General features: G+C 43.0%; 1 protein-coding gene and 1 long non-coding RNA gene across 4 annotated transcripts; both read right to left on the reverse strand.

The window, feature by feature from the left end:
* Positions 1–8,695: 8,695 nt before the first annotated feature.
* COL1A2 (collagen type I alpha 2 chain) lies at positions 8,696–59,611 on the reverse strand. The gene is made up of 52 exons (XM_027829846.3): positions 59,348–59,611; positions 56,582–56,589; positions 55,920–55,937; positions 55,194–55,229; positions 53,251–53,334; positions 51,320–51,376; positions 47,714–47,758; positions 47,551–47,604; positions 47,173–47,226; positions 46,738–46,791; positions 46,067–46,120; positions 45,716–45,769; positions 43,805–43,849; positions 43,455–43,508; positions 43,294–43,338; positions 41,060–41,113; positions 38,747–38,845; positions 38,600–38,644; positions 38,392–38,490; positions 37,740–37,793; positions 37,534–37,641; positions 36,531–36,584; positions 36,299–36,397; positions 34,845–34,898; positions 34,273–34,371; positions 33,393–33,446; positions 32,609–32,662; positions 32,415–32,468; positions 31,857–31,910; positions 31,081–31,125; positions 29,592–29,690; positions 28,459–28,566; positions 26,569–26,622; positions 24,689–24,742; positions 23,936–23,989; positions 23,772–23,825; positions 23,560–23,667; positions 22,012–22,065; positions 21,848–21,901; positions 20,552–20,713; positions 18,844–18,951; positions 17,568–17,675; positions 15,510–15,563; positions 15,295–15,402; positions 15,066–15,119; positions 14,590–14,697; positions 13,836–13,889; positions 13,582–13,689; positions 12,405–12,651; positions 11,580–11,770; positions 10,465–10,707; positions 8,696–9,542 (listed from the first exon to the last, which is right to left on the reverse strand). Exons 1-52 carry the CDS (start codon positions 59,415–59,417, stop codon positions 9,396–9,398), a joined length of 4,089 nt encoding a protein of 1,362 aa, XP_027685647.1. The 5' UTR covers positions 59,418–59,611; the 3' UTR covers positions 8,696–9,395.
* Positions 59,612–112,468: 52,857 nt separating this feature from the next.
* On the reverse strand, positions 112,469–117,843 carry LOC122464341. 3 transcript variants are annotated; one of them, XR_006288286.1, is made up of 4 exons: positions 117,790–117,843; positions 117,225–117,272; positions 114,533–114,661; positions 112,469–113,143 (listed from the first exon to the last, which is right to left on the reverse strand). It is a non-coding gene; the product is annotated as an uncharacterized LOC122464341 (long non-coding RNA). The 3 variants fall into 3 exon arrangements; XR_006288285.1 differs by having other exon boundaries at positions 117,623–117,835; XR_006288284.1 differs by having other exon boundaries at positions 117,596–117,835.
* Positions 117,844–144,179: the final 26,336 nt, after the last annotated feature.

Raw genomic sequence — 144,179 nt, forward strand, 5'->3', positions numbered from 1 at the left:
TGGGTATGGGCCGGTGCGGGTTCTTACCGGTACGCAGTACCGGCCCCTACCGGCTCACTTTCACCCCTGATTGTATCTCTTTGGGAGATGTGGCCTCTTTTGTGGATTATCTAATACAATAAGATCTAACTACTTCATTTTAGAAGAACTGATTCCATTCAAGAAACATAGTGTAGTTACTGCTCGTTTATCCAAGGTGTGCCTGTTCTCTTCATCCGTTATAGCATCCATACTCTGAGAAAAGAAATCGGCATTAGCATGAGCCTGGCCCACCCAAAGAAGCACCTGGAATTGGTGTGGCTGGAGGGCCAGGTACCAAAGCACGATCCTTGTGCTCATGTCCTTCATTGTGTGTAGCCATCTCCATCTAAGGGATGCCTGGTCAGTAATGAGTGAAAAGGGGCTCCCTAGCAGGTATTAGTACAAGGCGCCTATGGTCCATTTCACAGCCATGGCTTTTTTCTCTATTACGGATTAGGCTCTTGCATGCAAAAACAACTGTCAACTTAAGTACCGTATGAGGTGTTCCTCTCCCTTAAAGGTCTGGGAGAGCCCTGCCCCACCTCCCATGTCTGATGCATCTGTCTGAAGTACAACCTCCTTTCAGAATTCTAGGTTGAAGAGCACCGGGTTATGGCACTTTCAGCATTTTAAAGACTGCATCACACTCATCCGACAACTGAACTTTCCGAGGTTTCTCATCTCTTGTCAGGTCCATAAGGGAGGCTGCAATGATGATGAAGTTAGGGATGAAGCATCTGTAGTACCCAACTAACCCCCAAAAATTGTCTGATTTTTTTTTTGGCCGGGGTATTGGGTAGTTGGTCAGGGCCTATAGTTTGTCCACAAGTGGGCGTATACGCCCACCTCCCACCATATATCCCAGGTACACGGTTTCAGTATTTCCAGACCTAAACTTGGCTGGGTTGGCAGTCAGGCCAGCTTCAGCAATTGACTATATCATCATGGTGATGTGGTTGTCCCAGTCTGGGCTATATATGACTATATCATCCAAATAAGCCGTAGCATAGTGTCCATGTGGAAGGCACACCCAATCCATTGAAAGGTTGTCGTCCCCCACCCATGAGCCCAGATGGCATTGTTAGAAAATGGTACAGTCCAAAGGGTGTGGCAAATGTGGTCTTTTCCCTGGTTTCTGGACTCGAGGGGATCTGCCAATACCCTTTTGTAAGGTCAATTGTAGACGGGTACTGGCTGCCCCAAGCTTCCTTTGCTTTCTTTCTTTTTCTGAATGCTGCCCCAGAGGGGCATTTTCTTCTTTCACTCAGGACTGCTGTTCTGTGCCAGCTATAGTGGCTCTCAACATTCAGTTGAAGGGGACAAATAAGCAGACTGGTAGCAGGGCCTGAGTGAGGGAAGGTATCAGCATCTTAAGGGCCTAATTGGCTCCTACTATTTCAGTTGGCTGCCTGTCCTCCTCAAGTGAGTTCAAGGAAGCAGCAGGAAACAGGAAGCTCCCTGAGAAGCTGGTGTTAATCAGTCCAGGCTCCTCGGGATGCTAGAGAGGTACATAAGAGGCTCCTCCTCCTCTCTCTCCCTGCAGCTCCTGCTGCTTTCTGTTATTCCCTCTCACCTTTTCTCCTGCCTCCCTGTTATGTCTCTTGTGCCCTCCTTCCTCCAGCACAGCACTCCACCATCTCTGTGAATCTAGAGCAGAGAGAATACATATGCACCAGCAGTAGACACCATTTTCTATACTCTGGGTCCTAGTGGCATCCCCCCCACAGTCTGGTAAGGCCATGGTAAGGCCAGCCCTGTCCCCAGGAGTACTCCAGGGGGTCCACGGGCACTGCTGATCAACTCCTCATCCATCCCTCCTTCCCTCAACTCCTCCCCTTCCCTCCCAGTGCCTTCTTCATGCTGGGGAACAGCTGTTGCCCAGCATGAAGGAGGCACTGGGAGGGAAGGGGAGGAGTGGGGACCCCGGGTCCGCGCAGCTCCCAGAAGCTGCCAGCTCATTCCTGCAGCCTGGGGTGGGGCAGGAGGTCTCTGTGCACTGCCCCCGGTCTGAGCGCCGACTCCGCAGCTCCCATTGACTGGGAACTGCGGCCAATGGAGCTGCGGGGGCAGTGCCTGTGGGCAGGGTCAGCAAGCCGAGACTCTCTGGCCCCCCGCCTAGGAGCCCAGCCCAGAGCCCGCATCCCCACCTGCACCCAAACTCCCTCCCAGGGCCCGCACCTCCTCCTGCACCCCAACCCCTTGCCCCACCCTGGTGAAAGTGAATGAGGGTGGGGAAGAGCGAGCGACAGAGAGAGGTGGGATGGAGAGAATGGGGGCATGGCCTCAGGGAAGGGGCAGGGGTGGGGCCTCAGGGAAGAAGGCGGGGCAAGGGCTGAGCAGGGGAGATTGGGGGTCCCTAAAAATCTTAAAATCAAAATGGGGTTCCTCGGGTTGCTAAAGTTTGAGAGCCGCTGCCCTAACTTGAACACTTATAATCACGCTCCTCGGTTGTAGACTGTTGCCTGGCATTTTTGGGACCCCTGTAGGTTCTCACAGGTGAAGGCCCACAACTTTTAAGCTGCTCACGTAACTGTAGGACATATTGGACTATGGACATATTTTCTGCTTGTGGCCCTTGACTTTCCTAAGACTCCCACAACAAATTGAGGATACCTCTAGGCTGTTAGCCATATAGCGAGTTGAAAGGGGAGAAACTTGTGGATGCTTGGGGAACCTTCTAGATGGCAAACCAGTAATGGGGGCAACAGTTGATCTGAGCGTTTGGGGCCTGCGGTGATGAATTCCCTTAGCATTCTCTTGAGATTTTTATTAAAACATTCCAGCAAGTCATCAATCTGCAGATGGTAGACCAATGTTTTTAACTTGTCTATCTTCAAGAGGCCACATAAGTCCCACGTTAGGTTGGATATAAGGTTGGGCCACTGGTTCATTAAGATTTCCTATGGCAGGTCTCCCTGGCAAAGATTTTCATTAACTTATTTGCTATTGTGCGCGTGTTGTTCGATTGCAGGGGATGGCTTCTGGGTAATGTGTTGCGTAAGCTACCATCGCTAAAATATATAGATGGCCCGCCGAACTCTTTTCCACGGAGCTGACTAGATCACTCTTGTCCTCTCAAAAGGGGTTTCTACTAGGAATAGTGGAATGAGAAGTGCATCTTTAATTCTTGAGACCCGGGAGCCTGGACAAGAAACGCAGTAATCTGTGACATCTTGGAATACCCCAGGCCAGTAAAAGTGGGCTGCAAGGAGATCAAAGGTCTTCTCCCTCCCTAGATGCTCCTCACAGGGGACCTCATGGGCCACGTGGAGTATCTCCTGCATATACATTTTGGGAACTAGCAGCTGGGCCTCAGTTTCCCCAGTCTGTCTCAGTTGTTCTGTATGATAAAGTTATTCTCACTGTAATTCAAAGTGGGGCTCTTGTTTCTCTCTCTGGGGGTTTACAATTTCCCTGTCTACTACAGCTAATTGTTCATATATGTGGGAGAGTGTAGGCTCTGCCTGTTGTTCCCTCACAAAATTGGTGTCTCGGATGAGGATATCTGCATGGGTATTATAGGGCTCTGCTTTGAGTTGAGGGTTGGTAGGGTCTGTAGGGATATGGGTTGAACCTTTTGGCTAGATGGTCCCTCGCTGGGGTCATCGACTTTGCTCACCCCCACCCATGCAGGCTCCATGGAGGAGGGACTTAGGTCCCGAAGTTGAGGTTTCGCTTGCCCCGCCAGGACCTCACTGAGTCATTCCCAGTCCCTGCCCAGTATAACTGGGTAGGCCAACCCAGCTGCTGAATCCACCCACATGCTTGCTGAATGCTCGCCCTCCCTCGGCCATACTTGTGTTTGTGTCAAGAGGTAAACTTGTGGGCTTTATGTCTCCTGGACACACTGGAAGAATATCGTTCCCTCTGTGTCCTTCCTCAGATCTACGAGCTGCCGGTGCATCAGGGTCTGATTACATCCCGAGTCCACCAGCTCCATTATTTTCTTTCCCTTCGCCCACACTGGGACTATTAGCTTGTCAGGGCTTTTCTTATGGGCCCTTGACTCTGCAAAGTCATATTCCATATAGGGACAGTCCCTACAGAATTGGCCCGCCTGTCCACAGGAGAAGCATTTTCTGCTGGATGGCACAGATGTCGGGGTGTGGCATGGCAAGCTGTTGCCCTGTTGGTCTGACTTCTCTGGGGCTTTGCCATAGGTTCTACCATGTGGGATTGCAGACCCCTTAAAAGCAGCAGGGGGTTCTGCCAAGCTGCTATCCTTCCTCACTGCCCCGGAGTGGGGACCTGGCTTCTTCTCTGCCATCAAGGGTCCTTGTGGGGCCAAGTGGAGCCTTGTATCCCATGCCACTTCTCTTGGCATGTCTCCCTGTCTCTCAGTGACACCCCTGCTAGGCATCTCAGGGATGTTGCAGGAGGCTAGGTAGTTCTCCATAAGATGCACAGCATTCTTCAGGGTCTCAGGCTGATGCCTTAACACCAGGCCTGTCCTCCCACCAGTAAAATCTGGGTGAATTGTTCTATGAATACGAGCTCTGCCACCTATACACCCATCCGGCACTCTGGCTTCAACTACAGCCAGCAGTGAGCTTTTAACTTCTGGGCTACCATCCATGGGCATGCACCTGAAGGGCACACCTCCTTGAACTGCCAGCGGTGGGTCTCCTCAGTGATGTCTAAATAATCGAGGATTGCCTCTTTTACCTTTGCATAGCCAAGTCAAGTTCCTGGTAGGCAGGGTGAACTGGTCCCAACAAATGGAGCGCCACTAGCACGGCCCAATTTTTCAGGGCTCATCCCGCAGCAGGTGCCACCCACTCAAAGGTAGCGAGGAATGCCTCAGGGTCATCGTTTGGGCCCATCTTGGCCAGTTTCCCGGGATGGGCATCGTGCTGGTGGGGGAGGTGGGGGAAGTTAGTGTTTGCTGCCACCCCGGTTGCTCCTTGGAGCTGGAGCGCAGCAAGCATCTGCTGTACCAGGTTCTGTTGCTATTCCGGTTGGTGCTTGACTAATTCCCTTCAGCTGCTGCGGCTGTTGTTGCTGTAGGGTGGCTTGCTGCTGCTGATTGTCAGTGACCCATTTTAATAGCTGCTCTAGATCTATCTCTCTTGGGGTTCCTTATGTTTGTTTTAAATCTGCTGCCTATTAATTTCACTTATCTTAAAAAGTGTAACTCAGAGGACAGTTACTTTCTTCTGCAATGTATGCAGTGAATACCTGATGGTGGAGAAAGGTTTGATCAGCACTCATTTGGGATGACCTGTATAACGCCCACGTGTCATTGTCAATTGTGAGTAGTATGGCTATACTGCATAGAGGCTGTTTTGTAAATATTTCCCCTAACGCTATTTCCATGTGTAATGCACACAATCTCAAAATAAGTTTTTATTTTAGAGGTTACCATTGGCGCATCACAGGATGGGTTAAACAAAAGTTTTATGTGTTCTAGCATCCAAGCAGCAGAGGGTGCAATGTGATAGGTTACTTGGAATAGGAGAGAAGCCAGAAGGCAGCTGAGTGGGTAGCAGCTGTCTTTCGTAGTTTGCTTCTTACTCTTAAGTGTTTGCAAGTTATGTGAGCTATTTCAACCAGAAGTAAAGGTTACTTACTCCTGGATGCCCCTATTGTCCTGCCTCTCCCCTACCCTGGATTGCACCTAAGCTTCCCTCCCATGATCTCCAATCATCTCTCACCAACCTGATGGCACCAACTCATGCAAACCTTCCCCAATCTGCCCAGGGCCTGAGACTTTCCTTTGCCCTCCCTGTTTCCAGCCTCTACCACGTCACAACACTTCCTCAACCCAGGTATAACCCAGACTCCCTACCAACCATCTTCAGCCCACCCTCGTCTTGATTCTTGCCTCAACCCTGTCCAACTCCCCTATAAGTATAGGACTACTCCCCCAGCCATGGCCCCAATGGGGAGTCTAAAATATATAGGGGTCACCATTTCCCTCTTCCCTTAGTTTTCTAATTTTTGTCTGAGCCTAGCTGAGGCAGAATGCCCTACCAACGTCACATTTCACTTCTGCAAAAGTCCATGACAGGGAGAAGTGCAAAGGGTTACATTATGGGTGCATTCAAGGTTTTAGTTTACAAGACTACAGGAACATGGATGTGGGTACGGAGCTCTCACCCACACTACAGGCACATAACTGTCTGAGTAGCTAAGAAATAAGTAGATTAGGTTTTAGAAACACCACTTTAGGGAATCTGCAAGGATCCCTAGTAGGGATAGGCACTAATGCACTCCAGCACCTTAATGTAGCGAGCAACTAACCCCTTCCTGAACCAGCTCAACAATTATCGGCCTAGAATATTATTTCACAGATATTATGAATTGGGTGCTCAACTCCCTTAGGCCACTTTGAAAATCCCAGCCTTAATCACTTATATTTTAAGCACATAAATGATTGCTGAGCTAGTGTCTTTCTCTTCCCCAAAACACTAAGATGAATAGGGCCAGTGCCCAGTTCTACCAGATACCTTTGCAGCCATCCTAAGGCCTGCAGGTATGCTGGAGGTACTTAGGTGCAGCTAGGGGCACTCGAACATGGGGAAATTTTTATACCCTATTGCGATCCTTTCACTTCTATCTTTGTAGAAACTATTTGGCCTCTAGCTGATCCAGGTGAGCACCAAAACATTTGCAGTTTTAAACACTGTATTTCATACAGCAGTGGGGGAGGGGGGAGAAAATATTTTTTTTAAAATAGGAAAATATGATTGTAGAACTAAAATAAGAAAATGGTTGGTGGGTTGAGGGGTGGGTATAGTACCTGAAACAACTACTCACTTATTTATAAAACCAATTAGAGTTCAAGCTGGCAGTGACCCTTTAGTCATTTCATTCAGATCCTTAGGCTCAAAGGGCCATAATTTCAGCAGCCTGAACTTGGACTCCATTTGTTGACATGTGGACTAATAAAGAACACATTTTGAAGCTTGGGCCTTTAGTCTTATTCAGCTGTCCAGAAACAAGGCTGGAAAGGGGTTCCTTTTTTTGGTATCAGACTGTGGGGTTACACCTCTCCGCCCTTCCCCCTCCTCAGCCTGCTCTAGTTTGATCTCTCTCTTTGGATTCCACATTGTTCAGCGAGGCGGCTCACCTCTCCAGTGGTACTTACACTCTGCTTACAGAGAGCTTTGTTCTGTAAACCTTCTGCAAAGCTACCTTCACACGATATCTGTTAGCAAAGCCCATCTGACCACTTGCGCTGTCTTCTCTGGTTGTCCTTATGTGTTCTATGCTGCTGTCTGTCTCTGAAACGCCATCCTAATCTCAGACACCCAGAAATGCTAATCCAGTCAGAATTTCAGTCCAGCTCTGTCAGGAAAGTACCGCTATCCACCAAAGACAGTAAATTCCTCGGGGGAGGGACTGTAGCATCTCTTGTGTCTTGTATGGTGCTGAGGGTACTGTTAGTGCTTAACAAAACATCCTCCTCCTAATAATCTAGAGAACAATTTTTTAACTAGTTTCCTGGTTTGACTTCTGCATATGTATTCAAGAAAGTCAAAGCTCCTGCCAATAGCAGATTCAACAGCTTGTAGCCAGCCAGGACACAACGGCCCTTTGGAACCAGGGTAATTGGGTCCTCTGTCTTTTTCCTTCATCAGTGCTCAGCAAAAATCCTATCTGGCTGCTGCTGTCGGATACAGAGAGTGGGCGAGATGCAAATCCCTGTGCTCCCACCCTACTTTGTGCACCCACTCTACACCAGGTGGCATTCGGCCATGAAGCTCTTTAATATTTTAACAAAAGACAACAATCCATTATTGCTTGTTATCAATAGTGTCACACCAGGATGCCCAGTGCTTCTGGATTGTCTGTAGATGTTACAGAACAGAGATGTTGAACTGAAGCGTTGAGTAGACAAACATATCAATAAGCTATTTCTATATGGTCTTGGAATACAGCAAATAAATATCTCATTGCAACAAATAGGCAAAGACAGACAAATGAAACTATGCAAATGTATTGCATGCTTAGCTCAGAAAGAGAAAGGCAACTTCCTCACTGATTAGACTAAATGCCAGAAAGAGCAGAAAAGACTTTGTGTGTGTGTGTGTGTGCACGCGCGCACGTGCGCCCAGAGATAAGATAATTTAAAATGCCATTTCATTTCACAGTTGGGTGGGGTGTGCATGATCAAACAATGATGTATTTTGCTATCTGGAGTAAAGAAAATATGATTTTATTTCCTAGATCTAATGTTGCATCTGATTGCATATTCCCATTCTTGTATAATTAATTTAATCCAAGAATTAGCAAAGAAGGACAGACCCTGGGTTATATCACATTTAGAGTTTATAGAAAAAGGTGAGCATTAATTGGCGCTTAATGCATTACATTTTGTTTTACTGCTACACCATTAACTGTACTCAAGCAGGCTTCCAATGACTGTTTCAGTGTATTTCTCAAACAGATAATTCAGCACAACCAAATATGGGCCTGGATGTAGCCAGATATTTTAGCAGAAGTGCTGTATCTTGCTATTTAAAAAAAAAAAAAATATTTTTTTGCTTAAGAAGCCAGGTAATTAACAATGCATATACTGGGTACAAATATCTATTGATGCACTTAAGCAAGGAACTTTACTCATTCAATGTTTTCTTTTGGAACACTGGACATGCTTTATTTCAATTTTTTCACAATTTATTTAAACATCTCACATATACAAAATAGGTACAATTTTTTTGAGAAATGATGCTTTCTTTTTACCCATCGTAGAGGATGAAAATGAGATTTAAAGCATGAGCACCTGAATTTGGAGGGAGAGGTTGAAGATGGGGCCGGGGGAGAGAAATGATCCACATGCTTAATCTGGGGGTGAGATGGGACATTCTGACTAAAGTTTTGAGACAGATTTCAAAGAAACAATACAACTTAATACAGAAAAGTGGTATTTCAAATGCTGCTAGCACCAACAAAGTTCAAGTATTGGAAAGATCCTCTATCATACTGAAATTAGCACCTTTGTATTATGAATGGAACTAAAAGCACCTCAGATCATTTGGAGAAGTACCTACTGTGGATGTGGATCACACTTGGCTTTAAGTGTATGAGGTAGTTTAAACCTTTGGAAGTTGTGGTTTTAAACTTCCTCTGTGGAAGATATTCAAAGGCCACAAGTGGTGCAAACTTTCATGATTTTTTATTTTGTTTTTTTTACAAAGGCTGACATTTCCCAAAACAAGGTGTTAAAATCTTGAAAGACTTCTGAGTCCTTTTGGGGCTGTATTAAATTGCATTGCACAACGCTTCAATCAATCCTTCTCCTTCTCTTTTGCCCAGAGTTTAAGCAAGTAGATGAACAGAAGAAATGGAAGGAGTCAGCTTTCAGTATAAAAAAAGAAATGGCAAAGAGAGATTTTTTTTTTTTTGATTTTAAGTTAGTTTGAGTTCATTCATTTGAAACAGACTGGGCCAATGTCCAAACCGAATTCTTGGTCAGCGCCACCAATGTCCAAAAGTGCAATGTCAAGGACGGGCAAGCGAGATGGCTTATTCGTTCTGTATTCAATGATTGTTTTGCCCCATTCATTGGTCTTTCTCTGTAAGATAATAACAGTGATAGTTAGAAGAGTTATTGTGCTGTTTACGGTACCAACATTTCTTCCAGTGAATTTAATCTCTTCTGAAATCTGTTGCAAATAATTTTGCTAGCACAGGTCGTCAGTTAGATGCCCACCTACAGATCTTTCATATAAAGAAACATATTTATTTTAATCTTTTAACTTAACATAGCAGCTATCTGATCACTCAGAATAGCAGATTCTGTGTTCTGGCTTTAATATAGTAATATATGCACTAGGGATCAAATCCTCACAGGAAGGGGGAGGGATAGCTCAGTGGTTTGAGCATTGGCCTGCTAAACCCAGGGTTGTGAGTTCAATCCTTGAGGGGGCCATTTAGGGATCTGGGACAAAAGTTGGGGACTGGCCCTGCTTTGAGCAGGGGGTTAGACTAGATATTCAATGATTCTATGACACTGCCATGGTTGTTGAGCTCCAAGAACTGAATGGAGGGCTGAATAACAGGATTCTCAGCTCCTGCCTGCAGCAGCTAGTATGGAGATGCTTTCCAGTGGCTAGGCAGGATATGGAGGAGTAGCAGGTGTAGGATTTTGGACTACTGGATATGCTGCATGTGTGGACTTTTGCCACTTCTCCAGTTTGCACATCATTCCCTCTGTTCTCTGGGTTAGACAGCTGCATGCAGCTTTATCTTTGGCATGTAGAGGGGTGAAATGCCTATAAGGTGCTCTCCACAGTGAAAGTGTGATATTTCTGTGTTTTGGCCTGTGCACACTTATCGAGAGAGCTGTAGGATTCAACACTAGAGACTAACTATCTTCGACACAATATGAATTTTAATGACTAATGTCCTGCAGAGGAGATTGGTCATCTAGCTCTATATCAATATCCAACTCTACCACTAGAGTAAACAGGAAACCATGCGTCCAATAGTACTTACAGAGCAGCCATCCTCAAGAACACTGAAAGTGAACCTGCTGTTGCCTTCAGCTCGTAGTTCAACATCATTGGATCCCTGCAGTATAACAGCCTTCTTAAGGTTGCCAGTTTCCACATCCATGTATGCAATGCTGTTCTTACAGTGGTAGGTGATGTTCTGGGAGGCATGGTTGGCCAGCAGACGCATGAAGGCAAGTTGGGTGGCCATATCCTTGGAGGTCACGCCTTCCTCGTTGTATTCAAACTAAAAACAGGAAGGAAGAACTCTAAATCAAATATTCATTGAAATGTAATGGGATACAATATGCTCACAGGATGTGTGTGCGTGCGTCTGAAGTGAACAGGGATGCTAGGAATGTGAAAATCATGGAATTCAGGAGGTTGTGATCTTGAGCACTTTGAGATTTCACCACAAGACCAAAACTACTCAGTTAAAAAAATAACTGAATTAGAGCTATGTAACTGAACAAACGGAATTATTTACAGTTGGGGGTTGTGTGTCTGTTTTTTTCATTATATTACTGGAAATTATAAATGTAAACATCCACGGTGGGCATCTCTCTTCCTTTAATTATGGCAGTGTGAAGCGTTATGATGGCATAACTTTAGGAGGACTCCACTGACGTGTTTCTATTGTAAAGGTCTTCCCAAGCATGTCCAATATAAGTCAGAGCAACATGTTAAAGATAAATTGACTGCAAATTATAAACTTTGCAAAAATGTAAGAGAAGTCCTGCATGGATTTTTGATACATATTCCTATTCAGTGCCTGTATCCCCATACTGACTTGGAACATGCCAGATATACCAATCCCAGACTTCCCTTGAGCTATGACTAGTAAACATGTTAAGTCTGTGATAAACTGTGTTGTGATTCTGTGACGTTCCCAAAGGGAAAGTAGGATGATTCCAACAAACCCATTTTGCAATTGTGACCAAAACCAGACTTTGAATTCTGCTCTCCAAAGATGAAAGGCTAGTCCATTGCCTCCTATCCCTCCACTAGGAGAGAGTTTTCATTAGTCTGTGCTTTTGAAAAGGGTTACTGTGCAGGCAACTCTTTAGACAGCACTGTAGGTAACAAATTCACTCGAGTTTGCACTGTTTGGCCACTCACCTGTGTACCACCATTGATAGTTTCGCCAAACCACACATGCTTCTTGTCCCTGGGGTTCTTGTTGACATACCAGTTCTTAGTGGGGATGTTTTCTGGATTAGCATTGATGCAAGTCTCACCAGTGGAGAAGTCACAGTACACTCTGATGGCATCCATGATGCACCCCTGGTTGGGATCAATCCAGTAGAAACCTGTCATTGAAAAAAAAACCCTGGTCACTAATAATGCATTCAGCCTCATGCAGGCACTCAGCTACTATGGTAATGGGCATGGCATAAGTACCCAAAGGGATAACATAGATACTATAGTTGTGTACATTATTACATTGGCGACCTGCAAACCACAAGAAATCTGTATTTGAATATTACTAATGTGTGACACTGCATTACTTTCGAATGCTGAGCATACATAATTATCATATTGATTTTGTGGTGAGGATTGCACCACAGTGAACAATGAAGGGAAACTCTTCAGGGTGAGCTTGTGTAATTGTGCTGTCAGCAGAGGTAGGGGTTATTGTTTCATTGCTGATTTATTAGGTTAATAATATCCACTGCCTGTTCAGAGTGTTAAGAGTTGAATTTACCCCCTGGCCAATGGCCAGCACAAGTACTATACACCACTTCAATACCACTAACTGGGCTTAAGAAGACTTAAAGTTCATATGCCTTGTGCTGGCTCTCAGCACAGGGGTAAATTTCACCCTTAAAAGAATAAAACTGCTGACACCAGGCCCTAGTCAATCAGGAAACCACACTGAAAGCAAGCTACTAAGCTGAATACAACCAGCGAGCCAGAAGAGGCATCCATCTAGCATTAACATACCACTGGTCCATTCTGGGTGGCTGAGTCTTAAGTCACGGCAGGTGCGGGCTGGGTTCTTCCTGGAGCCTTCTGGGGTCAGGAGGGTCTCAATTTGGTTGTTCAGTGATTTCAGAGTGGCATCAACTTCATAGTCCTTAGGTCTGAGAGATGGCTGATCAGCCCGGTAGTATTCAGCATCATAGCCAATTTCATATCCACCACCATTGGGACCAGCTGGGCCAGGGTGACCAGGTGGACCGGGTGGACCCTAAAGAGGTTCAATGTCAGAAGACAAAGAGCATCCCATTATATAAGTCTGGGCATTGCACTGATGTGCACACTACACCCAATTACTTGCATGAATAGCCCTAGTCTAAGGCACAGGATCCTCAGCTCCAGTCTCGAATAGCTGGTAGGGAACTGCTTTGTGATGGGTATTTCAGAGTAAAAGGGTAACAGATGCAAGATTTAGGGCCACTGCATCTTCTTTGTGCATGTACTCACTGGCTACAAGCAGTAAGCACTCATCAGCTTGAATAAGGACTCTGCAATTAGGTCTAAGGTTGGTATTCTCGTATAAAGAGAGAGAACTTAAATGAACAGCTGGTTCAGTCTTCTCATCTTAGCCCCATATTTAATTTACATGACTATTTTATTTAAATGTTTGAATGGCTCACCAAAAATGTGAGGGCCAGGATCAGTCATATAGTCAGACTATGGAATAGGAATAATAATAATCATCATCATCATGATATCACTTTTCATTTATACAGTGCTCAATAATCTGAGGGTTTCAAAGTGCTTTTCAAATTAAGACCAATATAGTTATCCCTATTTTACAGCTGGGGAAACTGAGGCACAAAAAGATTAAGTGACTTGCCCAAAGTCACAAAACACGTCAATGGCAGAACCAAGACTAGAACTCAGCTCTCCAGAATCCTAGTTCTGTGCTTTCATCCGTAGGCCCCCATAAGCAGTTGTACTGTAGCTGTCTTTAATACTATCCTGTAACAAATCTTAATTTTGTAGGGAAACATGTTAGAATGTGAAATAAAAAGTCTTCTACTGTTTGAGGAAAAAAGTAACGTAGAAATCTCTTCCATTTCCTCCTCTTAACTCCCCCCCACCAACCATTGGGGCTATTAAGTGATGATTTCAGCTTGTGCCCTTAATTTATCACAAAAAAAATCAAACTTACACTAGGACCTTGGCTACCCTGAGAACCACGCACACCAGCAGGTCCAATAGGACCAGGAAGTCCATTGCGACCATCTTTACCATGAGGACCAGAAGGACCAGCAGGACCCTACAACAGAACAACAACTTCTTAATGGAAGTAAACAATACAAGAGAAATAGGAATATAATTTTAAAAAGTCACAGGCATTGGAGAGGGTTACTTGCCCTTTCCTTATTCCAAATGAATAGAGAGTATTCACTTAAATTCCCATACCCTTGGACCAGCAGGGCCGGTGGAACCAGGAGCACCTTGATCTCCGTGGTGGCCCTATTGGAAAAAAGAAAAATCACACCCGGATTAAAAACACTGATACACAGTTATATTAATATGATACTGGTCAGCCATGCCCCAAGGCTTGGAGTTCTGAGAATGGGAAGCTGGTGCAGACCCTGTTCCCTTAGTGAAGTACCATCAGAGTTAAAGTAGCTGTTGTTGGGGGCATGGGGAGGAAAAGGCCTCATACAATCAACTGGAATCTAAGGAAGATGTTTTAAGACAATAACATTCCTCTATATAAATAAAAGAGGTTTTTATTTAAAGGTCAAAATCTTAAAAGGAATGTCACATTTTTAAAGAGAATGCAATCTATATGAGGATCTTCCATTTTTCCGTGCTAAAGTATTACAACATTGTAACAGAAATGGGTAAATATTGTATTATAATAAATGAATATGCTTTTAAATATAATGTTGGCCACATTTCAAAACCAATCTCTAAAATTGTGCCTCTATGTTTCAAGTGTGCTGTATGACATTCATAGGAATAGTTTTAGAAGCCTTTTAAAAATTTGATATTTTATGTGGATGGCAACAAACACTAAACTATCTAGGCATATTTCACAGCCTTTGAAAGATTTGTGGGGCGGTGTCAGCCTACAGAGTTGCACATATGAATCTTTATACATTGTGGTAATTTCATTTATTTCTGTTGTGCTCCCCATTCTAAATTATTACAAATGTTTACTCACAGCAAGACCGGGCAGACCCTGCAATCCATTGTGTCCCTTAAAACCAGGCATGCCTCTAGGTCCTTTATCACCTGGTACACCTTTCTCACCACGTGGACCTTGTGGGCCCTGGAGAAGAAAAACACATCAAAAGAAAAAAAGAAACATAAAATGGAATGTTTTGAAATATTTTCGAGACATAGTTAGCCAACGTGAAAATGAATCATGAGTAGTCTACAGTATGTCATATTCTCGTCGTGAAACATGCATATAGATTCTGTTAACACGTGGAATCTGCTCAAGGGAGTGTGGATTAGTCCCATGGGAGGGAGATACAGATCTAGATTTGAACAATTCTAGGTATATAATATTTTCAAACCCATAATACTCCTCTCTGGACTCTATCACCCAAGATTGGGTCCTTAATGAGCAATGAAGTATACATTTTCATTTCTTACTTAAACATTTTTGCTGAGAGATTAAAAAAAATTACGTACACCAAGACCTCTTGCACCAGCAGGACCAATAGAACCAGTAACACCAACGGGACCCTGAAACACGCACATAAAATACATGTAAGCTATAACATCATATTAATGGAAAAGCTCAGTGCCCTGTGTATACTTGTTGCCAGGACAAGTGAGCAGTAAGTGTTCCATGGTTAATATCTGTGTTATGGACTAGCAAGTGTTTTAAGTAATATGAGAAATTAAAGTCTTATCTTACAGGTTCACCACGATTTCCAGGCTTTCCGGAAGGACCAACTGCACCATGAGGACCAGGAGCACCAGCGGCACCAGCGAGACCATTGTTGCCAGGATAACCACGCTCACCCTAAAGACAAGGGAAGGTGAGAGGAAGCAGACAGTGTATCAATACTGGCTTCTTATAAGGATCGACACATATCTGCCACAACTATGAAACAAAGGAGAAAAGCTTACCTTGAAACCAGGAGCGCCATCACGGCCTGGAGGACCATCATTACCGGGATTGCCCTGTTAAAACAGCATAAGAAACCAGTCACCCAAATATCAACAGAGAGCTGTGCATCCAGTTGCAGTTCCTTGTGAATATGAAACTTATCAGACATTTTAAAAAAAAAAGACAGCACAAATCTTGACAAACAAAAACAACCAATCAACCAACCAAAGCCTACAAGGAAACTTCACATATTATATTTGCTACCTACTTTTTGGATGGATACTGACAAGTTGTACATTTGTACGTGCCTTATAAAGGCCATCCTCAGATATTTCAAATCTGTTTAAGTCGTATAAAAGACTGGATAGAATTCAAATATTTTAGAAGGCAGGGGTCAGGTTCCATAGAAGAAGAAAATTGTTTTTCACCTCCATCCTCTAAAATGATCTTTACATCAATATAGCAGTAGCCGTCACTTAACAGGCACCCTAGCAAAGGGCACCCTGCGTACTTGAAAAAAGTGCCAGTGGTGGGGGCTGGCAAGGGGATGGTGAAATCAATGTAATGCATTACACAGATTTCAGACAGTAGATTCAGGGCCCAATGACTCCATTTGTGGACTTCATTAGTGCCAACTCATGTTAGCAAGCATCAATTTCTTCCTCTGTGACCTTTTGGTTGATTTCAGCTGCTTCCCCGATGTTATGGATGTTTAACTAGTGTTCTCTTGATATGAACATCACAGAGCATGGAAGTTATTTATGTTTAAAGAAATTCATGCAATGAAGTGAATGTTCTCTGATCACAGTTGTGTTCCAGTGAGCATCTAATAACCTGAGGCATCGCTTAAACTTATCAATTAAGTTTCACCAGTGTGTACCAATCGAGGGGCTTATTCTACAGTTATAGGGGGCAGAATAATTTATTTATACTTTATTTTTACTCCCCAGACGATTAGATTACGCATGGCTGCTGTATGGCCAGGCATGGCTGGGCAAAGGGTTTCCTCTCTCAAGGATTTGGTTCTCCCCGAGGGAAGGGAAAGAGGGTGGAGAGAAGGTGGAACAATAGCCCTCCCTTCTAGCTTGCAGAGCAAGGCCAGTTCATCGGGGGAGCAGATGGCTCCCCTCGCACTCTCCCTAGTGCACAAGAAGCAGCTTCAGCACTGATTGTGCCTCTCTGGTGCTCCTCCTGGACAGATGGCTCCATGTTATCCATTGCATAGAAGTGTGGCTTAAAAGCCACAGTCTGCTCCTTAACGTTTTTAGACTGCATATGTCTTTTCAGATTTTGAAACGCTTACCTTTTATGGGCTCTTTCCCATCAATTCAAGCACACGGGGAGACATTATGCAGTTAACTCCCACTGTTTCTCTGGTAGGGCTTAGAACACGCTAGGTGTTGTGCGATCATTAACAGCTTACATTCTGAAAGCTTGAGGTATGTGCTTAATTTCTGTCCCTTAACATTGGCTTTGAATTCAGAGGTAAGACTTTGTTTTTAGGATTATGTGTATTGCATTCCCCATTCAGTGTTGTTTTTGCATTTCACTAACTCACTACAAGAGATACAAATGCAGCAGAGGTGAATTATGTCTAAATGATGTTTGGTTCTGAGTACTTTAAAAATTATGGGATAACCAGTTTCCCAGATAAATTCTTCCTTCTAGCCCAGTCCTCTACTCCCAGAATAGATTATCCTTCTCAGCTCCTCTAATGAACTCCTATCTTCCTCCCATTCCTGAGTCCTTGATTTGACTTATATTGCCATAGAACCCAGAAGCCCCAATCAGGTTTGAGGCCCTATTCTGACATGATCCCTGCCTGGAAGAGCTTGCAGCATAGGAGGTGGGGGAAGCTGGCTGCATTCCCATTATGATTAGGACTCACTGCTCCATCTAGGACCCCTCTGATGTGGAGCCTGGATTCCCAATGATCCTGCTTTAATCTTCCCCTAAAACTCTGTAGGATGTAATTTTGCTAGCAGAACTTTCTCCAGCAATGCCCTGTTTTTCCACATATGTTTCCCATTATTCTGAACTAACCCCCCTTCCCCAAAATGATATAAAATGTAGCTTACATCACGGCCAGCTTCACCAGGGGGACCGTTCAGACCAGGAGCACCCGAGGGGCCAGAGGGACCGCGTGAACCGGAAGGACCGGAAATACCAGCAGGGCCTGGCTCACCCTAGCAAGGGAACAAGAGTAGGACACGGTATTGCAATTCACATACTGGCTTTATTGAGCAACACTTTTCTGAATATTTATTTCTGCCCATGAACTGCACACATAGAAGAAATATCTCTTTAAGGAGTTCCAGAAGTAAAGGAGAATTTGGACAAACTAACATATGTATCTGACTACAAAAAGCAATTTTCTTTACTTCATGCTTTGTGCCTTCTCCCTCTCCCAGACAATGTGGGAAACAAAAGCTTAATAGTGAAAGATTAATATTACACATTCTGGTACAGGTTTTCAAAAGGGGAAGTGCCGAGGGTTAGGTATAAATGCATGCCTAATGGGTGTCCTCATTTCCAGACACAAATAAGGTGGTTACAGTTGAAAATGGCTGTTGAAATGCCCAACAGGACATACACAATGTGTGTGTGTGTGTGTGTGTGTGTGTGTGAGTGAGTGAGAGAGAGAGAGTGATTGTGGTAATTTGACATGTGAGTTAGACACAACGTTGCAACTGGATTTTTGCATGCGGTCCTAGACTGCTGCCATTTGGAAAATCTTGGCATATGCTTGAAAACCTGTCTCTCCCCCAAACAGAAGCTGGTCCAATAAAAGATATTACCTCACCCACCTTGTCTCTCTAAGATCTTGATGAAGGCAGATTTGTGACATGAGCATCTGTGTGTCATCTAAAGAACATTTTAATTCATAAGTGTATAACTGACTTGATTTAGCCCATGGGATACAAAGTAAAAGAGAACCTCATTAATTGACATTAATGACGGAGAGATCCATTACCAATTACTGTGCAGTGCAATTAGTGGGAAAGTAAACACACAAAATTAAAAATAACAGGGGATGATGCATAGCAAAATGTAAGAAGGGATTTTTTGGGGGGGAGCAAATTAAGGGATGGGATGTACAGATTAGCATATTAGCCAGAATTAGTGAGGTTCTACTATACTCTAAATCCCAAATCCCAGAATCAGTCTTACTGTTTCTTTGAAGAAAGTATTAAATATAGTGAGCCACTCTTTGATCTCACACCAATTTTACATTGTTCTGACTCCACTGATCAGAATCTGGTTCTATATGTCCTAGATTAAATGTTAAAGAAAAAGTCAATTTTATCTCTGAAGTTTCTGATAAAAGGAATATAACTGATGTCATAGACTCACTGTTCCTCCAGAAATGCCAGGAAGACCACGTTCTCCCCGAGAGCCAGGGAGACCAAGGATACCAGGAGCACCAAGAATACCCTGAGGTCCTGAGGTACCAGGAGGACCCTGAGGAAGGAGGAAGAGAACATCGAATGTTATGGTCCTTGTCTATAAAAATGGAGCTTTGCAGTGGCACTGCAAATCTGAATGGATTTTTTACCAAGACTAAATTTTTGCAATTTGATTTGATCCCATAATTGCACCAAGTTCTTTCAGAGGAATCTCACTACATAGTTCTCAGCAATAATTCCCATACAAGAGAAGTTAGACATTCTGTATTTTGCATTACATTTCAAAGTTAAAGTCTCTAATATATATAGCTGCTGAAAACTCTTCCAAAAAATATTTTCCAATTGAAAGTTTTGTTGGTGAAAAATTTATTTTTCTCCGTGTTCTGCTGAGCCCTTGTAATATCCCAAGCCTTTGGCATGCCATAGAGGGAGGGCTGTGCATAAAGAATGTGGTATTTTTCAGTATAGGTGATAGGATAAATCTATTTAATGAGATGCTGTAGTATAAAAACTGATCCTCTAATCTTTGGAAGGATTTAAAGATACCAATGTGAACATACACTCTGCTGTTGAGAGTCCTTTGCTGTACTCTTCTATTTTGCTGAAATTGTGAAGGAGTGAGCTAGTTTGGTCCAAGAATAGCTAGCTAGGGCCCATATTCATTTATGCCTATGCAATGTGAGTGTCAAATGTTATTAGGTCAGGTGCAAATGAATATGCTAGGTGTAAAGTAGTGGGGAATCAGGCCTATTAGCTCCATTATCCAATATTTCTAATACAAAATTAGATTTTCTTGTTCAGAAATGTTCTACAAAGATTTACACTGGATATAAGGGGGACATTTTTAAGTGTGATGCATAAAGATTTAACTACACAGCTTTCATTAGCATTATTGTCAGTTGCATGCACAAATCATATGTGTGGCACTACAGAATTAACTGTTTGCTGTAACTAAAATAGACCATAGAAAGAATAACTGATAGAGAAGCAGAAAGCAATAACCCAAGGTAGCCTATACTCTAGGCCCTCAAAATATCATTTTGGCCTTAGCATGGCTAGTAATTCTGAGAGTGCAAGTTGAAGAGCACTGATCAATTTTGTTGTTGTACAATTTTAAACCGACAGTTTAGATCACTTAGACCTCATCCACTTATTAGGGATTCTGAGCCATAAGTGACCTGAAATTGTCTAAAACATACAATTACAAATTCCTTCCTTAGCATCATATTTGGTCTTTTATTGTGCAGAAAAGCAATATGCTTGCCCCACAGCTTAATGGCAGAAAGCCAAATTCTGCCACCCTTACTCAGACTGAATACTATGTTCCTCTGCAAATAGCCCCACTGGTCTCAGAAGGGTGTTCTCAGACTAATATGCTACTCAGCAGAAGTAAAGGCAGCAGAAGCTGACTCAGAGAGCTTATAACACACTTTGCCCTTCACAGCGCTAATTCAACTAAGCACTTAAGCATGTACTTAAGTCTCATTGACTTCAGTGGGATTTAGGGACATACTCAGAAGGAATCATGACCTTACACGCTTTGCCAGATAGGGGCTAAAAGAGAAAACTGCTGAAGCACAAGACCTGTACTGGAATTTGTAATATTTACATTCAAAGCAACATTTAGGAATGTGAAGAGATGTTGTATGACTTACAGCACCACCAGGCTCTCCAGATGGACCTTTCTCACCAATGAAACCAGGTGGGCCAACGATACCTTGTTCACCAGGACGACCAACTGGACCAGTATCACCACGTGGGCCTCTAGGACCATCTTTGCCAGACTGGCCAGGAGGACCAGGGGGACCAGTGATACCCTAGGATTAAATATAAGCATTAGTTCACTATCCTGCAGAGACAGATTATTCATCATTTCTCAATGAAACAAAAAAGGCACGCAGCAATAGTTTATTAGGGATTTAGGCCCAGATCCTCAAAGGTATTTAGGGCGGGGGGTCTAACTTTCATTAGAAAGTTAGAAGTTCCAGCGTCTCCCTCCCTTACTCACCATGTATGTCTGAAATCAATGGAACTACCCCAGGAGCAGTGTGAATAAGAGTGGTACGATTTGGCCCAGAATAAACTATAGTCTTGGTTCTGTGCCTACTGGCTGTGATTATTAACATTATTGTAATCAATTTTATAACAGGGTATTTTCTTCTTCCAGTCTGGCTGGACCCTTTATAGCAGCTTATAGCTCTGTCAGACATGCGGTGATATCCAACAGAATTAAATACAGGAATATCAGACAAGAAAAAAAAAAAAAAAGGTCTTTTTCAAATGAATGGAAGCACCTTCGTGATGAATGTGCCAGCCTTTGCATGTGTCATTAGATTACAAACTGGATCTTAAAGAAAAGCTTTGGGTGGGAAAAAATTAAGGGTCCAAATTTTCAAAAGGAACTAGTGATTTTGGGTCCCTTCATTTTTGTGTGCTCAACTTAGGGCACTTTCAAGAGGGCAGATTTTCAGTTTTGAAAATGTGGGCAAAAAGTGACTTTCTGCCATGCTTTCCCAAGCTGAGGACTGCCTTTCCCTAGGAATACTCCCACTGAAGTTAGTGGAACTGCTCCCAGAGTAAGTTGCTACTCAGTGTGAATAGAGGTGCCAGAAACTATCACAAAAGGCACAATTTACAAAGGTATTTAGGCACCTAGACATGCAGACAGATGTCTAGTGGGATTTTCAAAAGTGCCTAGGCACCTAACTCCCAATGGGGGAGGTTCTGAAATTCCCACTAGGCACCCATATAAACTCTATGAACCTAAGCATGTTTAAACACCTGGTGCTAAGTAATGAAGGGCCTGTCTCTGATCTCAGTTACACCTGTGTAATTCAGGAGTAACTCCTCTCACGTCAATGATTTATATAGATGGAACTGAGATCAGGATTTGTCCATAATGTGGTTCAGCCTGTCTGTCATCTGATAAACTACTTTCACCAATTACTTACCGCAGGGCCGGGAGGACCAGTTCTTCCAGCAGCTCCAGGGAAACCAGTGGCGCCCTACAAATAAAAATCAAGGGGAAGGTGAGGGCTGAATATTGGAAGGTGAATCATTGAACGATGATTCAAAGTCAAGAGAAAATGGAGGTGTAAGAAGCTTAAAGACTTACAGAAGGACCAGCGTCACCGCGACCACCAGCGGGGCCTGCAGCACCAATGGGACCCTACATGCGAGGAGGAGAAAGGGAAAACGATGAACCAAACAAAAACCTCCAAAGTTCCAGATATAGAAAAAGGTCCCAATCCTGCTCTGACTGAAGTTAATGGGAGTTTTGCCATCAACTTTAATGGAAGCAGGATTGCTCCACCTCCTCCAATATCAGAGTACATATTTGAATACTGGGGCCAAATCCTGAGTTCCTTTGCTTAGCTTTCACTCATACCTTATGCAGGTGAACTCACAGAAGTCACATAGCTAGGACTTGGTACAAACTGAGTAAGGGCTTCAGGCTTTAAGGAAAAGATTTTTCAATTTAAACTGACTTCCAAATGTTACATGCACACCCACAAACTCAGAAACAAAACAAAACAGCAATGGCTTAGTTGGCAAAGGGCATGAAAAAACCACTTACATATGTGTTGTATGGATATTAGAACAACTCTATATATAGACTGAGTAAGGCCAAGGCAGAATACTGCTCTAGCTGGAAGCATATGGAGAAGGGTAAAGCCCTAAACAATCCTGTAAAGAAATTTCCTCTTGTAAAGTTTCAAAAAGGGGAATAGTTAAAGATTGAGGTCCTGACTTTCAGCATCTTTTCAACCTAGTCCCCATGTCTTATATTATGTCACTTGGATGTGAAGACAGTTCCGTCAAAACCACAAGTGCAGGTGCACATGTACAAGAGGAGTATGGGTCTGAAAGTCCAGCCCCTAAAGAACATATTTTATCTTTGATAGGATGCCATTAGTGAGGGATCCTCAACTTTGGAATTTGCCCACAAGACATCTCTTTGCTTGGCCCAACACAGCCTCAATATATTGACCTTCATAGCATGTTGCAAAACTTATTTGTTTTCCTAACCTCTATCTGAAGAAGTCAGTTGAGTGGACATGAACAAAGTGAGGGGGCTGTGGGGGATTTTTGGTTCTTGTGTTGGGAGGAATTTAATACTGATCCTGGCTGAACCTGAATTTGGTCTATGTACTTTTAAAAAATTAAATTGTACACTTGAGCCTACAGTCTTGGCTAGGTGCATTTTTATAAATGGGAAATAAACAGATTGTGTAAATTATAACAGCTTTTGTTAAAAGAAATGAATAAAAACCTTTATCACAACTATTAAAATTTGTTATCTGAAGCCACAAGAAACTTGACTGCAGGTGTATTGATGATCTCAGGTCTTCTTAGTAACCTGGACACATTTATGGTTTTGCTTTTAACTCAAAGTTTGTGTTTTGAATCAAGTTCAGAGTGATTGGAGGCAAAGGAGTTCATCTGAGTTTCCCAAATAAACTGATGACAAAGTTCTCACAAACTCTTGCAAACCAAAATCACCACCTTTTTCACAGCTTAAAATTTTAGTTTTGAAACTATGAAACTTGGAGAGAAACAAACAAAACAAAACTGTTTAAAGTTCAAAGCCTACTTGCCAGCTGTATTGGTTGCATAGTTTAATCAAGGATTAGTATTTTAATAGTAAATTCAGTTTACTTACTGCTGGTCCACTACTGCCAGCTGGGCCAATGGCACCCAGTGGACCAACTTCACCCTTAGGTCCTTTCTGACCCCGCTCGCCTTTAGCACCAGTTTGGCCAGCAGCACCCTAAAAACACAGAGAGGAATAAAAAATGTTTAAAATATATTTTAAAGGAACACAACAACAGAATGTTGCAGCGTTTGACAGTGAATTATACATTTGGTACTTACAGGAGGTCCAGCAAATCCATTAGGGCCAGCAGGACCACTCTCACCACGTTCACCCTAGAGTGAGATAAGAAATACTGAGGACTAAAGCTGTCAACACTCAAGAATAGTTGTTTTCTGAATGTAGCATTTTTGCATCTGGAAATGGTCTCTAAGTTGCTACTTACGGGAGCACCACGAGGACCAGCAGGGCCAGCAGAGCCAGCAGGACCAGCTTCACCCTAAAATATACCAAAAAACATTTTCACTATGATGTGCCATTGGCAGTCACACTGACTGTAATCAGAATGGGGATGTACTCTAGGTAATATGGCCTTCTCTTTGATTAATGGGGAAATTATGTACTCATCTCCCCTATGCCTGCAAGTGAGAAGAGATCACCACTACATATTACTCTTCATCAAAATACTCTAGTTTTCACCTATTTAATGCTACTGAGTTGCATTTTTTGCATGGTTTTTGGACATTTCCTGAAATTGTCACCAAGGATCAAATACCAGGGTATTTCAAAACAATGAGGAGTTGATATGTGTTCCTCCATCACCTCTGCCTGCTCCCCTGCCCACCAGAATGCTAAGTTTGCAATCAGAACTAGGCTCTATGTGAAGTCAGAAAGGCAGGGCCCAATCCAGAACCTTCTCTATGTATGGTCCCACTATACTCTTACAACTCTTCCCACCCTGACCCGTTTGTGCAGGACAGAGCAGTGCTGTGGTAATCCTTCTTCACTTGCCAGTGAGGCTTTATAGCCTCTGGTAGCCCTCCCAATATGGGCAATATATGAAAGATGTAGAAAGTCTATTTACAGCTAGAATGGAATTTCTTTTTATTCTAAATAGAGACTGGTTACATTTTCCCTTCAGCCTTCAAATGTTCATACAAAAGTTACACTGGCAACAAAAAAGCAAAGGAAGACATACCCGATCACCAGGGCCACCAGCAGGGCCAGGGGATCCAACAGCACCAGGAATACCCTAAAGAACCAGACAGAAACATGGCATGATTTCTCGTTACATATATTCATGCAAGCAGGAGTGGCCATTCTCTCTGCTCCACTGCCTTTCGTTTCTTTTCTTCCCTTCCCTCTGGAGACAGCAGGGTGACAATGTTGTTTTATTAGCTATGAAATTATATGATGCAAAATTTGTGAGGAAAAAATCATAGAATATCAGGGTTGGAAGGGACCTCAGGAGGTCATCTAGTCCAACCCCCTGCTCAAAAGCAGGACCAATCCCCAATTTTTGCCCCATATCCCTAAATGGCCCCCTCAAGGATTGAACTCACAACCCTGGGTTTAGCAGGCCTAAGCTCAAACCACTGAGCTATCTCTCCCCCTCCCTTCATTACTCTCTTCCTCTCAAAGTACAAGTTTCCAGGTGGACTGTGAGTATCCCAAAGCCTCTTTGAGCATTCGCATTAAAATGAGTGCCTTCTTTAAAAAACTAATGTGCCTTTGGGGTAAAGGGATCTTCAATTAGAACAAATGAAAAAAGGGCTCATTGTTACCTCACTGTTTCTGCCATTGATCTACACTCATAACTCTCATTGACTTTTGTTGGTGTTCACACACTGAACAATTGCAGGGCTGGGCCCTGAATTTGTATATGTCTATTGTTTAACCCTTTTCCACTTCACCTACTGTATAAAGGATATATAGCATCTGATCATGGAACCTTACTTGAGCAGACCCATTGACTTCAATGAACGACTTACTTGGCTCACATGAGTTTTACTCCTGTGATTCATGGGTTTGCAGTTTCGGGCCCATATAGTATAAATATTGGTAACTAAAGGGTAATATCACATTGCATAACTGTCTGCGTGAAGCAAGGCCCTATACTCAGATCAATGGCATTTGTTTGTATGCAACCAGATAACTCAAAAACACAGCATCCAATCAATTTTGAAATTTTAGGGAGTGTTCTAGACGTCAGTGGGCAGAACGCTATTGATTTTGGTGAAAATCAGAAAAGTGGAAGGGAGATATGGGGGGCACACAAAGCCCCTGGTATCTGGTTAACAGAACCATCCACTTCAGCCAGATCTGTAATTGTCTATAGATAAAAACAACAAAAAAACAGTTGACGGCAGCCACCAACACCTTCCAACACCATCTCAGCCCTGTCCATCTTCCCAATACAATTAAAACACCCTGAATGACTTTTCACCAGGCAGAAAGAAAAGAAATAATAATGGTGGGGGAAGAGAGGAATGGAGGGCACACAGAGCCCCTGGCATGGGGGGGAATGGGGAACCCTGGTATGGGCGCGGGAAGGGAAGAATGGGAGGGTACACAGAGCCCCGGCACAGGGGAAAGGAGTGGTAGAGTTGCAGGGAGTCTTGAAATAGAGGGGGATGGGAGGGTGGCACACAAGTTGCTTGTGGGAGGTTGGAATGGAGGGATACAAGGAGTCCCTGGGGTGTGCAATGAGCTCAGCCTATGGAAGCAATGAAGTGAGATCCTTGAGTTCATTAATGCAAAACATTTAGTGTCCTGAGACATCTCTGGTTCCCTTCCACTACAGAAAGCTGGGACTCCAGATTAATCCTTCTCAGTACTACTCAATCAAGTTATTATTTTACTTTGCTGGTGTATTTTAAAGCTTTTCTTTAAAATATGGAGAGCTGAAGTCTAAACACCATTTTGTTGTTGACTGTGCAAAGGACCTGAACAGATCTTAGACTTCAGGAAAGGCTTGAAATATGCTCCTGTAAATCTTGTTCATTCTCCTTCAACAGAAACACTTCTGAACTGTCCGGAGCTAAATTTAGCGATAATACAATGACTGGATATACTCACCCGAGAGCCATCTCTTCCTGTTGCCCCAGCTTCGCCTCTGAGGCCTGGTAAACCCTGGAAACAGGAAAAAAATAAAATAAAATTCCACCACCATGTTATATTGTTAATGAAGGCCAGAGACAAAAAGAGATCTAAACTGTCTATTTTAACTGCATCATCATTTAATTCTTATTCCTACATACAGACATAATTCCTTCCTTCTTTATGTGCAGTTATTGTATGTGTATCTTGAGTGCAGAAGGAAACCTTCATTTTGGGGTACATTCTCTTTTTAACATGCAGACTAAAATCTGACACTCCTGAATGAGAGTTTAATAGTAAATGCATTGCTCAGCGTGCCATTGCTTGTGCTAAGCAGTGAGTCGTGGAGTGAAGTTGCCGAGGAAGAGGCATGACATAGGGCCACCCCAAAAAACACAAAAGCAAGGTTAAAAGAGTTGCAAACTCAGTTCCTCTTCTCCTGATGTGGAAATCCTGCTCAACACCCATAGACCTTCCTCCCAGGTCACAGTGTGTTTGAATGGAATTAAAGATTCAATTACAAATTACAATCTGTGAAAATGATGAGGCTTGCTACTGACCTCAATCTGGTTTGCAACAATGTGAGACATGAATCAGACCGCTGATATAATCTATCTATAGTATAAATAATCTATAGTATAAATCTATCCTCTCCCTTTTCCTTTGGCCCATAAAAGCAATATGTACACATTCTCCTGGGAATCTGCATTATACTTTATGCTTGGAGCAGGAAAAATAATTGTTGAACACAATGGGAGCATATAAATGGTTACACAGTGAACAAGGGTCACAAGAAGGATAGTCATTGGCCATCACTGTAGCCTCAAGGAATCAGAATACGATTCAGCCCTAATTGTTCTTCTCAAATATGTACTCTTGCTTTGCGTTGATTCACATGGCAGCTACCTGGATACTGTATCTTATAACGAGTGTCAGGCAATTCCAGGCCTCATCCCTTTTTGACTGCATCTTTAACTGATTGTCTTTTGATTCCTTTAGTCAAAACAAATGAAGCAATATTGCCAACCTCAGGCTTAGAGGTCATTCACTAGATTTCATACTCTCACATCCCGAGAAAGGCTTTGGTTGCTGAGATATTTCTCTGATTCGCCTTGGATACCTAGATTACTCAAACACTTAGGCACTTCACATTTGGAGTATCTGACAGAATGATACTGGATTTTGCAATTCATCATTGAGTTTTATACACAGTAGTAATATGAACGGGGGTGAGTTGCTCAGGCAAACTGAAGGGCATTCCTAATTCCAAAATTAAAAACAGAGTTTCTTAATCCATTTTCCAAGAATAAAATTGTGAATGGATCAGCCAGATGAAGGAAAATACCGTGACGTAAGTATGACACTGCCAACGGAACTCATTCTACATTTGCTAACTACATGTCATAAATATTACAGGTCCTGTAACTAGTGCTCAGTGCTCAACAAGTTGTAGCAAAGGAGGTGGAGCCCTTTTTACATATCTCCATTCTTACTGTAAGTAGGACTCACTGAAGACAAGTTTAATAGATCTCTCAATACACTCATGGGGCCCAGTCCTGAAAAGTGATGAGTGACCACTACTCCTACTGATTCCCAGGGGTATTCAAGGGTGCTGGCATCAGAGAGGAGGCTTTCAGCACCTCACAGGATCATGACTTTGTTGAGAAAATAGCTCATTTACTCATGTGCTAGTGGTGGGTGTCTGTGAAATATAGTTTCACGTAACTTTTCAGTTTTGGTGAAAGTTATATTCAGGTGACCTTTCCGTTCAATTGTTTAAAAACACAAAGAGTCCCCCCTCCCCTGTCCCCCACAACCTGTGCACATGTGTTTCAGTTGCAATTAAACTGGTTGAAACTGGTGACTTACCTTTTCACCTTTGCCTCCTGGGACACCAGCAATACCTCTCTCGCCTGGGATTCCACCAGGGCCGGCTGGGCCTGGACCACCAGGGGCACCAACATTGCCAGGTTCACCCTAGCAGTAACAAGGGAACATGTAAGAAAGGAATGATTTGTTCTGTAAGGGTCTCAGCAAAATTATCTTAAGATTGAATTCCTCATTTTTCTTCTAATTTTTGAAAGGACTGACTCAATAAATCATTCTTATCTTCAAATAGTCTGCCTCGAATTTTAGAAGATTTTTAAAAATTTATCCCTGTGGTAAATGGGTGCAACTTCATTGCTTTCAGCAATGTTCCCTGAAGGCAGTGGAGTAGTGCTTCTTCACTCCATGGCTGAATTTCGCTTCAGGGGAACAGCCTGATCTTCCAAAAAAACACTAATCTTCGACTTTGCGCAGGAACCCGCCCCCTCCTCCCGCGTCACCGCAATTTTCTACTAGAAAATAGGCCCAAATCAGAACCATTTCCCCGACTCTTTAGAATCTGGAGGTCTTGACAGAATGGAGCCTGGATTCCAAACTCAACTTTACTGATGAGATTTTGCAAAGATAAGACAATGCCTGGATTTCCTTGTTTCTCTGTGACTTTAGCTGTGATCCTCAGACACTAAATGATGCTCTTGCTTTCAGTTTTTGCAACTTGATCTGTGGGTCAAGTGAAACTTAAGCACCAGGCTTTTGTTCTTGTGGGGGCAGTTTTGTGTCAGCTTGTCATTGGGCTCCCACGTTTGCAGATATCAGTAATTAAGATATAGAAATGTAGGTGCTAATGTTTACAATGATGAAAGTTTGGAACAAAGAGTCAGGCACAGTATAAATCCAGTTCAAAAGAGGTGAATGGAACACTGAGCTAACAGAAATTGTATCAGTGATTCCTAGCTGGAATCTTACTCCCGTCCTCTGTAAAGGGAAAATTTTCAGTGCATAACAAACTAGTACATAATAGGCCTCAATGGAACTTTGCCATTTGACGCCACCTGAGGATCTGGCCCACTGTCTCAGGGATATATGTAGGTAATTGTCATCAGCATCAAGTGGAGTTATGCACTCGGTTATCAAGGTTTCAGTGGTCATAGCAGTAGCAGTTTGCAAAGGCTTACCTTGTTACCATCAGAGCCTGGTGGGCCAGTTGGACCACGGCTTCCCATGGAACCTACAGGACCGACAGCTCCACTTTCACCGGGAGCGCCACGTTCACCCTGAAAGAGACAGGTTGGTTTGAGTTGTCCTTGATAAACCAGAGCCATTAAAGGGCTGGTTGATTGCACCAAACTCTTTATTTGAGGTGAGTTGTGCAAACTAAAAAAAATACATTGGCATTCACATTGTGTAAAATATATTCCAAGTACACTTTCAAAAGGGGCTGGTTTTCCAAGACCTTGCACCTTGTGTAATCACTGATACCTATGCAAACTGGCTACAAACAAATCAGAATGGCAGTTTTACACCCACTTTGTACAGGTATAAATGACTTCACTAGGCAGTAGAGAATCTGGTCCATAGTTTTTTGACACATACCTACCAATATAAAATCCCAAAAGCTTTTAATCGAGAGAGATTGCCAGTTAAAATACAAATATTTTCTAAGCACAAAATTCTGCCTCTGGACAGGGTGCACACAACTTCTCTTTACAAGATCCATAAACACAATTGTGAACTGACGCCCCACAGGCCCATTTGAAGGCAGGATTAGGATTCTAATGGGGGTCCACCCATATGGAGCAGCTCGCAGGATTAGGGCCATTGCAATTATCAAGCAAGAATCTTTGTCTGTTTTAATTCAGTAATCTTTATTGTCTGTTTTAATTCAGTAATGCTCATTATCACCCCTAAGAACATTAAGTGTTTATATATACAATTTTTAAAAGGAAAAAAGGCATCTCCCAGCTTCTAAATGTTTTGAAGCCAACCGGATAGTTTTCTGATAAGCAGTTTAGGGACAACATAAATAAAATGTAAATTATTTCTCACAATCAGAGCTTTTCCTGCATGGCAGGAGAGCAATACTGCCATGAACTCTTTGCTCTTTGTTTCTGCTAGTAGCCATATGGTCAAATTTTGAAAAGCAACTAGTTAAACAGGTGTTTTAAAGAACCAATGTCCAAAACCGGAGCAGCCTTCTATGCCCACCAGAGTAGAAGTATAGTGTTTTGCCTACTTCTGAGCACGAGCAGGGGGATTCTGCATCACTTTGTGCAATGCAGAGAAGCCTTTGCAGCATTTCTTTACAGTATCATGCTAGGGTTGGAGGTAAGGTAGGTTTGGAAGTGACTAGGTGTGTTGGGGTCATGGCCAGTAGTTTAGTGCACAGTGTACCTGATCCATAGCACAAAGAAATCTATTGTTTTCACTGTGCTTTGGACCAGGCCATCTATGCATATGCAGAGGTCAGACATGACATAGGAGGGAGCAGCAGGCCATCCCCATTATTTTCCCACTACATGGGAAGGTTTAGCAGGCCCTGACACATGCACTGGGGCTGAGAATTCTCATTCCTCCTGAGTTTATCAAGTTTTATTAGAAATGTACATAAATAAAGAAAACTTTATCAAGACAGAGTTTGAAAATGTACCATGAAGAGTAACTTACTCTTGGGCCAGCAGGACCGGGGAGACCAAATTCACCTGGAATACCCTAGACAAAAGAAAAACATGGGTTAAGCTGATTTCTAAAGCAGGTTTGTCATGATTGTTGTAGTCTTACATTTGTTTTTTTAAATACTAGTTAGAAATACTTTTCAGTGCAATAACATATGACAAGTATGGCACATCACAACCTGGCCTTTGGTGCACAAAGATGGGTGACGATGAAAGGGCGCAGAGACCCTTTCCTCTCCAAACATGCAGCCAGACAGTATCCTATGGCACTGGGAGGCCTAGCTTTCAAACTCTGCAGACTCTGGAGGCCTGCTTCACCACTGAGTTACCCCAATTTTATTCAGCCGATTTCAGTGGAATTATACTGACATAAAACTAGAATAATTCCGGAAGAATAGCAGACATTGAAGTTTTGGAATGGAAATTTTCTGTCAAATAATTTCCATTTATTGTAAGTCTACTTTTAAAGATATTCAACCTGGAATACAGAGTGTAAGTCAGATCAGTCTTGAAAAGTCATATCAGGGTTTGGCTTTGTCCATACTAGAACTTTGAAATAAGAAATACTCCTCAATTGCTAAGTGATTTGTTGCTGCCTTTAATAATGAATTAGATAGAAATTTTGCATACAATATGGAACACTTTTCATTTTGGGAAATGGAGGATCTAAACTAGACTTAGTTTTTCTTCACCTTATGTATGAGTTTAATCACAGCACTTAGGTGACTCAGCTGTCACTACTTGCAAACTACTGCTTGTGTTACTCACTCTGTCGCCTGGTTTACCAGCTTCACCAGCAGGGCCTGAGGGGCCTGGGAGACCCTAAATGAAAAGAAATACGTATATGAATAAAGTCATTACCTGAAGTACTGAATGCATTTCAGATTGTTACTGAAGAGCCTACACAGCTTACAGCAAAGCAGCAGTAAGAGGCTAAGTTTATAACATGAAAGAACAAGGGACATGTTTTGCTTTCAGGGCCTGACTTAAAGCCCACTGAAAGACTCCAGAGGATTTCAATGGGCTTTTGATCAGGTCCTAAGTTATGAGAACAATTGTGTAGTCCCACTGCATGGGAGTAAGAAAGAACATCTGGGCCCAACTATTTTTGACATTTATTCATAAACTGAGTGCTTTGACACAGTTACACTGAAGAACTCTAAATATTTGAGATTTCAGCTGGCTACATAGAGAGCTACTAAGAAAGTTCTGAATGGGCTAAGGTGGGCTTACAAAGAATGGGAGAGTTAAATATTAACTATAGTGTTTGCTACTATGAATAATAAAATATATGGGATAATATTTGGCAAGTGAATATTTACTTACTTGGAAGCCAGGGGGGCCAGCTGGACCTTGTTCACCTTTTGCACCAGGATTGCCCTAGAAGGAATTAAAAAGAAAAATACTTAACTAGGACCTGGAAATACAAGAGAAGGCTTTTCATATTGGAAGTCCTGTAGTTTAACATTAAACCAAGAAAGTTCTGCAACTAGGTTTATGATGTAGAAGCTGTTACTTACAGCAACGCCCGGGGGACCTTGAACACCATTGTTGCCATCAGGACCAGGAGCACCCTAAATACAGTATTAGAGAAATATTTGATGACTCATTTATAAATCCAAGCTTTCCTGTCTTTCTGAATTACACACTCATTCTGAAAGTATAGGGCCACAACAGCTTATTTTGTACCTACAACTGGTCTAGTTAATAAGAGTCTTTATCCTGCTCAGATTTCTATCCATTAATAGCTGCATTACTGTTTAATAGCTGCATTGTAAGAAGACAGCAGAAATGCTCACAATTGTATTGTGGGATGGCTATGGTTCTAGAACCAACTTGAAATCATGGGGTCAAATTCATCCCTGGTGAAACTTCCTTCAGTGAAGTTATATGAATAAATTTGATCCATCAGCCATAGAACACGAAAAGAGTTCTTGATGGCAGGATGTGGATGAAAAGCAATCCCTTCCACTGGAGATTTAGTAAATCTCATAAATAATATGAAGAAAACAGGATTTGAGGGATAAATTGGAAATGAATAAGCTTTCCTTTTCAAAATCGATTTACAGGGGAAGGGGTCTGGTGTATGGGGTGAACCAAGCAGAGTAATTCACATTTAACATTAGTCCAATGTGTACTGGTAGAAGGTTAGATACATGTTTACAGAGTGTTCTCCTATTTCATCAGTTATTCTTTGGTTCACTTGCACAAACTAATACTATCTTCTCTTTGTGGGGGCCTTGAATATCTGTTATTGCTCTCTTGCCTCCTATCTATATGTTACTAGATAAAATATACACATACCCGTGAGCCAGCAACACCAACATTGCCTTTGTCACCAGGTTTGCCAGGTTCACCCTACAGTTAATGGGGGGGAGGGGGGAGGAGAGGGGGAAGAAAGGGGAAACACAAACAAATTAAACAAGTCATCATTCTGGAAACAGTTAAAGTGCCATTTATTTGTTATTTTCCATGCCACAAGATCTATTATAATATTCCTTTATCCCTATATTTTCAAACATTTTCACTGGATAGTTGAAGAGGTAGGAAAAACCATCTATACAATAGAAATAATTACCTTGTCCTTTTTTTCAAATCCCCATCCACCTATATTGGCAGGTCTCAGGTCTGCTCTCTGAGATGCTGTGCATGGTGGCTTTCACTAGGCAACACCATAAATCCAGGGGGTTGAGTGTAAAAATTACCTATCACACCTATGGGATTGATCCAAAACTCACTAAAGTCAGTGGGAGTATTTCTACTGGCTTCAATGGGCTTTAGATCAGACCATATATATTCAGGCATATTCAGAAAGCTTTTGAAGGGCCAGACGCTGCAGTTCCCCTACAGTTAAAATGCATACAGGGGACCAATGTTTCTAGAACAATTAAATATAGAGAGCAGCACTAAAATGAACATATATTGTAATATGCACTTAATCTGATAACAGCCTTAAACATTTTCTACTGGTTTGTTGAAAAAATATTGTTTCTATTTTGGCTTACTGCACAAATTACTAGAGAGACAAAAATGTCCTGATAGCATTAAGTATACTATACTCAATAAATAACAATGCAAATGGCATGCAAGCAGATTCAAGTGCTTAACTGTAATTATTATGAAGATAACTCTCTACCAAGAAATAGGCTTACAGTGATATAAAGCTCTTCTCTATTGTACTTACATTGGGACCTTTTGGTCCAGGGAATCCAATGTTGCCAGGCTCGCCTCTTGGACCAGCTGGACCAATTGGGCCAACTCTACCATCAGCACCAGGGAAACCCTAGAAAAATCAATCATACTTTTGAATGCCTGTTTTTTAATCACTAGCCCATGGTTCAGTTTCTTTCTGTGATGTAAAGAAAAGAGTTACCTGTATGGGGAAGCAGCAAACATCTAATGCATATGGTTTACTTTTAAAAAGTGGAGAGCATATCTGAATATACAGTCACTCCTAGTACATGTTTTCTCCTTTCTGTGACAATGGTAATCGTATTTTTATTGTTACTTCACTTTTTGGGATTATGGGCCTGATCCAAAGCCCATGGAAAGACTCCCATTGACCTCCATGGATTTTGGATCAGTCCCTTGAGCGATAAAATACATAACTGTAAAGGATACTTTGAAATAGATCTCACTGACTTTAAACATAGTTGTGCTAAAGCTCAGCAATGTGATTTCAGCTTCCTAAATATAGCTATTACTGGTGTTTTAATATATATTTGGAAAATATAGTGAAAAGAAAAGAATACTTACAACGGGGCCTTCCTTGCCAGCAGGGCCTGGGTTACCAGGTTGACCTGGAAGACCCTAAAACAGAAAGGTTTTATTGTCATGAAATTAATTCAGATCATTAAAAAAACAGAAAACAAAACAACCCCCCTAGCTTTTTCTATATACTATTTGAATAAATTGCAGAAAATAAGTCTTTATTTCCTATTGTTTGCACCAAAAACACATCAAAGCAGAACTCAGTAATATATTCCCACACAGACTGAAAACAGTCATTTTAATTCCGTATACTGTATTTTATAATATGTGTGCCATTTGCTTAAACTCATTTAGGCCCTAATCCTGCAAACATTCACAAATTTAAAGTTAAGTATGTGCATAAGTGTTTGCAGAATTGGAGGCTAATGGTTTATACATTGATTAGAAAGCTGATGGAGACAAATTTTACAGAGGGTGAATTAGAGAGAATAAAACCAATGCCATGAAGGCAGTGACAGACTAGGGCCAGATCCTGCTCCACTGAACTCAGTGGGAGTTTTGCTACTGACTTTAATGGGATCAGGATTGAGTTCTAGATAACCTATTAACTCATGTGAATTTATGGACAAGATTTATTGTTCTTTCAGTTAACGTGAATAAGAAGATGGGCCAATGTGGCTTAGAGAACACTGCAACAGACACACAAATTTCAACTATGATCATAATTACCACATTGTATAAGTAATAATTAAGGCTAAGATTTTGTCATATTTATTTTTAGTATAAGTCATGTACAGGTCATGGGCAATAGACAAAAATTCACGGAAGCCGTGACCTGTCTGTGACTTTTGCTGCTGCAGCTCCATAGTGTCTCCTGCCACCATGATGACTGGGAGCTGCAGGGTTCCCCCTCTTCCCTCCCTCCCACATATAGGAGGCTGTCATCTGTCATTGGAACCCTGAGGAGGGCCCCCTGAGGAGGCTGTCAGAGGACTCTAAAGAGGCTGTCGCCCATCACTGGAACCCTGCCAGGGCCCTGCTGGCTGCCAGCTCCAGTCCCATGGCCCCAGGGGCTGAAGCAGAAAATGTCACTGAGGTCTCTGGAAGTCATGGATTCTGGATTCAGTGACATAAACGTAGCCTTAGTAATAATCAGTGGAATCACTTTGGGGTAGGGACCATCTCTTTGTTCTGTGTTTGTACAGTGCCTAGCACAATGGGGTCCCGGTCCATGACTGGGGCCCTTAGTTGCTACCATGATAGCACTATATAATAATGCTTAATTTCATTAAATGTTTTGATATTGTTTAATCACTTTGTTGAAGAAAGCACTCATAATACCAAGAGATCTGTATAATGACAGGCTGATGGAAATTGGCTAGTTATCCTCTGTGATAATGGACAAACATATCTCTAAGTTTTGAATAGTTTTATCCCATAAAATGAAAGTCATTTCCCTTTTTGCAATTCTCCAGCAAAGCTACTGAGTTCAGACTTACTCTTGGACCAAGGAGGCCAGGCTCACCAGGGCGACCAGAATCACCGCCAGGACCCCTAGCACCAGCGGGACCAGGAGAACCACGGCTTCCAGCAAGTCCCTACAAAAAAAAAAATTATAACAAAAATTAAAACCAAGACAGAGACAATTAGCCATAAGTATCATCCATATATATAAATAAAGAAATCCTGCATTACACTACATGACTAGAAGTAAATTGTACAAAAACTCACCATACTACCAGCTCTGCCTTCAGATCCAGGGAGACCACGAGACCCAGGAACGCCCTACGAACAACAAACACAAAACAGATTAAGAATGGAAAAGAGATTAAGTCACATGCTAAGGCAGAGTTTGCTAAAGCTCAGAATACAAACCAGAACCGCTGGTATCTCAGATGAGTCTGGATCTGAGCACCCTCAATTGTGGGGAAATCTGGATCCCGAGAGAGACTTTGTGTCTTCCCAGAGCTCTAATGGGTGGAATCAGAACTTTTGGTCTGAGCACCCTCAGTCTTTGGTAAAATTCAGCTCTGGATCTGGGGCCAAACTCTGGCCATGATCCTCTAATCTGATCCATGCAGGTAGACCCTTGCACCCATGCAGAGCCTTACTGACACCTGGGAGGTTCCACGTGAGTACAAGGAACTGCCCATGCAGCTCAGTTTGCAATATCGGGGCCTTTCTGTCTATAGCCAACCACTAATCTTCATCTGAAACACATATGGGATTAGCATTCCGTTTTCTTTCCTCTCCGGGTGAGCGCCTGATCCTATGAGGGGCTGAGTGCCTCCTCGAGGAAGCTGGCCTTGTTCCCCTCCAGCTGGAGGTGCCGTCAGCACGTTGTCAGAGATACTCACCAGCCTGGCAGGATCGAGCCCCTGGCTTTCAATTACATTTATGTGTATCAATGGGTTTTTAAAGGGCTAAGTGCATTTGTGGGGCTCTAAAAACAATAAATATTTAACAAACAACAATAACTGAAACCAACCATAAACATATACTTTGAGGACAAGTATAATTTTCAGCATTAATATGTACTATGCGAAAATGGCTCAGATCACTGGATACAATATCTGTTCAACGGGCACATTCCTATGGGGCTCGACTTAGCCGGAATAGTACGGATAGCAGCATTAATGACTCCTCATTTCTTTATTTGTATTTGTCGTTCTAGTTTTGCTGTGTCATTTCCCTTCTTATTTGCTTATGGCTGAAATGTGCAAGGAGAACCTACTCTTAGACCTGCTGAACCAGGGGGGCCGGTAGCACCAGCTTCACCAGTAGAACCTCTCTTGCCTTCCTCACCATTTGGACCAGCGGGACCCGGTGAACCAGCAGCACCCTGTTTCAATGTGAATAGAGAAAAAGATCAGAATCTTATGCGACAGGCTACACAAAAATTAATTTACTGAAACATGTTTCATGTGCTACCATACTCACAGGTTCACCCTTGTTACCAGATTCTCCCTTGGATCCAGCAGGTCCAGGCTCACCCTAGAGTCAAGCAAAGAGGTCACAGAATTAAACACCCTAAAAAACTACTTTCTTCCACCTGTGCAAGCTTTCTCTGCAGCAAAGAACTATTTAATAATCTAGTGGGAGTATCCTGCATCGTTCTATTTTGATAGACAATCGGGGCCATTCCTGTTATGTGTCAAATGGACTTTTTTGGTTTAACAGACATGGAACATTCATAGAAAACAATATGTTAAAAGATAATTTAAAATAACATCAATTGACCTAAAGCATTCAGGGCCTGCTCCTCAGTTGGCATTACACCAGCCGAGGGCCTGGCATTAAGACTGTTGTTGTATCTTTCTGCCTTACACAAGTTTGGATAGCATTAGTGTGCAAGAACTACTGAGCTTTATGGTCATCACACCCGAAGGATGTGCGACATATGAATTCTTAAGTCACAACAAGCCAAGCGGTGGCAAAATGTGGAAGTGAGCTGTTATGTGTAACTTGAAATGCCTTGGAAAGAAAAACTAAAATGTTTACCATTAGAGATAAAATATATCCAGCAGGTTTTACAAGTGTGGATACTTTGGCCATTATAAAATAGAGATATACTATAGACTAGGCCACTTACAGCAAGTCCTCTAGCACCAGCTGTACCAGCTGGGCCAGCAGGTCCAGGAATACCACGAGGACCAGGCAAACCAGGAGCACCAGCAACGCCAGGAAGACCCTGTTAAGCAAAAAAGAAAGAAAGAACATAACAATCTCATTATCTTCTTTGTCACTTTAATTGAAACATGCTTTCTGAAGCAACTCAGCTTGAATTTAGAGATACTTACAGCTGCACCTTTAGCACCAGCAATGCCATTAGCACCAGGGTTGCCCTAATAAGAAAGACAAAAGGTATTGGTTAATATAATCTTCTGCTTACTTCCCCGAGCTCCAAGAATTCACATTTGCTGATAGCAAGATTGAAGCTAACTTACTGCAGGGCCAACGGGGCCAGAAGCACCAGGAAGTCCAGGCTCACCTCTTGGACCAGCAGGACCACTGGGACCGACAGCACCAGCAGCTCCAATATCACCCTATTTGAGAAAACGGTATCAGACCTTTCATCTACAAGCACAGTGCAGTGATATACCACAGCACGGTGTCTTTCAGCATACACTACCCATACCACTGCAACCTGAGATTAATAATAAATGTTGGCATTTGTTATTGCTGTGTGAGATATGAAGAAACCGAGGCTATGTTTACACTATGAGCTGCAGTGTGATTCCCCAACTCGTGTACATGTACTCGATGAAAGCCAGCATGAGTCTAACTAGCACTGTAGCCATGGTAACAGGAGTAGTGGCAGTAGAGGCATGGCTGAGCCATGCCAAATACATAACCACTGGTGTTAGGTGGGTGGGTGTGTACTCGGCACGGCTCAGCCGTGCCTCCATTGCCTCTACCCCTCCTACTCTGCTATTTATACGTGTGCTAGTTCAATGAGAACTAACCTGAGCAATGTATACGATCTGGGGAACCACACCCCTAGGTCACGGTGTAGACATAGCTTTTTTACCCATTTTCAGAGACACTGAGCCTTGGAAGCCTGTGTAGTTCCCATGGAAGTCAGTGGCTTACATGGGAGCTGTGGGTCCCCAGCACCTCTGAAAAATCAGACCATATGTTATTACCCAAGACCGTATGTTATTACAGCAGGTCAATTGCAGAGTCACTTTGCACTATTGCAAATAATGACACAAGGTGCAGAACAACCGTAAATCGGTCTCAAAGTGCCTCCAGGCAATGGATGTCCAATTTAATTTTTGGCATCTGAACTTATAATAAGCTACTGGCAGGGTATCAATTACACCTTTTTATGGGATCTTACCTTTTTCTTTTTTTCCAACGGTACATCAGAATTAGAGGCTATCTTAGCTGAGACAGAATCTTTAAAACTCAGCCCTCGGACCCATAATTGTTGTGATTACTTATGTACTCATAAACTGACTGTACAAACTCTCTGCTATTACTGGATATACTCTGGGTAAGCTTTTCTTTGGTTTCTAAAGCTACTGCATTCTATCAAGAATGTGGCCTGCGTGTATCCTCATCTTCAATACAGTGTTTCAGTTTGCAAAGACTAAGTATCCCAGCAAATAATTCTCCATCATTCTGATCTAAATATGAATCAAGATAGATTTGTCTGCTGGGACATGTAGTCTTCATGGGAAGCACATCTGTATTAAGGAGGAGGATAGCACCAGCAAACTACTCTAGTTTATTCAAAACCAGTGTAGCCCTTGGCCTCTTGGCAAGTTGTCAAATCAGCTCCCAAATGGGGCATAACTTGACTCGCTGGTCTAAATCCTGCCATTCTTTCTCCATCAAAAAATCCCATTTTATTTAATGGGAGTTTTAACTCAATAAGAACTTCAAAATCTGAACTACAGCAAATGGATTATCTAAGCTATAGTCTGCAAGGGGGACAAGTTATTTACTTGAGGATTAAAGTAAAACTATAATTATTTTTAATTGTAGGTTCTTCGTAGTAATTTTTGGAACTCAGGAAATGAGAACCCTGATTCGCCACCAATCTGCACCTTGTGTAGTTTTTGATACCTGTATAAAGTGGGTGTAAAATGCCACCATGCTGATTTGGCATGTTTCACCTCCACTTGTCAGAGGTATACATAACTGCACCAGGAGTGAAGCAGTGATGAACCAGGCTCTATATCTCCATAAGTGCCTTTATCTGTTCATTTCTTAGATTCAGATTTCATTTAATCTATTATTAACTATAGAGGAAATCCTGTTCTCAGGTCCAGAGTGTGAGTCTCTTACTGGCATTTCCTCTAGTGATTATTCTGCATTCATTCTGCTCCAAGAAGTTCAGTTTACATCAATGCCAATGCGGCAATCAGTTTTAGTGCTGAATATGGAACAGATTTGTACCAGAGAGCCCACAGCTGAACTTTACAATCCTATATGCAATCGACATATTTTATGTAATCCTTTTGGGCACATGCTCCCTATGATCATTTGGGGCAAACATTCCCTGGGATTATTTAGGAAAAAATAAATTAAAATAGTCTAGCTGTGTGGAAAAGCTGCCATATTTCAAAATGTTACTTATGAATATATGTGATAATATTTCCAAATATTAGGGTTAGGGTTTTTCCTCATTCTGACCTGTAACAATGATGTTTGGTTTGAAAGCACTGCAGTGTCAGATGTGAGTGCACATTTTGCTGTGCATAAGAATTAGATGGTACATTTCACCTTCCTCTAAAAGAAGATATTCATACCTTGGCACCAGGAGCACCTGGGAAACCTGGAGGACCAGCAGCACCAATGGGGCCCTACAAAATGAAAGAGACAAAGTGTTTAGAGAGATTACTGAAAACACAGGCACCTTAGTTGCTGAAATAAATATATGGCAAAATACAAATATATCTATCTGATCAATTACTTATCAATACATCTTCTGAATCTCAGAAGTGACAATTAGAAATAGGATTGATACTGAATAATATTTGCAGTGTGGATTAAGACTTTATAAATGAGGGAAGACTCCTGTCCTAGAACCAAAACACATGAGCAGGGCAGGAAAGTACAGGATGGGCAGAGGCAGCCATCTGCTAGTGCCAGGCAGGATGCCTCACAGCAAACTATCACAGCAAACAAAGGGGGAGCATGTTATTCTGGCCAGGAGCAGTGCACCAGCTACTCCTTGCTGCTGATGCTTATCAACTGTACACCCCAGTGCACATGGCATGTGTGTTGTGTAGGGCAACTGGCCAGCTGCTTGCATGGGAGAGGGAAAGGTTCCCTCAGCTCTTTGCATTACCTTGCACTCTAGTGCCTGAAGCAACTCTCACTGAAGTCAATGTGAGTCCTTCAATTGTCTTCAATAGGTGATGGATCTGGCCATAGGGGAGCAGAGGGCAGGATTTGACCCTAAGATGTGAATGGACTGTACAATAGTTACCATGATCACCTCCAAAAGGAAACCAGGATTTGTGGGTGGATGAGGCAATAGGCGACTTCACTTCCATTGTGATGAATAGGAGACAACTTATGCTCTGTAACCATGGCAATCCCCAGTTGGCACTACTCACTGTGGGTTGCCATATTTAAACAGTTATGCAGAATGTTAACCATTCAACTGTTTCAGTCTCTACTTCACTGAATACAATACAGAACTGGGGTGTGGTCTAGGGGTGGCAAATTGTATTATATTTGTGACATAGACTCTCAGGATGATATTAACATAAACATCTTTATTCAACTAAAGTGGCTCTGTTTTTAAAAATGGCAAAAGCAAAGATATTTCAGCATTAACCTGCCGTTCCACTGGCCCTGTCATATCTAGGTGCTGCTGTGAGACTTGATGCTTGGACTTATTATGGGACAAATATTCTGGCATATAGTACCTAGACACAACTGGATGAGTTAGGGATAGCACTAAATCTCTTTGTTTTTGTGGATTTATAGCCTTCATTTTATTTTGTTCTTCTTAGCGACACAAAAAAGTGTTATTTTTTCTTAAATTAAGGGAAAGCATAACTATGATTCACCGATTATTGGTACCATCATCATCTCATTCTGTTTCTATTGGGCTAAGACCTTCTCTCAATTACACTGGAGTAACTCATCAACAGCAACAACCCCCCTAGATCCAAATGAAGTCAGTGGGGTATAACTGAGAGGAGAATTTGGTAGATTATTTCTATCCAGTGTACTATATAACTGAAGGAACCACCGTGACCCCGCTTTTCTATGATTTTTAACCCAGAGGTAATAACCACAATGGTTGTAACTGCTAACTTTAAAAAAACCCCCGTAATGTATGCTAAAAATCCATATCAGAAGTAATATGCATGAAAAGTAGCCATTTGCTGAACTTCCATCATTTTGACGTTTGAAGTGTTTTTAATTTTGAGAGGCATGAAGAATGGAAGCAGAAAAGCACTTGGTTTTTTTAAAAAAATAAGTCTTGAGGAGGATCAGACATTAAATCACCTACACATTGAAATTTGGTTTGCTGAAGTTAGTAATTCTGCACATACAGACATCTGATTTGGATTTCACATCAGTGTAAATCCAGAGTGATTTCACTTAAGTCAGCCACTAGTTAGGATTTTACATCAGTACTAACCCATCTGAATTTGTTTCAGTGTGAAAAAATTGCCTTTGAAACAATTTAAATGGTCTGGTTTTGCCCTTGAAAAGTAAAATAAAATCCCAGCTGCCTGGTCCATTTGGTATATAAATGAGTAAATGAGAGTACAATTTGATCCTTTCAGATGTCAGGAATGTTCTACCAATGTTGATGTCTGAGAATCTCAGCAAGTGGTGACTAAAAATGACATTATACTTCATATTTTACTGACTTCCTGTTGGTTAACAGACAATCATAAACAGAAAAGGCCACACAGATAATCTCATTGAACAATGGGAAATTCTGCATAATTCAGGAGACGGCTACAAGACCTAAAACACCACCCCTCTGCCCCAAATGACCAAAGTTGTAACTTACAGCAGGACCGGTGGGGCCAGCACTGCCATCACTTCCACGAGAACCCTACAGGAGAAAAATATGAGAATTAACTTCTGACACAGGATTAACGAATACCTACTGAAAAAGCACAGTAAATATGAGTTAAGGTAAGTAAAATATACAGATATGAAGTCACTTACAACGGGTCCAGGAGAACCTACTCTTCCTCTTTCACCGGGGAGGCCACGAGCACCCTGGAAGAATACATTTAATTAGTTATTTTGTACATGTGAGGCAAAACATTCACTGAGCAAGACATGACTTCAGTTTTGTCTCCATCACTGTATTAACATTCTTCAGAGGAATAGGTTTCAGATTTTAATTCTGATCAGGCAAAGAATGTCATTCCAGTTAAACATGCACTGTTATACCAGGATGACTGACTTTAACAAAATTGACCACAGTGATTGGCAAGCATTAGAAGAGCTAGCTGAGAAATATCTTACAGATTTAGCAATTTTCTACATTATGAACAATAGCAAATACTCACAGCTTGTCCTGGGCTACCATTTTCACCATGGGCACCAGGTTCACCCTATTAACAATAAAAAATTGTTCCTCGGTTAGGCCTACATTACATTTCTAATGGACTGTTCAGTGGCCCTACAGAGATTTTAAGGGCCTGATCTTACTCTTATTGATCTCAATGGGAATCATATCGCTGTCCTCAGTAAGAGCATATCTGCCCCTAAAGTCCCTAACTTTCCATATCTAACACGTAGAACATCCCCATACTACGAGTAAAAGACCAGATTTGATCAATATTTTTCAGTAGCTTTTTTTTTTTGGCCTCGCTCCCCCTCCTTTTTTTTTGCCTTAGGTCAAGATTACAAACGCTGGGTCAGCCCACTCCATCTAATGGCCAGAAGTAAGCCATTACCCCAGTGCCTGGTATCTTGAGGCCAGTGATCAGAGATATGTATGGGAGTCATCCAACTAAACACACCTTTTTCTGTCCTTTGACCACTAGATGTTGCCCTGGATGCTGTCCCATAGGTGAATATATCACTGTGCTAGAGCACTAATATTTTGTTCTATAGAAGTATTATGAAGCTATAATATGGTTTTGCAAGAACTGTTGCAATGTAATTTGAGAACAAATAAATTTTGCTGGTTGACAGTGTAACATATATTTGTATGCAGTGATACCATATGATGTATTTGGTTTGTGACAATAAAAAGGTGTAATATAATGTATAGCAGAGCTAAAATTCCCCAAATAGTGGCTCATTTAGCCTTATGAATCAGTGTTATAATCTGCATTCTATACGTCATGGATTCATGTAAATTAGTCCCTGTGAATATATCTGTTCTCCCTTAATCATGGGTCCTCCAAAGTAATGACAAGGCCAAATTTAACCCCGGTGTAACTTCCCTTTAATCAGCATAGATACACCATTAGTGATTTTGGCTTACTCTGTTTCCAGTCATTAGTATTCATAACTCATGTGTTAATAATTGCTCTCTCATTCATTTCACAATTTCTGTCTGATTTTCACCTGCAAGTATTTAACAGAAATTTTGATAGCCTAATAGCTTGCCATTAAAGAAGTCAGCAACCAGATAGCATGCTGCATAGAGATATGAGAATTCTGTACTATAATCAGTAGCATTCATTAGTAGGCCCCCAGAAAAAAAGTGATGAAAGGAATTGTGTGAAATTTGTGTGTTGCTGATTTACTAACTGTCAAAATCAAACCTCTAGTGTGAAATAAGCAAAAGTATCCCAGCTCCCAATTGGTTGTTTCTATCAACATTGCTATGAAGGACTGAAATGAAAAGGGAGAAAAAGTATGAAGGAAAGAAAGAATGACTAGTTGGGGAACCTAATAAGTTGTTAAAAATGCCTGTGTTTATGTGATTCTCCATTTCTCTGCCATGTTTAAATTCAGTTTTGCAACACTGCTCTTTAAATCTGTTGCTAAAGTGTGGCGTTGTGAAGAAAAAAGCCCAGAAAGACCAACACAATCTGAATTAAAGCAACATTACCAATCGTCAATGTTCTAAGAGAAGGCAGTACCACAATACATGGCTAAGGCAACAAAATTTTTTGGAAAGGGGAGAGATTTTCATTGTAATGGACTTAGGGTGTAGGGGAAGGAGAATCATGATTTTTTAAATACTGCTGGAAAGCTAATCCGTAGGGGCCCAATCCTGCAGCTCTTACTCAGTAGAACGACTCTCGCGAGTAACAGCTCAAGGCCCCGGGCATGATCTCTCTTGTTAAGAAATGACATGTATTTCTGTTACATGGGTCAGCTGATGTCGGAGTTATTTTATCCAGAGAAATGTTTAGGTGACAATGTAGGAGATGAATTGGAGATAATAGCATGTGTATTTTGCTGGAAGAAGTTGTAAGTGCCCCATGTTTTAAACTCCATTATTCTGATTTAGTTTTTACCTTGACACCTGGAGCACCGGCTTGTCCCCTCTGACCATCCAGACCGTTGTGTCCCTATATTGGATAAAAAATAATTATTAAAATATATCGTCTTGCCAATATATATTCATGCCTACAAACTGTCATTCACAGGTGGAAGGTCTATCTTTCCACTATCCCTCAATGCTAATCATATGGTAGTTTTTTCTTCCATTTTGTTACATCAAGGACACATTCAAGGGTTTAGCAAGACTCATTTTGCTAGTCCATACATTTACAATGTCTCTCACATTAATCTGTGACAGATTTATGGGGACTTCAATATCCTGAGATATTTTCAGGCTTGACCACATAGGTAAGAAATATGCTCACCCTAATTCCTTTAAAGCCAGGCAGACCAGGAGTTCCAGGGAAACCACGAGCACCCTTAAAGGAAACAGAGGGAGAGTGAAGGAATGTCTCTCACATTAGCAATTATAGCTAAAGGGGAAAATGATAACTTTTGCAAAATATACTCATGTATTGACCAGATTAATAAATTAGGAAAAAGATTTTAGCTATAGGCTGGGAGCCTGAACCTGTGAAATACTCAGCATTGTCAATTCCTATCCTTCACAGGGTCAGGCACTTAACTATTAAGCACAATTATTAACAAGAAGCAGCCAATTGCCAAGTTCTTGTGTGGCATGCATAGGGTGTAGATCATAGCTGTTGTTAGGACACCAAGTATGTTCTATACTAGTATAGTCTTCTACACTAAAGGATCTATTCTCCTCTTCCTGTGCAATTCCTTATCCCCACCAAAAAAAAAAAATTAATACAAGCCCCTAAACGTTTCTGATACTCAGAACCTCTAGCTCCATACAGAAGAATATAGACACAGAAGAACCCCTTAGGGTATGGAATGGCAGCAGAATAGCAGAGTAGTCCGTTCAGGCCAGTATCACTAGTCTGATAATATGTTCCTTTTCCTAAATGTCCCCAGGTTTTATCAACTGCGAGGCAATTATTCGGTTTAATAATGATGATAGGCAATTTCTCACCTGAGTACCAGGAACGCCCCTCTCACCAGATCTTCCAGGTTTTCCAGGGTGACCCTGAAAAGTGACAGAAAAGAAAACTAGTTGTGTAAACAAAGGAAATGGAACCACTTTTTAAAAATTGTTGGAGCTTATCTTCAGTGCATGGATGCTACATTTGCTTTAATTTCACTTTTCCTGTATTTTTGAGGCTTGAGGTCACATTTGGAAAGGTTTAATATTTGTCTGTTTTACATTATGTTGAAAAATGCAACATGATTTCTATAAAATCAATGGTTTGGGGAGTTGTGGTTCATTTTTTGGTGGTGTTTTACACTTTTGAGTAATTGTCACCAGAACACCGAGAGGTGCCACTGAAATAAGATTAGTTTAATTTAGAGATTTTAATCATGAACATCTGACTCTAATGAAGATGAATGGTGTTTAATAACTACTTACATCTTCACCAGACTTTCCAGGAGGACCAGCTGGACCACGGGCACCAACGGGACCCTATAAAAAAAGCACCAGGATTATGAAGTTGAACAACTGAAGTGAGACTGCTCAGTTGCTTTGATGTTCAATTTGAATTAGAGATGGGCCTGACATGGGACCCTGTTTCTGAGTCCTTCCATCCCAAGTTTTTTGGAAGCCAGCTGATTTTGTAGTTTATGGACTTTAGACTTGTGGAAGTCTAAGCCTCATGGCTCATGCCTATCTCTGTGACAGGAGCAAACGGAAACAAATTCAAATTCCTCTGGACATGCACATATATAAAAATTTCAGAGTTAAGATCCACTTCAAATTAACAGTAAGGGGCAAAAAAAATCTACTTACTGTTTGACCAGGTTCACCAGGTTCACCAGCAGGTCCTTGGAAACCTTGAGCACCCTAGAAAAAAAATAAGTTTTTTTAATATCATCTTATAGAATAAACTATTCATATTGTATATGCATACACTCCTTCTCACCACCCCAATGGCTGTAATCTGAATACTTACAGGGGGTCCACTTGTTCCAGGTGCGCCTCTGGGTCCCATTATACCCTAGAAAAAAAATATATAAAAATCCTGTTAGCATAATAATAATAATAATACTTGGCCATTATCTAGCACCTTTCATTTGAGGAGCACAAAATATGTTACAAACATTAATTCATTAAGTCTTAGGAAGGGATTACAGCTGCCATTGTGCAATAGTTGAAGCACAGGAGGTTAAAGTGATCTGTCTCAAGCATACAGCCAGTCAAAGGCAGAGCTGGGAATAGAACCTAGGAGTCCCCTGACTCTTCTTCGCCTATTAGCTTACCACCAACTCAGCACAGTATATATGTGATATAATGAAACTATTAAAGGCACACTGCCAATGCTGACAAGTCATTAGACTTCCTACTTTCTTTTTGGCTTGTAGGTGAGGATATAAGTGCCCTCGTACACGGTCATTCCTCCTCTTGGCTTGCCTGCACTATTCTTGTGAGCAAACAGGCAGTGTGAAAGGATAATGACACTACTATGCACATCCCCCAGTCATAAACAACAAAAAAGCCTTTGTTAAAGAAAGTTACATTTTAGGGTCTCTCGACCTTGTCAGTGGCTCTTGAAAGGAAAGGAAGAGATATTGAACAATGAAATCTGATATCATTGCAGGGCAATAAGAGAAAAAAAATCTAGATAATGAATGATTATATATGCTACTATTACTATATACTGCAAAATCCCTGTCAGTGTACCACTTTGGAAAGTGACTCTGTGTATACATTGCATATGTAATATTTTGCCAGATATAGAGAAATTATTTTCATTTAAATTCTCCATTTTGCATTTTTTGAACTTCACAAGGCAATCCATAAAGTGTTACTAGTTTATTCTGCTAAACTGATATTATGAAGCCAAATTATGCCCTTAAAGAGGATTGTTAATAGACTAACATGCAATCTGTTAACAATGGTTTTATATATTACAAAGCAAACACAGAAACAAACAAATAAGACACCCCAAAACTCATCCATCTAAACTTCCAACATACAAATTCATATTTTATAGGATCTAGAGTGCTTTATGTCATAACTGAAATAATTAAGTATTAACCTTATAATAATCTAAAATACGAATTTGGGAACATTTTTAGATCTTCTGAGAACAGGATGAAAAAAATATGTAACAGCTTTTCAGTACATCAGATTATGCAAAATTAGGGTTTCTTAAAAATGTGGACAGTCCTCATTAAAACTAATGAAAGCAACATATGCCTACTGAAAGAAGGACATTTCCCTATGGGATCGAGAGAAATCTTAGTGGGTGATGAGACTGCACAAACTGTATTTTACAATACGTGATATGTTTACCAAAATATGTAATGATTTGGAGTAAAATTCCTGCTATGTTGACTCCCTGAACAAGGCCTGTGTACTACTTGTCTCGCTTAAACTCTCAAAATAGGGTCTAAGTAGGACTGGAGTGATGCATGGGCCTTGCACTGGCTCTTTGCATGAAGGTGAATTATACACCCATTTTTTCCCTATTTTTTTTTTCTATGGCAGTTAGAAATAAAGATACAATATTTCCTACAAGCAGATTTTGCTAAAATTCAAGATCTAAGAGATTTCTCACTATGAAATCACACAAGTTTTGGATATGATTAAGGAGTCCATTCTTCTTGCCATATGGGTGCATTATTCCCATTCATGCTAACAGAATTTACTCATGCAGTATCTGTAGATATAGTGGTTTCCATTAAAAATTCATCATTTACCCATAGTTACCTTTTCATGGAGACCATAGTTATTTACTCTCACATGATTGGTTATATACTGGTATATATATTGGTATGTGGGGGAGATAGGAGTACAGTAAACACGGGCATAGCTCAGATTCATTTTGAATATGTATAAATTCCATTCTGTCCAATCTTTCAGTGCTTCTGCACTCAAAACTCCCATTGAAGATAAGGAAAGCTTTGAATGCAGATTGATTTTCACTGCGCTACATTTTTATTTAGGGCTGTCACAGGAGAAAAAAAGTATTAAACAACAAGGGGGCATAGGCTCATCTTTGTCCATGTAGCACCAATAGTGTTGCTGGTAGGGGGGGTGATATACTCTATTTGTTCACTCTTTGTGGAAAATTCTTTTGTTAGCCCTTTGCAACAGTGACAGTCACAGGGTGAATGAATCCTCATGTACATTTTCTCACTTCCTCCCAGGGACAGAGACAGCCTCCATCTAGATGTTCAGCTGCAAATTGTTTTATCCCTCCCCAGAGTTATCACTGAAGCATTATGAGACACCCTGCTACTTGTTTCTCTATACACTGTCAAAGTACATTTTTATGATCTATTAATAGAGTTCATATATAGCTGAGAAATCTGAACAACAGTGATACGTATTGGTTATGGAGGGAATGAGTGTAATTAATGCTATGACACGCAGGTGTGTCAACATCTTTTTATGAAAGTTTCATATCTAAGCTGTTTTCAGGAAACACTAATCAATCAGCCCCGATACTGAACAGTTTAGCTGAACAAGTTGGGGACAAATTCTACACTGAATTACAACCATACACCCACTAGTAACTTCAATGGGGGTTGCACAGCTGTAAAATAGGGCAGAATTCAACTCACTGATTATATTTTAGTTACATTGACAACTTTGATATTGTGTGTAGTCACTGTTCTTGGAGACAGAGACAAATTCTACCTTAATTTGCACCTCTGACTACAATAGAGTTACACAGATTTAACTGAAGGCAGAATTTAGCCCATATCCTGCTATCCACATACACATACAACATGATCCAAATGGAGAAGCAAATATACTTCTAAAATATCCATTTCTACAGATTTAGCAGTAGTAAGTAGATAAGGCTCTCCCTCAGGATAGGCTTTGCCTATATGTTTTTTATCAAATACAATTTGATCTTTACTCAATTCACTCTTTATTGTGAGAGCTATTTTATATGTCTGTTTTGCCTAATTACTCTTTGATGTGATAAGCATTCGAAGTAGATGACTCAAAATGGAATCCAGGGACCAAATTATGCCCTTATTAAACCTGTGCAATCCCAATAAAGTCAACGGAGTCATACAGTCGTGGGGGTAGAACCTGCTCCCACAAGTTTCTCATATCAATGATGCTGAGATGAATTAGCTGAGGTAGCTCTTACCAGGTCTATCTTGGTATGACTGAGATTAATTTCACTGTCAACTTTCTTCATTCTCAAAACACAATTTTCTTATGTTTCATTATGGGGAAAAGGATAGTGAATAAAATGAAACTATTACCTAAGATCAGACCATGAGCTTCCCTGACAAAATAAGGGTCAGATCCTCAGTTGGTCTATATCGGCACAGCTCCACTGATGTCAAAGGAACTACACAGAGATACATCAGCAGAGGGTCTAGCTCTAAGAATGCACTGCAAACATTTTCAATGGTCCTACATCAACAGGGCAGCAAAAACTTTACATTGACTCAGACTATGATATGATCATCACATCCATTTTAAACTATGTTGTCAGTTATGATGCAGGTAAGATATGTAGTAAGGATCCAAATGAAACATTTAATAAACATATTATGCAAGCTGTCGAATGAAGGAGAATGTTGCCTACCATGGGTCCTTGGCCGTAATCAGCTGCTTTAGATGGATCATACTGAGCAGCGAAGTTCTGTAGGAGAGAAAATGTTTGAAATTCATATTATACATAAGAACTTCATTAATACTATCAGTCTTTTAGATCTATTTTATATGCTCAGATTACCTGATTTTTGTTATATTTGCTGGATAATGGTTTATTTTAACTTCCTTAAAATCTACAATAATGGCAACATTTATTGAGTGCATCTGTGTTTATTCAAAAAATTAAATTTTCCTTAGTAATAGTTATGCCATTTCACACAACTCTCTCAGCAACATTTGTTCAACAGTAGCTGAGAGAGACTGATAATATGAGTTGAAAATTCAGAACATAAAATTTATGCCCATTTAGAAGAGGTAAATATTCTTAAATCACCTAAATCATCTTGGACAAGTCTCAATTTGAGATGCTATGTACATTTATCATTGCACCAACCAGCTGGACTTAATGCTCCACCCCTTTGAACCTGCAAGTGAGCTAGGGCTCTGCAGCTTTTCAGAAGATCTGAAGTGCCCCTACATTCTCAAGAAGACTATAGTGGACTTCATGAGTTTTCAGATTTTTATAGAAGGAGATGTTTTCCTTACTGAAATCTTTAGAGAGAAAATGCTCTGTCCAACTCTTAAACCAAGATGAAATAGAAAATATTCCTTTCATGTTTTGGGTTCCTTTTAAATTCCTATTATTTTAATGTAATATTTAAAATTTTAACTTAATATTTTAAAATAAAATTTTAACTTAATATTTTTTAGCAGTTTTATGTCTGCTAAAAGGGAAAAAACAAAAAACAACAAACAAACAAACCCATTTCTTTTCCCAGTGAAGATGAAAGTGGGTTAATCTCCCTGGTGCCCCAGGGTTTTATAGTGCCTGCCCATTAACACGTCATCTCTAAGACCTTATGCCTCTTATGAACTTAATGTAGGTACTCAAAAGGTTAAACAGGCATAACAAGGCCTTCTGAGAACAAGCGAAGCACACATTGTTTCTGCAAAAAGGGTAGAGGAGACACAATCCATTTAAGCTCTGAGACACTGATATTGTTCATACTGAAAAATTCAGAGGGAAGAAAGATATAGTTTATTAGCTAGTGAAAAGGAAAGAAGCTAGGACATACTCTCCAACATTCCCATATATGCAACTTCAACACTGACTGTTAACTTCTAAAAAGTTAGCACAGTCTGAACTTCCATTGCCATGTTGTTTCACCATAACAGTACATTTACTATGTTTTTATTTTATTTATATATAAATTATTATATTATATTATTTCTACACTTGGTTTCAATACTAACTTCCCCTCACGTGAAGCCAACAGCAAAAAGTGCTGTCTTGTTTGCCCATGTGCTTAATCAGTATGGATTTCATTTAAGTTAATTCCTGAATAACAAAAATATGTCATGGGTGCACAGATATGAGATGTTCAGACAAGAAAAAAAATAGCATTAGGGAATCAAGGAGTTAATTCTCCCCTTCATGCATGTGCTACGCACCCTACTGACATTTATATGGGTCCCAAATTCATCATGGGAAATATACCCCTTGAAAGGTTTCAGAGTAACAGCCGTGTTAGTCTGTATTCGCAAAAAGAAAAGGAGTACTTGTGGCACCTTAGAGACTAACCAATTTATTTGAGCATAAGCTTTCGTGAGCTACAGCTCACTTCATCGGCTGCATTCTGTGGAAACTGCAGAAGACATTATATACACAGAGATCATGAAACAATGCCTCCTCCCACCTTCAGTGAAATGGAATGAAGAATCCCATCCCATTCCAAGTCCAACAGAATGTTTTCTCCTATTCTAAAGTGAAATGCCTTTATTTTCTGATAGATGTATATTTAATCAACAGATGCTACAATGCATGGATGATCAGTTTCAGTAATTAAAATTTGGATGTCTTACTCCGCCAAGACCTGGAGGACCAGGGGGGCCTGGTGGCCCTGGTGGACCATCTTCACCATCTCTGCCTGGTACACCTGGTAGACCCTAGAGTCAAAATGATGAAAATGAAGTGAATGTTATGAGTAGTTGAAGAAGATTCTGAACTTGTGAAATCATAGGTAAGAAAGAAGCTAGGACATACTCTCCAACATTCCCATATATGCAACTTCAACACTGACTGTTAACTTCTAAAAAGTTAGCACAGTCTGAACTTCCATTGCCATATTGTTTCACCATAACAGTACGTTTACTATGTTTTAGAGCATTATAGGCTCTTTGGAGCTTTTATTAGATCCATGCTCTCAAAAATGGCTGCTAAATTGGGGTGTTCAATTTTGAAGTACTGTCAAATTTTGTACCTGCAATTTGCATACACAGGGCCCGATTCTGCCATACTTATTCACACTAAGTAGCACTAAGGGGATATTCAAAGTGAGTATGGGCAGCTGACACTGGCATAGTTATTTTTGTGCCCAAATGTCACAAATTAAGTCTTCTGCAGGTACAAATAACTGGGCATGCAACAACTGTGGGCACAAATGAGTGGCTGTACAAAATTGCCCCTGAAAACTGGGGGGAAGTCAGCTGAGGCCTGCTGGGCAGAACCCTCCACTGGTGTAAATCAGCATAGCTTCATTACACTCAATGCAATGAGACCAATTTACATGAGCAGTGGATCTGGCCCAATATAGTTACAAATCTGATGACAGAAGCAAAACAGTGCTGTAAAGATTTTCTGTTCTGTCCCTCTACCACAATTGACGATACTCTTCATTTGCTATAATTGCTTGAAACTGCATATACACAACCAAATTGTGAGCCAAATCTATCCTCAGTTACACCCATGCAGCCCCGCTACATTGTGCCTTCAGTTACAGGTGTGATTGAGGACAGCATTTAGTTTACTCTGTATTTTGGGCCCAAACTGTTCTCCAAATGAAATCCGTGGTAAAACTCCCATTGACTTCAGCTGGAGCAAGACTGGGACCACTGTACACACGCACACACACTACTATATATTGTTACAATACGGAAAATAATTCTTAAATGGATTTAGATAGAAGTAAATAGTGTAAAGCAAATATACAGCCACAAATATATGTATTCTTCTTAATGGTTTACAGTGTGGGTGTTAAAGCTTGTAAGTGATCATTACACAAAATATGCACCATATCATGGCATTTCCATGATATAAAATGATGCAAAACCACAGCCATCACTACTGCACCTTGTGAAGATAAAAAATATGCCTCCCAAAAAAACCGCTGCGTGACACCAAAGCAAGCAAGAAAAAGAAAATGGATGTAAATAATAGGAATATGTAAAAGTTGTAATTAGATATGTAACTATCTTCACTTACAGTTATATAAACAAAATCCACGAATGAATACCTCCTTCTCATTGACCAGTAGAATATACACAATATACATTTGCCTACAAAAGTTTTTTCACCACGTATATTTGATTTACGATAAGTAAAAGCTTCTCAGGGCAGGCTTTGTCTATTTTGCTTAGTGTTTTGCATAGTTTTATCTTTACCCAATGCTTTGAACCAGCTCTGAATCTGCACCTTTCCGCGTCAGCTTTTTTTCTCCACTTTCATGTCACCGGCCTCCACTGTGTACAGTTGGAAATTATTCTTCAGACTATTGACCAAAGGTACTAGGCCAAGTTCTGAACTCACACCTGGGCAGCCCCAGCACCTTAACCGGGCTGCACAAATGTCACTTGGGGCAGAATTTGGTGTGCCATGTAATTTACCTTTTATAAAAGTGTGTACACAAAACTCTCACAAGTGAATTTATTTCCTTACTTGTGCTTTAATGTGGTTGGTTCTTTCCTATTGTTCCTCCAAAGACAATTGTTCTAACATAAATAGTTGAACAACAATCATGGTTCCTTACCCTTTCTCCTGGTGGCCCTCTGTCTCCTCTGGGACCCTGCAGAAAGAAAAAGAAAACAATGTAATTTGCCATGCAGTCCTCCAGCAAAATATATGAACACATATAAACAAATTGCATTGTTTAGAATAATCAATATGTGAAAGTGTGACAAAACTACTATATTATATATGCCACTTATAGTTACTTTGATAGATATAACTGATCTTTTCCCTATAACTTATTAAGAAGGAGGAGTAGACTATAACAATATTTTAGTTAGATAAGCACAGAATAGTCTGTGGAAACACATCCATGTAAAGTTTATTTTTGTTTTACTCCACACTGAATAATTAGCACTAATATGTTATTTATTTCTAAAAACAATATGTATTTTCTCCATCATTATAGACCTGAATAGGTGTCACTGTTGTGTAAAATGTGTATTTGTCATCAATTGCTTTCTGAAATGTTCTCAAGAATATAACTTAGTTCTCTGTGTTCACAATTCTTCTCTCAGGTAAACCAGTGTAAATCCAGAATCTATGTTTTCACTAGTGTAAATATAGCCCAACAGCTGTTTTCTTCTTTTTACTGTCTAATAATTTAAGTGCTAAATTGGTCAAGTGTCTGAAAGACAGATTAAATATGTTTCCTTTCAACCTATATCCAACAAAATATTAGTTTGTCTGTGAAAATTTCATCAAAATTCTTAAACAAACAATAATAAATAATAATAACAATGCTTACCCTCCGCCCTGCAGTTGCCTAAAAAGGAATGAATTATAACAAAACTGAAATTAATAACAGTTCTATCGCAAACCCTATTAAATTACTATAATATACAAACACAGAGATTCAGCCTCTTAAATCAAGTTCTATATTTTGTAATTGCTCAAAAATCTGTATTTGTGAAATTGCTATAAAATCTAGGAGAAATTATGTATATTGTACACATTATGTTAGATTATTAATGCATACAGCTATCTGTTAAAAACTTACATATAAAATGGGCTAGTTTATATTTACCACAGCATGCAAACAAGGTATAAATAAAAGCACACCTGAATTCATTCATAATCCTTTTGATTAAACAACGTTTATAGAGATACTTAAGCTTTAAAGTATAATAATCTCCAACCCAAGGGCCATGTATAATATCCAAATGTCGCAGCTATGTTATTTCCTCTTTATATTATTTTCACCTACGAAGGCAGTCTCTTAAAAAAGCCCTGCCCATTTGGAAATTGGGGTGGGCACATTTCTAGACAGTCCCTATAGCACTTAACGATTGCTAGCTTTTCCATGATCATCTTGGGGATTAAGGTAAGTGAATGCCAATTCTGAAGAAAAAAGGTGCCTAGCTTGTTAGTTAAGGGTGAATATTGTATATTGAATGAAATTATACTGACCTCATTTGCTGGAAAAAGAAGGAAAAAGAAGAAAAAATAGATTGTAGGTTACAATAGCTTTAAAAAGCTTAAATTTCAATGCTTGTAAAATACCCCAACATTTAATTAAGATTATTAAAATGTTAGTTTACAGTAGTAATTACTGAGATTTTATGTGGAGAAACAGATTGACTAAGGAAATTAAATACAGAACTACATTTTATATTGTAAGACTTGGATGTACTATGTGGACCTGATCCTGCAGCGCTTTCTCAGGAAAATCTCCTATCAAAAAAAACGACTGGGCCTGGGGGGGGGGGGGGGGGGGGGGGGGGGGGGGGAAGGAGAAGGAGAAGGAGAGGAGCGCGCGCACGTGAGACATAGAGACAGACAGGGGGACAAATCCAGCAACACTGATGCATGTAAAGATTTTGATTGAAAGGAATAATTTTCCATTTTGTAAATGGCTCCAAGCTCATTTTTATGAAGTTGGGGGAGGGGCCTACTTCAACTCATCAATATTTCTGATAGCAGAATTCTAAACACAATGACTACAGATACATTGTATAGGAAAGTAATTAGATTAGCCATCAAATGACAAATAACTTTCTTTATGGACACTTTTGTTATTTAATACTACATAACAAATTGTTCAAGGGTGCTTTTTAGTGCTTTGAATCTCCCAAATGAAAAATCTATAAAATTATGTTTTTCTCATTTTATTTAATTTTTGCAGACTGCAAGCAATTTAGTCAAAACATGTCTATTCTGGCTCAAAATTGAGCAAGTTAATCTGTTCTTTACACTATATTTCGACCACACTGAATAGATACGTTTAAAACTTGAGTGTGCGTCTTTTAAATTTTCAGTCTGGCAATTTATTATGATCAAGACCAGTGCCAGTGGTTGGTACAGTTTAACAGAAAGATGACTGGTATAATCCAATATACAGAATATTGATTTGTAAAACATATTATTAAAACATCAGTTTGGTGTGCTCCCAAATACCAAACTGAATTCTAGTTATCTAAGCAGTTTAATATAAAAATGTAAAACTTTGGGTGTTAAATGATAATTATTTCAGGTTAAATTCTCTCCTTATTATCCTTTTGGAAAAGGTCATATGTTCTTAAGTTTAGAGTTGACTGACATGATGGAATTCCCCCATGAATCCCCTTCATTTTTGGAAGGTCTCTGCCTCTCTTAGAATGTTACTGGAATTGCAAAATGTGTTACTATTTCTTCTTACCACCAGAGGGAGAAAAATGTCTATGTTTAGCCTCAGCCAGGGAGTTGTGAGGGTCAAACTGATAATAAGTAGATAGTGGAAGAGAGGAAGCCAGTATGGTCGTAAAGATATTACAGTGATAACTTTTTACATCTTTAGGTCCTTTTCTGTGCTCTGGACAATCAGTTATTCAACACTGGTCAGCATCGTAAAGTCATTGCTGACTTAATGCTCTTGACAGATCAACCAACTATCAGAAAGGATGTCATTGAGTAAAAGCATCATCTGTAGAACGAACAGAGTTTGCTTGTGTGTAACATATTGGATATTTATGGGGAAATTTATGGGAATATTGTGTTCAAAAGCTTACTTATGGCATCCCTGTGCCATTTGAAGGAATACAGCTGGCACAGATGTATTTAGCCAGTTAGATCATTTGTCTAGAGATGCTTCCACATGGGCTCTACGCGCAGCTCATTTTTATAGAAATTCATGTAAAGGAACAAGTGTTCGATGTGCAAATGAATTTCAAACGTTGCATTAAAGCAAAGGGACTCTTGAATTTCTCATTCAGTTAAGAGGCAAGACTTGTTAAGACCTCTAAAGTCTGGTTTTAAAGTTTACCAGAAGGGGGCACTATTCCTGAGTTAAGTGAGCGTGCGAGAGAAGAGCTCAGCGTCTCCATAAGGCAATACTCGGCATATTACTTCACTTTTTACAGACTAGCTCAAGAAACATTATTTTTTCACATGTTAGGAAAAAAAAATCCGACAAAGTGTTTTCTTTCTTTCTCCAAAGGTACGATTTTAAATTTTCTAGAAAACAACCAGCCAACCCCCGAGAGATCTGAACTTTAATAACTTCTCCTTTTGAAGCTGGATCTAATAAACTGAGACACTCTCCATTCTTTTCCAGAGTAAATCCATCCCGACTCCACAGACTTTGAGACGGGGTCCCCTGCACTACTCGTTTCCTCCCTCCAGAGGGCGCCACTTGGGCAGAAGCCAGCAGCAGCCGCCCAGACAAAGCTGTACAACGCCCTAACGTTACTGTTCTTGCAAGGAGAGGGTAAGCTGTTGCTTTCAAAGCCCTCCCCCTCACGGACCTTTTAAAAAGTTAGTCTGAAGTGCTACACAAGTATAATTTTAGTGCAGCTAGGAGGATTGCTCTGCCTCCTATAAATATCCCTCTGCTAGGAGTTGAAACATCTGCTCACAAATGAAGACTTTCCATTCACCTTTGGAAAACACCATCTTCCTTAAGGAGAAAGAGGGAGCGTGCGGATTCCTTGGCCTCCTGCCATCCTCAGACAGAAAAAGAGCGGGGTGTTTTTTGGTGGTTTTTTTTTTAAAAAAAAGTGAAAATCCGAACTGGGCGGACAATCTGCACTGGCTCAGTGGCAATGACATTAGATGCAGGCTGTATAGCTCCACACTGACAGACCCCCCTGCTCCTCACCCTCAAAGGACAAGAAGTCTAGGGAGAGTGGGGAGTCTAAGGACACCGCTTCCCCCTCAAAAGAGACCTCCCCACACCGCAAACAAGCTGAAAGCACTTACATTGACATGTTGCTAGGTATGAAGTTACTGCGAGCAGCAACAAAATCCGTGTATCCACAAAGCTGAGCATGTCTAGTTGCTAGACATGCAGACTCCTTGTGTTGCAGAGCCCCTGGTCGGTGGTTAGATATTACCTATGGGACGCAGGCATACAGTCGTGGCGAGTAACTCCAAACTTAGCAGAAACCTGCTGCCCGGGATGCTAAAATAATAAAGCCCCGCTCGGCCGTATTTATACGGCAGGAGGTTCCCTGGGCTGGCGGGTCCCCGAACGCCTCGCAGCCAATGGCGGAGCAGCAGCCCTGGGGGCCCTGCGAGGCTCCCAGGCCGTCACGTGCTCCTTATCTCCGACCTGCCCCGGCAGCTTTGGCTGCAGCTGGGGAGGCCGGAGCGAGGGCGGGGCAGAGGGCTGGAGGGGGTGCGCGTGAGGGGGGGGGGGCAAATTGGTTCCATTCTTCGTGAGGACGTGGCCACTTTGAGGCTTTAAAAAGGAAAATCTGACTCGCTGTCTGGTTTGGCTTCCCCGTTGGGGTGGGAGGTGCGGGGGGGAGGGGGGCGGCTGGGAGCTGCCAGCCTGCTCGGGAGCTTTCGAGCCGCCGCCGGGAAGCTGCTTTCAAAGCAGGAGCTGTCCAGGTCCTGCGATACCTCGCGCCCTGCCCGGCTCAAGGTGGGTGGGGAAGGAGGAAGCAAAGAGGGCGACGGGGGAACGCTGGATCGGGCTGGAGCCTGGTGTGGGTTTGCTCCCCAGGCTCCCACACTGTAGCAGCACAAGCCAAACCCTCCTACCGACCCCATCAGATCCAGATCCCCATGCGTCCCCGCACTACTGCACATCAGACCCCTGATCCGACGCCTGAAGCCAGCCCCCCCCCCCATCAATAAAGCACTGGGGTAGGTGCCCTGCTTCCTGCCGCCTCGCACAGGGTGGCACAAAGCCCCAGCAGCACCTCGCCTGCATCTGTTCAAAGCAGAATTCATTTCCAGATGAGCCTGCTTCTGTCCCGGGCGGTAACGCCAGCCAGGACTCGGCTTCCAGTGTGTTCTCCTCCCTCGGTTTTTGCAGCGGGACAGGCAGGGTTCAGTAACGGGTCCTGCCAAATTCCCACCCTGCTGACAATCTCTGTGCCACCCTCAGCCCCCCGGAGAGCACGGAGAGGAGTGGGAGTTTGCGTGGGTGCACAGTTGTCTGAGTGGTTAGCAAAGAAACACAGTCTGAGCAATGGTCCGAGCGGTTCGTTAGCAGCGCCTAGCCAGCAAAAGGCAGCTCTTAACGTCTTCCGGAGCGAGCTACATCGATGTTACCGATATTAACAGAGTATCTATCTATCTATCTATCTATCGTGCTCCGTCGTTCCTGTCTGTGCTACCTGGCTCCCCCTTCCCCCCCACCCCAAAGCCCTATGTGCCCCCATTCATCTGGGACAGAAATCCAACTGATCAAAGATGTCACATATTTACAACCCGTTTCAATTAAGCGCCCTGAGCCTGGGTCCCTGACATACCTGCTCCCTCACCGCCTAGTCCCCCCCCTTCCTTTCCACCCCTGCCAGCTTCAGGGCTCTGGCTGGTTCCCAGGGCAAGACACAAGCAGGGCGCGGGACGCTAGGAGATGCGCTTTCCCCAGTGCCAGTCTCGTGCAGTGCCAGATTTCCTACGCCACGGCCTCAGCCAGAGGTACTGGGGGTTAAATCCGCCTCCAGCATCCGCATCCCCCGGCTCGCTTGCCTCTTCCCCTGCAGCAGGCGGCCCCGCTCGCTGCGATTTGCGGTGGCTGACAGGGAAGCTGACGTGGTCATCCCCAAGCGCCAAGAGTGGGTTTCCAACAGCTCTGCCTGCCCGCGCTGCCCTGGCCTGAGACAGCTGCAGGTAGCGCAGGGTGCAGCCCGAGCTGCCTCCCGCGGAGCAGTTCCCAACCCCCCTCCCGTAAGTTGCTTCCCTTCCTCAAAACCCGAAGCTGCATTAAAAGGAGCCAAGAGCAGAAGAGACGCGGTTAATTGCAAAGGCAACTCGCCTCGGGGGGTTGGGATCCAGGCCTGCCCCAGCTCTCAGCAGCGGAAGGGGCGAGAAAGGGGCCTGCGGGCTGCAGTTGCTCACAACTTCTTTCCCCCCCCGCCCTGCTTTTTGTGTTTGTTTGTTTGTTGCAAGGCAGAGACATTCCTGCTCAGACACACGAACTAGCAGCAACAGGTCCCCGCTTTTCCAAAAGGCTGCCGTGTGCATGGGGCAGGGCAGCGGCGACTCCCGGGGAAGGCAGCTCAGCGGAGCCCAGGGCAGAGGGAAACGGCTGGTTTTGGGAGATGCTAACTCAGCGCACTGGAGAGGCACGGCTGCACTTTGAGCTCTTGTTTTCCTTCCCTTGCTGAAATGTTTCCGGTCAGATTTTAGGTGTATATTGAAGCGCCACTGGGTTCGGCCAGGTGCCGGGTAGTGGGAAAATGGGAGCTGCTGCAGGCACTGGACACTGGCAGAAAGCACCTGGCTTTGTACTGGACCCAGCAGCATGGGAAGTGTAACGGGCACGCCACGCTGACTCAGCCGCTAACGCCACGTTGTTTTATTTGAAGTGCTCGATGCCGGTAGCGTTACCAGAACCGATCAAAGGAGAAATTAGTGACCCCTGGCTCATCGCTGTGGACGTGTGTTATAGGCAGACCAATACTCAGTTCTGGTATGGGACTTGTTCTAACAAAGAAGAACAGTGCCGCTAAAAATATCCATCACAAACAAACCTTCATTCTCTTACCTAAAACATCTAATTATACCTATTCTGGCTAAAGGCTAGCTTGAAATTGATTTGACAAAATACACCCTACCACACAACAGCAGGGCTGCTGGAAAAATTAGTACTGGAGGAGGTGCTGAGATCTTTTTAATAAAAGTGTAAACCCTAGATGATGGGATACACTTCAAGCCCCCAACACTCCTCCTTCCAGCACCTATACCAGACAAACAGAATATAATACAGTAATAAAACAAAAATATTTAGCATAAAACCTTAAATGCTATCTGCAGTCTGTGTATTTCATGTGTGTGATAGTGACTGAAACACCATATGACAAAAAAAGAGAACCTAGCTAACATATTTCATCCCATTATATTTAAATTTTACTCTCAGGTACACCAGGGTAAATCCAAAGTGACTCCACTGGGTCTAATGTAAGGGGACTGTTGCCCCGTTTACTAACATTCAGTGGGGGTGTTTTAGTTGCTTGCTCCCAGTACTAAAAGGGAGAAGGGTCTATGGGAAACCAGGACCCTGAGACTGACAGTCCCTAGGAACAATGGGGAGAGGCCAATGCTCCAGGTCAGCCTGAATGACAGGGCGGGCAGGCTAATCAGGGAGGCCAGGGAGGTCCCGTCTTCTGTGTGAGCTGGATTTGCCTGGGTCAGACAGAGTGGGGGCCGAGCTAAGGAGAAAGCAGGGTCCCAAGCTGAGCTGTGGAGCAGAGCTGTTTCAGATCCAGAGGGACCAGAAAAGCAGCCCAGAGAGAGCAGACCCTGTGCTGGGAGCAGACCCCAAGGCCAGAGGGGCCAGAAAAGCAGCCCAGGAAGCAGGTCAGTGCTGGGAGCAGAGTCACAGAAGTAGCCTGCAGAGCAGACCTGTCCTGGGAGCAGAGCTGCAGCAACCAGAGCCAGAGGGGCCAAAGAAGCAGCCCAGGGAGCTGGAGGCAGAGCAGCAGCAGCAGTGCAGAGACAGAGTGGTGCAGCTGGGGCTAGAGCAGTCTGGAGCTGGGTGTGGTGAGCAGCTGGGGAGACCGAGGGGGACTCTGGGCAGTGGGCCCAGCACAGGGAGACGCCTCAGCCAAGAGGCTCTGCAGGCCAGGCTTGGATCCTAACCCCGAGAGGGCGGGGGCAACACTGGGAAGAAGGGTCCTACCACTTAGAGCCTGAGAGCGTGTGGCCACCACCAGAGCAAGTGTCCAACCCACAGCATCCCTGCAGCAAAGCCAGGGCCTGAGAAGAAGGCCTGGAACTTACAAGGAACAGACTGTGAACTGCCCTGACATTCCAGAGACACTGTTTGTGATGTTCCCTGCCACAGAGCGGGTTGATGTGTTTCCTTTAACCTTTCCCATTATTCCTTATTCTTTTTAAAATTAATTGTTGATTAAATAACTTGCATTTGCTTTAACTTGTATATAATGGTCAGTGAGTCAGAGAAGTGCCCAGTGCAGAAAGAGTACCCCGGAGTGGGGACACCCTAGCCCCTGTCCTAGGTAACCACAGCAGGGTTGGGGGTCGAGCCCCCCCAGGAATCCTGGGCCCAGCCTTGTTGGGGTTACGAGGACTCTGCCAGACAGGAGAGTGGAAGGGGAGTCCTCAAGGGCAGGGAGGCCACTGGGTAAAGGAAGTGGGAGCGAGGACTCAGATCCTTTCGCTAGCCCACTTCACTGGGGTAGTGCAGAAGCCAGGAAAGTTTCCCACAATAGCGGGACTATTCCCCCACTTACACAAAGAAGTTGAAAAACAAGGCATGAAAGAAGACCCAAGGGACAGAATTTTTCTTAACATTAAAAATATAATTTTGACTCTAAATGACTTCAGTGGGAGCATAAATCACTATACACTGAACAGGTGGGTTGAATCTGTTCAAATGAAGTAATTTCTAATCCATTTGAATTATTTCAAATAAAGGTGGCCTGTCTAGTGTATTAAAGGCCTAGGAGGACACATCCAACATGGGGTTCTGTGCTGGTGCAGAAGTCCAGTGACATGGAGCAGCTTGCAGGATTGGGATTAAAATGCCAAATTCCATATCGGCCAGCATCTTGTGGGGTAAAGAAAAGCAGAATCTATATTTATATAAATTATTGTCTGATTTGCAGAGGTTCCTCCATGGTGTGGGGGAAGGTTCACGGGCCCATTTCCATCACCATTCAAAAGACATCTACACCAGCCTGTCCTTGCTTTGGTGACAGGGATTTTTCACCTCCCACTCTTTCAGATCTGAGTGGGGATGCAGGGGGAAGGAGCGGGAATGACATCATTGCCAGTGCTTCATCACCTCACGTGAGCTGTAAAGTCAGCAGGGAGCAACAGCTCTCAGGGTGTGAGACAGGAGTGCTCCAGTCCTTTGCATACAGAGCAGAGGGAAATGGAGAAACCTCTTACATGAGCTGAGGAAGGAAGTGGTCCTTCAGCAAGTGTAGTAGCTCTGATTGGTTGTCCTTCCCTAGGAGGAAGGGCAACCAATCAGCATAGCGTTTCCCTACTCCCTGGTGGATTTCTCCATCAGACCCATAGCAGGTTTGGAAAAACTACAGCCAAGGAGGAAGCTCTTTATTGCACCAGTGTAATCTGAAGTAGTTCCATTGGAGCTCAATGTAGGATAAAAAATCTGCCTTGTATGTGTGTAGGAGAAAAACTTTTTTCTCCTCTCTCTGCAGCCATGCTGGGGCCACTCGCACTTGGACCCTTTGTGCCTGGCCTGTTCTGCTGGCCAGTTTGTGGGTCCTGGACAAAGAAATCACCTCTTCTCTACTCCCTTTAGGGTGACTTGGAGCCCTTCTAGGTGATTAGGTGGAAGTATTTCCTGTGCTTCTTTCTGGACAGAGATTGACTGTACCTGGCAGCTGCACAGAGGGAGTAGGGAACAGAGGTAAGACTTCAGATTTCGGTCCCTCCTTGTGCATCCACACATCAGCCAGGCACAATCTAGGCTATAGTGAGTAATAGCACATTCTGAATGGTATTCTCAGACTCAGAGCTGACCTTTGGGGCCTGTGAAGTCCTGGGCGATCCTGATTTGGGGGAGGTAGACATGTAAGGGAGAAGCTCGGCTTTCTGTTCTTTTCTAAATTTAATCTCCAGCTGTTTTCTTTCTTGGGCTGGTGAAAGGGGAGAAGGGTTAGAGAGATCTCTTCTTCTCTTCCACCACACACATATTCTAAGTTAATAAAAATTCATTCATTTTAGGGTGTGTCTGAAAGAATCATCATTCTTATTCTCCTTAAACAAGAATCTGATCCTCCTCCCCCAAAGTCTTCAGGATGGTCTCATTCATATTGATCATGGCATACAGCATTTAGGTATGCTCAGGAGAAGATGGCAAACGTTGCTTAGCAAGTCTACTCAAGAATGCTAAGGCCATCTCGGATGCTTGGAAAGATCAAAGTGTTTCCGAAGAACACTGGGTCTTTAGTGAATTCTCTCTCCTTTTGGAAGCACACTGTGAAGTGGAAAATTATATGCATTTCTGGCAGAAAATAATGGCTATTGAAAAGTTCTTATTTTGTAAACACTTTTGCTAGCATAGGCACATTGAAATTCATTGGAAAGAGTAACATGACATCCCTTGCAGCCTTTAGTATAACAGAAATGTCTTGACCAACCAGCCCGAACCAAAAAAAAAAAAAGGAAGAAAAGAAAATGGAAACAAATATAGTATCAACCACCCCACTGTAGGGGTTCATTTTTGCATTACATCTTATTCAGCATTTGAAGAAATTATCTTGTCTAAAAACACTGTAGCCAGCAATGCCTTAGGCAAAATTGAAACTGAAATTGCTAATAATACAAAATATCCCCTGACAACTCTGCTACAAAAGCTAGCTTAGAAAGATAGGAGCTTCCAAAGGAAACCAAATGAGATTTATTTCTTATAATTTTCTATCCTGTAGCATATCTATTAAAAAAGCTCATGTAAATGGTCAGAAAGATGGAGTTCTCTGCAATAAATTCCAGTGGGAGGATTCACTCATGGAAAGAGTAATTTTCCCTACTTATTTCTTCAAAGAACTATAAGCTAATCCTCAGGCCTTTACTGAATTTCTACTTCAATTTGAAATAGTTGTCCAGTCCAGTAGTTTAATCCAGTATGGCAAATCCTTTCTTCCTAGAAAATATACCATTACAGAGCTATAGTATGCTGAGAAGAAAGAGTCTACGTCTCTGAAACCACCACCCCTATATACAGAGATGGACTTTAGGACTGGTTGGAATGTTCTTGGAGTCCAATTCACCTCTCACTGAAGTCAGTAGGAGGTCCTTGCTGTCTGTTGCCAGGACTGAGCTATTTGGGGACAACAAGACCTTCTTGGAGGAGGGCAATTCAACTCTAGTACTCATTTGCAATGGAAAAGTCAAAATTGGCCCTTTAGGACTCAATACAAAAACACATTTATTTCCTGAGCTAGCTGGGAACTGATTGCTATTGGTTGCTAGCTTAAATAATCAGCAGTGGATTTAATATCAGAGTATCGGAAGTAACTGGGACATGATCTCCAGCACCTCATTTGTGGGGAGGAAACAGTTGGCAGGCCCACTATTGCACCCTTTCGGTGGGGGACAACTGACTTCCTGTGCTTCACTGGTCTCATTCTGTAAATAATTGTGCTGCAAGAGCCAAGGCCTTGTCTTCTCCAAGTCCCTCCCTCCCTGCCCCTGGGAGAGTAGTGAGGACTGCAATTGCCTAGATCTTGTATGGGGCATGCAGAATGAAGGGCCTTTCCTCCTCACTGTGCATCCATGCAAGGGCATCCATGAACAACTTTATCCTTTATAAACATTGCATGTTTCTCAAGGGAGATCAGGTCAAATTCATTCTTGGTATAACTTCAGTGAAGTTACATCAGAGATCAACTTGGCCCACTACATGATAAGATTGTCACTGACAAGTCTAGGTGCCATATTTCAGCTTCCCTACATAATTTTCTGTATTTTACTTTGTAATTTAATTTCCTCAGTTCTTTTTATTTCTCCTTCCTTGCAACAGTGAAGATATTAATAACAGAGACATCTCCCTTCATTAGTTTCAGTGAAGAGAGGAGCAAAACATTCCGTATGCATTCAGTAGCCATGGAATTTTTATTAAAGCAGACCCAAAATGAAAGCACTTTCTCATTGGGTAAAATTTTCAAAAGTGTCAAAGTAATGTAGGAACCTAAGTCTCACTGGTGAGATTTAGGTGCCTAAGTCTCTTTTAAACATGAGACTTAAGCACTTTTGAAAATTTTACCCATTGCCTGCAGGAATTCAGTCACTTCAGAAGCTCAATTCACTTTAATTTGCTTTCTATAAGAAACCCTCTGTCTTGTTTTATATGACATGTGCAGTATGCAGCATGTCTTTACCTGTACAGCTGGCTATGTTAGACAGTAGATGTGCATACCAAATAGGATCCAAATATGAAGGATCCATATCCAAAGGAAGGTGCTCACTAATTGATACAGAGAAGATTTTTTTCTAAATAGCCAGTTATGTTCTCTTTATTATGACTAGAAATTGTTTTGAGTTTTGCAAATAGGATTTTGTACAGAGATATGGAAAACGGCAATTGTTAATATTTTAATAATTTAGGTTTTAGATGGCAGTATCCATTTTGCTTTAGAAATTACTGGTTGGTTCTTTACCAGTAATCAGCAGTTATTTTTCACCGTGCAGCCAAATTTTTCGATAGTTAATTTTAAGGCAAAGTCCAGTTTGGTAAACCCTCAGAATTTAGCCAGTATAAATGGGGATTGCTATATTTATTGCATCCTGCCACAATAGGAATGGAAATGCCCACATTATACTATATTTTATGCCTTTCTCACTAACGCACATATGCTAGTGAAACTAAGTGCAGTGCAGGAGGGTGAGGTTTTTTTTTTTAATTGAAAGAATTTAGTGATCTCTATTTCCTTTTCCCACCTCAGCTGTGTGCACTGTTTCTTGCACCTCTTATTGCTGGATCCTATTTCACTTCCTGGAAGATAATCTGTGAAAAACTGTAACAAAACTGGTCATGGTAAAAGAGGACACAAGGCCAATCAGTCTGATGTTCACTCTTGATAAGAAACAACCATGGATATTTATGTTCCTTTATTAGGAAGTTGTTCCTTTGAGCTTAGTCTCTCTCCTCCCAAATTTCTTTGGAGAAGTTGCCCAATGAGGTCCTTCTTAACAGTATGAGAACAAGCCTGACAGGTTCTCCACTAGCACAAAGAACAGAGCTACAGTCACTGCTGTCTTAAGGCTCTCAGACTGGTTCTTATTTTAACCAAAGCATTTTGTCATTCCTTTGCTAGATGCATCAGTCCCAGCATGTGCTGTCTTCTTTTAAGATCCCTATCAACCAATGCTTCTAGTTTAGGTCAACAGTCATACTTTAATACAAAGACAGATAATTTTTATGTGGCAATTTTTGAAGGTTCACTTTTCTAACAGAAAATTAGGAAGCAAGCTGTTTTTTGGAACCCTGTGCACCTCACCTCTAGACCATTTTCTAGTGTTATAAACCATCAACTGGAATTTAAAAAGAGCTCTCACCATTGGTCTGACTCTGTCCCCATTGAAGTAATTGAATGGAAAATCCCATTGACTTCAATGTCAGCAGAGACAGGCTGATGTAGAGTTCTTCTCTGTCTAAGCACCACATAAAGTTAGTTCTGTTGGCCCTTTCTATTTACCGGCTGACAAATTTAGTATAGACAGGATTATGATCTACAGTAGAAGCAAAAAGGACATAAAAACTAAGAAAGTACTTTTAAAAGGATCCTCAACCTCAAACCCCCCCCCCCCAACCCCCAACCACAATAAAAACAATTGGTCAAAAAAACAGGTTAAAAAATAGCAAGTCAGAAGCCAATAGTTACACCAGGGAAGAATATGCTGATTCGGATTTCATTTAGTAGGTTGGCAATGGCTCTTTTTAAATGTTTTACGCCTTTACTACTGTTGTTTTATATAGGTCCTTTTATGAAGGAAGGTGAACACCTTCATTAAGCAGATTACTGAAATGGAGCTCCCCCCCATTTGAGGCACAGATGTGCCTTTTGTGATGTAGTTGGTGCAGAGCTACCCTACCCCCAGAGGAGCACCAGGAATTAATCCAGCTCAACAGCAGGATGTAGATTGCAGCATTCACTGGGAGTGTCCCTTTGCAGCATACAGCAGACTCTCCCTATGCACCAGTCCTGCTCTGTGCACTGGTGTGGGCGATGACCACATCTCCTCCCCACTCCTTTGGGCCCCTAGGAGTACAGTAAGACCAGTGCCTATGTGCCCTTGGACACAGGAACTGTAATTGCGCCTGGCAGCTTGGCCTTTCACACACAAAGTGAAGGCTCATTCCACTCTCCCCTGCACGGAATATCCATATAAGATTCTGGCCCAAACTCTCCTTTAGAAGGCAGAAAAGTGTGTGAAATAATAAGCAGTTTCTATTAGAACTTTTCCAATTGCGCTCCCCCTTACCATTCACAGGATTTGTTGTGCCCCTCCCTCCCTTACTTGTAATGTGAAACTGGTTTTTTTTTTTTTTGTTTTTTTTTGCATTACTTGTAATCTGACACTGCTTTTCAGGCTGGAAGGTGGAGGGGAAACACAGAGATGAGACAATTCATTCATTCGGTTTAGTGTTAGAGCATCTGACTCACTCGAGAGGTCCCGGGCTCTCAACTATTATTATATATGTTGCCAGTTTATGTCTTAATATCACTTATTAATCTTTAAATGAGTTTTAAAATTAATGAGAATCAAAATTAATTTTAAAGGCACAGTAAGCCTTCTGTAATGATGAAACTTATCAAATTGTTGAAAATAAGCCAGCCTGTGCTTTTATTTGTATGTTTGTTTTTTAAAAGGGTAAAAGGCTGAGGTTTCCTTGCCCTCTCCACCTCAGAGAACCTCTTGTACTCCCCCCAGTTTGTGCACCCCGGTATTAGACCTTAATGTTCTCATGACAGGTTTTTCACTGGCAATGTAATTAATCAAGTTTTGTGCAGGGCAAGCTAGTGGGTATTCTACGCCAAGAAACATTGTGGCCATTAGTGCGCCGTGACAGTGCTGAGAGGCTTTTTCAATAACAGGCTTAGAGATATTTAAGTAGCTGACCCTTTCTGCCTAAAGGCTATGAAAAATAAAAATGTAAGAATGAGTGACTAGCATAAGAGTGATCTTGAATAGCACACTACAGTGGTTGAACACTGTATTATTAGGTACATGTATTAGATAGAATCGCATAAAAAAGATCACACTCCCCATCCAAAGAATTTGACAGTTCAGTGGGATGTATACCTGGCTACTAATGTCCACTATTTATTTGTTTTCTGTAATATTTCAAATTTTATGTGATAGAATCCATGAGTTGCACACAGAATATGTATAAACCCTCCCCATCTTTATGTTAGCTCAGTGAGAAAAGTACAGGTTTTTCTTCAGTTCCCTAACCTAAACGTAGTTGAAGTTGTCAGAAAAATCCATCAATGACCTGAGGCTAAGAACAGAAAATTCCAGCTGAACGGCAATATTTTTTCCAGGAAGTTCTGAACATCTGAACATTCAGGATAAAAATGCAAATGTCTTGCAACGTAACTCTAATTGTGTCTGTCTGCACGTTGTATAATGATCCGTTTCGCTTTCTGGTTCTCATATATATTATACTATTTGGGTTTGGGTTTCCCATGCTTCTGGGGAATATTGAAACACCAAAGAATTCAATGAAAATATTTCTAATCATATTAGGTTTTGAATAGAATCTTGTTTATTTACAAAATATATATGATTAGGTCTAAACTACTTTTTAGTAGTGTCCTAGTGTGCCAGCCATAAAAGCTAAAATTAAGTTTTCCAAGAAAAATTAAATTATACAATGTAATTAGTAGAGATGTGCTGAGGAGGCCGTATTGTTGCTTTGCAACACCTAATTCAGTGGTGGGCAACCTGCGTCCCGCAGGCAGTAGGCTGCCCACCACTGAGTTACTTGGTTAGGTTTTAGTTTTCCAAAAGCAAACTCAAAATCCAGGGTGATTCAGTCCAGGTACCATTTTATCTAAACTATCCATTTTTGGAAGGGGACAGAGGTAGTTTAGGATAAGATTCTTGTTTTAGAACATCTCTAACAAGAAGTGAAGCTTATCCCACTCCCTAAGGTGTAACAACAACCATGGGCTGAATCCTCATTAGTCGAGCTAGCAGAAAAGGGAAAATTATTCATATTTCCCCTGGGTTTTTTTATTTGAATTTTCAGAATTCAGAACATTTCAGTCAGCTCTGTGCATGTGTCCCAAGCCAGTGTTTGGAACATCTGAGCGGGACCAAAGCATCAAAGACAGCTATCCACACCCGTAACCTGGGGCCATAACTAGTGGCCTGTTCTAAATTGTGCCAACTTGTTACGGCCTCCCAGGGGCCAATACACAAGCAGGAATTGCTGGCCACCCACCCTCTCAAGCCAAGGGACTTAGGGTTCTTATGTAGGGCACATTTAGGTCTTATTTGTATTGCTATGATGGCATAACAGGGACTAGACTAGACCAGGATCTGGCCCACTGTTGGTAGCTGTCACTTTAGGTGTTGTGAAATCATAGAATCATGGAACTGGAAGGGACCGCTAGAGGTCATCTAGTCCAGTCCCCTGTATTCAAGGCAGGACTAAGTATTATCTAGACCATCCCAGACAGGTGTTTGTCCAACCTGCTCTTAAAAATCCCCAATGATGGAGATTCCACAACCTCCCTAGGCAATTTAGTCCAGTGATTAACCACTCTGACAGGTAGGAAGTTTTTCCTAAAGTCCAACCTAAACTGCCCTTGCTGCAATTTAAGACCATTGCTTCTTGTCCTATCCTCAGAGGTTACAAAGAACAATTTTCCCCCTCCTTGTAACAACCTTTTATGTACTTGAAAACTGATATTATGCCCCCTCAGTCTTTTCTTCTTCAGATTACAGAAACCCAATTTTTTCAATCTTCCCTCATAGATCATGTTTTCTAGACCTTTAATCATGCCAGTTCTAGACCTTTAAAAATGCCAGTTATTGGACTCCCTACAAAAATCAAGCTTTTATTTATTTTATTTTTGCTTCTTTTAGTCATAACTGAAAGTAAAGTGAACTTCAGTGAAGTATTAAGCTAGGCTGAACTAAATGATCTGATCCTGCGATTCATATTTATGAGAATCAAGGTTGCAGGACTAGGTCTGAAATGGATTAATAATCTAATGGCTAGCATCATGACCATTGGTTAAGGCAACATCATTGCAGTGACTTTTGGGGATTTAGGGTTTTTTTCCAATTTCTCTCTACCACTCTCCTGTGACAAGCTCACCATTCTTGAAGGCGACTGTGATTGCCCATGTTTTCTGCCCTCTAAGTTAATGGGAAATGGATGTTGGGTGATGCAGCCAACTGGAGTTGAACTCCATCACTGAATTCATCATGATGATGCACTGCTTACATCTAAAAAAAATACACTGGCTGCAAATGAAAGTTGGCTCCCTCCTTTCACCCTTTCCATGAAACTGGAGAGAAGCCAAATATAAAAGGCTTTCAGCTCTGTTGCTCATTGCTCTATAGTTTAGGGGGTACCTGGTCATATTCTAATTTTTGTGAGTGCTGTTTTAAACACCAGTTTATAAAATTCAACTCAGAATTTAAGATCTCTTGTGAAATATTGCTTGAAGCTATTATTTTGCACTTGGTGGAGAATATGAGACAGTCATATCCTTAGTTAATATTTTTGTAGTAAACAGGTCTAAATTTTTTAAAAGTGACTACACAGAAGTATGTCCATATTGTATCCAACTGAATACAATGAAAAAACTCTCATTGATTTCAATGGGACCAAGTTCAGGCCTTCACTGTTATGATTTAACAAAATCCCACAGTGCTAGATATATCTTGACAAAACTCAGAGTTCACAAATATAATCTCAACAGTTGGAGCTGCATAAGCATCAAGAGGTGTAATTCCTTTAATCTCTAACTGATTTTACTGCATGCATAGCCCAGCATGATGGTGTGTTTCATTACCTTAGTTGTGCACCTGAAATACCTGATGTACTCGCATAACTCAAGGATTTATGCAAGAAAACATGCAGCCTCAATTTGTATGTGTGCGTTTTGCATACTCACTTCAGACAAACCTGCATCTAAAAATTTGGGCTTTAGTGTTTGTTTAAACTTGAAAAATTTAGGGCAAGATTAATCACACAGCATTTCTGAACTCCAGCTATAGTACACAAACTCTTGAAATGCAGGATGTCAGAAGAATCTGGGGTGTAGTGAAGAAGAGAAGAGTGAACTAGAGGAGAGCATGCATGTCTTAGCCTGTAAGGAAGTTCACTTTTTTCTTTGCTCTGAGTAAGGGTAAATTACATTTTCCGCAGCTGCTTCCAAATCCATAACTTACATTGGAAAGCACTTGAGGGTGTCACATTCCAGATGATTTTTAGACTACATTGGCCCAGCTGAACTTTTGTTGGCAAAGTTTCCAGACTCTCAGATTTCTCGGTTCCTTCCAAGTTGCTGGAAGCAAAAAATCAGACTGCTACCCCAAATGCAAGGAGCACTAGGTGTAATGAAACACACCATCATGCTGGGCTATGCATGCAGTAAAATCAGTTAAAGATTAAAGGAATTACACCTCTTGATGTTTATGCAACTCCAACTGTTGAGATTATGTTTGTGAACTCTGAGTTTTGTCAAGATATATCTAGCACTGTGGAATTTTGTTAAATCATAACAGTGAAGGCCTGAACTTGGTCCCATTGAAATCAATGAGAGTTTTTTCATTGTATTCAGTGGAGACAGGATCAATGCCTGATTGACTGACTAGCAGTGGTAGTCTCCTTCTGGAAGATGCAAGACTGTACCTGTAATCTTGCCTGTAATATTAAAGACATTTTCTGACTGGCTAATGTGGATTTCATTGATAAGGAATAATGAATAAAACAGATATAGAAAAGCAGTACTCCCCTGTCCCCCAACCATGGCATAACTACTCCCTTGTCCCTCAACCCTGGCATAACTGTAGAAGAACTCTTGACTGGGCAATTTTTAACTTAGATGCTGGCTGATAACAAAGGCTAATTTGCCCTCAGTGAACATTCTTATGATTCAGATTTGTGAATCAGATAGTAAATGGTGTAAAGTTTCATTCCCGCACCCTTTGGCTGAGGGAATGCAGAATTCAGCAGCTGAATTGAATAAGAAGTAACTTACAATTAAAAAACCCACAAATTTTAGGCTGTTTCTTCATATTTATGTAGTGAATTATGTATGTAAGGTTTGTACTGGGAAATAGATTTTTAATCTGTTTTCTGATGTCTAAAACGTCAACCTGCTCATCTACTGCAGGAGCTATTTGGTTGTTTTCTCCTTTAGGAATATATTCTGCCTCCAGCTATTACTGAGAACTTATAGTAGGGTGAGATTATTAAAAATGGCAAGTATCTGAAGTCTGTAGAATTTCTAGTAAACATTTGAGTCACTGTTTGTTCTGCTCTTTTGTAAAATATACAGTAGGTTTTCAGCTGTTTATAAAACACTGTCAAAGGCACAGTAGTTAAAGATATTTAGAATAAATGTTTTATTGCACTTTTCATGTCATGGCATAAAAGTGAGGTGGTTAGAATCATAGAACTAGACTGCAGAATTTTCTGCAATGCTAAGATTTGACTGGAGTACAGAGCAGCACTGCCTGAAGCATACATAGAAATTAGGGGTGGAAAAAAAACTATTGGATTTCTCTCCCTCCTGGGAGTCTGAATCTCTCATGTAATTCAAGGGGAGTCTTCTAGCCAAGGCTATAATTGAGCCCCAGGAGGGAGAGGCACTGTTGAGGGATTCATTTTAATTAGGAGTGATAGGATGGAACTCAGTAACAGAATGTTCAGGCTAAATATCAGAAAAAATTCTTAACAATGGTGGAAATCCCATTGTTTGCCTCATCCAAGACTGGACCAGACAAAGTACTTGAGACTATACCATAGAGAATAATCCTGCATGGAAGTCAGGATGGGCAAAATTAACCTAATTAAGTTTCTTCTATCTCTGGTTGAAATGATTTTAAGCCGAACAGAACATTTATCCTGAATATTTTTAACTATTGTGCCTTTGATGCTATTTTATAAATAGCTGAAATCACACTTCACATTTTTAAAAAGAGCAGAATAAACACTGAGTCAAATGTCTTCTAGGACTTGCTGCCTGTCTGTAGAAAGGAAAGCAGGCATGTTCACTGACACATATCGGATCTGTAACAACACGAAGCCTGAGCAAAAATTTAAGTGAGGAACATCTGCAAAGAGATTAGCAGTGAGTAATCTATAAACACTATCTTATCCCAGAAACACATTATAGAAGTAGGTAGATTTGACCCTTTCATGGTACAATTGCTAAGCAAGAACCAGCATCATAAGATATAGGATCATAGGCCTTCATTTTCTCCCAATCAGCATGATGTGGAGGGAAGCTTAACTACAGACGAATCATATGGAGGGAATGAGGGCTATGCAGAATGTTTCCCTTCCAGCACATAGCCCTTGGTGTCCTCTCTGGGCAGTCCACAGACAGATATGCTGGCCGAGGAACCAGCCCCTCTAAACTGCATGTTCCCTTTCATATTATACTAAAGTTCAGATCAGTTAATGCTTCCTAAATCAGCATTAACCCATCTTGTGTATGTAACCCATGCACCTCCTGAGTGTGGTGTTCTGTCCCATCTCCTGGTGGGGGGGAGGGGGGGTGGAGGGAGCGGAAGGAGAGAGAGAGAGAGAGAGTGTCAGTCTGTTCTACAGCCTCAGCTAGCAGCCAGTTGGCTCATGCACTAAGCTGCAGAGGTCCCAGGTTCGATCCTGTCTGCTGATGACCGAGGGTCTGTCGGCATTACAAGTGGGGGTTCGTCCGGGATTTCAACTGGGAAGTCTCTGAAGCTTGGGGATGTGCTTCCTGAGCTAGGGGAAGTATGTAACCCACATACCTTCTGGGTGTGGTGTTCTGTCCCATCTAGTGGCACTGAGACCACTTAGAGAGAGAGATTGAGACTAGTCTACAGCCATAGGGCTTTTAGCTTATGCAATAGCAGCTCATGTCCTAAGCTCCAGAGGTCCCAGGTTCAATCCTGATGACCGCTGTCTGTCAGTGTTACATGCACTGTAGGATTTGCACCAGAGTGGCTGCAGTGCAGGCATTGTCTGCCAGCCAACAGCAGCTTGGCAGAAAGCTATGGCCTGTGTGAGAGTGAGTGAGGATCTCTGAAGTTAGGACTAGAAGCTCCCATTGATCCCTACCCAGCTTTGACTACCCCCACACCTTGCTTGCACTACATCCGTGATGTGGCCGGCTGGGGACTTCAAGATGTGGCCCAACAGCCACACATCAGAATTTGTTTTCATTTTGCATTGGAATGAAACTGAGACCTCTGGAGATTTTTCATGAAAGTAAAAGAGAGAAAGCATGCACACTTCACTCCAGAGTAGGCAATAGCCCAGTGCTCTAGGGCATTCACACAGGATGTGGGAACCCAGTTTCAGGTGCCTGCTCCCCCTGATTCCAGGCAGGGACTTGAACTTGGGTCTCTCAGGGAGCAACACCAAGATGCAGAGCAGTCTCTCATCCTGCCTCAAGCTCTCCTGTTGTAGCTGTTCCACTTTGTATAAATAAGTCATCTTTGCACCAGAGAGACTGACTGAAGGCAGGAACTTGAACCTAGGTCTCTCACATCCAAAGTGAGTAAAAAAAAAATATGTTTTGTCAAAAAATTCCCAATCACCTCTACTTGCTACACTGAGGTGGAGGGGGAGGCATTAGGGAGGGTGGCCTAAAGCCTGCTATCCTGGCTGTACACACTGGTGGGCTCCTCAGCTGACCCTGTGAGCTACTAGAGTGACATGAAGGGCCAGAACATACCAGGGAATCTGGTCCTCTAGGCCTAGTTTACACAAGATATACACATGCAAATCTCTGATGTGCACTCACAGGCAACGATGTAGCTGTATGGCTTTGCAAATCAGGGATTCGTGCAGGCAGATCAGGTAGTTTGTGCACAAAATAGACATGTATGTCACTGTGTTAGCGTACATTGTGCATTTCAAGTAAGGCGAGGGAGACAAAGTAGAGACAGGGGTGGGCCTGGAGCAGAGGGGGAAGGTAGAGGAGGTGAGTGACAACAGCTGGCTTATCTCAACACCTTTCCCTCACCATAGAATTCTAAATATGCATCTACTTGTCCTTAGGGCTCTAAGGGGCACTGTGCTGCTAGAATTGCCATCTTTGACATGAAACTGAGGATCTAACCAGCTGTGGTTTGTGGAGATTAAATATCCCAAGACACTTTTTTTGGGGGGGGGGGAGGGGAAGGAGGGGGGATTCTTAAGTTGATAACCCAGACGTCCTAGTCAAATTTCAACTTGGGTATTTACATTCTTCCTACCTGAACTCAGGCCTGTAATAGCCTATGAGCCCAGAATGACTGTGCTATGTGGATGTAGTGATATTGGCAGTCCTATTTTGGAGAGGCATTCAGACATGTGGGTAGGGAGGGGAACACCGGCTGAACAGGAGGCCAGGTGGGCAGAGGGTTTTTGAGAAGTGGCTGGCTGTCCAGCTGGCACTTAACAGCTGCAGCCATGCTGACTGCTCATTGTGTACAGAGCAGCAGGCTCACTGCTAAGAATGGCAGGGAGGAGAGAAGAAAGAGCAAAGCAGAGGATCTGGGATTTTCTGCAGAGGCAGAGAAGGGGAGCTGACTTAACACTGCAGTGAGGTGGCACTCGCCAGTGCTTTGGTTTCTGAGATATTCTTGTTGAACCACTTTAGCGATGTTGGGTCTAAATGGTGGCTAATTTAAAGCTACCCAATATTTTAGGATTTCTGGGTGTTCATTGGACTGATCAGGTCCTGTCTTTATGTAATTGTTTTCACTTTCTTTCCTAAAAACTCTTGTGTAATGTTACGGTGTACTGTTAAACACTAGATTTGTTTCAGCCCAGAGGTAATTGCATTTCAGTGGTGGAGGAAGTGTGCCATGTACAGCATGAAATGTGTATAGGGCTTCTGATTGTAGATGTTAACCAATTAACACTGATAAAACACCCTCAATAGACACACAAACAAAAGAAAGAAATCAGTTGGATAAACACTGGAAAACCATCAGAAATGGTTACTTGTATCTAAGGGCTTGTCTACATGGAGTGGTAATATGCACTACAGGGTGTGTGTAATTGCTAAAGTGCACTAATGTGTTGCACATTAATTGGTCTGTGTAGACCCTACTGGTTAGCACCAGGCTTCCTTAGTGCTGTTTGAAACAGTAGTATGTTAAAGTTCACTAGGCAACGTTACAAAGAGATTACTCATAATCATAGAATCATAGAATCATAGACTTTAAGGTCAGAAGAGACCATTAAGATCATCTAGTCTGACCTCCTGCACAACGCAGGCCATGGAATCTCACCCACCAACTCCTGTTGCAAACCCTTAACTTATGTCTGAGCTATTGAAGTCCTCAAATCGTGGTTTAAAGACTTCAAGGTGCAGAGAATCCTCCAGCAAGTGACCCAAGCCCCATGCTACAGAGAAGGCGAAAATCCCCGAGGTCCTCTGCCAATCTGACCTGGGGGAAAATTCCTTCCCGACCCCAAATATGGCAGTCAGCTAAACCCTGAACATGTGGGCAAGACTCACCAGCCAGACACCCAGGAAAGAATTCTCTGTAGTAACTCAGATCCCACCCCATTTAACATCCCATCACAGGCCATTGGACATATCTACTGTTAGTAGTCGAAGATCAATTAATTGCCAAAATTAGGCTATCCCATTGTATCATCTCCTCCATAAACTTATCAAGCTTTGTCTTGAAGCCAGATATGTAGTTTGCCCCCCACTGCTTCCCTTGGAAGGCTGTTCCAGAACTTCACTCCTCTGATGGTTAGAAACTTTGTCTAATTTCAAGTCTAAACTTCCTGATGGCCAGTTTATATCCATTTGTTCTTGTGTCCACATTGGTACTGAGCTTCAATAATTCTTCTCTCTCTGTGGTATTTATCCCTCTGATATATTTATAGAGAGCAATCATATCTCCTCTTAGCCTTCTTTTGGTTAGGCTAAACAAGCCAATTCATTGAGGCTCCTTTCATATGACAGGCTTTCCATTCCTTGGATCATCCTAGTAGCCCTTCTCTTTATCTGTTCCAGTTTGAATTCATCCTTCTTAAACATGGGAGACCAGAACTGCACACAAATATTCCAGATGAGGTCTCAGCAGTGCCTTGTATAACGGTACTAACACCTCCTTATATCTACTAGAAATACCTCACCTGATGCATCCCAAGACTGTATTAGCTTTTTTGATGGCCATATCACATTGGCGGCTCATAGTCATCCTGTGATCAACCAATACTCCAAGATCCTTCTCCTCCTCTGTTACTTCCAAGTAATGCGTCCCCAGTTTATAACAGAAATTTTTGTTATTAATCCCTAAATGCTTGATCTTGCACTTTTCACTATTAAATTTCATCCTATTACTATTACTCCAGTTTACAAGGTCATCTAGATCTTCCTGTATGATATCCCGGTCCTTCTCTGTATTGGCAATACCTCCCAGCTTTGTGTGATCCACAAACTTTATTAGCACATTCCTGCTTTTTGTGCCAAGGTCAGTAATAAAAAGATTAAATAAGATTAGTCCCCAAACCGATCCCTGAGGAACTCCACTAGTAACCTCCTTCCAATCTGACAGTTCACCTTTCAGTGTGACCCCCTGTAGTCTCCCCTTTAACCAGTTCCTTATCCACCTTTCAATTTTCATATTGACCCCCACCTTTTCCAATTTAGCTAATAATTCTCCATGTGGAACCATATCAGATGCCTTACTGAAACTGAGATAAATTAGATCTACTGTGTTCCCTTTGTCTAAAAAATCTGTCACCTTCTCAAAGAAGGAGATCAGGTTGGTTTGACAGGATCTATCTTTTGTAAAGCTATGTTGTATTTTGCCCCAATTACTATTGACCTCAATGACCTTAACTACTTTCTCCTTCAAAATTTTTTCCAAGACCTTGCATACTACAGATGTCAAACTTACAGGCCTGTAGTTACCCGGATCACGTTTTTTTACCTTTCTTTAAAATAGGAACTATGTTAGCAATTCTCCCGTCATATGGTACAACTCCTGAGTTTACAGATTCATTAAAAATTCTTGCTAACGGGCTTGCAATTTCATGTGCCAGTTCCTTTAATATTCTTGGATGAAGATTATCCGGGCCCCCCGATTTAGTCCCACTAAGCTGTTCGAGTTTGGCTTCTTCCTCGGATGTGGTAATCTACTTCCATATCCTCATTCCCATTTGTCGTCCTACCATTATCCCTAAGCTCCTCATTAGCCTCGTTAAAGACTGAGGCAAAGTATTTGTTTAGATATTGGGCCATGCCTAGATTACCCTTAACCTCCACTCCATATTCAGTGTTAAGTGGTCCCACTTCTTCTTTCTTTGTTTTCTTCTTATTTATATGGCTATAGAACCTTTTACTATTGCTTTTAATTCCCTTTGCAACGTCCAACTCTACATGGCTTTTGGCTTTCTCACTTTATCTTTCTCACTTTATCCCTACATGTTCTGACCTCAGTAAGGTAGTTTTCCTTGCTAATCCCTCCCATCTTCCACTCCTTGTAGGCTGTTTTTTCTTAATCGTCTCTCTGAGATGCTTGCTCATCCAGCTTGGTCTACAACTCCTGCCTATGAATTTTTTCCCCTTTCTTGGGATGCAGGCTTCTGATAGTTTCTGCAACTTTGACGTGAAGTAATTCCAGGCCTCCTCTGCCTTTAAATCCACAAGTTTTTCAATCCAATCCACTTCCCTAACTAATTTCCTTAATTTTTTAAAGTTAGCCTTTTTGAAATCAAAAACCCTAGTCACAGATCTATTTTTGTTCATCCTTTCATTTAGTTTGAATTGAATTAGCTCATGATCACTCGAACCAAGGTTGTCCCCTACAATCATTTCTTCTATGAGGTCCTCGCCGCTCACCAAAACCAAATCTAAAATGGCATCCCCAGAATCCAACAGCTATTGTATCCAGGAAAATCTGAGCCCTATTATTATTACTAGCACTTGTCCTCCAGTCTATATCTGGGAAGCTAAAGTCTCCCATGATCACACAATTCCTATTAGTATTTACATCTTTAAAAACATTAAAAAGGTCTCTATCCATATCCACATCGGATCCCGGCGGTCTATAGCACACCCCAAGCACTATCCCAGGGCAGGCTCTAGTAGCTTTCTTCCCCAGTGTGATTTTTGCCCAGACAGACTCTGTCTTATCCATTCCATCACTTCTTATTTCTTTAGAGTGTACCTCATTACTGATATACAGTGCTACTCCACCACGTTTGCCTTTATTTCTGTCTTTCCTAAACAGTACATACCCTTCAATACCCGTAGTCCAGTCATGACTACTATTCCACCATGTTTCTGTTATACCTATAATATCTGGTTTCACTTCCTGCACCAGTAGCTCTAGTTCCTCCATTTTATTACCTAGGCTCCTTGCATTTGTGTACAAACATCTTAATTTTTGCCTTTTGGCTTCACTCACATTCTTTACCCAATTGGGCACAGACATTCTACCGCCAATATTACCTGTTAGATAGGTATGTACACTGCCTTTTCGCCTTATGTCCATTCTCCTACCCACGGCTGTATCCTTTCTTACTTCATTTTCTTTCCTCTCAAAGAAAATAACTGGCGTGGAGATTACCTGGACATCTCCCAACTGTCTCCCCCGAATTCCTAGTTTAAAGCTCTCTTGATCAGTTGTGCCATCCTCCATCCTAGAAGTCTATTTCCCTCCTTACTCAGGTGAAGTCCATCCCGAGAGAACTGTCCTCTGTGCATGAATGCTTCCCAGTGGTCGTGCATCCCAAAGTCCTCCTTATAGCACCACTGCATGAGCCATCTGTTGAGCATCATAATCTTGTCACACCTTTGTTGCCCTTCTCTAGGAACAGGCAGAATCCCTCTGAAGATCACCTGAGCCTCGATTTCCTTTAGCATCTTCCTGAGCCTGGCGTAGTCTCCCTTAATACTTTCCAGCGAGAATCTAGCTGTATCATTTGTTCCCACATGAAGGATAATCAATGGATTCTTTCCCACTCCTGTTAGGATCCTCTTCAGCCTCAGGTCCGCATCCCGTAACTTAGCACCCGGCAGACAGCACACCCTTCTGTTCTCTGGATCAGCTCTTGTTACAGGCCTGTCTGTTCTTCTCAGTAATGAGTCCCCAATCACGTAGACCTGCCTTTTCCTGGTGATGGTGGGATTCTCCAGTCTATCCCCTGTTCCATCTGGCTGCAAGTCCTCTCGATTCCTATTATCCCTTGCAATCCTCTGCAACCCATCCCATATCCTCCTGGGGCTCATATTTGGTGTTGTTATCTCCATTGACTCTTGCCCTCTTCCAATAGGGCTATCTGCTCTTCTCTTTTTCCTTGCCCTCTCACCTTCAGTGACCACCTGCTGTGCCCCTTCTTCATTTTCCAACTCTGCACACCTGTTCCTGAGCTCTATTTCTCCTTCACTGCCCCGTCTTTTCCTCTGCCTGGTTCTCCTAGTCACATGCTTCCACTGTCCACTTTCCTCACCCAGCAGTATCCTCTCAGAGTTCTTCAGTCCTGCTTCCATCTGCAAGTCTGAGCATTTCCCTTCAGCCTCCTCATGTCTTTTCTCCATCATCCACTCGAACCCCCTTCTAAACTCAACCAGAGTCTCCACCTGCATCTCCAATCCTAGGATCTTCTCTTCCATCAGCTCTATCAGGCGGCACTTCATATCAGATGAAATTCTTTTCAGGTACTCTCTCTAGGATCATGTACATGCCACAGCTTCTACGTCCAGTCATCTTCATTGTGTCTTCCACCGCTTGGGTCATTACCAGTGCTGCCTCTGTGTCTGTCATCGCCTTCCCACCCAAGTCCTGTTAGTCACAGGACCTTCCTCCTGATGTCTGATAACGCTTGTACTCCTCAGTCCTCCGGCAGTACACCTTCACACGCTCAGCTTTGTGCATGCCTCTTGCTCCCAGCTCCTCGCATAACATACATTACTCATTACAGTATACACAAAGAGAAAACCCTGATTTTGGACATCTACATAAAATTCTAAAATTGCTCAAAATAAAGCCTGAAAAAAGAAATTAATAAAATCCAAAACCCTAGAAGCCCTAAATGTGTATTAGTTTCTTGTTTGTAAAATGCTTCAGGATGAAATGGTCTATATAAATCTTAGCAAGATTCAGAAATATTACTTTGAATAGCAGATACAGTTATGCTAACTAGGATCCCAATTATACAGGGCTATCAGTCATCACACTTCACAATATAAATTGGTCACTACTGCAGTTATACACAGGTTTTTCATCACAGTTTTGTATAAAATTGTGTAACTGGATAGGTGCATTGTGTTTTTGTGTGCAGATGAGGGGGAAGAATCTAAATCTGACTTCAGTGAGACTACTCGCATGTATTAGTAGTAAGTATTAGGGTAAGTATTTGTAGGATTGGGGCCTTATTGAGGTATCAATAGCTATTAGTTCAGGGCAGCTGTCTCTGGTATAGAGAAAGTTTCCTATTTTATTAGACTGGTCTCTAAATTAGTAAAAGTTTGGAATGAATAAGTTACAGTGTGAAATCCTGGCTCCACTGACATCAATGGGAGTTTTTTCTTTGACTTCAGTGGGGCTAGGATTTCACCCATAGCATGGGAGTTTGGAATGAAAAATATCCACATCATCATTTTGTGCAAGTAAAACTCCCAGAAAATTGGATACTTTCTTTCAGGAAAAAGAGGCAGGAGCCTGTAATCCTTGCTCACCTTAGAAGTGCCACTGAAGTAAAGAATGGCCGGATCAAGCTCAATATGTTTAAGGGATTGAGAAGTTGCTTGCATATATTATTTTTCAACAGATAAGACAGAACTTTTTATGAAGCCTGACGTGTGTTTTAAAGATTGTAAAGCAGAGAGGATAGCATGAGTCACACTAGACCTCTGGAATGGTTTCCATCCCAAATAGTTTATTGAAAGTAAATGCAGTCTGGAGGATGGGGGCAGGGAGTTAAACAGGACTCAGCTCAGACATTCTTGTGATTTCAGCTTAACTTTTTCAAATCCTGGGGAGGAAACTGTCTTTCCTTAGCCCTGTGATCATTGCAACTTTTATGTCAGATAGACACAGACAGTACTGCAGCCAGGCAATTCACCTCCGCTTCTACAGCAACGAGGGCTGCATTTTCTCTACATATAAGAGGAAGAAAGTAAAAACCTAGCCCTAGTCAACATCAGAGGAATGGCTTTTGTTTTCTGAGGGGAAAAAAAACCGCTGCTGTTGGTTACACTAATGTAAATCTGAAGTTAACGCAGTGAAATGATTCCAGACTTACACAAGTATATATAAGAACAGAATCTGACCAAAACTAGCCATATGTTTAGGCATTCATATTTATTAACCGTATAGCATCCTGGTTGTATTGAATCTGTCTAATATATATTCAGTGTATAAGTATAGCCTAAGATGTCATGTTTTCTATATTATTTGTTGTTAAATATATATTTATATCAGCCTATTTCAGGGGCATACAGCACAATTGTTTTTCTCTGCCTCCCCTACCATTGAACAAAAAAGTCAAAACAGTCTCATCTGGCTTGCTTTCCAGTGTGCTCTGGGGAACTGCTACAAAGCCATTTTGTGGTCTGCCTTGATGCATTGCAGCTGGTTGGGAAGTACAGTATCTCTCTAAAACTCCAAATACACTTTAGAGATGCAGCCATTTCCCCCCTCCCCCTTCCAGTTATTAAAAACTCTTTTCGACTCCTTTTTGATTTCACTATTTAAGCAAAGAAAGTTCATTTAGATTGTGCTTCTTACTTTAAAGTACAGAAAGGGGAGGGGGGGGAAGATCAGTAAGAAAAAACCTGGTAGTTACAGCAATGTTTAAAGAGAAAGCTGGATGGCTGCAAATTCTCTAAATTAGTGTGTTATTTCTTTAATATAGTGATTCAGGGAAAAGGAGGAGTGTTAGACCCAGAAAACATCTGAACTTTGTTTTTTGGGGAGAGAGGAGGGTTGTTATATATGTATACAAAATTGTGGTATATCCTGAACCCATAGGAGTTCAAAATATGCAACCACTTCTTAGCTGCTTTGTTAGAACCTGTTTTAGATAATAAAACTTTCTATTGTCCTGATTCCCCCTAATCAGTGCTGTGCTGTGTTTCACAGACACTGAGCTTGCTGCGTATAAACGTGGTCCTAAAAAATGAAAAGCCCATGGAAGGGCACACCCTTTGGTCAGTATAATAGCTATTTAACTTGCAACCAAATCCACATGACTCATGGTTTTTTAAACCAGACACATTAAAGAACTAAATATATACATTACTCTAAGATACGAATGGCAGTTGGGAAGGGTAGGTTGGAACTATGGTCTCCATCTGGCAAGTGTATCTAGTGGTACTCTTTTATTTAAAGAAAAATGATCAACAAAGCTCCCATTTTAGAGTTTAATGGTGATTCATTCACAGTAATTGCATTGTATGCACTGTATGTCTTGGACGATATGATCTATCCATTTCTAAGCTAAGTGAAAACATGCCACTGAAGGCCAAAATTACAGTGCCAGGTAGGTACAGGCACATGCCAGAAAACCCACAGCTCGAGAGGGATCATGGGGCTGATGTTTGCTGCCCCAATTCCTGCTCTCTTAAAATATGTGAAAAAAGGCAGTCCACAGACCCCCTGATGACAGGATTCTCCCCGAGGTGGGTGGACAGGGGCCTGGTGATGTGATCAGGGGGTGTGGTCTACATATCAGTATTGCCAACTCCAAGTGTGCAAAAATCATGAGTCAGACCTCTCCCCCCCGCAAACTCATGATATATTACAAAGGAGAAATACATTCGGAGTTCCATTTCTCCTCAGATTTGAGTGTTTAAGGGCACACTTGGGTTACATTTTCAAAGTTCTCTCTTCAACCATGAAGGTGAGATTTGTTTTCTTAAATGAAAGCTGAGATGCTCATGTCATCACCTGACCCAGGGAGACCTCTTATTAGTCCCTTTGCAGTATTTTGTGTCAAAAGTGGAATTGCTGTCTTACTCTTCATGACTTACTGTAACTATTGTGGCTGCATATGCTTCAGATTGAAGTGTCTACTGGCATTTCCTGTCTGGAGGAGGCTATGCAAAAATACAGTTAAGCTGTAATTGCCATCGGACACCCTGAATACCATGCAACATTCTACTTCTTCTCTTTCTAATGACTAAACCTGACAGTGTGCTTGCTAATGCTCAAAAATACCTGTTTAGACACTGTGTACCTCACTGTGCAGGGTTTTAAGAGAGACAAGTCTGGAAAAGATTGAACTGGCTCTCGCCAACATGATCAGTCTGTTTTGGCAAGAGGTGCTAAGAAGTGGATTTGGAAGGATACAGAAGCGGGAGAAATGGAGGATAGGAAATGGGTTCAAAAGCAAGTATGCCAGACCTAAGGAGACTGTGGCAAAGTCTCCTTGAAATTCCTTCATTTGGGAGCATGCGCTGGGGTTTGAGAATTTACTGCTGAGCCACGTTTGCTTGTAGCTTAAGGAGAGGTCTGAAGAGCTATGGCTTGGCTTTGTGCCAGCTAGTCAGCTATGTGGCAGAGCTGCTATCACTGCAATAGGCTTCTTCTATTATTACATTCATCCCCTTAAACTCCACAGAGTGCTCAGCTCTCAGAATCTGCTATTCATATTTATGAGCTCAAAAATAAAAAAAATGAAAAGCATTCTCTTCCCCTCAAGGTTTGAATATGAATATTTGCAGCAGGCACATGGTCCCAATGAAGCAGGTGGGAGGCTGGCAAATTAATTAAACAAAGAGCAATCCAAGTGCCTTCATAGAAATACCTTTCTCTCGCACATGCTGGGTGGATTTCCTAAGCAGGCGGTAAGTAACTCACCAATTAACTTATGAAGATTATGATTATGAGAGAAAGAAACAATTGTATACTTTTGGTCCAATCTTCCAGTGGAGACAGGATCGGCCCTTTCAAATACAGCGTGAGCTCATCTATTAATTCTGCTGCAATTAAGAATGGTTTTACTTTCATATCTGTGACTTTAAAATTTAAGGTTCAGCTGAGCAATGTACAACGCCACCCTTCTCACCCTCTGGTCCGATCCCGTGAGGTACTGTGAATGACTCCACTCCCACTGAAGTCAACATCTGTCCAGTGGCACTAAACAGGTATTTTTTATAGTGGTGGTGCTGAAAGCCATTGAACAAAACTGTAAACCCTGTATCTGATGGAAAGCACTTCAAGCCAGGGGATGCTGCCCCACCCTCAGTACCCCTAGATCCAGCACGCCTGCATCTGTCAGGATCAGCTCCAAAGAGAGAGAGAATGAACAATTCCCCGGGAACTCCAGTGCTCCATACATTCCCCTCATGGCGCTGTGTATACTGTCTAGTAGAGCCAGTCAGGAATTTTGTGATGAAATAGCTTTTTAATGGGAAATACCGTTTGTTGAAACCAATGCACTTTTTATGGAAAGTCTCAGTACCATATCAAAGTTTTGACAAAAAACTTTCTCAGGTCCAGGATGGAATTTCTGCTTAGCGTGAGGAAGAAATTCCCACCTCAAGATACCAATAGCCCAGTGATTATGGCACTCCCCTAGGATGTGGAAGACACAGATTCAACTCCCCGCCTTGCCCCATTCAGAGTAGGAACTTGAACCTGTGTCTCACAGAACCGCAGTGAATGCCGTAACTACCAGCCTATGCAGTCAGTATCACTCTCTAGCCCAATGAATATTTAATTATTCATACAGCAGATGGGATTTGTAAAAATATATACAGGATACCAGTCACTTACTTCAGGATATAAGAGACACACTAACTGATTGGGTTTGAGAAAGTCCCCTCATAAGTATGTTTTTGCATAGTTGTTTATTATAGCAGTGTAAGCAAGTAGAGATCCCGCTCTGTTCTTAACAGAAAATATACAGAATGTACGTTATCCAAACAACCCCCCTTCCGCTGTTTGGCTGTATTAGTGACTTAAATAACAAAGAGCAGCATGGAGGCCCTGCAGTTAAGGCACTACTCTGGGACTTGGGAGACCTGGTGGTCGATTCCCTGTTTTGCTACAGACTGTGTCCTTAGACAAGTCACTAGTCTCTCAGTGCCTCAAGTCTCCAAGAGTAAAATGGGGATTAAACTATTTACCTCCATTGCAGGGGTGTTGTGAGGATTAGTACATTACAGATGGTGAGGTGATCAGATACTGTAGTAATGTAAATATAGAAGACAGAGATATAGATACACCTCAGAAGAAGCACTTTCTGCCCATGACTAGCCATTCCTAAGATTTCTGTGCAGGGCCTCCTCTAGCCCAATCTGCAGTTCCTACTGTTGCCAAGAGACACACTCCTTTCCCTCTTATGTCTAGGTTGGAGATAACAGGATGAATCACTAGGAATCAGCAGTAATTACCCTCATCTTTATGCAGGCTTCAAGCACATCTCAGCAGGATTCATCCATATGCAGTGCCTTAGAGTTTACCACCCTGGTACCAGGGGTTTTACACTCTCCTTTGAAGCAGCTGGTATTGATGACTGTTGGAGATGGTATACCAGAAAAGATGAACCAGTTGGGCAATTCCTACACTCTGATTAGAATTAAATTCGGACTAAAACCCTCCATACGCTTTTGAGAGGGCATTTAGATAGATAGATAGATAGATAGATAGATAGATAGATAGATAGATGGCAGCCAGGCAGGCAGGCAACACCTTGCTGTTTCTTGACTTTTGTAAATGCCATAGCAGTGATTCTCAAACTGTGGTCCGCAGAGCTGACATATTGGCAGTCCACAGAACTGGCTGGTGCTGGATTTCCCCCTTGTTTCCAGATGCAAACCACATTAAAAGACAGCTAAAATGTATTAAATACTTCCTAACATGCTGCTGTAGTTGACACAGGGATATTAAGATCGCAAATGGAAGGAGAGATAGTCCACATGACTGAGGACAGGATCAGAGATGTCCATGAGATATCCTATCAGCCAGGACAGCTCAGTCAGTAGAGGCTTAGACTTTTACTATGAGAATCCAAGGCCCTGTTTCAAGAGAAAGGATGGCCCAGTGGTTGGGGCACTAGCCAGCAACATGGGTTCAATTCCCTGCTCCACCATAGACTTCCTGTGTGACTTTGGGCACATCACTTAGGCCCAGATCCACAAAGGTACCTAGGCACCTGAACCCCAGACTTACACATCTAAATCCCAGTTTTAGGCTCCACTGTTATCCACAAAACTCTCAGGCTGCTGCTGCTTAACCCTATAGACTTCTAAATTCACTCTGCACCTCACTTTTCAGAGTAAAAGTTCTCTCAGTAGCTAAGTTTCTGACTCTGAGCTTATTCTCTGCTGCCTCACTCTAGGGATCAGGACCTATCACCCACCTAGCCCCAGAGCGACCCACAACCTGGGGAAAGAGAACAGGTGAATGCCTATCCTGCTTGCAGGTCTGGTCTGATAGGTGGGCTCAGAGGCTGCCCACCAGGTTGGGCTCATTCAAAATCTATCTGAAAGAGGAGGCAGCAGCGGTGACAGTGACCAGCCTATATCCCGGAGGTTAGGGCACTTGCTCAGGATATGGGAGACACAGGTTTAATCTCCCCACCCCCACGGGAGAAAGGATTTGAACAGGAGTCTCCCATCTCTCAGGAAAGTGCTCTAACCACTGAGCCAGGGGCGGATTACCACACAGGCCCATGGGGCCTGTGCCCAGGGGCCCCAGCCATTCGGGGGCCCCCACAGGAGCTCTGGAACTCTGGCCCTGCCACTCTGCTCCTCCTTTTCCCCTGAGGCCCCACCCTCTAGCCAGGCCAGAAGCCAGAGCCCAGCTGTAACAGGATGAGCACATTCCCTCCCCCCTTCACAGAGCTGGCCGAGCCCCTTGCCTGAGCCTCCCTCCCCCGCCCCCTCCCCATGCTGACCTCTCCCAAGCCCCTCTCCCAGCCAAAATGGGATGTAGGCTGTAGTAAGAGCTGCCCAGGAAGCACAGGTAGCTGTGGGGAGCCCCAGACCCTCCACCTGCCCTGGGTGGGGGGCCAGGGTGCCCAAAAGCAGCCCCTGGCCTGTATCCCTGCCCCCCAGGGCATGCCTCCCAGGGCAGGTGGAGGGTCCAGGGCTCCCCACAGTGGGCTGGGCTCCCTGTACAGCTCTTATCACAGCCCGGCTTCTGGCCAGGTGAGAAGGCGGGGCTATGGGGGGAAGGAGAGGAGCAGGAGGCAGGGCCCTGTGCCAGGGGTGTGGTGTGGGCGGCCCAAATGTTCTTTGTGCCCAGGGCCCCAATAAATCTTAATCTGCCTCTGCACTGAGCTATGGGATAGTCTGATGTGGGGACCCCTCATTCACTCCCGTTGAACCTGTTCCATTGTGTATAAGTAACTAAAGAGTCATCAGAGCACGAGCACTAGACCCTGGGTCTTCCACCTCCCTGCTGTGTGCTACAATCACCAAGCTATAAAGTCATTATCACTTTCTCTGGCTCAATGACTCCAAAGCTATATTACACTCCACGTAGTAATTGGTAACCCCAAAATGTTCAGAAATCATGAGACCATCCCCTCCAAATCGTAAGATAATTTTTAAAAACTGGGCTTTTTTTCATTTGTCTTTTGGTTTTTGAAACTTCAGGGTGCACTTTGATCACATTTCCAGGCTTTTCTTCACAATTTTTTTTTAAATGAAAGGTAAGATTCTTACATAAATCACTTGTCTCCAAGAGCTGGGGATTTAAGTAAAACAGTATATATGGCAACACCCACATTAAAATCATGAGAGTTGGCAACAGTGCTCTATGTATACAACAGAGGGAGAACACACCCTGAAATGCAAGGAGGAGGGTGAGAATGGGCAGCAGGGTCATTACATGAACGTGAGAGCCCTGGATAGATATCAGCCAGAATTTCCCCCAATTTTAATTTCTTAGCATGTGAAATGACCCATTTAATGGGGGTCGGGGGGAGAGAGAGAGAGAGGGGAATGTTCATTGCACACTGATTCATCTCCAAAGCAATTTGTTTTATTTTCACATTATTTTAGCATCGATGCTTTTCATCCATTTATACCTCTAATATATATAAACTATTCATTCTAAAGGCCAACACAAGAATGATTCTGATGGCTAGGACTATGTGGGGCTTTTTCTGAGCACAACAATCTTAACTGCAATGATTCCCAGCAAAACATTATACCGTAGTTTGTATACAACTGTAACAAGACTAGAATTCTTTGAGGGAGTCAACAAGCATGTGGACAAGGGGGATCCAGTGTATATAGTGTACTTAGATTTTCAGAAAGCCTTTGACAAGGTCCCACACCAAAGGCTCTTAAGCAAAGTAAGCTGTCATGGGATCAGAGGGAAGGTCCCCTCAGGGATCAGTAACCGGTTAAAAGATAAGAAAGAAAGGGTAGGAATAAATGGTCAGTTTTCAGAATGGAGAGAGGTAAATTGTAAATTCCACTGAATGCATCTGATGAAGTGAGCTGTAGCTCACAAAAGCTTATGCTCAAATAAATTTGTTAATCTCTAAGGTGCCACAAGTACTCCTTTTCTTTTTGTAAATTGTGGTGACCCCCAGAGGCCTGTACTGGGACCAGTACTGTTCAACATATTCATAAGTGATCTGGAAAAAGGGGAAAACAGTGAAGTGGCAAAATTTGCAGATGATACAAAACTACTCAAGATAGTTAAGTCCAAAGCAGACTGCGAAGAGTTACAAAGGGATCTCACAAAACTGGGTGACTGGGCAACAAAATGGCAGATGAAATTCCGTGTTGTCCGTGCAAAATAATGCACATTGTAAAACATAATCCCAACTGTACATATAAAACAATAGAGTCTAAATTAGTTGTTACCACTCAAGAAAGAGATCTTGGAGTCATTGTGGATAGTTCTCTGAAAACATCCACTCAATGTGCAGTAGCAGTCAAAAAAGCTAACAGAATATTGGGAATCATTAGGAAAGGATAGATAAATCCATGGTACGCCCACATCTTGAATATTGTGTGCAGATCTGGTTGCCCCATCTCAAAAAAGATATATTGGAATTGGAAAAGGTACAGAAAAGGGAAACAAAAATGATTAGGGGTATGGAACAGCTTCCATATGAGGAGAGCTTCCATATAAGGAGAGATTAACTGGGACTTTTCAGCTTGGAAAAGAGACAACTAAGTAGGATATGATAGAGGTCTATAAAATCATGACTGGTGTGGAGAAAGTAAATAAGGAAGTGTTATTTACTCCTCATAGGGGTCATGAAATGAAATTAATAGGCAGCAGGTTTTAACAAACAAAAGGAAGTATTTCTTCACAATGCACAGTCAACCTGTGGAACGTTTTGTTACAGGATGTTGTGAAGGCCAAGAGTATAACAGGGTTCAAAAAAAGAACTAGATAAGTTCATGGAGGATAGGTCCATCAATGGCTATTAGTCAGGATTGGCAGGGATACAAAACCATGCTCTAAAAGTGTCCCTAGCCTATGTTTGCCAGAAACTAGGAATGGAAGACAGGGGATGGATCACTTGTTGATTACCTGTTCTGTTCATTCCCTCTGGGGCACCTGGCATTGGCCACTGTCAGAAGACAGGATACTAGTCTGGATGGACCATTGGTCTGACCCAGTATGACTGATTTTATGTTCTTATGTTATGTTCTTAAGACTGGAGCTCTAGTGTGGACTTTGTCCATCATACCTTTCTGTAGAGCAAAAGCAAAAACAGACAGGGTATGTGGAAAGACTGCATTGTCTTCAAGGGAGCTACACAAATTTACACCCCTTGAGTATATGGCTCAAATACTAATTTTTAAAACTTTCACTGCATTGCAGAGTACTGCTGATCTTTGAATGCACACCAAAGTGAGGTATAACTTAAAGCAGAAACAGATGTCAATGACTGTAGCCAAGCTGCAAAATATTTGTGTTTCATACATGTTTATGTCTTATGCATATGTAGTAGGGCAGATGAAACATATTTAAGAATCTTGCACCTAGCAGGCCCTGAATGTTGAGGAAGTTTTCTCCTTTGCTTGCCACAAATTGTCTTTCATTTTCATCTTCCCCGTTTAGATTACAGTGCATTGACTTTGAATTGTTTTCAGCCTTTTCTGCTAAGCATTATGGGAGCTCACTCTTAAGTGATTGCAAATGTTTTTGCTGTAATCATTTCCATTAAAGATGCCAGCTGGATCCTCCTTTGTAACTAGCTAATACTTTCACAGTATGCATTTAAAACATTAAGAACAAAATGGTACAAGTATCCTACATTGGTACAGCTGTTAAAATCTAGAGTGCAGGTATATGACAAAATGAATGGATAAAGCAAGGAGTCCTTAAAGCAGCGACACCCTGGAGCAGGAATTCATTTTCAGTGCACTGTGGTTTTGGAAAGTGGACCAAGAGAAAAATGAGGTTTCCAGCAAAAACAGAGTGATGGGCCAAACTAAGCAAAATACTTAAAGTGAGCAAAGCAAACCAAGAGTCTGTTAACAGTTCGTAGCAAGAGACCATATTTTCTTTTCTAACCTCCTACAGTGAGAACTTCGTTCTGAGATTAAAGAGAAAAAAAACAGGCATAAACAGATTGCTGGAGTTTCATTACTTGTGCAGAAAACAGGATATCCCAAAGCAGATGTAATTGTATGCCTTTGCATTGGACTTAATCCTTTAAATTTAAAAATTAAGGCTAAATCACTATATTCTCTGTGCTTTCCCTTATCTCAGCTATTGTCACTTTGGGTGTTCAACCTGTATACCAAGGTGGTATCCGAGTCTTTATGTATTTTCAAAAGCATGGACCTTGTCCTAGCAGTAATTACATTTTCTCTTCAAGTTACAGGAAGAAGAAAAGTGGTTGGGGGAATTTAGAAGCCCTCCTTGTTCATTGTGATATGTTTGCATGATCTGAGAGGAAGGTGGAGAAACAGATCCCAGCATTCCCACTGCAAATGTTTTCATCACTGTTTCTCAGCTCGGTGAAGTCTTCATAGTCTACTCTCCACACCCTCACTTTAACACCAAAACCTCAGGGGACATTTCTATTAATCTGTTCATTAGTCACATTAGGGAGGATTGCTCCTTACTGTTGCTAAACAGATTTTCAGGGGACAAAGCTGTCTAAACTCTGTTTTTGGACCTTCTTGGGCTAGAGTTCCCTGTTGCTTTTTTTAAGGTGAAATTCACTCTGGTGCAGAGGACCAGCACAAGGCATATATGCAGTGGTGCTGGAACTATTTTTATAGTGGGGGTGCTGAAGGCAGAAACCATGTATTTGGGTTGTTATTACTACTGCAAGCCAGCACTCCTATTTGCAGCAACTATACCTATATGCAGCTTAAATCCCATTTGTTCTCTCAAAATGGGACATACGTGGTGCAAAGCTTCATGCTGGCTCACTGCACGGGTTGAATTTCACCCTTACAGAACTCTTGAATCCCTGGAGATTAGTTTTGTATCAGAAAGGAGAGCTCATCCCTAAAGTTTTAGTGCAAATGAAAAGAAAATACCTCTCTGTGTTTGCTGTGAGAAAAGGAAAATGGAAAGTAAGCTGAAGACTGGACCAAGCTGCAGAGATGGGATGAAGATACTTGCTGTGGGAAGGCAGGGCTACTTCTTTCCTTCAGATTCTTGTTGGACCACACAAGCCACCATCACTAAGGCCAGCGAGTGCCAATAAGTTAGGGAGTTTATGCTGCTTATTTACTTGTGAATACCTCATCTTGGTAAGCATCTGCATAAAGGCCCTCCTGCACTTCAATAATAAAATCTTCCAATACATTATAATTATCTGATTATCTGAAACAATTGTTCCTATTCAGATAGGATTTTTCTAAAATATCACATACCCAGAGGGGTATGTAAGGTGACCTGGAAAAGAAAACGAGGTTTTTTTTGTTTTGTTTTTTTGCTGCTTTATGATGTGCATATGTGGCCTGGCAGGATTAAATAAAAGCCACAGTTTCTCTTTTACCTTAGAAAAATCAGTATGGTTTGTACCAGTTTTTAATCAATGGAGATCTTAGTTATGGCCTGCAAGCTTTCCCCAGTCTTTAAAACAAGACAGGTTAAGGGTCTGGATCAATTTTTAAACAAAGACATCTTTTGTCCCACGTGTTCCCCAGTCTTTTGATTGTAATACATGTTTAAAAATCATCACTTTATTTCCCAATTAATCAGGTTTAATGGTATCTGATGTCACCACTTACGAGTTCTCCAGTCACCCATCGTGTCTTTCAGGAAAAATAGAGTAGACAAGTTTGGAATTTCTAGGGAGGAGGTGGGAAACCCTAGAGTAGCAAGGAGGGATGAAAATCAAATTTTCTTTTCCTTCACAGATCACCTTTAAGAGGAAATACACTATTAAAAGAGGGTTCCTGCCCAGATGGTTTTCATCCTTTTGGGAGGTGTCCTCTTTCTGTATTTTACTTTTTGAGTTGGTTACTATGGAGGATTCCATCCCTCAACTGGATTTAATGGACAGTTCCAGAATAAGATTAGTTTAATAGGTCTCAATGCCCAGTAAGTTTTAGGGGAGGGGCAACCTGCATTACTGAGGTACCACCTTTTGGATGAGATATAAAACTGACATTTTGACCACTTGTGTTCATTAAAGATCCCATAGCACTTTGTGTAATTGGAGGGATACCCCCCTTGGCCTTCTGGTGGAATCCCAAAATCACCTAATTGAACTCTGCCTACTTACATTTCCCTATAGTTTCAGCCGGTTCTACAATCACCCTCACCCCCACGCCCTCACCTCCACCCCCAGTTGCTGTCAGTCACAGTTGTGTGTGTCCTAAAGTGTTGTGTAGCATAACAGTTTCTGCATTCCCTTTCAGTTATATGTGCAGAAAGCCCTGTGTATCTAAATGCCTCACAGCGGTGTTGCTAGGCTTAATTACTAACTTGCTAATTACTAAAGTGCTTTGAGAGGCTTGGAGACAAAAAAAAGGCATAAAAATGAAGAGAATGATTTTTTATTATTATTAAAACAGTTTCCTTTTGTGGCAGGGGAGGTTATTACTTAGATTCTTGCTGGCTTAAAGCGTGTCCTAAACCTGACATAAAAAAACAAACAAACAAACAAACTGAGAAAATGGAAATTGGGCAGATCCATTTTCCTTGCCAGTCTACGGCACTTCTGCGCAGTGCTGCAAGCTGACAGGAGGAAATGGGCAAATTATTAATCAGGCAACATTGACCTACATCATTTAAGTATCTGGTCCAAAATGAGAGCACCCTGACCCTGAACAACCTCAAGGAGACCCCAGCGTTGGAGCTAAAATAGCAGGAATCCCTAGTGATGACATTCTCTGCATCTCTAAGCAAACTCTGGATGAATTTCCCTTCATAAGGAAAAAAAAATTGATGTATGATGGTGTGCCTGGTTCTCCAATGATCTGTAGCTCAGCTGTATAATTAATTGTCTTGTACAGTCGCTGGCTGAGAAATGTAAATATCAACCCGAGTACCCCCTCCCCTCCATTTCTTATCCATGTAAGTGCTGGTCACATGGCAGAATTGGAATTCGTGTAAGACCTTTCTCAATAACCTAGAAATAGCTGCAAGCTGAATGCTGTGGTCTGAGAGAAAAGTTTGAAGTTATAAACAAACCGGTATGGAAACAATGACCACATCACAGTCAGTCTTAGGCTAGTTTTCCCCTTGCAGCTAAAAGGTCTGCTTCATTTTCTCCTTTTGAAAGTCTTCACCCAGCCATTTTCTCTCTGTTTAAAAAAAAAAAAAAAAAAAAGCTCAAGTTACTGCTTTTTTGCTTTTTTTCAGTAAAGGAATGTCAGTGACGCTGCCGGATGAATTGTGGAAGTAATCCACAACTTGCGGTAAGGGACAGGGACAGCATCTGGCAGCAGCTTCTGGAGGCATGGTGCTTCCGGCAGGCATATGTGCCTGATCCTGCACAATGCTTCAGACAGGCACAATGCTTCCAGGACAGCAGTAAAAGCATATCACCACCCAATCATAGTGCGGTGTGTGCTCTGCCCAGTGTGGAGCCAGCTCCAGTGGCTGATGCAAGAAGCACAGGGTCATGAGTGACCCTATTTTTACCCTTCCAGAGAGTCTGGCCCCAGCAATGGTGCTGGGCTCCAGTAGTCCTCCTCGTCAGAACCCACAAAGGCTAGGTTATGACCTGGCCTCGGCATAGGGCACATGGTGGGGAAGATTGTTCTGGGGAACTGGGGCTGGCTAGAAGCCAACCAGTAACAACAACTGAAGCAGGTTTTACACTTACAGATAGCCAAATCCTTGGATTTTACACAGGCAAAGAAAAGAGGATGGCCTGAGTAAGAACTGAATTAAAGCAAAGCAGGGGCCTCTGGGTTTGGTCGACTGCTGCTACGTGAATCTTGTAAGATTTTGCTATATGTCTTTGCATGGGTGGGACGTGACACAGCTGTTTCCATGTCAAACCTCCACATTTAAACTGAAACAGCAAGCACACAGGCTAGAAAAGCCTCCAGGCAGCTTCGAGTTCAATGCTTAAATCTGTCTTTTTTTTTTTCCTTTCTAAAAAGGATAGACTACACACAGAGACCTTTTTAACCCAACTCCAGGCTTTTTTGGAATGTGCTGCCTTCTTTCCATGAAGGCAAATTGCAGCACAAGTGCGTTGGATGGAAGGGAAATATGTATTTATGGGTTCTTTTTGGGTTTGGGGGAGGGTTGCGGGGGGTGTTTTCCACCATCTTAAGTCAAATTGCACAGAAAAATCCTTATATACTAGCCTTTGTCCATTACAGCCAAAGAGTAGGATTTCATTAGTTCTAGGATGATGGTTCTGAATTTTTGATCCCAGTCGAGACTCAGGTGTCTGCATTACACCTTACAGTCTGCAGGGAGATTATAAACGTTGGTCCAACTATTTCCAGGTACGATTCAATCAGACAAGGAGGGGTATTTATACTTTGTCTCTTGGGACTGCAGAAGTGACCCATGAACAGCACTATGCATGTGGGGACAGATTTTTTTTTTTAAAGTGTTAATTCCACTGGAGCGATCTCTTGAAAATCTGGCGCATACAACTAAACTGTGGTTTGAAGGAATGGCGTGGAAGCACACCACCCCAGCAGCAACTTGTGGAGGCATTGTGGCGTGCTGAAGATGACAGCAGCTTTTGAAAGGGCACAAGATACTCACCGTATTGTAGGGGGCCGTTGGTCTGTTCTCTCTTCATTCCTCCCTGCCCCCTTTGGAAAGGCTAGTGCAACAGCAGGTGTGAGCTAGGAGCAGAATGCACGCTCTCTGAATCCAAGGGCTGGGACTGTGCAACCACAAAGAGGTGAGGAGGGAATAGGGTCCTTGCTCTTCCCTTTCTAGGTACCAAAGCAGGCTGAGCACAATTTAGCCCATTATGTACTGGATTACCAGCACCTTTCAGATCACATCTACACTATTGTTTTCCCTTCAGAGAACTTTTTTTTTGACTTGCTAATGACATATGCATCCATGGAAACCTCATGAATTGCTGAATATATACGTGTGCAGCTTGTGTCACTCACAAATACTATAGGAGAGTTACGAAAAAAAACAGTCTTGGGCATGATTCTCTTATTTTCCACATTGAAAGTCAGGAATGACTTTTACACTGAAGTCAATGGAGTCACACTGGTTTATAGTTACACATTTTTACAATTCCGAGCACAACAGAGCTCTGAGCCCAATAGGAGTCTAGGGATACTATTGCAATAAATTTAATGCAATGCAAATAAATAATAATGTTATCTACTGTTCCTGATGCTCTCCATTCTCCAATGCTACCCTGGCCTCTTGATTCTTTCTAAGCTTGCAGAGGCATTCAGCATTTACATAAAGAAAAGGAGTACTTGTGGCACCTTAGAGACTAACCAATTTTTTTGAGCATAAGCTTTCATGAGCTACAGCTCACTTCATCGGATGCATACTGTGGAAAGTGTAGAAGATCTTTTATACACACAAAGCATGAAAAGCAGGAGAGTAGGGTGGGGGGAGGTATTTTTTCATGCTTTGTGTGTATAAAAGATCTTCTACACTTTCCACAGTATGCATCCGATGAAGTGAGCTGTAGCTCACGAAAGCTTATGCTCAAATAAATTGGTTAGTCTCTAAGGTGCCACAAGTACTCCTTTTCTTTTTGCGAATACAGACTAACACGGCTGCTACTCTGAAACCTAGCATTTGCATAGTATTTCTCAGTGTTTTATATCCCTCTGCAGAGCATCAAGGTCTTTGTGGCATTATCAGATGAATTATTTATTATTTGTATTACCATAGTGCCCAGCAGCTCAAGTCATGGTCCAGGAACCATTGTGCTGGGCACTGCACAAACACAGAACAAGAAGATGGTTCCCTGCCCCAAAGAGTTTACAATCTAAGTATAAACCAAGACACAACACATGGATACAGACAGATGGGGAGAGTACCAGGAAAAAATGAGACAATATTGGTCAGCATGAGAGATAGGGGTCTCAGCGTACCATCAGCCTAATTGTAGTCATCATGGCAAAGGATAGATTTGAGGAGGGATTCAAAGGAGAATGATGAGGTAGCTTTGGTGCTGTTTATAGGGAGCTCCTCTCAAGCATGAGGAACAGCCTGGCAATAAGCTTTCTCCATCGTTATCCTGGGTCTCTCTCACCATTATTCCTCTTGTTCCCCCATCCCATAGACAGCTGCACAGAGTATGGGAGAATCTTTGAGTGCTCAGAAGTCTCCAGCTCCACATGCAGAAGGATCCTCACATAGGCAGCTTCTGAGGGAGATGTGCAGATAGCATTACCTGTTTAACAACATACACTGAGAGGAGGGATAGTCTACAGAGAAAGATGAAACACAATCGTATTATTTAAAATTTAGAGGCAACAAACCCAGGGCCACTTTCTATGGGGGTAGGGGATCAGCAAAGGGAGGACAAGGGGGTATAGCTGGAGGTTCTCTTTGTCCTCTCTCCCTACTTCTCTATTGTTTGTTGTGTTTTGTCTTTAACTAGACCCCCCCAGCCCTGGAAGTTGCTTTATGTAGGCAGCCCGCTGCACCTCCATGGACTGGTTTCCAGGATTGGGGCCCGGGTCTGTAAGATCTTCAGAGAAGAGACCATGTCTACCTGTGTGTTTGTAGAGTACTTAGGACAGTGAGGCCCTTTGGGCACTAATGCAATATAAATAATTAATAATAAAGCTTGAGATCCAAATTCAGGTGTGGGAGTTGTGCTGCCACTGGACGGGCCGGTCTAATATCCTAATATAAGCTTCTCTGTCGTATTCTACATTTATAATACCTCTTTCAGGATGGATTCCAAATGACTCTGCAAGTTTCCATGGTAACTGAATTACTGCAACTTTGTTTTATATGAATGAGCTGTAAAATAATTAGAAATTATTCTTTATCTCTAACCTGCAGTTTTGTCCTTCAGTCTGATAAAGCTGTGAAAACTAAATGCTGTTTTTCCCCACATTCTTTGATGTTTGTGAGAGATGGTGGCTAGAAGTGGTGTACCTTTGGGTAGTCAAAGGCCATTCAGACAAGTAGGTGTAAAGGCTGAGGCAAATTCTAGCCTGATAATTCATATCTACTGTTGAGCTGGAGACTGACTTGAGGTGATACATTTTTATGTTGTCATAGAGTCAGTGAAAACATTTTTGTTTAGACAACTGTCTGGTGTATAATAGGAACAAAGGCATGAAATTCCTATGTATTTATTTCAGAAGTGTCATTTCCACTAGCTTTATATGTACTAATTACATACAAAAAATTATATTAAAAGGACCTTAAGGTTGCAAAGTCAAGCACTCAAAAGCACTGACCAACTTAATTCTGGCATTTTTTAATTGTTGAGTGCTTGACTTTGCAACCTTAATAATGTTATTTGAATTTAATTTCTGGGTGTGTAATTTCCTAAGTTTTTCAAAAAAAACAAACTGAAAAAACAAACAAAAATTCGATTTTGTGAATTCATATAGACACCAACGTGGGTCATCAGCAGCATTGGAATCTTTAGATCCACCATATAGACCTATACCACTTTGAGCTAATGTAGTAACTGACAGCAGTAATAGGTTATCTTCCTCTGCGTGGGACCAGCACTAGAGGGTTATGATACACTTTGCCAGTGGGTTTCACAGATATTTATTTACAGCAGAGGAATGGAGAGACATAGAAATCATCAGTTCTAGTCTAGGCAGTGGAGAGGAGTTTTTTCTAATGGGTATAGACTCTTCTGCCCATTCCCCTCAAGCTTGCACCTTCTTGCTCCTTCCCCCCACCACAATCTCACAATCTCCCGGTGTCCTTACACAGCTATTTCCTGTTCTCCCCGACCCCTCTAACTTTTTGTCCCCAGTCTCCCGCACAGCTCCTCCCTTTAACCCACCCTCTGGCTCCTACCCACTCCTCTTTGCCTCTTCCCCACATTGAGTTCTCAGTCCCAGTTTCCCCCACCCATGCAAACTCAGTTCCAGTTTCCCGCCCTCCCTCATTCCTCCACCAGCCCCCAGTCCTAGTTGTGTGTTGCCCCCAGGCTCCTTGTCCCAATCTACTCCCCTTGCCGCCTCATCCTCTGCTCCAGCTCTTGTCTCCTTTGCATTTATATCAGGCAGCTTTCTCCTCCATGCTGCCTCAGTGCCAACAGGGATGTCATTGAGAGCACCGGAGCAGCAGCCTCCCTGATCTCAGTGCTGGTGTTTGGCCCCGGAACAGCTTGCAGCAGCTCAGCACTACCACTGCAGGGAAAGTCCTACTCAGCCCCAGTCTGGAGCACGCTCAATGTGAACAGAATCTTTGGAGTTTTTAAGAGATTTGCTAGAGCACTGCAGCTACTGAGCATGTGCAAACTGCAATTTTTCAAAGGCTTGTATGGGGGTTACAGTGGAACACCAACTGAATAGGAGTCAACTGTGACACAGCTGCAATAAAAAAGGCTAATATCATTCTGAGGTATATTAACAGGAGTGTCATGTGTAGGACACAGGAGATAATTGTCCCACTCTACTTAGCACTGGTGAGGCCTCCGCTGGAGTCCTGTGTCCCGTTCTGGGTGCCACACTTTAAAAAAGATGTGGACAAATTAGAGAGAGTCCAGAGAAGAGCAACACAAATGATAAAAGGTTTAGAGACCCTGATCTATGAGGAGACATTAAAAAAAGTGGGCATGGTTAGTCTTGAGAAAAGATGTTGAAGGGGGGGACCCAATAATAATCTTCAAATATGTCCACTGAAGGTAGGAAAAGAAATAATGGGTTTAAAATACAGCAAGGGAGATTTAGGTTAGATATTAGGAAAAGCCTTCTAACTATAAGGCTAGTTAAGCTCTGCAATCAGTTTCCACAGGAGGTTGTGGAATTGTCATCATTAGAAATTTTTAAAAACAGGTTAGACAAACACTTGTCAGGGATGGTCTAGGCTTACTTGGTTCTGCCACAGTACAGAGGGCTGGACTTGATGACTTCTTGAAGTCCTTTCCAGGGCTGCATTTCCATGAGTCTATAACATGGCCAGATTTGCTTGTATTTTCCTGGAGATGGCAAAAGAAAATATCCCTGACACAAAGGCCACTTCCCTTGCCAAATTTCAAGTCCTTGCTCCAAAGCATGGGGGCATTTGAGCTTTGAAAAGGTCACTAGAATTATTTTTTTAAATTCATGGGCCAAACAACTTATTTTTTACTAGCCTGGTCCTCAGAAATGGCTGAACCATTTTGTTGAAACAAAATTTCAGCCTGACGAAGAAACACAGCATGGAAAATTTCTGCCCAAATTGTTAAAGTTTGGTAAAGTTATAAGCATTTAAGAACTGGGTCTTATGATATTTAAGAACAGGGTCTTCTGATGGGAAGTGTCAGGCAACTTTAGTAGGTGGAGCTATCAGCCTCATCTATAATACACAGACAACTTCATTGTGAAAAAGTTAGGGTTGTTACACACACACACCCCCTACCTCATACAAATCTACAAAAGCAAGGAAATAAAAAGCTAATTCACCTAACAGTATATACTGCTCTACTCCTCCACTCACAATCACACACTGTATCATTAGAATTACCATGCACCACACACTATGTGCTGCAAACTCAACTCAACTTTTCATTTCCTCACTGTTTGTGTCAAGCAAGTTTTGTATGTGCAGCAATCCGAAGTGCTTAACAACCAATTTTCTCTAGTCTGGTTTCCTATGATTTTTTAATGCTTAATTGGGCGTGGGCTTTGAATGAGGAGTGAAGGTGCAGGAAGGAGGGGGTAGTAGACTTTTGGAGTTAGAAATGCAACAGGAGAATATTTTATCCATCGATACCTGTGCATGAATATGTGACAGATGTTAGTCACATAGTTTAATGCACTATTGGAAAGTGCTCAGATACCATATTGAGAAAGGTGGTAAAAGAACCCCTATAGTGCCGTACAGTACAAACCAGAAGAGAGAATTTTGACCAAAGTTACAGAAAATACCAAAATCCTGACAACACAAGGATACTTTCAGTATTGTGTAATATATTCACATTTAAGTTAACATATATTTTACCACGTGAACATTTAGAATATTTTGTGTGAACCTGGCGTTCACCAAAAATGTTTTAATTACTTTTATTTTCAGGAAACAGACCCAAATTCTACCCCATCACTGCATATCTATTAAACTGTACGAAACACAGTAAGCCATGTTCTTTAATACATGTGAGGCCAGAAAAACCACTTATAGTTCTATTGACTTTCTACTTGTACATGTGTATCTTTATTTCTAAGTGACTGATCAGTGTAACTGGTCAAGCATGTGGTTTTCATACATACAGTAGTATTCATAACAACATGTATGCAAATAACCATGTAGGTTCAGTAAGAATTTGACCAAATGCATACTTGAGAGTTTATTTCAGATAAGACTCTAGGGAAACACCTGCTTTTGATCACAGAAGGTAGCAGTGCATGTTCCAGCCTGTTAGGTACATTACATCATGAAAGTGAACTGAAAAGCAGCTTCCAGCATGTCATAATAGACAGTCTGGCTTCATAGCACTGTGCAGAAGAAGTTCCCCAGCTGAGTGTGCTCCTGCTAATGCCAGATGGTTGCTAAAATAATATATGTTAAATTGTACAGTTTAAAGTTGAGCCTTTTGACCTGGTGGCAGACTTGGCAGCAAGCACTGATGAAAAGAGACTAAAGTATTTTAAAAGGAACTACTCATGCTGCAAGTTAGAGACCAGGATGCTGAAGTTTTCTTGCTACCTTCAGAACCGGTATAGCATGGTAAGCCACCATTCGAATTTCCCTTCACTGCCCACCAATATCCTTCAACCCTGCCCCATAGCGATGAGTATCCAGTCAAGCTTGGCCTTGTTGCTGAGTCTGCCTATAAGAGCCAAGACCACCAAGTGGTTCATATGATCAGATGATAGTACTTTTACGGTGAAGTCCTGGCCCCATTGAAGTCAATGGGATTTCATCCTCAGTTACTACAGACTGAGGACAGATTGGAGCCTTTATTTATTATTCTTCAGAAAAGGACCTGGGGATTACAGTGGACAAGAAGCTGGATATGAGTCAGCAGTGTGCCCTTGTTGCCAAGAAGGCTGACGGCATATTGGGCTGCAATAGTAGGAGCATTGCCAGCAGATCGAGGGAAGTGACTATTCTCCTCTACTCCGCACTGTTGAGACCCCACCTGGAGTATTGCATCCAGTTTTGGTCCCCCCACTACAGAAGGTATGTGGACAAATTAGAGAGAGTCCAGTGGAGGGCAACGAAAATGATTAGGGGGCTGGGGCACATGACTTATGAGGAGAGGCTGAGGGAACTGGGGTTATTTAGTCTACAGAAGAGAAGAGTGAGGGGAGATTTTATAGCTGCCTTCAACTACCTGAAGGGGAGTTCCAAAGAGGATGGAGCTAGGTTGTTCTCAGTGGTGGCAGATGACCAAACAGGGAGCAATGGTCTCAAGTTTCAGTGGGGGTGGTCTAGGTTGGATATTAGAAAACACTATTTCACTAGGAGGCTGGTGAAGCTCTGGAATGGGTTACCTAGGGCGGTGGTGGAACCTCCATCCTTAGAGGTTTTTAAGGCCTGGCTTGATAAAGCCCTGGCTGGGATGATTTAATAGGTGTTGGTCTTGCTTTGAGCAGGGGATTGGACTAGATGACCTCCTGAGGTCTCTTCCAACCCTAATATTCTATGATTCTATGATAATTTATTAAGCACTTTTTGCTTGATAATATGTAAATATGGAAGGCAACAATAATTTCTGTCCTAAGGAATTTACAGTCTTAATCAGACACAGATAATGCAGTTCACATGTGGGGCGGTCCAATGACAAGACAGAACACAGCTTTTAGCAAGCAAGCGGCTGGTCTCTGCTAACAGGCTTCTGCCTGTCAGCTTTCCACCTTCTCCTTTATTTTCTCTCTCCCCCAGCACGTTACATTCTCCAACAGATAAAAGGAATACACTGGCTTTGTTTAACGTTCTTATTTACCAATTTCTATCTACCGCATACCCTGCTCTCGGGCCTTGAGCCCAGTCCTGAGAGGCTTCCCACGGTTCATGTCATCTTGGCGAGATTCCAAGGTTGATGCCCTTGGATGGAGCAGTGTGTGCACTGCTCCTACACAACACTCCGGGTGTGCCCTGAATGTTGCCAAGCGCATAAACCTTTATGAATCCTACATCCCCTCCTTTTTTGTTTATTTGTGCTCGGCCATCTCATGGTAGCCATCAATTTGCTTTTGCAAGCCAATTAACTCCCAGACAGACAAGGTCATAACTCGTGCAGCCTGCCAGGGCAGTTCTCGACAAAGCCTTAACAAAAAGGAAATACATTGCACACAGCAACGGCAAAAAATAAGCTTAAAAAGGTAAAGTGTGATTGGCCGGGCCCCAATTGGCCATGCTAAAGTACTGGGAAGAGAGGTTCAAGTAAGCAGCGAGCATCATCTCATTCCCAATTTCCTCAGGGTGATGACATACTGGAATAAGGCACGTACCTAACAATTCTTCAGCTGCTACAAAATCAAATAAACAAAAGTGGGTAACATTTGCTATTGAAGCCAATCTTTCCCATAGGTTATATGTCATTCGGGCCCGTAACGGAGAAAGCGCTCCCGAATCAACCCCTCCAGGAAATAGCAGGAACAAAAGGCATACAATCAGTACAGAATTAGCAGTAATTTGGGCGAGAATTGCCACAAATAAAGTCTCAAAAGTCTCTGGCTGTTGGTTTGCTGCCAGTCTTCGTTGAGCCGCGGCGACCAATGCTTTTACTGCTCCCCATGTCACGGGCTGGCTTGGGACGCTACGCCTCTTCCGTTTCCGTCCCGCCGTTGTCAACCCGGGAGGCACCGCGTTCTCCTCCAAGGTCAGCTGAAACTCCGGTATGGGGTTTGACAGCCCCTGGTGCCACGCCATGCTGTTTCAGTGCCGGTTGCACACACCGGGCTGGAACCCACAACGGTCCTGCAGGGAGAGACACAGCAGCATATCCCCGACCCCAAGTAATTAAAGGTACTGGGTCCAACCATTGCGGATCGGGCAGCTGACGGTAATAGACACGCGGTCTTTCCAGTACCTCAGATTTGTGAAAATGCCGATCCGCGGGGGTCTGCTGATCTGCGTTCAGCATTAAATTATTTAAAGTAAACAAAAGGATATGCAATTGTTGCTGAATGTCTCCTAAGGTTCGGAGACGCAGCTCCCCTTGTTTTAATTGTTGACAAGCAAGGTTTTTAGCGTGCGATTTGCATGTTCAACAATAGCTTGGCCTGTGGAATTATAAGGGATCCCGTGTTTGAGACGGACGTCCCATTGGGCACAAAACGTGGAGAGGGCTGTGGAGCAATAGGCTGGGGCATTATCCATTTTTATCTGGCTCGGGTGACCCATAACAGCAAAACAGGCTAGCAAATGGTGAATAACTTTGGGAGTGGCTTCCCCACGCTGTGGGGTCGCCCAAAGGAATCCCAAATAGGTATCAATGAAAACATGTAAAAACGAATAGGGGCAGAATTGTGGCACGTGAGTGACATCCATTTGCCACAGCTGATTCACTGCGGTACCTCTAGGGTTAACGGCATAAAAAAAGGTAGGGGCAGCAGCGGCGCAGTGGGGGCAGGAACAAACAATAGAACGTGCATGATCAGCAGGAATATGAAACTGTCGGGCCAAAACAGAGGCAGACTGATGAAAAAAGGAATGGCTTTCAATGGGGTCAGAAAAAAGGGAATTAACCTGACCACGTAACGCGCGATCAGCGCGCGCATTGCCTTCAGTGAGTAGCCCAGGCAGAGGGGTATGACTGCGAATATGAGCAACAAAATAAGGGAAATTACGAGTGGTGAGGAGATACTGTAAGGACAAAAACAGGCGAAGGAGGTCCGCATCGACCTGAGGGGTAATGAGGGCAAGGGATAAATGATCAATTACCTGATAAACATAATGCATGTCCACAATCAAATTAAAGGGACAATCAGCAAAAAATTGAAAGGCCAAAATAACAGCAGCTAGTTCCAAGGACTAGTAAAGCTCTCCAAGCGCTGTGCATGCAAATATTATTGTACAAGTGAATGAAGCGCTTTCAGCTTTTCTAGAGGGAGGGGCCACTGGTCAATCCATACGGGCTCTAAGGATTGCCATACCAATGGTAATGCGGATGGCAAGGTGGGTGAGGGAGGATTTTGGGCCATTATATATTAATATCGAGGGTGGTGTCCAGCTTTGTAAGTAAATCACGGCCCCAAATATTGAGGTGGACAGGGAGTACAAAAGGGCGGATCGTAGCAAGGGCACGGCCTCCTGGTTTAGAGACCGTGACCCAAGACAAACTTTGGCGCCCGGGTTTGCTACCCCCGATCCCCCACAACTCTTTAGAAGGAACTGTTGGCCAACCGACCGGCCACTCCGGATCACGAATCACCGTAACGTCAGCTCCAGTGTCCACCAACCCTGTAAAAGGAACATTATTTAAGAAAAGTGTTAACTGAGGTTTCGAGGGGCGGACCGACATTGTTAGAGCAACAAGTGGAGAGGACGGCGACTGAGCCAGGGTCGATCCAAAGCTACCTCCGCCCCTGGCTCGATCCTCTGCGGCTGGCACCTGATAGGGGACTAAAATCAATTGCGCAATTGACCGTCCACGCGGGAGCGACTGCGGAAGATGGGTCCACACCTGAACCTTAATAACGCCAATGTAATCGGCGTCAATGACCCCTGTGATGACAAAAAAACCCTGTTTCCCAGCGTGTGAGCGAGGGAGAACCAGACCCACAAATCCGGCAGGGAGAGGTCCCGTCACCTGCGTAGATATGGCGCAGACCTCCCCTGGCAACTGAAAATCAGCGTCCTCCTGCATAATCAAATCAAGCCCTGCACTTCTGGCAGTCGCCGCCCTCATGGAGTCTATGGATTGTAAGGCAGAGGAACAGTTGTCTGAGTGGGAAACACCCCCGTTTGGCCCTGGGTTCGGGGGGGACCCGTCGTGCGGTTTCCCGACCCGCTACGACACTGATTAGCCCAGTGATAGCCCTTCCGACACTTGGGGCACTTCTTTGAGGGGCGGGCGGGCGCCGTCGATGAGCGGCACTCCCGCTGAAAGTGACCCTCCTTACCACAGCGGTAACAATGCTTCCCCTCCTTCCCGCTTTTCCGCAGGGCGGCGGCCAGAACTCCAGCTTTATGTGCTTAGGTTCCGATGTTTTGGCACGCCCGCAGCATGTCCGACAGCTCTAGAATTCCAGAGGCTTGTGCAGCCTGGAGAGCACGGCGGCAATCCTCGTTCGCATTTTCAACCGCCATTTTTAACAGGATCTCCTGAGCTGCCGCAGGGCTATCCACCTGTCAGAGGATAGCCTCCTGCAATCTGTTGGTAAAATCCATAAAGGACTCTGATGCACCCTGACGGATACTGGCAAAGCTTTTGGTAGGCCTGCCCGAATCCGGGACCTTCCGGAAAGCATGCTGGGCGCAGGTGGAAATAATGGGGAAGACAGCCTGAGGGAGTTGAGACTGCAGCCGAACAGTAGCAAACTGGCCCTTCCCTGCCAACTGCTCATAAATGATACCTTGCTCTCTATATACCTGGGCTTGGCGTTCCGCCATCTGCCGATACTCACTAAGCCAAATAACATACTGACTAGGTGTCAGCATCATGCGCAACAGCGCCTTCCAATCTTCAGGGATCAGGGAGTACCCACTACCTAGCCCTTCAATGAGACTACGCACATACGTGCTAGTCAGGCCAAACTCGCGAATCGCTTTCTTTACCTCTTTGATCACCGAGTAAGGCAAACTGACCCAGTTTGCAACCTGGTTGCCCTGACCATCATCCTGCCAGGTCACCGGACAAACTGAGACCAGATCAGCCAGCTCCTCTGCTGTAATATCCGAGCGAGTCTTCGCTGCGTGAACCATTTGTTGCACCAGCGAAAGCCCCTGAGCAGACCCGGAGGAGCCCCCGGGGGGCCCCGGAGCATGGGGCCCCACGAGAGGATGGTAATCACACACCGGCTCCGGCGGGGAAGGCAAGGGAGGCGGTGGTAATAAAGGCACTGGGGGCGAAGCAGGGGGAGGGATGGCTGCAGGAGTGGACGGGGGTGGCGGGATCAGCATCCCCTCTGTTGGCGCGGGAGAGGGTCCTTCCGAGGCGTGGATTCACCAAGGGTAGGTCATGCCTGACTAATCTAATAGCCGTCTATGATGAGATTACTGATTCTGTGGATGAAGGGAAAGCAGTGGATGTATTGTTTCTTGACTTTAGCAAAGCTTTTGACACGGTCTCCCACAGTATTCTTGTCAGCAAGTTAAAGAAGTATGGGCTGGATGAATGCACTATAAGGTGGGTAGAAAGTTGGCTAGATTGTCGGGCTCAACGGGTAGTGATCAATGGCTCCATGTCTAGTTGGCAGCCGGTGTCAAGTGGAGTGCCCCAGGGGTCGGTCCTGGGGCCGGTTTTGTTCAATATCTTCATAAATGATCTGGAGGATGGTGTGGATTGCACTCTCAGCAAATTTGCGGATGATACTAAACTGGGAGGAGTGGTAGATACGCTGGAGGGCAGGGATAGGATACAGAGGGACCTAGACAAATTGGAGGATTGGGCCAAAAGAAACCTGATGAGGTTCAATAAGGATAAGTGCAGGGTCCTGCACTTAGGACGGAAGAACCCAATGCACAGCTACAGACTAGGGACCGAATGGCTAGGCAGCAGTTCTGCGGAAAAGGACCTAGAGGTTACAGTGGACGAGAAGCTGGATATGAGTCAGCAGTGTGCCCTTGTTGCCAAGAAGGCCAATGGCATTTTGGGATGTATAAGTAGGGGCATAGCAAGCAGATCGAGGGACTTGATCGTTCCCCTCTATTCGACATTGGTGAGGCCTCATCTGGAGTACTGTGTCCAGTTTTGGGCCCCACACTACAAGAAGGACGTGGATAAATTGGAGAGAGTCCAGCGAAGGGCAACAAAAATGATTAGGGGTCTGGAACACATGACTTATGAGGAGAGGCTGAGGGAACTGGGATTGTTTAGTCTGCAGAAGAGAAGAATGAGGGGGGATTTGATAGCTGCTTTCAACTACCTGAGAGGTGGTTCCAGAGAGGATGGTTCTAGACTATTCTCAGTGGTAGAAGAGGACAGGACAAGGAGTAATGGTCTCAAGTTGCAGTGGGGGAGGTTTAGGTTGAATATTAGGAAAAACTTTTTCACTAGGAGGGTGGTGAAACACTGGAATGCGTTACCTAGGGAGGTGGTAGAATCTCCTTCCTTGGAAGTTTTTAAGGTCAGGCTTGACAAAGCCCTGGCTGGGATGATTTGATTGGGGATTGGTCCTGCTTTGAGCAGGGGGTTGGACTAGATGACCTCCTGAGGTCCCTTCCAACCCTGATATTCTATGATTCTATGATTCTATGACACACTGTGTTGCATCGGTAGGAGGGGAGGTGGCTGCAGGAGCGGACGGGCGTGGCAAGATCACCAGCCTCGCAAGGGAGGGCCTGTCCGAGGCGACATGCTGTATCGCATCGCGGCAGAGGTGCCAGGCATGTAAAGCCTGCCCGGGCACCTGAGGCTCTTTGTGCAATGTCTGGCCCAACCGTTCCCAGTCCGCTAGTTTAAGGGTTCCGGCTTCAGGGTACCACAGGCATTGGGCACTCGAGTGGGGCAGTCATGCTGAGCCTTACGCAACAAATACTGTAGCTCATTGTGGTGTTGCACTTGCAAAGCAGAGAGGGAGCTTCCCATACTTACCACAATGAAAAATACTCACCGGGATCCACGAGGCGGATGAGTGACGCGTCTGAAACCCTTGCCGGGCGAGGTGAGTGCTGAGGGCCCCACGTTGGGCGCCAGTTGTGGCGGTTCAATGACAAGACAGAACACAGCTTTTAGCAAGCAAGCGGCTGGTCTCTGCTAACAGGCTTCTGCCTGTCAGCTTTCCACCTTCCCCTTTATTCTCTCTCTCCCCCCGCGCATTACATTCTCCAACAGATAAAAGGAATACACTGGCTTTGTTTAACGTTCTTATTTACCAATTTCTATCTACCGCATTCCTTGCTCTCGGGCCTTGAGCCCAGTCCTGAGAGGCTTCCCACGGTTCATGTCATCTTGGCGAGATTCCAAGGTTGATGCCCTTGGATGGAGCAGTGTGTGCACTGCTCCTACACAACACTCCGGGTGTGCCCTGAATGTTGCCAAGCACATAAACCTTTATGAATCCTACACACATGCATAATACATGAATTAAAGTACAGTTTAGGAGCAGTTTGAATAGCTTATTTATTTATATTTGGCAGATTATCATTGAAAGGTTCCACAGAAGAAATGTTATAAAGGAGAAGTTTGAATAAAGAGAAGGAAGCTTATTTGCAAGGACAAGGAGGGTGTTCTGGGCCAAAGGTACAAACCCTGAGTGGAAGGAAAAGAAAGCTTAGAATAAAGGGAGCGAGACTGGGAGTAGAAGGAAATTGCAACAGAGATGGGGGCGGGGGGAGAGACTAAAGTGGGGCATAACTCTGAAGTCCAGAACCTTGAATTTTAAGTGAAAGGAGAGAGAAAATTCAGTGATGGGATTTGAAGAAGGCACTGAAATGGCCAAAGAGATGGAACAGGAAGATTGTTTTTAGCAGCAGCATTTTGCAGAGGGTGCTGGGGAACTAGAGGAGACACAGTGAAGTGACCAAGGTTTAAATATGTCATCAGTCTTAGTCCCCTCGTGTTTTACCAGAAAGGCATCATATCCTAGTACTTCAATGCGAGTTATTTGAATCCTGTGGGGGCTGTCATTAGATGCTCACAATGTCTTTTTTTTTTAATTAAACTTTCTAGAACACTCAAAAACATCAACTTGTGTTTGGTTTGAGAAATGGGCAAAAATTATTAGTTCTTATTTTATTAGAGGTAGCTCACCCATCAAAGGTGGGAATCTCTCTTTTTGGGTGGGGGCGAAAGAAGTGACAGGCCATTATAGTGTTAGAATGTTGCTTTTTGACCATAATCAGTAAAAATGAATGGTGATTGTGCAACAAAGCAAAGAGCACAGCTTGCTTTTTAATTCAAAGGATATGATCCAAACACAGATAATGGCCAAGCAGAGGGAAAATGGAAAATATACCACAGAACCCCGTGTCTCAATAATTCAAATGACAGACATTAACATTGTAACAAACTAGCAAAAAACAAACATTTTTCCTTTATGAGACAGAGACAACTTACTTACATATTAATCTGAAAGCATTTAATTTACTATTGTTATTTGTAATAGCCACGATTCTTAGACTGAAAGAGATTACAGAAAAAAATTGGTTTTCCTTCTCAGGCTCCAATCTACAATGAGCTCTACCTGGATACCAGGATCTGCCTGTAAGTAGCTTGTTGTTTAAATGAGGCCTCAGTTGGTTTATATTGTATATTTGACAGGGTTCTGTGTACAGTCTGTGAAGCGCCCATCCTACAATGGGACTTACAATAAATAAAACCCTGATCCTTGTGCCCACGTGGTTTCCCTTCTTGTTTGCGTGAGGCTTGTTACGCTGCAGCAAAGGGAGAGAACAACATTTTTTTAAAATAGGAAACTGCTTGTAACATTACAAAAATTGTCAACTCTAGGGAAGGTGTAGTTAGTACATACTGCCATTTTGAATGTTTTATTTTTTCTAGCAAGTGATTGGTTTGCAAATTGACATTGTCCCTGTGAGACTAAGAAGGCCTAGCCTGATGGGGGCTTCACTTTTATGCCCCAAGGATTCTCCTATATCAGCAAAATCCTTGACACGTTGGCTAAGATGACTTTGCAGCCATTTTGAGCTGCAGGTGTCCTTGAACACTGGAGCCACAGAGGGAGCCAGGACTGGCCCTTTGTTTCCTCTCCCTTCCCACTTCTCAGTATAATTATTGATGCCACTTATTTCCCCACCTAGCAGGCAAGAAGCAGATCCAGAGAAAGAAATCACTAAGTATGAGGTCAGTTTTTTTATACGTGGCAATTTTCAAGTGTGAGATTAAAAAAAAAAGTCAGGAAGTCTGACATGACATATTGATAATAAAGGGAGGTTACATGCTATGGAAGAAAAAAAGTCTGGGGGGTATTTTTGTGTGTGGTTGTGTGAATGAAGAAAGTTTAGGTGTGATGCAAAGAAATGCAGCAAGTCTGAGGTAATTCTTTTGTTTAGAGCTATCTGTAAATCTGAGCAAAAAAATTCCATATGTTAAAAAAAACCCCATCAGTTCTGCTTAGGTCTAAACATTTCCTGTATTTCCCCTCATTTTTTCCCCAATCATTGTGTTTCCTAACCACTGCCAGTCCTTCCTCCCTTGCAAAAAAATTATATGAGGGCTAAATCTTATAGAATAGCATGATAGGGCATAAAAAAACTCCTTGTAGTGCTTACCAGGCTAGGACTTGTAGCCATGATGCACCTGTCACAGTAATTCCCCTAGGAGAATTTCCTCCCAAACTAGGCACTGATGTGAAGAATTTGGAATCAAATCCCAGCTTCCTACCTGCACCTGTGATATTCAGATACCTCTGAGCCTGTTAAACTCAGAGCTTTAATAAGGGCTGTGTTTCTTTCAGGAAAGGACTGAGAAGCATTTGTGCAGCAGAACTCAAGATAGGGAGCTCTGTAGATATAAAAGATGGCCTGTTGATATTGTTTTGAATTTATACTGTTTGTAGTTTACAGATTGTTAAAGTGAATGTAGTCAGAAACTCTGCTGCTTGGATTCTTTCATTTGCTCCAGGTAATAAAACTTTAAGTGATCCTGAACCTGCCCACCTTCTTCCAAGAGGGATTTTGCTGCTTAACTTGAAATTTGTACCAAGTTTCTGTCCATATGCACAGATCGTCATCACCTCATAGGTACTGGAACTGAAGAGAGCATTTAAAAGAAAAAAAGTCATTCCCTGTTTAGGATCCTACCTTGTTTATCTAGTAGGTCCCTGGCACACTAAAATGCAAGGTAGAATGTGATGAGCAGGGCAGGGAGTGCAGGTTAGCCTGATCCTCTAAGAGGGAGTGCTGCTGTGTGGTCTGAATGCCAAATTACTCCTGAAGGAGAAAAGGTAAAGAGGAGATAAATGTGATTCTCATTCATATGAGGAATTTAAGTACATGCTTCTTCTAATAGACCCATATACCACCCATACTCAGCTTATATTTTTATTGTCATAGAATCATAGGACTGGAAGGGACCTTGACTAGTCATCTAGTCCAGCCTCCTGCACTTATGGCAGGACTAAGTATTATCCAGAGTATCCCTGACAGGTGTTTATCTAACCTGCTGTTTAAAATCTCCAATGATGGAGATTCCACAACCTCCCTAGGCAATTTATTCCAGTGCTTAACTACCCTGACAGTTAGGAAGTTTTTCCTAATGTCCAACCTAAACTGCCCTTGCTGCAATTGAAGCCCATTGCTATTTGTCCTATCTTCATAGGTTAAGGAGAACAATTTTTCCCCTCCTCCTAACAGTCTTTTATGTACTTGAAAATTATTATCATGTCCCCTCTGAGTCTCTTCTTCTGCAGACTAAAAAAAAAACCCAGTTTTTTCAATCTTCCCTCACAGGTCATGTTATCTAGACCTTTAGTAATTTTTGTTGCTCTTCTCTGCACTTTCTCCAATTTGTCCACATCTTTCCTAAAATGTGGTGTCCAGAACTGGACACAATACTCCAGTTGAGGCCTAATCAGCATGGAGTAGAGCAGAAGAATTACTTCTTGTGTCTTGCTTACCACATTCCTGCTAATACATCCCAGAATGATGTTTGCTTTTTTGCAACAGTGTTACACAAAGACTCACAAATTCACAAACAGTTTTGGGTTGACTCAAAATGCATTTTTGGTCAAATAAACTACTAGCATATTATTTTTCCCCCCCAGATCCCTGCCTCATTCAGTATACAGACTCAAAGGTGCTCAATTAATGAGCAACTATTCAACAGGTTTTTCCCTGGCACTCATCACTATATTACCTGAGTGCTTCGCAAACATTAATACATTTATCGTCACAACACCCCAGTGAGGACAGGGATGATATTAGCCCCATTTTACAGATGAGGAGTTCAGGCACAGAGAGATTATGGTCAATGGAATCACGAATTTTGGATGCCCAATTTGAGACATCTAGGGCCTGATTTTTCAGAGTACTTAGCACTGTAGAGCACTACAAAGGACAGCTCCCAGTGATTTCAGTTTGCAGCTTCTGCAAATCAGACCCTAAGGTTCACATCAGGCACCCCAAAAATGAGCACACAATTAGGGTATGGGTACATTGCAGCTGGGAGCATGCCTCCCAGCATGGGTAGGCAGACACGTACTGCTCTGCTTGAGCCAATGTGCTAAAATAGCAGGCTAGACATAGCAGTATGGGCTAGCCACCCAAGTACAGACCCAAGGGGTTGGATGGGCTTGTACTCTGGAGGCCACCCATGCACAATGTCCGCACTGCTATGTTTAGCAGGATAGCTTAAGCAGAGCTAGCATGTGTCTGTTTACCTGGGCTGGGAGGCACATTCCCAGCAGCAGCACAGACATACCCTTAGTGACCACCTGTGAAAAGTTTGGTTTAAAGGACTTGTCTAGCATCACACAGGAACTCTGTGTCGTAAGCAGGGATAGAATCCAGTTCTCCAGAGCAGCCTTCAATTGCCTTAACTAAGAGATTGTCCTTTCTCTTGCTGCAATCCCTTGCCTCAATTGCTGCACCCCTTCCAACTTCTGCAAAAAAGGCAGGGATCCGACAGAGAAAAGCCTGCCTCACTATATTCACCTTCAGAGCAGGTCCATTCTGTGTACTGGGAAAAAAGTATGTGATCACATAATTAAATGCATATACACAAACAGGCTGAATTAAGGTTGCACAGGTAACCTTAATTCTGGCATTTGCTAACATTTGAGTGCTTGGCTTTACAAACTTAATGCTGTTTTAGCATTTTTTGTGTGTGCACTATAGATTATTAAGAAGAAAAATGCCTATAAAAATGACAAACTGAAGCTAATCAGATGGTGGCTGCCCCATGTTAAAAAAAAGCATGTAGGTTAAGAAAAATCAATCAACTTTTCTCTCTTTAACGGTAGCTGGCTTTAAGTACACACTTCAGGAGAGGTTTCAGTGAGACCTTAAAATCATGAAGGTACACAAATCCCATGGCATCAATAAGTCCAAAGAAAACAGTGCCAGGCCGACTGAGTCAGTTTACAAGATAGACCTTTTAAACTAGCCATACAGAACTCTAACCACATAAGAGTTCAAGAAACCACTGACATGAACTCCTGTAGAGCTCAGCAAGGAGCCAGCTGTTGATGCAAGAGAAACAAAAATGTTCTTTAACATGTCGTCTAAGTCCTGCAATTCCCATCCAGAAATGTGGAGTGGTATTAACACAATTCAGTAGTTCACCACACCACCTCAAGCTTCTTTTTACAATAAAGTAAAAAAATATAATGGAAATTGGGACTATATTTTTAAATATAATTGCCAGAGTTCAGCATGTAACTGCACACACAAATCAGTACTTTTGTGTGCAAACAGCTTTCAAACATCTAAATGGCCATGTGCAATTTTCCAGTTTACACACAATCATGGAAATGACGTGCAAAAGGGGACTCACGTGTTTAATCAAGGACCCTGGGGTGCTATTTACTGGAGAAAATGTGACCTGTATATGTATGAGAATAATGAGGTTGGTCATTGATCTAAAGAAGTGAAAAAAGATGGAGCTAAAATACACAGAAGCTTTCTTTGCTGAAGGAAGGCCCACTCTCCCAAGCTGGGTTCCAGTCCAGGGACCTATAACCAGCAGCCAGGATCTGCTCCTTCAGACTCCTTCCTGCTGCCTCCCTGCCATAGTCTATCAGCTGGCCTCTCCAAGTTCACCCTTCTTTCAGGGCTGGGACTCACAGGGTGCCTCCCTGGATTCCCCCAATAAATCTCAGACTAGCAGTGTAATTTAACCCAACTTCTGCCCTCCTCAGACTTGACCTGTCATCCCTCTTAAGTTTTCTTTACACAGTTCCTCAGGTGAACTCCCTGGATGTCCAGATCCTGCCCCTTTTGTCAGGGTTCACCACCAGGGCCTTATCCCCCACAGTAGCTCCTCCATGTCACGCCTGGCCTATTCCCAGACTTCCCTACTTCCTAGAGGGTCCCTGGGCTTCCTCCTTGACTCAACCAACTCTTTAATCCCAGATGGTGGGTGCAGAGTTCTTTCCTCTCTCTTTGCAGCTCTCTGCTGCTGCTCCAAACTTCCTGCCTTTATAGTCATCTCCAAGCTCCTTCCCCATCTGGGCTTCATCTTTAATTATGGCTGGCCTACCGGCCAGACCCACATTAACCCTTTCAGAGCTGGGGAGGAAAATGCACCCCATCACACTGAAAAAGACCATTGTATTAAACCAATGAGTTGATAAATAACATGAAAACTATTGAGCTCTCTCTGTTTTGACACAGATTTGTCCCATTTGACCACTCCAACCCTTGCCACCTTGTGCTCACACCATGAGTGATTCAGTAGAGGACAGTTAATTTGTCGGTAATATCTTCTTGTCCAACCTAGCAAGAATGAGGGAAGCACGGTGAATGACATCACCGTTTACTAGCTAGGGGAAGTATATATTTTGCTTTTATTTACTTTTGTTTCCTAGATAACCAACATATAGACATAGACTGTGTCAGAAAACATCAAATAACTGATAGCACTACCACATTTGTCAATATTTTTGAACAATTCAACCAATAGCATTTTAACTTCCTGCACAATGACCTTTCAGACTAATCGGCTCCAATCCACACAAAATGTAACCACTAAAACAATTGTCCTTGTCCATGTCATTCCTCCTTTGAATCTCTCCACCCCTTCTTCATTGCATAAGTTCAAGCTTCTTGTGATTGCTTTTAAGTGCCTACTTAACTTTTCTCCTCCCTACTAATCTGACTTTGTCTCATATCAAGTTACTCTTCTTTCCCTTTCTTCCATGTATGACATCTGCTTTCCCTACAGCCTTCACAGTACATTCTCCCACACTGTCCTTCACAAGATGATCCTCAAACCCTCTCCTTAGTTACCATCATTTCAGGTGACACACTGCCTCTGCAATGTGTACATAAAATTAGCTGCCTAATTCATCTAATTAGTTAATTATCTTCTGAGTGTACTGCTCATTTATGCTGAGGGAAAGGAATGAACGTTGGGAGGGAGAGGCATAAAGATACTACAGTTGTGGCTGGAGATTGCTACAGTAGAAAGGGGAAGAAGAGGATTTGAATGATACAAGGATGGGAATTTAGCATGCCTAAACTCAACAGAAAGTAACTAAAAAGACAAGTGTTCTTCATTGCCCTGATCACTTTGCTCATCTGTTCTATACCATTTCCTCAAACCATTGCCTTCATCTCAGTAGTTTTTGCACTGATTTACTTGTATTGGTTTAGAAAATTTACTGAAATGAGTAATACTGATATTACATCCAAAAACAATGTTAAAGGAATGTTAAGGTTGCTAAATCAAGCACTCAAAAGTTAAGAAATGCTGGACTTAAGGTTGCCTGTATAACCTTAATTCATCCCCTTGTGCATATTGTGATACAGCATGGCCAGAGGGCAGCAGGAGAGTGTTTTTGTTTTTTTTTGAAGCAAAAGATATTTTTATTTGCATAACACACTTACAAAGTAAAAACAGCATATGCAGTGTGTAACACAGCAACCAATCACAATTGTTTTCTCATTAGCTTCAGGGGAGGGAAGTGTTCAAGCTTGCCCGGGCCCAGAGCAGGGGGCTTCCTCGACTCTCATGGTCTTCCACTCTTCCGAGTTACTTGGTGGCCCAGAGCAGGGGGCTTCATCGACTCTTGTGGTCTTCCACCCCCTCGAGTTACATGGTGCCACGCCCGAGTGTCACCAACAATTCCCTCCTCTGAAAGCACCCAACAAGAGGGGCAGGCTGTGGGGTGGACAATCTGGGCAGGGGGGCACGTGCACTCACATGTGAAATGACCCCTCTAGGGTGGTGGTGTCCGCAGCAGCAATGGTTGGGGCTGGGGTCCCTTACTCTCTCCCCCAATCAGAGGGTCAGACAAAGGGACCAGGAAGGGGACACCGAGCAGAGAACCTCGGACAGCACCCACTGCTTCCCAAAAGCATCAAGGGAGTCGGTGGACGCTGCCCAGAGGAACTCCGCCCGGATACGTGAACGGACCGAGGATCGGAAAACAGCCCCACAGTTACAGGAAACTCCATCGCCCAACCTCCTCTCTCTGGTTTTATAGATGGCCGTTTTAGCCAGGGCCAGGAGGAGGTTAACTAGGAGATCCCGCGACTTTGTGAGGCCACGGATGGGGAGTGCATAAATAAAAAGGTGAGGGGAAAAATGCAACCAAAAACGTAATAGGAGATTTGTGAGGAGCTGGAACAGGGGCTTCAGCCTGGCGCACTCCAGATATACGTGCGCCAGGGTTTCCCTCACACCACAAAAGGGACAAGTATCTGGGATGGGGGTGAACCGCGCCAAGTACATGCCCATGCTCACAGCTCCGTGAAGGAGCCGCCAACTGATGTCCTCGACGGGCCTCGGAACCAAGGTGGAACATAGGCTGGCCCACCGGGGCTGCTCACCCTCCAAAGGTGGCAGAAGGTCTCGCCACTTTGTGTCGGGGCAGGACACTAGGGTGAGGGCGTGAGGGGAGTGGAGCGCAAGCGTGTATAGATGTTTCCTTGGCGCGGTTTGGAAGCGTACCGGCTGCAGTTCATGCAGCCGGCTCGCAGTGAAGGGGTGGGGGGGTCAATTGGATCTGCGGGGCAGGGGCCCAATTGAAAGGTCCGGGAGGCCTGGGGTAGAGGGTGGGCAGGGCGTGCCCTCGAGCAGGACCCGGTCGAGGTAAGCTCGAGCAGTGGGCAGCAAAGCGGCCTTCACCTCCTGACGTACGCGCCGGGGGGTACGAGGTCTGGAGAGCCCCATGCGCCGGGTGAGCATCAGAGGATCCAGCCAGTCTCCCCGGTTGTAGTCCAGGAGGTCTCCGACTCTTGTGACTTCTGCCAGGAGAGTGGTTTTTTTTTTTTTTGAAGCAGAAAAGAATTTTATTTGTGTAACACTTACAAAGAATCACCAAAAAGAATAAAGCAAAACTATGCGACAAAACAAAAGCAAACACAAGGTATAACACAGCAGCCTTCAGGAGGGAGAAGTGTTCAGGCTAGCCTGGGCCCAGAGCGGGGGGGCTTCCTCGATGCTCGTGGTCTTCCACCCTCCGGAGTTACCTGGTGGCCTAAAGAGGGGGGGCTTCCTCGACACTCATGGTCTTCCACCCCCTCGAGTTACCTAGTGCCACACCCAGTGTCACCGATTATTCCTCTCCTGAGAGTGCCCGACAAGATGGGCACGGCTGTGGGGTGGGCGGTTTGGGGGTGGGGGGGGACGCACACCACGTGTGATAGGACCCCTCCTAGGTGACAGTAATAATGGTATCCACAGCCGCAACGGCTGGGGCTGGGGTCTCTCGCCCTTCCCCTCAATCAAAGGGTCAGACGGAGGGAACCGGACGGGGTCACCGAGCAGAGAACCTTGGACAGCGCCCACCGCTCCTCGAAGGCGTCAAGGGAGTCGGTGGACGCCGCCCAGAGGAACTCCGCCCGGATACGTGAATGTACTGAGGATCGGAAAACGGCCCTACAATTGCAGGACGCTTCATTAGCCAACCTCCCCTCTCTGGTTTTATAAATGGCTGTTTCAGCTAGGGCTAGGAGGAGGTTAACCAGGAGATCTCGCGATTTTGTGGGGCCACGGATGGGGAGTGTGTAGATAAAAAGGTGAGGGGAAAAGTGTAGCCAAAAGCGTAATAAAATATTCGTGAGGAGCCGGAAAAGGGGCTGCAGCCTGGCACACTCTAAATATACGTGCACCAGGGTTTCCCTCACATTGCAAAAAGGGCAAGTATCCGGGATGGGGGTGAACCGCGTCAAGAACACGCCCATGCTCACAGCTCCGTGAAGGAGCCACCAACTAATGTCCCCGATGGGCCTCGGGACCAAGGTGGAATACAGGCTGGCCCACCGGGGCTGCTCACCCTCCAAAGGTGGCAGAAGGTCTCGCCACTTTGTGTCGGGGCAGGACACTAGGGTGAGGGCGTGAAGGGTGTGGAGCGCGAGTGTGTATAGATGTTTCCTTGGCGCGGTTTGGAAGCGTACCGGCTGCAGTTCATGCAGCCGGCTCGCAGTGAAGGGGTGGGGGGGTTGATTGGATCTGTGGGGCAGGGGCCCAATTGAAAGGTCTGGCGGGCCTGGGGAGAGGGTGGGCAGGGCGTGCCCTTGAGCAGGACCCGGTCGAGGTAAGCTCGAGCAGCGGGCGGCAAAGCGGCCTTCACCTCCTGAAGTACGCGCCGGGGGGTATGAGGTCTGGAGAGCCCCATGTGCCGAGCGAGCGTCAGAGGATCCAGCCAGTCTCCCCGGTTGTAGTCCAGGAGGTCTCCGACTCTCGTGACTTCTGCCAGGATCAAAGCAGGAGAGTGTTAGAAGGGATCCTTATTCCCTGTAGAGGGAAGAAAGTTTGCTATAGATTAATTAAAGCACCTGAAGCCAATCAGAGCACCTGAAGCCAGTCACCGATTAACCCCCTTCACTCCCCGCTTCATTCAGACAAGGGAAGGAGTTGAAGCAGAGTGGATTGGTGTTGGAGTAGAGAGCAGTTTGGAGGGAAGCGCTGCGGTGGGCTAAGAAGACCAAGACCCTAGGTAAAGGGACACCTGGTTTGTGCAGAGGGAGGGCAGGAAGCCCCACAAGCTTAAGAGCAAGAGAGGGAAGTAGCCCAGGGGAAGGAAGCACTAGTTCAAGCAGTTTACTGCTATCCCTAGGGGCCCTGGGCTGGGACCCAGAGTAGAGGGTGGGCCTGGGTCCCTCCCTCTCCACTTCCCTCCTCTAGGGCACTAGTGGGGCAGTTAATACCCCAGTTCAGGGGTGAGAAATGGTGCCCTGAACCCTCCCGAAGAAGAGAAAGCACGAGACCCGTCAAAGTATTGCTGGCAATTTGCCATGATATTCATTATGATATAGTTTTTAATTACATGATCACATATTATATATTATCTAAAAAAAGTCTTACAACCAGTTACAACCAGATCCCCTGGGAGAATAACATGAGGGGGAAAGGAGTCCAGGAGAGCTGGCTGGTTTTAAAGAATCCTTATTGAGGTTACAGGGACAAACCATCCCGATGTGTAGAAAGAATAGGCAACCAGCTTAGCTTAACAGTGAAATCCTTGCTGCTCTTAAATACAAAAAAGAAGCTTACAAGAAGTGGAAGATTGGACAAATGAACAGGGATGAGTATAAAAATATTGCTCGGGCTTGCAGGAGTGAAATCAGGAGGGCCAAATCACACCTGGAGTTGCAGCTAGCAAGAGATGTTAAGAGTAACAAGAAGGGTTTCTTCAGGTATGTTAGCAACAAGAAGAAAGTCAAGGAAAGTGTGGGCCCCTTACTGAATGAGGGAGGCAACCTAGTGACAGAGGATGTGGAAAAAGCTAATGTACTCAATGCTTTTTTCGCCTCTGTCTTATCGAACAAGGTCAGCTCCCAGACTACTGCACTGGGCAGCACAGCATGGGGAGAAGGTGACCAGCCCTCTGTGGAGAAAGAAGTGGTTCGGGACTATTTAGAAAAGCTGGATGAGCACAAGTCCATGGGGCCGGATGCGTTGCATCCGAGAGTGCTAAAGGAGTTGGCGGATGTGATTGCAGAGCCATTGGCCATTATCTTTGAAAACTCATGGCAATCGGGGGAGGTCCCAGATGATTGGAAAAAGGCTAATGTAGTGCCCATCTTTAAAAAAGGGAAGAAGGAGGATCCTGGGAACTACAGGCCAGTCAGCCTCACCTCAGTCCCTGCAAAAATCATGGAGCAGGTCCTCAAGGAATCAATTCTGAAGCACTTAGAGGAGAGGAAAGTGATCAGGATCAGTCAGCATGGATTCACCAAGGGCAAGTCATGCCTGACTAATCTAATTGCCTTCTATGACGAGATAACTGGCTCTGTGGATGAAGGGAAAGCAGTGGACGTGTTGTTCCTTGACTTTAGCAAAGCTTTTGACACAGTCTCGACACAGTCTCGCACAGTCTCCCATTCTTGCCAGCAAGTTAAAGAAGTATGGGCTGGATGAATGGACTATAAGGTGGATAGAAAGCTGGCTAGATTGTCGGGCTCAACGGGTAGTGATCAATGGCTCCATGTCTAGTTGGCAGCCGGTATCGAGTGGAGTGCCCCAGGGGTCGGTCCTGGGGCCGGTTTTGTTCAATATCTTCATAAATGATCTGGAGGATGGTGTGGATTGCACCCTCAGCAAGTTTGCAGATGACACTAACCTGGGAGGAGTGATAGACATGCTGGAGGGTAGGGATAGGATACAGAGGGACCTAGACAAATTGGAGGATTGGGCCAAAAGAAATCTGATGAGGTTCAACAAGGACAAGTGCAGAGTCCTGCACTTAGGACGGAAGAATCCAATGCACCGCTACAGACTAGGGACTGAATGGCTCGGCAGCAGTTCTGCAGAAAAGGACCTAGGGGTTACAGTGGATGAGAAGTTGGATATGAGTCAACAGTGTGCCCTTGTTGCCAAGAAGGCCAATAGCATTTTGGGATGTATAAGTAGGGGCATTGCCAGCAGATCGAGGGACGTGATCGTTCCCCTCTGTTCAACATTGGTGAGGCCTCATCTGGAGTACTGTGTCCAGTTTTGGGCCCCACACTACAAGAAGGATGTGGAAAAATTCGAAAGAGTCCAGTGGAGGGCAACAAAAATGATTAGGGGACTGGAACACATGACTTATGAGGAGAGGCTGAGCGAACTGGGGATGTTTAGTCTTCAGAAGAGAAGAATGAAGGGGGATTTGATAGCTGCTTTCAGCTACCTGAAAGGGGGTTCCAAAGAGGATGGCTCTAGACTGTTCTCAGTGGTAGCAGATGATAGAACAAGGAGTAATGGTCTCAAGTTGCAGTGGGGGAGATTTAGATTGGATATTATGAAAAACTTTTTACTATGAGGGTGGTGAAACACTGGAATGCGTTACCTAGGGAGGTGGTCGAATCTCCTTCCTTGGAAGTTTTTAAGGTCAGGCTTGACAAAGCCCTGGCTGGGATGATTTAGTCGGGGATCGGTCCTGCTTTGAGCAGGGGGTTGGACTAGATGACCTCCTGAAGTCCCTTCCAACCCTGATATTCTATGATTCTATGATTTTATTAACATGGGCAAAACAATGTATTTTTTGCTAATCTTTTTTTCAGAAACAACTCAACCATTTTAACTGAAATATTCCAGAAAAATTAAGCCTGAGTCATGGAAAATTTCACCCTAATATTTAAGGTTTAGCAAAGTTATAAACAACTAAACACAGGGCCTTACAGTGAAAAGTGCTGGGCAACCTTAACTTTAGGCAGTGCTAACTTTGCTCCCTATATCAAACACCTGTATGAAGGCATAACTGCATCCACACTAGGGAATTGCATTGATCTATTAACAGCTTCTAAACCTCTTTTGTTAAATTGGTGCAAAAACTGTGTGTAGATAAGTCCTAATTAGGCTTTCGGTATATTTAGATTGTATGCTCTGCGGGGCAGGGACTGAGTATTTGGAAAGCATCCTGCACATTTTGGATGCTACTGCAGTACAAATACTAAATAAAATAATAAAAAAAAACAAACTGTAAAATGTAAAAGAGGTAACGTATAGTAAAATTTTATAAGTAATATAGTATTATAACATCTACCATCAGAAGGCATATACAAATATTTTAAAGGAAATGCAAATCTGTTCTCTCATCAAAAATGATTCAGAAATATTCATTTCTAATTTTTATTTTACTTACTAAGTCGGGGGGGACAGGAAGCAGCCTGAAGATAGGAACTAGAGCCTAAAAGAGTTCACATATATAAAATGGCCACATTTTTCACATCTGGTTGCCAAAACTTAGGCACCTAAACCCATATGTAAGCTTCTAAATAAAAGTGGCCTGATTTACAGATGATGTGCTGAGCATCCAGAACTCCCACTGACTTTAGCTGAGGCTCAGCACATCTGAAAATCAGACCACTTTCATTTCTGTTTCTAAAGAAAAGAGAGGAAGGATGATCCACAGTTAGGGCTCACCTGGAACCCAGGTTCAATTGACTGCTCTGCCACAGACTTCTGGTTTGCCATTGGACAGGTCACTCAGTTTCTATGTCTCAGTTCTTCCCAATTTACAGGAGTGTTTTGAGGAAAATATATTAAAGATTGTGAGGTTCAGATACTCTCATAATGGGGACCATATGTGTACCTAAGATATTCATGTATGGGTTTAGGTGACTTATTTTTAGGCTTTCAGGTTTGAAGTTTGAAATTTTACATATAAATTTTGAGTTGGAAGGTATGGGCAGGGAGGCACAATGCACAGGATTTTGGAAACAAAAATGACAGCTTTATGTGGTAACTAATCTTTATTCTGTATATGCCACATTCTGTATTGTTTTAAGAAATCTGGACTGCAAGGATTCCACTCTTGCTGATGTGGCACTGGGAATTCCAAGCCGCCCTAGTTAGTTCTTTTTCGTTTGTCAAATAGAAGGTATTTCTGTTACCTCCGCCTCCCCTTTTGTGCACTGGATCTCTACAGACGTGGCAACTGACTGAACCACTTCCCAGTTATACAGTATTCATGCTGTAAGTCTTTTGTGACAAACACAACACCAAGGGATTCAGAAATTCCAAATTAAAAGCAAGTAAAAAGAGACACAGAATATGTATCACCAAGATTTCTTCAGATTTTGCTAAATGGTAAGGTCTGTCCTATGAATGCTTAGAATTGCCAGACTTCAGGATTGGTGAACTGTTATTTATTGCCTCACCCCCCTCAAATACATAAACTAAGTTCTTGCTGTTCCAGCAAGATCGGGCCCAGAATTTGCAAGGGAGGGAAATCTTTGACTCCCTTTTCGTAGGCTCTGCCTGCTCCTTTTTTCAGGGAGAGTGGTGGAAGTCTACAAGGCAAAATGACTCACTCCGTGGGACTTTTAATTTTAAGTGCCTAGACCTGCTCTGAGTAAATCCAGGCTATGGAACACTCTTCTAACAGGATTTTATGACCCCCTGCTCCACGTCATCCTGCAGCTCTCAAATCCCTGGAATGGTGTTATGGAGATTCAGGAGGAGGGGGAAAAAAAATTCTTAGCCTTTCAACCTGCAGGTTTTCTTGCATTCTGTTAAAACGTTTGCAACTTTAGCACATAGGCACATGTTTTGCCAACATTCTTTCCAAGTGCATTTCTCTTTCCTATTGTTTGGTCTGGAGCCCAAAGAAAGATAGTTCTCTTTTCTTTTTCACAATGGAACAGGAGATTTGTACATTCCTTTTCATGCATTTGTTCACTTTAGCTCAAGTTGCAAAAGGGTTTTCATTCCTTATCAGTTATAGTATTTCCAAGGTGTTCAGCTCTTTACAAACGCAATCTTATTTATGTGCAGGGGTCAAAGTTAGATAAGGCACCTAGGCTAGCAGGGGAAGTCAATAAGCAGACTGTGGGTCAAATCCAGATCCCCAGACATTTTTAAACAGACTCAAAAATATTTTTATTTACTTATTATCATTTTTGTCATCATTTTCTCTGGAGTCTGGATCTTGACTATACCTTGACCAATAAATTTGGACCTTGACAAAAAATAATTGACTGCCCCTGGATTATGGTGTTTCAGTTACTTCCTCCACCATGTCTCTCTAATATCCTGGGGCCACCAGGGCTACGACGACACATGATACAGTGTTGTTTTTAACATTCACAAGGAAATAACACAAAACTACAGGAAAGGATATTTGCTCAGTTGCATGGTTTTGGTTGAAAAAGAAACTTTTATTTAGCACCACTGTTTTGCAGCTAGAGAAAACCTGTGCATTTTTCCCCAAGAAGGAAAAGTGCATACAACATGAGCAATAGTCTCTAAAGCGGGATTGGGAAGAGCAATTTTAATGAACAGTAAATGTTTGGCTTTTTTAAAGCAGGAAAAAAAAAAGTTTCCCTGCACTTTGCCACAATACAAACACTATATGTGGCAGGTTTTTTTTTAAACTTAAAATCTGAGCTTGGTTCACATTGCTGTGCAGTTAAAATTTTCATCTGGAAAACACATGCAGATTTAGCCAGGATAGAGTCAGGGACTTGGACGCACTGTGCAGATTCAGATAAAAGGAATCTCATGTAGGAACTTGGCCAAGAGAAAACTGCTTGTTTCATTTTGTGACGTGTCAAGGAGATACAAATCATACTGTATATTGCTATGGGCTCAAGACTGGATAAAATCTAGAGATAGCCTTTGTTAAATATCCCTTCGTACTTGAGCTGTTCAGATATGCTACAGTTATGTACCAGTTTGAATAATTAGAAGTCTTTAAATACACCTCTACCCCGATACAACGCGACCTGATATCACACGAGTTCGGATAGAACGTGGTAAAGCAGCGCTCTGGGGGGGCGAGGCTGCATGATCCGGTAGGTCAGCACGTCAGTGTGTCTGGCTCCGACACACTGCTCTGAGCGACGTGTTAAGGGTGCCAGGCAGGGGCCAAGAGGTTGGATAAGGGGCAGAGGGTCCTGGGGGGGCAGTCAGGGGATGGGGGGGTTGGGTGGGGTGGGGCAGTCGGGGATGGGGAACGGGGGCATTGGATAGGGCATGGGAGTCCCAGGGGGCCTGTTAGGGGACGGGGGTGTGGATAGGGGTTGGGGCAGTCAGGAGACAGGGAGCGGGGGGGGGGGCGGGGGTTGGAGGGGTCGGGGGTTCTGAGGGGTCAGTCAGGGTTGGGAAGTGACTATTAATATCAGAAATACTCGAGGCCAAAGCAAGTTCGATATAACACGGTTTCACCTATGACACAGTAAGATATTTTTTTTGGCTCCTGAGGACCGCGTTATATCGGGGTAGAGGTGTACTTTAAAGTAAAACAGGAATTTTCAAAAATTGATTTGATATCAGTAGAGCTGGTCAAACACCAGGAAAATGATTTCACAAAAAAATTCAAATTTTCGAATTTGTTTCTGTTTGCAAGGTTTGGGTCACACCCATTTTTCCATTTTATTTTGCTAAATTTTCCTTGATTTTATTTTTAAACCAAAAAGGGCTTTGAAACTTTTCATTTCTCAAAAGTATGGTTTTTAGTAAGAATGTGTTTTTGGTAAATGAAACATTTATAATTTTAAATGATTTTGGTAAAAGGTTTGTAAAAATATAATGGAAAACTTTGTAAAACACAGAGTTGCAATAAAACTGACAATTTTTTGTAAAAATGTCCATTTTTAAAATAAGACCTTTTTTATTAAGCAACTTTTTATGTGAAAAAATGTGACCAGCTCTAGATGTCAATGAATGGGCCCAATCTGGCAGGCCTAGAGACTAAAATGCCCTACAGCATAGGCAGCTACAGTTAAAGTTTTCTCACACTGCCCTGCTAAGGTGTCCTGATCTGGAGTGAGAGAGAGAGGCTAATGCTTTCTTAGCCTTTCTGTTGAGGTTTCCAATTGCATCAAAACTCATTGCTCATGCCCCTCCCAAGTAGCCAGGCTGGGGGCTGAGCAAATGAGCAGGGAGCCAGGATGTGCAGAGGAATCCTCCATCCGGCCCACAATGTGGCTGAAGAGCAGCTTTGGAGAATGTATTAAAAACCAATCGCTGGAGTAGATTCTCTAGGGCCCTTATGTGCCCAGCCAGCCCCATTTGAGGGGAGGGCACAGGAGAAAAGAATCAGTGAGGCAACAGGGGCTAGATCCAGAAAGGGACTTAGGTGCCCAAGTACAACATTTAGGTGTCACTGACTTTCTTAAAACCATTACTCAGCTGCTGCCTAATCTAGACTGACCCCCCCACTTGGTAAGGCAACTCCCAACGAGAATTTAATTAACAGTAGAATACCATCTCGTTAGACTGACCCCTCACTTGGTAAGGCAACTCCCATCTTTTCATGTACTATGTATATATACCTGCTACTGTATTTTCCACTCCATGCATTTGTAGGAATTACTGGGATAATTGCATTTGCTTTAAAAAGCTTATTTGCCTCAGAATTTTTTATAAGACCCATGTGATTCTGCTCTCCGTGCAACATGGCTGTCTCTGATTCAAAAAGAAAAAGGTAAGCCTTACGTAGCCACATTCACTCAAGCATCTTAAAGCACTTTGCAGTGTGTCCACTTTTTTCAAGTGTCCACTAAATGTGTGTGTGCCAAATTTGAGAACTTGGATATTTTGCTGAATATTCACCACTCCAACTGACATCAATAAAAGCTATGGGTGTCCAGGAACTCTGAAATTGCAAACCAAGTTAACACCTAACGCTCCCCAAATTAGTAGAAACTTTTGAAAATGCTAGCTGAAGAACTAACCAGTGATTTTTGGTGCCCCAGATTTTGGGTATCCAATTTGAGACACCTAAAGTGACTTGATTTTCAGAGAATGCTGAGCACCTACCCTATTAAAATCAGATCCCTGTAAGGTGTTTCATACTGGGGAATCCCCACAAAATTGAGACATCCAAAATTATTAGCCATTTATAAAAAATCTTAGGAATAGAATCCACATCTCCTGATGCAGTCCTCTGCTCTAACCACTAGACATCTGAATCCTTCCTGCACTGTCAAACATTGCTTAGGGCACAAGTAAGGCTCTAACATCCTTGTCTATTTTGGGCCATTATTTCAAATGGCAAAAAGAACATGTTCACTGTATCGGATTAATTGAAAAGATTGTAGCAGAGAGTCCTACATAGCTTCAGGATCATACAATTTCAGAGTAAACTGGATTTTTTTTTTGTACCTGAGGTTCAAGTAATCATTAAGCCATACTCTAGGCTAGGGGGAACATCTATGCCTATCATCTGGAATTAAATTTAAGTCCCAGACAATTACAAGGAACTTCACCAAAGGGAAGGGTGCCTTTCTTTTTTCCCCATTTCTTCCAGATTAGAATTTGTGCGGTTCACTATACCAGTTTAGAAACCCCTCATTAGCAATATGCAGGTGATGTTAGTTTTGCTTTTATTACAAACTTCCTTTTCACTTAAAGAGTTAATGCTTAAATGGAACCATGGTACCTTACATATGCCATGGGTTTAGAATATGTACCAGCCTGGCATGGCTATTTTATATACTACTGCTATATAACCTGCTGCCCCACTAACCAGCTCAGCTATGAAAAATGACTTTTAAGTGGAAAAAAGTGTTTTTAAAAAATATTGTGACAGATGGGGAAACTGAGGCACAGCGCAGTGACCTGCCAGAGGTCACCTAGAAATCCAGTGTCAGAGCCAGGAATAGAACCAAGGCCTGAGTCCCAATCCAGTGCTTCCCATCATAAATCAATATATGTATTATTCAAAGGCATTTTGCAGATACATAGAGTGAGAGGATTTTTTTAAACTCAATTTTACTGTACTGTTGTACCTAGAAATACATCTCCATTTAAATAGAGAAGAAATCCCACTTTTCCAGCATAGGGATTCATGTGCCTATCTTTGTTTTTCTTATTTTCCTTTGCTCCCTAACGAAAGGCTTCATGGAGACTGAAGAAAGTCAGCGGCGGACATTTTATTTCTCCAGCTCATCACATATTTATATAACCAAAGTGGAATCTGTTTTCTGTTAGAGAGTGGAGGGCAGAGTAAGGATTTTTTTTGTATGGTAACAGATCCAAATTTTGTCTGGAAGCTGTGCTGAAACAATAGCCTAAAAAGAATGCAGCTGGAAGTCATTAAAGAAACTTGCAGTGGACAATGATTAAAGCAGGATGGAATTTCTGCTTTTTTTTAACAATATCTAAGCCAATCAAATGCTGCTTTTCTAAACTGGAGTTGGTCTGATGAATATGCAAGCAAGAAAATAATTCCACCCCTTTACCTCCCAAAGGCAATTCCAACTCTCTCTTCTGAAATATCTCCTCTTCCCCCCCCGCCACATGTCAAAAGAAGCCCCAGCCCTCTTGCCCCCATATTTTGTGAGTTCAAATTTCTTTTATTTTGCTCTGTTTTTCCACAGCAACAGCTGAAAATTCTAGCTTCTCTCTAACTTCAAAGATCAACAGCTAGAACATTTGCTAGCGATTACATTGGTACAGTAAGATACAGTGCTATAATTTAGCATTAAAAAGAGACAGTAACTACAAGAGTTGGGTTACAACTGAATGCTAATCTTTTGGATCCTATTCAATCTTCAGATTAGTTTCCCTGTGGATACACTGCTTTCCCAGTGCAGCCAACAGTAGAGGGGTAGAGTGCTGCAGTGTCCTTCCAATAGTGCCTGCCAATTTATGCCTTGAATGCAGTGGTAACAGCCAGCTAAATGATGTGGGGGTACTCCCACTTTCCTGCTTTTCTGACTACCTCCATCCCTCTCCTATGTCCTCCTTCTGCATAGCATGTCTGATGATGCTGAGACTTAGAAACTTGATCCTTTATTACTCTGCTGAGGACCAAACTAATTTAAATCCTTTTCAAAATGTCTACAAAGGAAAATTTACTCTGCCACACAGTCAGAATCCGATATAGTCCAGAATACAATTACAAGTCTTCCCAACTGAAATTGTTAATAAATGATATATGTAGTTACCCTGGGACAACACCTCATCCCCATCACACACACTAGGCATTCTTAAAGTTGCTAAACATAACAGGTTGATAAATAGCTAACTCACCACACATTCTCTCCCTACCTGCAAAACACACAAGGTTTGAAGGGAGACAGCAGTAATGGCTCTCTTCGGACTCCTATGCTTACATCCAGTTCCACTGTTCAGAAACACCGTCAGTGCTAGACCTCTGTGCTTCAGTTTCTCTATCTGTAAAATAGGGATAATGCTATTTGCCCACTATTACAAAGGTCCTTGAGTAGTACATGAAAAGCACTACATAAAGGGAAGTTCTTATGATGTATTAGTAGAGTAGTGCAAGAAACAACTGAGTTCTATTCCTGCCACTATCACTGACTTGTGATGTTGATTTAGGCAAGTCACTTGGGCCCTGATTCACAACAGAGATTTAGACATTGTGTTGCTGAGCATCACAATGCCTAATTTTTAGGTGCCTAGAAAATCACAGAAACAACACTTTTGATCCACAAAGCCTGAGTTCGCAAAAAGAAAAGGAGTACTTGGACTAACAAATTTATTTGAGCATAAGCTTTCGTGAGCTACAGCTCACTTCATCGGATGCATTCAGTGGAAAATACAGTGGGGAGATTTATATACATAGAGAACATGAAACAATGGGTGTTACCATACACACTGTAATGAGAGCTATTACCAGCAGGAGAGCGCGGGGGGGGGGGGGGGGGCGGAGAGGGGCGGGGGAACCTTTTGTAGTGATGATCAAGGTGGGCCATTTCCAGCAGTCTAAGCCTGAGTTAGATACCTAGACTCCCTGTGATGAACGGGGAGAGACAGGAGCCTTAGAATGTGATCCAGTTTGCTAGGCAGGGAGCCGTTTAAGCTAGCTCAGGCGAGATGCCAATGAAAGGGGTATGTGCTAAAAACCTGGCCTTGGAGTTCAGCACGTATCTCTGCATGTGACTCACAAGCAAGAGGGCGCCATGCATTTAGTTTCCTAAGCTGTGCACAGAGCCTAATCAGAGGCTCCCCTAATACCACATAAAACAGTCAGGTATGGGTGAGTAGAAAGGGGTGACTTCTCATATAATCTTTAGCCTAGTGGTTAGAGTACTGGGCTGGGGGCGGGGAGACCCTCGTTCAATCTGATGAGACCCTGCTCTGTCTGATGAGGAGAGGGAATATGAACAGGGCTCTGCCACTGCTCAGGGGAGCATGCTCACCACAGGGTCATTCTAACTCTTGCTCTGGCCCAATTAATATTTAATTAATTAAAGTGGAACAACTTCAATAGGAGAGATTTCTAATGTGGGTCTCTCAGTGCTAGATATGCCTTAACTCAGCTGATCCCAGGGCTCTGGCATCCTTCTGGTTGCACCTGCTCTCCTCTGGTCCCCCTCAAAGAGCATTAGTGGTAGCCTTGATACCACGGTAATGGGCTCATTAGACAGTTATATAATAGATTCTGTCTGGTCCTCACTGATTGCGTGAAAGGAGAGAGACTTCCTGCTATTATTTATTGTCTTAATGTCTAGGCGCCCCAGTCATGGACCAGGCTCCCATTGTGCTAGATGCTGTACAAACACAGAACAAAAAGACAGTCCCTGCCCCAAAGAGCTTACAGTCTAAGTAATCCTGATACTTCTCCCCCAACCCAGGCCACTCCAGTAACACTAACCAGAATTTAGACCACATGTTATTTTGGCTTTTGGGTCCCCAACAAGGGCTGTTTCAGACATTACCTTTTTTTAAACCTATGATGCTCCACAATGTCTTTTCACCTGTATGACCTAGATAGTCCACTCGCTATTCTTTTAATGTAATTTTGGGGTTGCTTAGCCTCACTTTTCTCCTCTGATGTTTTCTCAGCTGTATGTTTGGCATTTCTCAGCTTTACTTACTTATAGTGATGACAGGGTTATTAGATCAACTGTCAAGCCACTACTTCCTTCCTACATACCCTTAAAAATTGGCCATCCGGGACTGGACAGAGTTTGCCTGAGGCCAGGTGCAGCAACAGGATTAATAAAAAATAATCACAAATCTATGACAGCAATAGGAAAGGATTTTACAAGATTCTGCCTCTGCTACGTAGCTCTTAACCTGCTAATATGGAATGCAAAGTGGGTCAAAGATCCAAAATGAGAGCGACACATGAAAAATATGGCAAGAATCTTGAAAGCATGTGTAAGAAAACTAACACAGATAATGTTGAGCCAGATCCTGGAGTCTTTATACATGGCCAACTACTGCACTCCCTACTTATATGCCTTGCATGCAGGGGACAGGACTAGATGACCTCTCAAGGTCCCTTCCAGTCCTACACTTCTATGACTCTATGCATAGTCTCATTGAAATCAATAGAGCTATTAAATGTAGCTGAGGCTTGGCCTGACATGAGTAATAAACACCTGGAGGGAGGTCTCATCTCCTGGATGATAGAACTAGGGAGATAAACAGATCATTAAGTAGAAAACAAAACACTTGTGCTAAATAAGGTAAGTGAAGAGGTCAGTAGGCTAAAAAGACAGAATGTGTGAGCCAGCTAAGATAAGAGGGAGAACATCCAGGGAACCATTTACTAACAATGGACAAGATAAATTAGGAATATAGAGATGAGGTCAAGAATAGGTCAAGCATATGCATGGACATAACATACTACACAGGGATTGGTTCCTGAAAATTATCCAAGCCAATCCTAAAATGTGATGCAACGTATAGTAAATGCAACATAATGTGTAAATGTATATAAAGGAAGAGGTTTTCTGTGTAACTTTGGATGTGTGGTACACCCTATACCACCCCACTATGCTTGAGCCTGATCAGCTCCGTGTAATTTTGCTGTATGTCAAATAAAGGCACCTGGGTGACAAAATCTAGAGTCACACTGAGTTCTTTTGGATCCCAAAGAACTGGATAAAGTGTTTTCCTAGAACTGGACAAGGTGTTCTGGATAAGCCAAGTGGAAAAGTGCTCGGAGGGAATCCCACCATTAATGTGAGTACAGCATACACCAGTTGGTCCTCACTCAGGTTAATCTACCAGTGAGGAGAACATTTTGGCTACAATAGGCTTGAATAAAGACTGGGAGTGGATGGGTCATTACACAAAGTAAAACTATTTCCCCATGTTTATTCCATGCCCTTCCCCCCCACTGTTCCTCAGATGTTCTTGTCAACTGCTGGAAATGGCCCACCTTGATTATCACTATAAAACGCCTTAGTTTTATGTGAATAAGCATGGGCCAGACTTTGAGGCAATTTAGATGTGTAGAAAGCCCCATTGTGTGACTATTATAATCAAAAAGTGGGTTATATGCAATTGTGAATTTGTGAGCTTTGTGGAAGGTTCAAGCTGGGATGAAATTTTGCAGGCAATGCTGCTCTAGCTTACAGTAACCAGGACCCACACCTTCTACAGGAGGAATTAATTTATGGAAGAGTACACTGGGATACAATGATCATGGGATTACAATGAAGGTTGAAAAAAAATGAGCCCTACTACCATTGTGTACACATGTTCTGTAGTTTGGGCTTTCTGTTTTTTTGTCACTGACATCACTGATCGTCCAAGTAACCTCGAAGCACTAAATTCCCTTAGCACTGAAATTAGAAAATGGTGAGAGGGAAGTAACCCTTGTAGGAACCAGAGTACCACAGGTAAATAGACTTAATGATAGTCAAACAGGACTTAAGAAGTCCTCCAAATAACGATTAGGAATACTGAGGTTTGCAGTAACGTGGTATAATATCCAAGAACAGCAGCAGACATTACCACTGGAATGTGGAGGAGGAAACGGCCAGGTTTTCCAAATAGTGAAATAGAAGAGTTTCCTGCTTGAGGTGGGTGTGGGGCTGGTGTAGTTTCTAAGCTCAAAGGGAAAACCATAAACCCTTCCTAGCTCACTGTGGATGGTTCAGATACTGTAGGTGTTTTGTTTTTCCAACACACTTTTTCATTTCTTCCACTCCTCTTGCCTCTGAGCTGTTACTTTCTTTGCATTGTGCCTGAAGCTCCTGCCTCTCATATATTTCAGTTATCAGACCCAAAGGAGGCAGGGCAAGCAGATTTGTTAACACAAATGGAAAACAGACACAGAACGATAGCTGGGAAGACTTGGTGATCAGTAATGTAATGCTAATGTGGGCTCCTGTGCTTTGTGCTCTGATCTTTCAAAAAGATACCAAGAAATCTGAATAAATACTGTACATGTTGCAACAGCCTTAGTGTGTTCTCCATTATTGTGCGCTCTCTCCAATCTTTGCAACCGGGCATTGTTAGTCATACATGCCACATATGAGGTGGATTTCTAACTGGGGGCCCTTGTGAACAGAGCTAGTGGTCAGCCTAGTTTTGAGTTGGCAGATATCCACGCCTTATGCAAAAACAACCATTCGCCAACACAACAGGCATTTTGGTTGGCAATCTGAGTAGACTGAGTGGGAATGGATCCTGGACTACGCACTGTCCCCTAGAGGTGATCCTTCCATGTCAGGGCTGAGGCACACCGACAGAGTCTGGGAAAGTTTGCACTCTCATTGTTTGTACAATTCCACTCTTTTGAAGAAATTGAGGACTTCGGCCTCCTGGTTCATTAAGCTGGCATGTTTCACATGTGCAGTAAATCGGCTGAGTTTCTATTTCCCTCCTTCCCTCACAATGAATGACCCTGGAGGTCACCCTTTAATAGCTCTGTAAGTATTGCCCAGCCATGAGGATGGAGAAAGGAAAGCAGACATTACATATGACTAACAAGACCGTCCAAAGCAAATTCACAGTTCAAAACCTGATTCTGAGTTATAGCCATACACTCAAGGATCTGAAAAATACCCTGTGATCTGTATGCCCAATTAAAATTTAAGCAGAGCACCATAGAATCCAAGTTCAGTTGTCACGGGATAGATTTTGCTGCAGAATTGAGGGCCATTTTGTTGCTGAATACTGGAGATTTGGATATATATTTTCTCTTTATGATAATAAAAAAGTTTGTTCTAAAACATTGGTAGGTTTAATCCATCTCTATCACATATCCTCTCCTGCCATTGTCAGAAAACTACATGTGCAAAGATGGGGCTCTGAATATGTACACAAGTTAAGGAAAACAAACTGAGGAGCATGTGCTGTACTGAATTTACAAATAGCTGTAACTGCATTGTTTCAAAACCAAATATCTTAAAACAAGGCAAGAGCTCTAGTGCATCATGAGGACAAAATATGCACCAATTATGTTGTATTAAAATAAGCGATATCTGATTATTCAAGTACAGTATTCACTTAACTGATGAAAAAATTCTTTTTTATGTACTTTCAGGTAACTCGAAGGTGACCTGAGGAGCATCTCGGTCTTAAGTCGATCATGTCACTGTTGCATTGCAATATGACCCCTCAAAAATGTTTCAAACTGCATTACTGCAAACTAGCCAGCTCTATCTTCAGCACTCTCTACTTCAGTTACTTTTCATGATGTTTCACAAATGATGCAGCAGGCCTCCGTAATTCTTTCTCTAATAACACGTTCCAGGTAATTGTTGGTTTCTTGGAATGCCTGTGCCTATACTTCACGCCATAATTAAAGGAATTGCATAAACCTTGGAACAGTATTTGGAAATCTGAAAATGGAAGTTTACTTTACAAATGTTAGGGAGGAATAGGAAGCCAAAGAGCTAAAATCAGCAGGCTGTGGTGTGTTCACTTTGAACACCTTTCTGTTTTAGCCATCAGGACTGGACTCACTTCCATGGGATCTTTTAAGTACATGGGGAAAGAGGTCAGTGGAAGTGACAGCAGGTCCTCACAGAGGAGATCAGAGGGGACTTATTGGCAGAAGAGGAAGACAGTGCTTAAAACTAAACAAATGATTAATTTTTAAAATTCAAGAGTCAATGCTAGAAACAGATAAGGGTTGCCACAGGGAAAACCATATTACCAAAGAGAAAAAGACCTCCTCCTGAAGCAGCGCATCAAGAGCAATCATGGGGTAGGTTCTGAATCTGAAGTCCCCATTTAAGGATTGAATCTGGCTTTTCTTTTACAAGCAAAGGCATTCTGAAGGAGGTCCAGAGGGCTAAGCTGCACCTGGAGTCCAAAGGAAGAATTTTGGATGACTCAGTCAAAATTCTGCTTGGGGGCTCCCAGGGAGTGGAATGGCAACTGCACCCTCCTTTATCCATTGTGTTAAGTAGCTCTTTCATGATAAGGGAAGGCTTAGAACTATGTTCTTGTCTGAATCCAAACTAGCTTTTATCCAACATGTCCATTTTTGTCTGGGTGTTCCTGTGGCAATGCCACCAACACTTACTCTAGGATCAGCCAGAAATGTTAAGTTAGGCACCAGCAAGGTTCTCTCAGAGCAGAGGAGGGCAAATTACAGCTCATGGGCCGGATCCGGCCCATCAGGGCTTTCCATCCGGCCCGTGGGATTGCCAGCCCTGTGGTGCAGCGGGGCTAAGACAGGCTCCTGCCTGCCCTGGACCCGCACCGCTCCCAGAAGCGGCCGGAACCACGGCCCCTCGGGGATGGGGGGTGGCAGAGTTCGTGCGCTGCCCTCGCCCGCAGGCACCACCCCCTTCAGCTCCCGTTGGCCGGGAACAGGGAACTGGGGCCAATGGGAGCTTCGGGGGTGACACCCACAGGCGAGGGAAGCGCATGGTGGAGCCCACACCCTGAACCCCTCCTGCACTGTGCACCCCAACCCCCTGCCCTTAGCCTGCCTTGAGCCCCCTGCTGCACCTAATCCCCTGCCTTGAGCCCCCTCCTGCACCCCAACCCTCTGCCCTGAGCCCCAAACCGCCTGCTGCACCCCACATCTCTTCTGGGTTCACAAATTTGACCACTCTTTTCAGGAATTTTCCTCAATAATTCCTTTAAAACATACCCACCACCAAAGCTCGTTCACTCGACTATTTCCTAAAAGTGAGCAGGAAAAGAGTGCAAATCCAGTTGTACTGTTATGAAAAAGTGATCATATCTAAACCTTTTTTGTAGTATTCTTCCATCTCTATTTTAGAAGACTGCGGTAGTACTATTACCAACATAAGGCTAGACTCACCCTGGGTGAGATATCTTAGAGTAGGTGAGAGTGCATGTTGGAAGGGTAAATGTGGCACAGTCTCACCTTGTGGCTCCCCGATCTGAGGTTCATTGCAGGCTGGCCCAGCTTCTAGCATAGTTCAGAGCAACCTCAAGGCTTTGTTAAATTATGTCCAAATTACATTCTAAGGACCACTTCAGCAGCCAGTGATTACGAGAGCACAGCAGCACTTTTGCCAGGCCCTCTTTTTCCCAGCTATGCCCCTGTGCTTCGAATTGTGGTGTGTGTGGGGGCATCAACAGAGAGCCATTGCAGCTGCTCTATATGCCATCTGGCGATTACCCCTACCTGGAGAATGCTCACTGGGCCAAATCAGCTCAGTTCCCGTCTACCTTATGCCACGAGAGCAGAGACAAAGATCTGAACCAGAAAGAGCAGATTATTTTTTTATTTCAGTAGATAACCATACTTTAGGTAACCAGGTCTTTAGTTTGGGTTCTTGCTCACCAGTAAAGATAATCCTCCATTTGATGTTGCCTTGCTTGATTACCCTTCTGTATTCTATCTACTAGCCACATCAGGCTTTATAATATTTATTAATTCATGCCAGAAATAATATATTAGCTGATTTCAGTATTGTTGTTTTTGAGAAGGTACCTAAGGGCCTTTCTTCCTGGCCCCATGGACCTCAGAACCATGTCTCAGGGCTTTCCAATGTCCTTATCATTTTATATCAGGAGAGGCTTTATGCCACCTTCTCCAGTGGCTAGTAGGGGAACCTGCACCCCCACACTACATGACTTCCAGCCCAGGCACCCTATAACCAGAAGCCAAGGTGTCTCAGTCAGACTCCTTGCTGCCGACTCCCTGGGCTCCTCCCCACCTAGGCTTTCTGAGGCCTGCTTCCCTGCAGCCTCTGTAGACTCAGCCTTTCCTTAGGGATGAGATTCACAGGGCATTCCCCTGGAGTCCCCAACAAAACCAGAGCATAAACGTATAAACAAAAACCCACTTCCGCCCTCCTTTGGCTTGACCTTAATGCCTGCTCTCTTAAATGCCTCTCAGGGCTCCCCCAGACCCCTGAGTTCCTGATCCTGCCTGGGCTCTCCGCCAGAGCCTGCGCTACCCCAGCCATAGGTAGCTACTCTGTCTCCCCTGGCTGCTTCCCAGCCTTCTCTAGACAGGCTAGGATCCCAGGACTTACTCCCCTCCAGGGCTTCCTCCTCATTCAGGCTATGGCTACACTGGAGAGCTTACAATGGTGCAGCTGCACTGAGGCAGCTATACCGCTGTAAGCTCTCTAGTGTAGCTGCTTTAAGCCAACGGGAGAGAGTGCTCCTGTCAGCTTAACTAATCCACTCCCAACGAGCGGCGGAAGTTATGTTGGCAGGAGAAGCTCTCCCGCCCGCATAACACTGTCCACACCAGCGCTTAGGTCGGTGTAACTTATGTCACTCAGGGGATGGCTTATTCACACCCCTGACCAACATATGTTATATTGACATAAGTAGTATAGACATAGCCTCACACTCTGTTCCCAGAAAGTGACTGCAGACCCTCTCTGTACAGCCCCTTCTGCTACAAATTTTCTTTCTCTCTACTAACCAGCCTGCTGCAGCCCAGCTGGTCTTCACATTCCAGATGCAGCCAGATAACCTAATTGTCTTCTCAGGCCCTCATTAACCCATTCGGGGCCTGTGTGTGATACATGCCCCATCACAGGTCCCTAAGGATATGTCTACACTGCAACGTAAGCTTGGGCTCAGACTCAGGTTCAAGCCTAACCCCCCTTCTATCCACACACAAATCGTGTTAACCCAGGGCTTGGATCAGAGCACAGGTCAAGCCTTAACCCAGGGCTTGAGTCCTATTGCTTTGCAGTGGCAGTCCCAGTTGACTCAGGTTCTGGGAGTCCTCCAAAAAGTAACCCACAATCCCACGGGCCAACTTCCTTTGTCTTCTCTGTCCCAAGAATCTTGAATCTACTTTATTGAAAACAGAAGCAACCGTCCTTGGTGTACTGCAGCAGCTCAATGAGTCAGTGTCAACACTTACATTGTCTTCTGACCCACCGAGCTGCAAACACACCAGCAGAAAGCCTCCTGTGTTTGCAAAGGAGATTGAACAGAACAAACCTTCTGCAAAGCACGCACTTCCTGGTCACAGCAGCACAGCCTGGATTTTTGGAAAATCTCTCGTGCACGGCCAGCAAAACTGTGCCCATCCCCAGTGCTTCGGAACGCGCAGGCTCTGCACCTGCTCCTCAGTGGGTGCATCAGCTCTGACAAACCATGGTCCCAGAATGTGCTCCTGCTGCTCCTGCTCCAAAGCCTGCTCTGGAGCCGGTTCCAGAAACACATTGACTTCATTGTCCCCACTCAATGCTTGCTGCTGGCTCCCATCAGTCCCCCAGCTCGATTCTGGGACCAGCAGGACACTGTCCTGGCTGACCAGGTCTTCATGCACCACTGTTGGCTCCATCCTGCGTGCAGTGACTAGAATCCAGTCAAAGTCCTCATAAAACAGGCATGATTTTGGTGATTTGTGCTAGGTGTGGTTCTGGTCCCTTTTTTCCCCTGTAGAGTTCTGTTGTTACTAGTGTTTTGGCATGGTAATGGCAGCTGGCCGACCTGGGAATGGGTGAGTGTTATAATTTTCTAATACATGTTTATAAAGAACGGTTTTTTATTTCATCAAGAAATTTTATTACTATCACTGCTTCATTCCATACAATGTGTATTTAACATAGTAAAAGTAAACACGTACCCAGGGACAGCTGGAAATTAGTATGCAAAGACTATCCGTGGTCATGTCATTCATAAGTACATTGCAAGGCACTAAAATGCCCCACTGCACCCCCCACAGGCACATTCATAGAAGTACTACTCCCTCTTTTAGTGGGCCATGTAAGTCCATAATGTGGGAGCACAAAGCATCCCTGACTACTGTTGCGCAGGTGCATCCAGACCCAGCTGGGATATGTGCATCTTTCTGGCTGAGGGTACTAATTCAGGGTCCTCTTGCTGCCATAGATCCATTCAGGGGGAAATGGCTCACCTCTGGCTTCACAGACATTGTGAAGAGCACAGCAAGCCCCAGTGATGCGCACAGCACTGATGACAATGGAATCCACATGGGTCTGTAAACATCTCAAACAGCATTTCAGTCTGCCAAAAGCACTTTCAACAACCATTTTTCACCTTCTGAGAGTGTAATTAAACTGTCATTTGCCAGGGCTCTGAAATCGGAGTATGGTTTCATAAGCCAAGGCAAAAGCTGGGTCCCTCAAAATAATGGTGGGGCCAGTAACTCCGTTTATATACTGTCATTTGGTGGGAATAGTGCCCCAGCCTGCCCATGAATGTAGACTCCTGATCAGTGGAAAATCCTGGCATCATGAACTTTTCCAGTGTAACCCACATTGACATTCATAAATCACCCTCTGTGGTCCATGAGGGCCTGCATAACAACAGAGTAGTGCCCTCTGCAGTTTGTGCTCAGCGAGGAGGGCAAACTATGGGCACATGAGTCCCATCAATGGCCCCTGCCACTTTGGGAGAAACCACAGATTGCCACAGAAACTTCCACAACCACTTGCCCTTCCAACACCAAAACGGTTTGCAACAGACCTGTAGCAGACTGGGGTAGCCAGCTTCCAGACGGTGGTAGCAACCCACTTCTGGACTGGCGGGGGTGGCTGCATGTGCTTGTCTTTATGATGGAGGGTCAGGACAAGCTGATCACAAAGCTTCAGAACTGTAGTTTTCTTCATGCGAAAGTTCTCAACCCACTGCTGGTCATCCCAGTTCTGCATGATGATGTGATTCCTTCAGTCTGCATGTGGCCCTACTCCAGAAGTGTTGGCCTACATACAGGGCATCAGACTGTACCGAGTGTATTGAGAAGCGCCAATCAGGTTGTCTGTACTCCTCTCCTGCTCCATCATAAGTTTTGTCAGGTGGTTTTGATGGGTCAAAAACATTGCCAAAATGTCCACCAGTGTCTCACAGAAGCTCAGCCCATTTCCTGACACAGGAGTGAAAGTGCAAGCAAGAGAAGTTCTTCAAAATGTGCCTCTTCCATGTTGCTGGCTCCAGTAGTTGGGAGCACACAGACCAAAATGACAGCTCAGCAGAATGTGTTGGCAGGCTGTTCAAACTTCCTGTAATGTACAGGATAGACAGACAAGTTTTCCCACAGTGCATCATGGTCAAAGGGTTAGACTGGCCACATTTCAGGTGGGTGCTAGGGAGCCTGGGATGTGGTTGGTTTGATTCAAAGCCCCAGGTTCGAGCCCAGGTTAGAAAATTCATAACCTAGGTTTACTGAATGCATCCGATGAAGTGAGCTGTAGCTCACGAAAGCTTATGCTCAAATAAATTTGTTAGTCTCTAAGGTGCCATAAGTACTCCTTTTCTTCAATCAGTGTAGACACTCAAGCCCTGGGTTCTTTCACGCAGGATCAGAGGACTCAAGTCCCACTAACCCTGGGCTTACATTGCATTGTAAACATTCCCAAAGTGACTTAGGAGCACAAATCCCATGGTACTTGTGGTCTTAAATTCCTTAGGTACGCTGGAAAATCTCAGGCTAGGTGCCAGAACATGGGTTTAGGAGCCAAACTTTAGGCAACCAGTTTTTAAATTTTGTGACCATACAATAAGTTAAAGTACAGGGATCTAGTCTGTTGACAAAAAAGTGGGTGATAATGTGATGCTGGCAGACCAGATGCCAGCTCATGCCAAGGCCCAGGGTTCATCCAACACTGACAAATGCATAGCTGGAAACCAGACTGACTCACCTGTGCGTTAGTTTAGTTAAAATAGATATTAGTGTTATAAGAATGTGTTTAGACTTTATGGAATGCTTGTAGGATGCTGCATGTACTAATTCTGCTTATAATATCTGTATCCCGTGGTATAAAGTTATATTGCGTG

This window comes from Chelonia mydas, chromosome 2, assembly GCF_015237465.2.
Source record: "Chelonia mydas isolate rCheMyd1 chromosome 2, rCheMyd1.pri.v2, whole genome shotgun sequence".
NCBI lineage: Eukaryota > Metazoa > Chordata > Testudines > Cheloniidae > Chelonia > Chelonia mydas.

Coding starts and splice junctions, on each gene's coding strand:
- COL1A2 (XM_027829846.3), bottom strand. CDS start 59,417: ATGCTCAGCTTTGTGGATACACGGATTTTGTTGCTGCTCGCAGTAACT. Junction 43,339..43,454: donor TAGGTTCTCCTGGACCCGTT/GTAAGTGACTTC, acceptor TTTCTCCTGTAG/GGTTCTCGTGGAAGTGATGG. Junction 32,663..33,392: donor TTGGTGTTGCTGGCTCACGG/GTATGTGTATAT, acceptor TACTGTATTTAG/GGTGCTCCTGGTCCTGATGG.